We start from the raw sequence: 144,179 nt of genomic DNA on the forward strand, positions 1-144,179 counted from the left end.
GACTCATCATACCCACATGCATTCTCACACTCACTTTGTTCTTTTGATGCACATGTTCATGAAGAAACGGGTACCCCATTACCTATTTGGGGTGTTTCAGTTTCTTCTGATTTGAAGGGACACACTTTTGGACCCCCAATGGAGTTTTCTTCTCATACCCAAAGGAGTAACCCTTGTTATGGACAGGTTCCACTTCAGAACCCTTTTCATGCTACAAGGCCTTTTGCAATGGACTGTGATGTGAAAAGTCCCTTTCTGATGCAACAACAACCCAAGGTTGCTATGAATGTTAACACTCCATCTTCACATTACTTCCCTGCAGCAAAAGAAAGAGGAACGACAAGGGTAGCTGTAAACCCCAATGGTGGTGATTTTTCTCATTCTAGAGAGGACCCTTTGGGGTTTCAATGTGATGGTGGTTTTATCTTGCAAGAGAAGGATGTGAAATGTTGTAATGGTTGTAGAGGCTGCAATTCTTTGTGGGGTTGCAATGAGAGTTTATCCTTACCAGTTCAAGAAGTGGGAGTGGGTGAGGAACTTCCTCAGCACATTCCTTCTCGTGTTGCTCCCACTAAGCACGAAAAGAATGGTGTTCTCACGAGCGACGTTTCACCTTCTTCGCAGCCGTTGTTGTACAATTTTAGTCCTTTGGCTAAGTTCCAAGGCTACATTTATTACCTGGCTAAGGATCAGAACGGTTGCCGCTTCCTGCAGAGGATGATTGATGAGGGCACCTCCGAAGATGTGCTAGTATTGTTCAATGGAGTCATAGATGATGTTGTTGAGCTTATGATTGACCCTTTTGGGAACTACCTCGTGCAAAAGCTGCTTGATGTGTGTGGAGAAGATGAAAGGTTGCAGGTTGTGTCAATGTTGACTGAAGAACCAGGGCAGCTAGTCAAAACCTCTTTGAATCTACACGGGTATATGTAATTATTTGTCCTCCAATTGAACTATATCATAATTGAACATGTTTTATTTCTCTTTTTGAAATGATGAATTTGATAGAGTTGCTGTATCAGGACTCGGGTGGTGCAGAAGTTGATCACCACTGTGGACTCTAGAAAACAAATTGCAATGCTGAGGTCTGCCATTCAATCTGGTTTTCTTGCCCTTATTAAGGATCTGAATGGAAATCATGTCATACAGCGTTGCTTGCAATACTTTAGCTGTAAAGATAATGAGGTATAACAACACTTCTCTCTTTTGCTTCTTGTGTTACTTTAAAGTGGACAGCTAATGGTTGTTCTTGTTCTCCTATATTTAATTGAATAGTATGGAATAACTCTATGGCAATGTAGTGTTGAAGTTAGTGAATAAAGGGAAAATAAACCTACAATAAACCAAGCGATTGATTTGAAGTTTAATATCAAATTTTGTTCTAAGCTGTATGAAGGTATCATTACACATCTTGATTGAATTCATCATTATCTTGACACAAAATGGTCTTCAATCAACACTGCTTCGAGCAGAGGGCATTCCTGTTTTATTAAAGTTTCACAAACTGTTTCATTCATGGCTTAGTGAAGCCTTAGCTTCTTATACTGTGAGCTCTCCTACCTCTTTTGGTCATTTGGTGTGAACCAGATGAAATATATTTCAGAAGAGGGTCTTAAATCTTTCACTTTGTTGAACCTTTTTTAATTGCATGGTAATCTCCGAATCTAATATATACACTCTACTTCAAAATATCCTGATTTTCAAACTAATTTCATTATTGAGCAGTTTCTAATTTGTTGGATACTTCATCTCTGGGATTTTCATATTTACAAGCCTATGTTTATGTCTGGTCACTTCAGAAATTTCTAACAGGTAAGTCAATTGTGGAAGGAACAAAATTCACCATCTGTTGAGGGGTACTCTCCTATGACCATAATGGTGAAGATTCTATTCTTGGCCAGTTAGCCTAAATATGTTCCTTATTTTCTTTCCCAGTTAGGAATTCTTAAAAGGCTAATTCTCTATGTAAGAAGCAATGGAAATAAATGTTCTGGTTGAGAATGTATTGATTATTGACCATTGACACGGGCCTGAAAAAGTTACTAATAAATTCGGGTGATCCCTTTCATTTTGTGCCAGCCTCTAATAAATTAAATTATTTGACTCATTGCCACTAAGATATCTCTGTTTCATTTATTACTTACCACGATAAATACTGTATTAAATATAACGTAGGTACTGCAGAGTGACTAGTCGTTATGGTTTTTAGGTGATGGTAGAGAACCAAACTTAATGCACTCTGAAATCCTCAATGATAAAATCTTTTGAGAAGATATTCTGAAATCTTTATCGAGTTCAAATGGATATAATAATTGTAGTTTTGATTTTTGAACATATTGAATTTGGTAGAATTCTGTATTCTGTGTAACGACCTTGTTAAAAGCTACACAAAATGAGGTTTAACAGGTCTCTATGAGTATGAATGAATTTGAGGGAAGTCGTTTTCTTTGAAGTAGCTTGGTGAGATAGAAACTTCATTCAAATTATACTGGTGAAAGTTAAAATGTAGAGAAAAATAGAGAATCTAAAGGAAATGTGTAGTTGCTAATTCAATTGATTCAAAGGCAGCATTTTGTTGTAAAATACTAGTATTATGGTTATGGTTATGATCATGGTTATTTATAAATCATAATAGAAATACTATTTTAGAGCTTTCTAGAATTTTTTTTAATGGTGGATCACAAAATTTATCAAGCTTGTGCACGTGCCTTAACATCTAATTCATCATTTGTTTTCCCTTGAACCTACTGATTTTATTGAAACTAATTATAATCATCATACTCGTTTCCCTCTATCATTTGTTGCAGTTTATTTTTTATGCTGCTACAAAGTTTTGTGTGGAAATAGCTACTCATCAACATGGGTGTTGTGTACTACAACGTTGCATTGATTATTCCACCGGAAAATACAAAGATATGCTGGTAAAGGAAATATGCAGACATGGGCATCTCCTTGCTCAAGATCCATTTGGGTAATAAGCCTTTGGGATATTTGGATTTAATAAATCTTTTTTCACTGCTTAATTTGGAAATATACATATAATTGTTTATCATATAATGCTTTTCTTGTTTTTCACAGGATTTTTCTTTTAATTATGTGAGGAAGAGCTTTAGTGCATATCCTTAAATTGAATGTTTAAGGTGTGGGTTGGTTTGAGGTTAATTGAAAATGGGATAAAGTTAGGCTCCAAAAGAAAAGTGTGTACGTGATTTGGAAAGGTAGACATGTCATGACAGGGCATATATTAGAATAAACTAAAAGATACTACAAGTTTAAAATTTCTTCAATAGATATCTCACTTCCAAAAAAAAAAATGTAGATTAGCAGGGTTATTTGTTTTTTATTTTTAAACCAAAAAATTATAAACTCGTGGAATTACAGGTAGAGGTTCTTCATATTTATAGAACATAAGGGTACTTAAAAGCCAAGAGAAAGAGAATAAAAAACCATGTGTAAGGAGAGACAGATAAACCATAAAATTCTTCCTGCTGATAAGAGGTATTTCAGCTTCATTTCCTTTCCATTTGATTTCATCTGGGACAACACGAATCATAAAAAAGACATTTGGAGGTTAACTCTAGAGTACAGATTCTGAACCAGGATCCTTCAAACACAGATTGCACTTGATTATTTTACATCTTGGGTTTAATTGTTTATTTTTCTCTAAAATTGCAACCTTTCAATCTCTCAATGTTTTGCAGAAATTATGTTGTTCAGTATATTATAGAGATGGAGAACCCAAGTGCCTCATTGAAACTGCATTCTCAGTTCAAAGGGAACTACGCCAACCTCTCAATGCAAAAATTTAGCAGTCATGTAGTTGAAAAATGCCTCGTGCATATTGTAGAGATCAGGTCAAGGATAGTCCAAGAATTGTCGTCTTTTCCTCACCTTGAGCGGTTGCTACAAGACCCATATGCCAACTATGTTGTTCAACGTGCTCTCGGAGTGACCAAGGTTTGAAACTAAATATATAATGAAATGCTTGCAATACATTTTATAACATATACTCTTTCCAACACACTCTTTTATTATACGAGAATTGTAAAATAAGGAATTTATTGTCTCTTTTTTATTTTTTATTTTTCTGATACAGGGCTCTCTGCATGCATCTCTAGCCGAAGCTGTTCGCCCCTACAAAACATTGCGCAGCAGCCCTTATTGCAAAAGGATTTTCTCGAGGAACCTGCTTAACAAGTGATGTGTGACTGGTAGCTAGATAAGAAGATATGTTGTTTTGTTCACTTGAGTTACTAACTAGTTTTCTTTTCTCCTAATTAAGTCCCTCCTAGTTTTATACTTTAATGTCGTGGCCACTAGTATATTTTGTATGTATGTATGCCTACTTGAGTGTCTAAGAATCTGTGAGCCAAATATACTAGAAACAAGTTTGACCTAGCTAGCCTCTAATCATCCCATGTGATCCAGGGGTCTGAAAGTTTCAAAGGCAAGTTTGTTTTCCAATGGATCAGTGATGCATGGTACATCCTATATATGATGTTATATTTCTAGTTTCTATATAGATATCATGTGTACATTTTCCAGGAATGGAAGTTCTATTTTGATAAAATATTTTGTCTCGAGTTTGGGTACTGCCTTTCCGAGATACTAATGACTTGGAGATTTTATGGCCTTGTTGTTGGGATGAAGATGGTTTAATTTCTTCCTTTAATGGGCTCAATGTACTGGAAAGCCGCTGATAGTCCAAAACAAATTTATGACAAATTATACATGAGATGTTTCAAATGAGTAATGAAACTATTAATAACAGCCTTTAGATTACAGTTAAAAATAATTAACGGTGAATAAAATACAAATTTAAGTTATGGCACGTGGCTCTCAGGAGATTAAAAATCAATTTTACTGATGCTGCAAAGCAGTTGGAACTAGATGGCCTCTTCCCAGCATTCTCCTGTACCAAGTTGATTGATAGTCTTCCCACTGTGGGTGTGGGTGTTATTCTTCCCGAAAACTATTTTTGGAAATACATTGTTCTCACAGGAAATATTTTAAAAATTGAAAGATGTTCCAAAGATTAGTTTCTGAAATTTATTTAACATCTTTCTGTAACTAAATTCCGAAAATATTAAATTCTAATACTTTCTGAAATTTATTTAACATCTTTCATTTCCTGTTTTCCCTTTTAATTACAAAATTGTCACAAGATTTGTACAGAAAATAGAAAAATAATAGAAAAACGTGTTCACTGTTTGCCAGTTTGCCTCTCAAAAAGAACTTACAAGAATTTCTTACTGATTACCCATTAACTAGTAAATACAAACTGATTTCTTTGTGAGAATTTTTGAGTCATATCTTTACCAGATCTTTGTGGGATATGTCATATGTTTAAGAAGCGAACCAAACTTATTTGTCTCTCTATATATATTTAACTTCAGAAAAGTGACCCTAAAGTCACTAGTGATTTACAAAATCTGAACCACATATATATTGCAGGATTCCATTTATGTTTGACACTCAATCAATTCTAGGGGCTTCAAAAACCCACCAAAGTGTGCCAAAGTGGTTCATTTTATTCAACAAAGGAAGACAATAATGGCCAGAAAACACAACAACATGGAACCACAAAGCAGTACACTGCACACTATATAGTACCTCTGCCACAAGTACACACACACAAACACAAAGGAGTATGTCAAGCATCATCATGTCCTAAAAGCGCCACAAGCATTTTCTCATAGTCACCGGTGGTGTCCTTAACAATAGCACGTTCAAGAGGGACACTGCTCCTCCTTTGATACTCATCTGCTATGTTTTTCAAATCAACCTCAGCCCTTGTGGCCACCACTCTTGTAAGGGCTCCTTCATCGGTTCCTCGCTTGTTGATCGCCAAGCGAACAACCTTCTCGAAGTACTTCTCGGGACGGATCAAGCACTTCACAGTTGCTCTTAGTAAAGACAGGAACTCGTCCTTTGGATCAGCCTTCAGGTCCTGCAACATTGGCACAAAAATTGTACGTCAATGTAAAATATATATACAATGTTTCTTTTTGACATATTTGAAGTTTCCTAATACAACTATTTGAAAGCAATATAGGATGAGCTACTTTACCTTGTTGATATCTTGTCCAAATGCATCTTTGTAGTGATTCAAAGTAGCATTAATCTGTGCTCTGCTCCTTGTGGCCAAAATCCTGATGAAGTCGTCATCATTATAAGCCTTGTTTGAAATCTTCTCATGCAGCAATTTTGCCTCAGTTTTTGCCAGGGTCAAGTTGACCTCATCTCCTTCATATCGATAAGAACTAACCAGAGGTAGTATGAGCTAGAGAAAACAAATGTTAGCTAATTTTGACCTTTTGAAGTGAGAAGAGTGAAAGAAAAACTCAGATAGCTAAAAGAAAACCACAAATATAGCTCAAATTCTTCATTATCAAAATACAAATAAATTTTGGTTCACAGTTTAAAAAATATGATTCTACATATAGTCAATTGTTTCCGACAAAAGGAAGCTCTAAAAATTTGACAGCACAAAAGGTTTCATTTTTCCAATGCAGTTGAGGCTAATCAGTAGCCACAGCCCACAGTTCATTTTGACACAAATTAGGTCTCATTATTTCTGTTCAATCATCAATTCTTATTGCATCACTAACACAAACTGGACATATTATATGCATGACCCCCAGAAAATATTAAATAATCAATAGCTTAACCAAACAAATTGATCTAGACATTGCATAGGATCAGATAAACAGTTGGTGAACAAAACAATTAACTTTCAATGTCAATATACAGCTTACCTACTAACTATTTCAATTCTACTTAAAAACACTCCCGAGAACCATCTTGAGGGGAAAAATATTGCAAAATTGTCATATTCATATACAACAGGACTCAAATGTTTGTAAGTTTGTTTCAACTAATAACATGGTTATGCTTGAGAATCAGTACCTTACGGAAGTCTCCTGTTGTGTGATGAGCAACATCCTCCTCCAGAGACTTCTTATAAAGAACATGGTAAGCCTTCCTCGCAGCAAACAATTGTTCAGAGGACCTAGTGCAGGCTATTTCCACCAGAACCTGATTGCTTGAAGTCCATTTTTTAGTCGCCTCGTTTGCCAAAAATGCATCACGTTCAGCAGAATCAAGTGTCCAAAGATGAACCAGCCTCTAGTGAGGAGAAAATTCAAAGCACACATCAGTTTCAATTTCAAACACCCAATAAAAGATATGTATGTTATTCCTACAGGATAGTTTTATTATCAGTTTTCATTACCAAACATTTTGGAGTGATGTCATGCTCCCCAGTTAATCAGTTTAATATTTTCTTGAGCTTGACCTTAATAGCCAGGTTTTAACTAGAACTAGAACTGTGTATTTAAATTTTAATTAACCAAAACACATACAAAACCAGTGTGTACCACAATCTCTTGAATGGTGCTCATTTAGGTATACATAACACAAGTGCCATACTAGGAACAACTCATATATGGAAAGAAAACATCCTCATATACCACCTTTCCTTTAAAGAGAACCCAACATGTTTTTTTTTTTTTTTATTGGCAAATTTTAGTTGTTAGTATTGCTGGTTTTTGTTAGCGGGATGATTCGAACCCACCACCTCTCCCCTTCCCTTCTCTCTTCACCACTAGGAGGACCTTATATCTCCAAGGAACCCAGCATGTGGTACATTCCAGTGAATTCGGCACACAACACAGGGTTATTGATAGAATTATGTATTTATGGGAAAACGCTTTTTTGTACTAACCTCAAAATCACTCGTGAGTTCTTTGTCCAAGGCCTTGAGGAGATCTTCTCCATAGGTCTGGGCATAAGTTTCTCTGATAAGCTTCCTCTGAGCAGCATTCCTATGAGCCAAGATCGATACAATCAGCTCCTCGTTAGTTCCCCAACCTGCAATTATATTTGGTTAATTAAAAATTCATCAAAAGTCAAAACACAAAAAATGTATAACCCAAGACACAATCCTCAACTGAAAACAAGATCACAATATATACACCGCATGATCTTCAAAACAGCTCGGAAAAGCATAACCATATAATATAACCTGATCTTCAATTAATTAGTTCTGATAATTCAAACTCACTAATCATCGGGTAGCAAATACCATATATATCAATTTAAGCATGGAAAGTCTTCGATTTTACTTTGGTTTTTGCGGTTTAAACGGTTTTTCCGTTTTTTGGATCGGTTTGGCAAACCGGTTTGATTCGGTTTTGAACACGCCTAGTTAGTATTTATGAATCTATGATCATCATTTTCTGTCTTTTGATCCAAAAATGATCACTTATTCCCTTAACAAATCAACAACATGTTACATTCTCAACAACCATGCACAGATCAAACCACCATATGACTAGAAAACAACAAAAAGCATGGTATCAAATAATCTGTTTAAGATTAATTTACACTTATGATTATGATAGTAGATCATTAAAGCTTAAATAACGTGATTTGAAGAATAAGAAGAATAGTGAAACCTGAGAAGGCTTTTCGGAGCTGCTCACAATCATCTGCAACGGGGGGAAGAGGCTGAGGAACCTTAAGTGTCGCCATTGTTGTTCTGTTTTTTGTTTCACTTTTCACACACTCTCTCTTTGCTCTGTTTTGTTTTGTATTGTATTTTTGTGCAAGAAAAAGAAAACAGGGAAGGGAACTATATATAGGAAATTAAAGAATTTTTTTGTGTGTCGGTAAATGAAGTCAAACGTGGGTGTCCCACATGCAACAACGTGACATGCAATCGCAATTGAGACTTCGCCACGCCACATCTTATCCTCATTTCCCGCTTCTTCTTTTTCTGCAATAAATGAATAAAATAAAATGTCAGTGTCTATGTCAATCCCATGCTCGTATGATGAATGGAGTGGTGATGAACACAATGCCAATAATGTAGTGCTGCGTGGATAATTTGGTGGTGGCAGGGTGCCAAGGCTGGTATCTATTAGTTGTTCAAATGGGTTGCAAAGTTTTAGTCCTTATCAAGTCTCATACCTTCTACTTTTCTGGATTCATCTACCGACAATAATCATCAAATAAAGATTTTTTTAAAATTGTGTGTATTTTTTTTTCTTAGATTAGAAGTCTCATGTGTTGACTCAGTAATTTTGCACAGGAAAGAAATTATATATAATTTTTTGGTTAAATAAATCGTTTTTTTTCCATATGAATGCAACAAAAACTTAATGTATATGTGAATATATGATCAGAATTAAGAAATTAAAAATAAAGAGATTTTCTTTAAAATGATATATTATATGGATGACGTTTTCTTTTGATTTGTTTAATTCCTAAGTTTATAATTTAAAAATGGCTCTAAGAAAGATACAGTATCACTTTTTTTTATATAAAAAAAAAACTTTTGTATTTTAAACAGTTCTCTTCTCTTCTTCAATAATGCAATTGTAAAATGAATTTACTTCACTTTTTTTTTTATCTTATTGTACCTTAAAATATAAAACTTTAACTTTTGGACATTAAAAATTTATAGAATACATTAAAAATATAACAAAAAGGGTTTACTCTTATTTCTTATGAAATAATTTATTGAAAAACATAATACTTTTTTTAGTTAATATTTATTAAAAATTATGAAAAAACATTATATGAGTAAAACAACATTCTAAATATATATTAAAAAAACATTCAAAATGCACAATATTAGGTTTTGGTTACATAACTTCATAATTTATCTTAAATCATGTTACACATTAATATTTCGTAATCTTTATATTATATCTCCGTCATCCCAAATATATTCCCGAAAATGACTTTCAATTTCTTCAATTTGTTTCATTCATCCTTAAGACATGTCAGTTATGTTGTAACAGTTGTTTTTGTCTTCAGTGCATTGCACTAATCTTAACGTCATATTATTGGTCGACTCTTGGTCATTATTTGCTTTTGCTTTTCATATTTTGCTGCTTTTTTACCCATTGGATAAACCAAAGAAGATCATTTTAGATTGTTTAGTGTCTCCAATGTTAGAACATCTCGAGCAAAAGTATTTACTTCTTTTTGAAGAAAATTCAAACGATTCTTCTATTCATGTAGGTTTGTCCTTCACTATAAGACATGCACATTCCATTCTAACTAAATTGTTTGATTTCATTTCATGAGAAAATAAAAATCTGATATACATTTTTCATAATGTTGCTTTCAGAAACGTCGTTTTCTTTGTTTGAACGGTTTGTTTGTAGCAATTGGCAAACTTCTAAATGATGCTATGTAACTTATGCTATTGAAATTTTAGTTGGATTATTTTCTTTCTCACGTACAAATGACCAAAATAGTCATAATTGTATGTAATCCTTCGCCGAAAATATATATATATATATATATATATATATATATATATATATATGTATGGTTGTTTTTGTTTTCTAAAATTTGATTTAAGGATATTATCATATTTTATCAATTAATTTAAAATAAAATATTTTTTTAATGATTATTTAGTTCAAAATTATTTAGATGATAAATCTTTATCAACACTTTGTTTAGTAGCACATGCTTCTTCTCCATCAAGTATAACATTTTCTATGTTAACTTGTAAAATGATTGAATCTACTCTCATTCCTGGATCCACTACTAGAAAATAGGATTTTAACATCGGTTATTAAAGACTTTTAACAGTGGTTATTAATTGATATTGAAAGTATCGACGTTGAAAGTAATACTGTTAACATTGATTTTTAAAAATCGATTTTAACATAAAAATTACAACATCAATTTTTTAAAAACCGATGTTATATAGTAAGAATTATAAAAAAATTCATATATCTTCACATCAACATTAGTTTTCACCAAATTCGATGTTAACTTATACATATGACATCGGTTTTTAGTAATCAGTTTTTAGTAATCGATTTTTAGTAAAAATTGATGTTGTTGTCTGATAACCGATGTTATTAATGAAGCTTAAAATCGATTTTTGCAAAAACTGATGTTAATATATACATACAAGATCAGTTTTTACTAACAACCGATGTTGTTTTTTGGATTTTTTTTAATGTGATGTCTTTTTTTTAATAACCCCAAATTAACCTCTACAAATTTAAAAGCAAAACCACAACAAATCATTTTCATTGTGTTTTCAAACAGTTTTTAGCATAAATTTCATAAAAATTGAATATTTACTATGAATTGAAAGAATATTTAATGTGCAAATAACATGAATTGTAAAAAATGTAAATTAACTAAACTACAATTCCAAAATTACTTAAACACTAATTGTTTCATTTTTAACTTTCAAATAGTAGCTTGCTCACTGGATGCGAAGCGCCTTCAATCTCTTTGGTTCCAATGGTCTGGCATCATTGAAATACTGCATGATATAATAAAACATAAGTTAATAATATATAATGTCAATTATAACAAAATGAAATATGTTTGAATTAAACAAATACTGTTTCCCAATTATTCTTAAAACTTCCTAAGATTATAGTTGACATCCAGTGCATGACTTAATGCCCACACTTAGTGCTTCCTTTTTGTCTATTACACTATATACATTATGAAATTTAGATATTCAATGTTAAGTACAAATTAGTCTACACAGTATTAAAATATAACTAGAAACATTGTTTAAATGACTTACTTTAACAACAATCCACCTAGCAACAGCCTTGGATTTACTCTGTGGAGTATCGTCAAATCCTTTCAAAGCATTGTTCAATACAACACATGGATGCTTATTGTACAATTAAAATATTGATGTTCTCGACTAATGCTAATGTAAATGTATTAAAAAATATAACTAGATTGTTAATAATTCATTTCAGATAGTTGTCTGGCCTATTATGCAATGAACAAAACCAGATGACAACATTTTCCTTGTGTCGTATGGCATTGAAGAATAAGCATAGCCGAGTTATGGCAAACCTGACTTTTTAAGGCAAAATGTCTCATATGGCCACGACTAACAATTGTTGCATCAAGACGTAGCAATGGTGAGACTTTAAGCCTACCAACTTAAGATCTTTCAACTGCATAAAGCTCTTAATATTTGAAGATTATCCTTGTGGGACTTTGACACGGCCCAGACACTAACAAAAACTCATCTTCTCCTTTTTGGACAAAGTATGACAAGCTGGAGACAAGTATATTTTTTTACCATCAGACCTTGGATGTAACTAGACTCGTATACCCATCTGAGCTAGATCTTGACAAGTATTCAAACCATCTTTCATCTTGCCTTGAATGTTAAGGAGAGTCCCAATGACACTATCACAGACATTTTTCTCTACATGCATAACATCAATACAATGTCTAACATCTAGATCGGACTAGTACGAAAGATCAAACAAAATCGACCTTTTCTTTCATATGCAAGTCTTACTTTTTTCCTTCTTTTGGGTCTTTCCAAATATAGTATTCAAGTGTTGAACCTGCTGAAAGACCTAGTGACCAGTTAACGGTATCGACGCACTTTCATGCTCTTGACTTCCATTAAATACTTTTTTCAATCGACGGTAAGGGTGATAAGGTTTTAGAAAACGTCGATGCCTAGTGTATACTGTTTTTCTACCGTGTTTCAGTTGTATGTAGCTTGTGTCTTCTTCACAGATGGGGCATGCATGATGGCCCTTAACACTATACCCGCTCAAATTCTCATATGCTGGAAAGTCATTAATGGTACAAAAAAGCATTGCAAGCAAATGGAAAGTCTCATTTTGAAACCCATCAAACACTAAAATTCCCTCATCCCATAACTTTGTCAATTCTTCAATCAAGGGACTAAGATAAACATCGATGTCATTTCCTGGCTGTCTTGGGCCCGATATCATCATAGACAACATCATATATTTTTGCTTCGTACACAACCAAGGAGACAAGTTGTAAATTACTAGTAAAACAGGCCATGAACTGTGTTGAGTGTTTAAACTATCATATGGATTCATTCCATCAGTGGCAAGTCCATGCCTAAGATTTCTTGCCTCTTTGCCTAAATCTTGATACAAAAGATCAATCTTCTTCCACTGGGAGGAATTAGTCGGATGATGGAGCATTCCATCGCAGTTTCTCCCATTTGCATGTCATGTAAGGTCTTTTGCATCGTCTCCATTAGCAAACATATGTTTAAACCGTGGAATGATCGGAAGACATCACAACACCTTCGCTGGGGGGCCCTTCTTTGAGTTTTCGTCACTACTACACTCGTCATCATCCTTCACTTTGTACTGTGATACCCCACACTTAGAAAATTTGTGCATTTCTTCAAACTCATGTCTATACAGTATGCAATCATTAGGGCAAGCATGAATCTTCTGATACTCCACACCCATCAGACACAATATCTTCTTAGCCTGATAGTAACTTTTTGGCAACATGTTTTTGTTTGGAAGCATATCGTGCACTACTTGAAGCAGTGAACTAAAGCTTTTGTCACTCCACCTATATCTGGCCTTCAAATTAACCAAACTTAACATCGCTAACAACAACGTTAAGGAATTGTTGCACCCTGGATACAAAGGCTTCTTTGAATCATTTTGCAATGTATCATACACAGGGGCATGTGCTTGCTGAAAAGACTCTTGTCCAAGATCACAAATGATATCCTCTAAGCGATCTCCTATTTCTACATCAAACGGTTCAAACTAGGACCCACTCTGCATGTCTGTCAATTCGTCTTGCCATATCCATGCTGTATAATTCTTCTTAATCTCATCACACAATAGGTGCTCCCGTATGTCATCAAGTATTTGTCGTCTCTCATTCAAACAATTTATACAAGGACAAAAAAAATTGTCCTCACCCGATCGACTTCTTTCGAAAGCAAATTGCAAGAATTGTTCCATGCCTTCCTCATACTTAGGGCTCATGCGACTTTCATTCATCCAACTTCGATCCATCTAAATAATTTCATTAAAGGTGTGGCCCTATCCCATTCAGGAAGACATTTTTTTATGGTAGCTTCATACGTCAAGGTTAAGTCTCTTTTGTTAAATTTGACAAAATTTCATCAGCATTTTGCATTGATCTCCAAGTACACGACATGAAAGCGGTGAGATTAATTCCCCAACAATCAAGTATGCACTCAGAGAACAACTAGAAATGCATTGTACCGAAATTTCATTAAATTCAACAAAATAATCTTAACCTTAACGCATGAATCTACCATAAAAATATGACTCTTCCCAAATTGTCTAAATGGATAATTCAAGATTCAATACAACGATTAATGCAAACTATCTGCAAGAATCATTGTATTCAATATCAAACGAGAATCTAAGATTCACTCATGATGAACATAACTTGTATAGCATATATCATTCTCATTAATCGTAGTGAACAAGTAATAAAAACATTGGTAACAAACAACAACACCAAAAGTTTACAAAATACATTTGTACCTCTGATGATGAGCAGCACAATCCAAAAACAAAGCAACGATCCAATAAAGAACTCAATCACCACCTACATCAATCATCATTCCCAAAAACATTAGATATAAAACTTCCCCACCTACTCAACCATATTGCTAACAAGTGACATACAAAATTCGATTGACAAACTTACCAACAATTCAAGCAATAAACTAGTGTGAAGCTGGGTTGGAGTGGGAGCAAGGAAGTCAAGGCTCAATAGAAAACCAACCAAGCCAAGACACCCTAAATATGCTACAAACAGTGAAATCAACAACTTTGATCAGAACTCAGAATTAACAATTAAAAGAACTGACAAATAGATAGTAATATCTAACAGTTTCAACCATCCAAGTCTAGAAGATATTAATCATAACAGTTTCAACCATCAACGAACTCAACAACAACAATGTGGACACAAAATGCCGTCAATATAATTCTTCTCAAGACCTAGAAAATTGGTCATGCCATATCCATAACATAACAAACTCAACAACAACAACGACGGTGTAGCTAGAGAAATGTTAGAACTGAAGAGTGAAAACCCACAAAAGGCAAATACAAATTATACTAAACCCCTACTAAGGTTTCATTAAATTTGCTCCAATACCCTAATCTTTTTTATCCTTACATTAACCCCTTTAATTGTTTGAAAAATATTACATCGCTACTCCTTATATACTCATAGTTATATATTACAGTGACAACCCCTACTATCCAAGAAACACATTATACCATGTATTCCGTCTGAAAGGTTAGTATCAATATAAAAAACCTCACAATGATTGGTATAATTTGCTAAACATAAAGTTCTTATGAAAGGATATAAAGTAAAATACCTTAATATACTCAGAGATAACTAAGAAACAGCTTAATGATGAATTAAGAAGAAGACAAAAAGCTTTAGTTTAACTTACCTTGCACCTCAATACTGAAGAGATGAAGTTATCTTTGATAGGTTCTAACAATAAAAGATCGAACAAGGTGGAGTCCTTGAAAGACACACCACTCTTTCCCTGCAAACACAAAAGTCATGGTTCAGTTATCTCTTTGGAAAAGGTATATAAGACAATGAATAAGAACAAGCAACAGTGTGGAAGATTGAAGCAAATCTCTTTAAGAACCGAAAAACAAGCAGGAACGAGAGAAGCAGCCTAGAGAGCCATTTCAAGAAGAAGAAAAAAGTATGAAACTAGATTTTGAGTTTTACAATGTTCTCAAGTAAAGTTGTTGAGTTTTACAATGTTTGTTATCAGCTATAACTCACAATGAAGAAACAGTACATAAGTAGCCATGCAAACCATTCCACAAATTTTGAGTGATGCTTCATTTCATTGTCATTGACAAAATAGAAATCAAAGAAGCTACTGAACAAAGGAATCATAAAGACAGAGGAAACACAAAAATAGCAAAACAGCCCAACAACAAAAAAACAACAAATAACCGGTGTTGTTTGACACACGGAACAAACACACAAAGTCCATGAAGAAAACCATTCCATTTAAAATAGAAACAATACATAAGCATGATGTGTAAGAGAAGCTTACCTCGACACCAACAACGATAGTGGCAATGAGACTGGGCACGAGTGGTGGTGAGAATGAAGAGTCACAACGTGGAGACTTTGTGACGGAAAGGAACACGCGAAGGCGCGAGACTCGGATGTTATGAACCGTGAATGGAGGAGTTGCAAGGAAGAGGATGACGCAGGTGACACCAGAGTTGTGGCAGAGACGAAGATACGCAATAGATGTGAGTGAATTAGGATGTGGATCTAATAATATTTTTAAAAATCGAGTTCATTAACATCGGTTTTCACAACAAAACCGATGGTAACTTATCATTTACCAACATCGGTTTGTCCAAAAAACCTATGTTAAGGAAGTGATGTGAACATTAACATCGATATTTTTTTTTAAAAAAAATTGATGTTAACTTATCATTTTCCAACATCGGTTTTTCGAAAAACCGATGTGTTCAAAGTGATATTAATATCGGTTTTTTAAAAACCGATGTTAACCTAATGTGTTAACATCGGTTATTTAAAAAACCAATGTTAAGAAACTCACATTATTTACCATTATGCCACCGCATCTTTGTTAACATCAGTTTTATCAAAAACTGATGTTAACTTAGCGATGTTAAATATGTATTTTATAGTAGTGATCCATTGGTGTTTCAATAGTTCTTTGCTAGTGAAATAAATACTACTAGTAATTCATTGCACACCCATAATATATGACAAGGTTAGCTAGCAGTGTGAAAACATAGGAAATTGATAATTCAAGAGGAAATGGAGGTTTTTTTAGAAACTTGTGAAGATTTTGAGATTTTTACATAAAATTTTAAAAGGAATTAAAATTGAATAACAGTTTGAGTTCCATTAACTAGAATGACATTTCACTTCGGCTTTTTACATTGATTATTTAACAACCAGAGTAGAAAAAGGCGATGACATTTTTTGCATTTTAAATTAACTATATTACATCAATTCAAGGATGTAAAATCTAAAATGAGCACTTTTACATCAGTTCTTCTATTGCCTCCTAGTTTTATTTTTACCCAGCACACCTTGCCTAGTTGCAACCTTCTTCTTTTTTATTATCGTGCCCCTTACCATCCTCTTCCTCAGTCTCATCACCTCGTAAACCTTCTGCCCACACTCATCATCTTTGTTGCTTTCTTCACCAGCGCCGGTTCTATTCTTGTTTTGCGGTCATGCTCAATGTCATTGTTGTTTGCTTCCAAGACGAGCTCTGCATCCTTCAGGAGCTGTTTCTCAGGCCATCAAATCACTCATTTTCTTCCTCCAATCTCCCATCGCTATAGTTTTCATTGTTCCCTCTGTCGCCACACGTATTTGAGCAGGGAATTCTCAAATCTGATACTCTTTCTCTTGATCCATTTGAGTTTTGGAGCTTGGAAGGAAAATGAAGCCAAAAATGTAGTTTTTCTTTTATTTTCATATCTGATATCGGATTTGTTGATTTGTCAAATTTCTAAATTTTATTATGTAAATTTATTATTTGTCATTAACCATAGAGGAATGCTCAAGAACAACATTGTCTATAGTTTATAGGAGTGGTGGCGATGTCACGTATTTATCATTTTAAATTGATTCATATATAACCGATGTAGTATTATTTGCTTTAATTTCATAATGAATATATTTTGTGTAGTAGCGATGATAATATATTAGTACGCGATACTCTTTAAAATTTTGCAATCCTTAAAGAGTGTTACTTGTCTACTTTAAATTGAACTCTAAGGATATAAAATAATAATTTCAGATATTTTAGATGGATGAAAATTAAAGAATTTTTTTCATAAGGAGTAAAATTAAAATTGGTTTATTTTATAAGGACCAAAATAATGATTTAAGATTTTGAAGCGATGAGAAAAAAAATATTTTTTGAAAAAGGACCAATATCAAAACATGTTTTTAAGTGTAGGACTAAAAAGTAAAGATTGTTCAACTACAAAGACTAAATGCTTAACTAAACTTATAAGCAATAATGTTAAAAATATAACACTATTAAAATATAATTTAATAATACAATAAATATAAATTTTAAAATTTTAATATTTATAATATAATAAATATTTTATAAAATTGAAGATATAGATAATAATTATACAAAAAATAAAATTTTATAACTTTTTAATATCATTTTGGAAAATAGAGTAGAAAAGATTTATTTATTTTTGAATGTAGAGATACATAAAAATTACTCAATAGAAAAAGAGCCTAAGGCAATACATTAGAAGCAATAGTATCTAGGATTTAGGGAGGATTCTCCCTCGGCCAAACGAAGTCCTTGGACAAAAAGGCCAAACTAGCTCGCCTATATGTAGCTTTGTTAGCCTGTCTATACACAAAAACCAAATCTTTAGAAGAGTTGTTGGCAAGTAAATCTGCACAATCATTAAGAATACCAACAAAATAGCTATACTCACTGCTAAACATACTCTTCCACTTCATTGATAATCTCTTGCAATCTGTTTCAACTTGAACATTCAACAACAATAAGTTGTTAGCAGTTTGGATGGCCCAATGGAAGGCTAAGGCTTCAACAATATGGATATCATAGCAAGCATCTAGGTACTTTGTTGCTGCAGCCACTACATCTCCATTATGGTCCCTGATGATCACACCCATTCCCATTCCTCTGTCCACATCAATGGAAGCATCAAAGTTAACCTTTAGGAGCCCTTCAAGGGGGTGCTTTCTAGACCTTATTAATAGGCTTAATCGAACATTGAACGTAATCTTGAGTGTTCAAATTCTAGGCCACATTAAGAGTAAATCAAATGGGATCTCTTTTGTGATGAAAATGAAACTAAACTTTAATGTGTGCAATATGGAGCAAACATTGGTATTGGCGCCGGTTTATTGATCATAAAGGACAAGTTAACCAAGATAATTAATCTTGGTCGAATGCACTAAATTTTACTACAATAAACGCTTATATATCTAATTTTAAAGTATATTTAATTTGCATGGCTGCAGTACTATTCCTGTAAGGGAATTGTATATGTTTATTTTCGTCTGGTTTTCCTGAGGATAGAAGGAAAACTGGGTGTAGCTCAAGACTGAGTAAAATAATATAAAATTGTGGTCTTGTTTTTGTTCATACATTTTCCATCACTTACTTACATATAATTTTTAGACGTACAAGTATTTGAAAATCTAGCTTGTCTTGTGAAAAGTTTGTTACCAATTCCGAAAATATTTGCAAAATCATTTTCAATGTTTTTTAAAGTTTTTTCTAGCACACTAATCAATATTCAATTCCCTTCTAATATCTTCTACTTATTTCAGGACCTTTCTTATTCCCTGCCCATTTCTCTGTGCCCTGCTTGAAGTAGGTTCGGTGTTGAGATAATTATTATATCTTGCGTTTTGCAGCTGTATGCTCCAATTAATTGGTCAATGCTATCGTGTCTGATATTTGGTACCTAATTTGGTTTGAGCTCTTGTAGGTACATCTTCTAATTAGATATAACTTTTAGTTTGAGATAATTTTTAGTTGTCTATTTTACGGAAAAGGAGAAAGTTTTTTCTTCATCTACTTATTCTGGCGGCTGTAAATTAAAAATTTATATTAACATAATTTCCCATTTGACACACTCTACCTAGATGGACTAAAAATAATAATTTTCAAAGAACTAAAAATAAATAAATTTCAATTTAGAAGACTAAAAATAAAGATGATAAAATTTAAGAAATTAAAAATATATTTAACTCATTTTAAATTAACATACCCCTATCCAGTAGGCATATCCGTTCGTAATAATGTAAAAAAAATGTTAAAAATATAATAATAATAATTCACTAAAAAAACACTACGAATAATATAATAATTCAATAAATATAAAAATTAAAATATTAATTAAATATAATAAATATTTTATATAAGCAAAGATATAAATAATAATAATAATAATAATAATAATAATTATTATTATTATTATTATTATTATTATAAATTATTAATTTTTAATATTATTTTCCAAAGAAAAAGCCTAAAAGTAAAGTATAAAGGATGTATTGCTTGGATAGATAGAAAATAAAAAGAAACGAATTTCTTTCTACTTATATTTTTTGGTGAAATTTTACTAACTTAGATGAGTACAAACAAAAGTGAAAATAATAAATATAAATTACATAAAAATATTTTATACTAATTAAAATTTTTAGTTTTTATTCTATTATTTTTTTCTTAATATTAAAATTATTAATTTTTTAAAATTTGTTGGTATAAACATTTATTTATTTTTAAAGAAATTAAAAGAAAATAAAATTGAGATATTGTTTTCCTTATGTCTTATCTTAATTTGAGAAAGCTAGGAGACTATTTCCTGGTAGCCTACAAAAATATTTCTATTTCTAATAAAGTAAACAATTTAATACTTCTGTTTTTTTTTTTCATTTATATTTCAACCCAAATCATCACTTCTTTGCAAGAAGAACAGAAACGATTATTATCACTTCTTTGCAACTGCCATATTAATATTCATATATTTTCATATAGATATTAATATCCGTATAATGATATATATTAACTTTCTTTTTTTTTTTAATTTAAGACTATAGCAAGCAAAAGCATCACCGTAGAGCGAAACATCCCAATCAAGTTGACACCTATACCTAAGACACTATCCATCGTTTGTAGCATGCCAAGATATTATTGAAAAGAAGAAGAAAAATGTGTGTACAAGAAAAGAGTCAAACGTCATCTTGAAAGCAGGATTACAAACAGAAATTGTTAACTAACTAACATCCTGTTTCTACGGAACTCCTCAGATATAAAATTAGGATGATATATCCCACCAAATAAAAGTTCTGCGAAGTAATAGCAAAATTAGCTATTTATTTGTGCAATGACTCTCTTCTCTAAATATATGTCAAGTGACAAACTCCATACCTCTTGTAAGTTGAATACAACCCTTCCAATAGTTACGCAATTGCTATGGGACAATGTGGATGAATTGAAAAGATGCTACCACCATAGAGGAGCCACATTCTAACCAAAGCTTCATCAATCCTCTATTGAAGATTGTCTCAATTGCAATCATGGTTGCATTGATCTCCACATGCAAAGAGAAGGAGATACCTAAATGCTGATCTCCACATCTAATCTCTGAAGATACCACGTACCACACGCAGCAACTCCAGGTTAACCCTTGGCAGCCCCGTTAACGTTAACGTTGCATTTGATTCATCCACAAAAGGGTAGGTGCCAGTTAACTTAAATCATTTTATTAGGTGCTTTGCATACATGACCTACAACTGAAAGCGATTTTAGAATATTAAAGTCAGAAATACTGGTAGCGTTGGCACCATGGTGATAGTTAATGCTAAGGATGCAATCAAGGAGATAGTTAATGCTTTGGATGTGCAATCATTTATCCTAAAATGTGATGTTTCTACCGTGCCAATCCACCAAACAAAAAGCTTAAAAAAAACAGAAAAGAAAACTAAAGAGTCTATTTATTAGCTCATTCAATTGCCACAATCTTATTATGAACATCCTTACATAGGAGCTAACAACTATTTAGCAGATTTTGATAAACAGTAAAAGAGCAGAGCCACCAAAATGGCCGTTGAGGGAATAGCCGTTGATGCTTCTTCAGCCAACAATGGCTTCAACGGCAAGATAACACTCTCAGTTGTCCTCACATGCATCGTGGCTGCATCCAGTGGTCTAATTTTTGGATATGACCTCGGAATTACAGGTATTTATAAAACAAAATCCTATTAATTTGTTTTTTATTTCCATTTTTGATGTGAAATAATTTTTATTTGGATGCTCTATTTTAGAATTAAATATATATTTCTAGTCTTTTTTTTTTTCTTTCAAAATTCACATTTGATCCATCAAGTTTAAAACTAAACGTTTTTTTTTCCTATTTTGAGAAATAAACTCAGTTTCATTCTTCAGACTAATGGCGTTAACAACTAATGTGGCTAATGGATTCACAAGTCATAATGGTTCACCACATGTCATTTTCGTTCCATATGGCTTAATGGTGCCATGTCAGAAGATCAAAAAATAGAACTTTTACATTTTAGAGAGACTGTTACATATTTAGAGGAACAAAATTAAATATTTTATGATCTCTAATATCTTTTAAAATTTTGATTTGAGCTCAACTAGCCCAAAAACTAGTTTTGGCTAATCCATATTTAAGTGTAAATTTAGTTGAACATTTATAAATTTGGTTTTATAGAATTAATTTTGGATAAAATTAACTTTGAAGTGAAATAATTTATATTTGAATGTTTTATTTTAGAGTAAAATATATTTTTATCTTCTCAAATTCTCATAAAATTAATTTTTGTTGGGAGTTGATTAGATGATAGTAGATAGTTGATAGTTTTAGAAAATTATTTTAGAAAGAAGGCTATGTCATTGATTTCTTGGATGATCAATTACAACATACCAATTGCCTATTTATAGGCTCAAGTCACCAACCTTTCAATGGTGGTGAACGTTTCTACATTACTTTAGGTCTTTCTAGAGTTTTCATGATAGATTAGTATCATGATAGTTCTAGATTCTTCTATCTTATACATACACTTATAGTTTTAAATTGTTCTACCATATTCATATACATTATAGTTCTAGATTTTTCTACCATATTCATACACACTATAGTTCTAGGATATTCTACCATTTTTATACATATTATATTTAAGAATATTCTAGAAATTTGTAGCAATTTCAACACTCCTCCTTGATGCAAATTTCTGTGACTCCGAGCATAGCTCGTAATTCTTCAAATCTTGGTCTCGACAACGCCTTCGTGAATATGTCTGCAATTTGATCTTCTATTCTGTAGTAGTCGAGTTTGATCTCTTTAGTTGTTTCAGCTTCTCTGATAAAGTGATACTTGATTGCTATGTGTTTTGTTCTGCTGTGATGAACTGGATTCTTCGCCATTGCAATTGCTGATTTGTTGTCGCAGTTGATTTTAGTAGGCTCATCTTGTTTTTCTCCCATGTCTTCAAGTATCCTACGAAGCCATATAGCTTGACTCGTTGCTTTAGCAGCTGCCACGTACTCTGCTTCTGCTGTTGATTGTGCTACTGTAGCTTGCTTCTTCGACGCCCAAGAGAACATTCCCGATCCTAGTGAGAAAGCATAGTCAAAGGTACTCTTCATGTCATCTGTTGAACCTGCCCAATCACTGTCGGTGTAGCCAAGTAATTCTGAGTTGGTTTCGGTAGTATAGCATATACCAAACTCTTTTGTTCCTTGTAGATACCTCAAAATTCTTTTTCCTGCTCCAAACTGTATTTGACTTGGGCTTTGCATGAATCTTGATAGAAGACTTGTAGCTTAAATTATGTCAGGCCGTGTAGCTTGAGACTTGATGTAAAGTGTAGGCTCACTCTTGCTCCTCCTGAATCCTCGATCCATGAAATACTGATCAATTCTGCTATACCATGCTCGAGGTGCTTGCTTCAAATCGTAGAGTGCTTTTCTTAGTCTTAACACTTTGTTTTCTTTGCCTTCAGACACGAATCCCTGTGGCTGCTCCACATAGATCTCTTCTTCAAGTACGCCGTTAAGGAAGACAGATTTGACATCTAGTTGATGGATACTCCATCCTTTTTGTGACGCAAGAGCTATTGGAGCTCTTATGGTATCAAGACGAGCTACTGGTGCAAATGTCTCATTGTAGTCAATTTCGGGTTGCTGTGAGTAACCCTTAGCAACTAGCCTCGCCTTGTGTTTCTGTATGGTGCCATCAGGGTTGAGCTTTGTCTTATAGACCCACTTAACCTCAATGGTATCTTTTCCATGGTGAGGATTTACTAACTCCCATGTGTTGTTTTTATCGATCATCTGTATCTTTTCTTCCATTGCCTTGACCCATACTTCCTGCTTTGATGCTTCTTCAAAGCTTCCAGGTTCAAGTATGGCCAAGTTATAGGTTTCATATATGTCCACCAAAGATCTTACTCGTCTTGGAGTAGACTTTGGTGATGATAGTTCTTGATTTTGTTGTTGTGGTGGAGGTGAAGGTGGTTCACCTGGGTCTTCTTCCTCAGCTTCTTCTTGAGGTAGTTGAGCGGGTATAAGAACGTTCTTCTCCACTTTTTCTTCATTCCAATTCCAAGAAGCATATTCATTAACTTCAACATCTCGATTGATGATGAGTTTCTTAGTTTGCAAGTTGTAGACACAATAGCCCTTAGAGATATTGCTATACCCAATGAAGATACCTCGTATAGTCTTGTCTTCAAGCTTGTGCCTTTTCACGTTTGGAATATGAATGTAGCATATATATCCAAAGACCCTTAGGTGCTTTGCTGATGGCTTCTTCCCGTTCCAAGCTTCAGTTGGAGTCTTGTCTTTTACAGACTTAGTTGGACATCTGTTGAGTATGTAAACAGCAGTGTAGACTGCTTCAGCCCAGAATGTGTTAGGTAGTCCCTTCTCCTTGAGCATCGATCTAGCTATTTCCATAAATGTGCGATTCTTTCTCTCAGACACTCCATTTTGTTGAGGAGAATATGCGACTATAAGTTGTTGCTTAATCTTTCAAACTCACGAGAGGTGTACTCTTTGTCGCGATCACTTCTTAGTACTTTTATCTGTTTTCCACTTTGATTTTCAGCAAGGGCCTTGAACTTTTTGAATACTCCAAAGACTTCTGATTTTTCTTTTAGAAAATATACCCATGTCATTCTAGAGAAGTCATCAATGAAGAGTATGAAGTACCTGTTGTTCTCATGTGATGGCGTCTTCATTGGTCCATAGACGTCCGTATGTATCAGCTCCAATAGATCTTTCGCTCTCTATGCTCCGCTTGTTGAGAAAGGAAATCAGTGTTTCTTACAAAGGAGACATCATTCACACACTTCATTGTTTTCCTTTATGCTTGGAAGATCTCTCATCATGTTTTTCTCATGTAACAACTTCAAGGCATGTGTGTTGAAGTGGTCAAATCTTCGATGTCATAGCCATGAATCATCAACTTGTACCTTCATGGCAATGTTTGTAGCATATTTTAAATTTAGAGGGAAGCTTCTATTGCTCTTATTCATCTTTACTTGGGCTATTTCAGACCTTTTATTTTTGTTGTCTAAGATTTTGCATACACCTCATTCAAAGTGAAGTGTGTAGCCTCTCTCCATCATTTGGCCAATGCTTAGAAGATTTTCTTTTAGGCTAGGAACTAGTAAGACATCATGGATGAGTCGTGTACCTTTATCTGTCTCTACCATGACAGTGCCTTTGCCTTTTGATTCAATCACACTTCCATTTCCCAGTCAAACTTTGACTTTGACAGACTCGTCAATGCTTTTGAAAATAGTTTCATCCTTGGCCATGTGATTGCTACATCCACTATCCAAGTACCAGCTTCCTCCCTTTTCTTTTATTGAGTCTTAAGTGGCATAGAACATACATTGTTCTTGATCATGCTCATTTGCGATATTAGCTTAATGGCTATTTTTGTTGCGACAATTTTTCTCTACATGCCCGAACTTCTTGCAATGGTTGCATTGTGGCATATTACGGAACCAACAATTTTTCTCTGCGTGACCTTGCCTTTTGCATATATTGCATGGAGGATTTTTATCTATTTTGTTCATAAGGAAATTCCTAGAACCTTCTCTTCTTCTGGAAGTTTTTCCATAATTTTTCTTTCCTCCATTTTCTTTGTTTTGGGGCTGAAATTTAAACTTTGACTGGAAGACATTTTCAAGTGTATCTTCTTTATGCATATACAGTCTTTGCTCATATGCTTTAAGAGAGTCCACAAGTTCTGTCTCTGATAGAGTGGACAGATCTTTGGTTTCCTCAATCGTTGTCACGATTGGGTCAAACTTTTGGGGCATAGTAATTAGAATTTTCTCAACAATTTTCTTGTCAAGAATATCTTCCCCAAAAGCTCTCATTTGATTAACTATTTCTTTAACTTTAGAATAGTAATCTTTAACTGTCTCAGACTCCTTCATCTTCAATAGTTCAAAATCTCTTCTTATAGATTGAAGTTTAATGGCACGTACCTTAACACTTCCTTGAAACTCCTCCTGCAATGTGTTCAACGCTTCTTTGGCAGTCTTAGCTCTCATAATTCTTGGGAAAATTGGATCAGTCACTGCTTGTTGCAAGGTGAATAATGCCTTTGAATTTTTCTGTTTATTTTTCTTCAACTCTTTTTCTTGAGATGCATTAAGAGCTGAAGTATCCGCAGGAACGATGAAGCCTTCTTCTACTATGTCCCATAAATCTTGAGATGAAAATATGTTTCCATTTTAACACGCCAAAAATTATAATTTTCACCATTAAAGATAGGGACAGAAATAGTTGACAATTGAGTAGTGTTATCCATAGCTTAGAAAAAATAAATTTATTGGAGTGGGTTAATAGTACAAAGGAAATTTTTTGAAGTAGTTGGGAGGATTTTGGAATGGTAGGTAGGTAATATAACTATGCCCAATGTATGACCGAACGTAGCTCTGATACCACTGTTGGTGGTTGATTAGATGATATTAGATAGTTGATAGTTTTAGAGAATTGTTTTAGAAAGAAGGCTATGTCATTGATTTCTTAGATGATCAATTACAACATACCAATTACCTATTTATAGGCTCAAGTCACCAACCTTTCAATGATGGTGAATGTTTCTACATTACTTTAGGTCTTTCTAGAGTTTTCATGATAGATTAATATCATGATAGTTATAGATTCTTTTATCTTATACATACACTTATAATTCTAGATTGTTCTATCATATTCATACACATTATAGTTCTAGATTATTCTACCATATTCATACACACTATAGTTTTAGGATATTCTACCATTTTCATACATATTATATTTAAGAATATTTTAAGAATTTATAACAATTTCAACAATTTTGATCTCTCAAATTTTAAAGTTTAACTTTTTCATCCTATATTTTGAGAAATAGACTTGTTTTCAGTCTTCAGATTAATGTTGTTCAGTTAACTGATGATGCGATGTGACATCATGTTGGTAATCAGTAATCACTGATTGTTCGAGCAAAGCAATGTTATGTGCCTGTTCATACGTTTATTGTGAGGTTACTTGTTATTTTGAATGACTGAATTGTTACAATCTTACCTCCAAAAGAAAGATAAACTATAAGAGGAAAAGGGGTTGGGGATTTGCATTTCCAATAACTTTTCTGTGTTTTGGTAATCGCAGCAGTTTTTTTTTTAATCACCTGATTAGCATATTTGGTTTCCTAGTGGGAATTGAAGGTATTTTTTTTAAGTTTTTGGTCTTTTGAGTTGAGTATGAGATTAATTATTGATTTAATCTTACTTTTCCTCTTTAAAAGTGTACTTTGTAAAGATTTAACTCAGGTCCTTCCACACAAACAAACTTAATGTACAAACAAACTTAATGTATATTATCAATTGATAATTAATTTTTACTAAAAAAAACCTATTTGACTATCTTTAATAAGATTTTGCTCCTAATTATATTTTTTTATCTATAAAACTCAAATTCAAAATCTAAGAGACTAAATATAATATAATTGGGAGCAATGATTTGTTGTTCCTTGTACTTTAATTGAATATGTATTGTTGTTGCATTAATTTGCCTTGTAATTCTTACATTAACATTGTAATTATACAATGATGATTCCAACAACAACTACCATATAAAATCACGTTATTACGTCTTTTGGGTTATAACGTGGTTAGTTTTGTTAGTTAGTCTGCATTTCAATTAAGTCAATGATTTTTACAAATATGTTCAGAAACTAAAGTTCGGCTCCACCTAATATAGTTCTTTTTATTGAATTTAACTTACAATAAAATATTTCTGATATTGCAAGGAGTGTATGAAATCCTGCATCTGGATGTGCAGTTAGTATGTAATAATAATAACAAGGTCCCGCTTTCTGTTATGAGTCACTGATGTAATTATTGCAATTAATTTTATTGAAGCAATTAAACAAATGCTATCACTTATTTTTTGTAAAAAAACTGTATCAAAAAAGGTTGTTTTTTTTAATGAAAATGTGGATATGCAATTTCAGGAGGTGTCACTACGATGAAACCATTTCTTGAAAAATTCTTCCCAACAGTATTGAAAAATGCTACTAGCGCGAAAACAAACATGTATTGTGTGTATGACGATCAGTTGTTGACATTATTTACGTCCTCCCTTTTTCTCGCGGGGCTTTTTTCATCTCTCTTGGCCAGCCACGTCACGATGGCGTTGGGTCGGAGAAACACCATGATCTTCGGTGGCTGCATCTTTTTTGCGGGTGGTGCCATTAATGCTGCGGCGGAAAATATTGCTATGCTCATCTTGGGTCGTATCTTGCTTGGCATTGGGGTTGGTTTCACTAATCAAGTAAGAAATTAATTCCATCTATAAATTATACTATATGTTAGTAATTTTAATTTTCATTCACCACTTGCTCACTTGATCCATGTTTAAACATCTATCAGCAAGTTATAATACTAGTTATTTATTTATAAACATTATTACTTATTAGTATATATATTAGTAATAGTATTGTTTGTATTTATAAACATTATCTATACTTCTTTTTACCCAAACAAAACGGATACCAAAGGTTTTTTTTTTTGTTTTGTTTTTTACTGTAGGATACCATAGTTAGGAACTTATAAAGGAGTGCAGAAAAAAAATACAATAGGTGCAAGTGTGTAACTGTATTATAATAAATTTGTATATTTTTTCTTTTTAAAAAAGGAGATAAAAGAGCCAAAAAGAAAAAGAGTCAAGTGTCACTTTTGTTCCTAATATTACATGTTAAAATGTCATTTAAATTTCTCTCAGTGTCACTTATTTATCACTTTAGTCTAGTTAATTTTTTTTTTAAAAGTTAATATTTGTGTTTATATGATACTTTATCCATCAACGTCACAGTTGACATGCACATAGATGACAATCTAGTACAAACATGATAGTTGATAGTGCACATGTGGATGATAGGTGATCACAATCCAATTATTTTAATTATTGTCAAGTGTATCGTCGATTTTTCTTGTATTAATTATTTTAAATTAACATATATCCCTGAATTAAATGAGGTTATAATGAGAAACAATTTTGATGTGGTGTCTAAATGAACACAGGCGACGCCGGTATACCTGTCTGAAATGGCCCCAGCCAAATGGCGAGGTGCGTTCAACACGGGCTTCCAATTGTTCAACAACATGGGTGTGGTGGCGGCCAATTGCATAAACTTTGGCACTGCACCGCACCCATGGGGGTGGCGCATGTCCCTTGGCCTCGCCACGGTCCCCGCAGCTATCATGACAATCGGTGCCTTGCTAATACCCGACAGTCCAAGTAGCTTAGTCGAGCGCAACCACATCAACCAAGCCAGAAACGCCTTGCGCAAAGTGCGGGGCCCCACTGCTGACGTTGAATCCGAATTGCAACTCATGATCCAATCGTCGCAGGTTTCAAAAGACATGGAACGAGAAAGTTTTGTGGCCATTTTTGAGCGCCGGTATCGGCCTCAGTTGGTGATGGCGCTTGCGATTCCCTTGTCTCAGCAACTTTCGGGAATCAGCATTGTCGCGTTTTATGCGCCAAACCTGTTTCAGTCAGTGGTAATTGGCAATAACTCGGCGTTGCTTTCGGCTGTTGTACTAGGACTCGTCAACCTTGGTTCCACTCTTGTCTCAACTGTTGTTGTTGATCGACTTGGTCGAAGGGTCTTGTTCATAGTGGGTGGCATTCAAATGCTTGTTTGCATGGTAATTCAATTATTTAATTAAGCTTTTATTTTTTATTTTTTCTAAATACTCGTCCATATATTTATATAACTAGAGTTGAGAGTTGAGATTACTAAGCACGTTCATTTAAGTTTTTTTTTAAAAAAATTATTTAGAAAAGTAATTATTTTAAAAAAATGCTAAAATCACTTTTTTAAATACACATAATTAATATTAGAAAGGAAAAAAAAAATAACACTCTATTTTCTTAGGAATATTGCTAACAATACACTTTCTCACAAACACTCTTAAAGGCTTTCCTTTTGGTAGAGACACACTCTTATAGTCTAATATAATCCTTTTAATACACCCTTAATTATTGGTAAAAATTAATTACAAATTATAAAATTACAAAAGAAATTCATTAAGGAAGAAGTGATAGAAACTCATTAAATTTTATGATTACCAATAAATTTTAATCAATAAAATTATGTGTTGTTAGTATTTTTCTTAAAGTATATTTGACAAGATATTTCAATTAATTTTTAATTTTTTTATTGCTTAGAAAATTTGTTTAATTATTTGATACTAGTTTTTAGTATTTTTTGAGAGATTACTTAAAAGTACCATTTTTAAAACTAACTTTTAATTTCTAGCTTTTTTATATAATTTTTTTTTGTCCTTTAACTTTTATTAGATTTCCTTTTTAACCTTTTGAAACTTTATTATTTTTATCATTTTCTTACATTTGATACAGTTTTTCATTTTTACTTTTTTATTATATATGATATTGATATATAATAAGTTTATGTAGTTTTTTTATATTTTATATTAAAATTAATTTAATACTAAAATTATAAAATCCTATAAAATATATTTTTATGAAAAAAATCAAATTTATATATATATTCTTTTTAGTTCCTTAGTTTATCTCAACAGTAACCAAACTAAATATTCATGATAGCTTGAACTATATAGTAATTTCTCTGTTACAAGTGGGATTACTTATTACCATATATTTGGCCTTATTAATCAAGGTTAAAATTGATTGTATCAGTTATGTACTAATTATATATTTGATCATTGTGAAGATTTCGGCGGCTGTTGTGCTGGCAATGGGGAGTGGTGTTAATGGTACAGAGCAAATTTCAAAGGGCAACGCCATTGCTGTGTTGGTGCTATTGTGCTTCTACACAGCAGGATTTGCTTGGTCGTGGGGCCCTCTTTGCTGGCTAATTCCAAGTGAGATTTTCCCCATGAAGATTAGATCCACTGGACAAAGCATAGCCATTGCTGTGCAGTTCTTGGCAACATTTGTTTTATCTCAGACATTCTTGACAATGCTATGCCACTTTAAGTTTGGAGCTTTTCTCTTCTACGCGGGTTGGCTTGCACTCAGCACTATCTTTGTTATACTGTTCTTGCCCGAGACCAGAGGAATTTCTTTGGATTCAATGTATGCAATATGGGGCAAACACTGGTATTGGCGCCGGTTTGTTGTTGAAGGTTGACAAGTTATATAACCAAGATATTAAATCTTTCAATGAATTAGTAGTACATGTATATAGGGTAACGGTTTTGTTTGTAAGCATGAAAAGAAAATTATTTGCATCTTCCTTTATTATGTCTATATGAATTCTATCGATTCAAGAAATTCTGCTACGATAAACGCTTATCTAATTGTAAATTAAAGTGTAAAGTATGTATTAATATTGCATGGCTGGACTATTCCAGTCAGGGAATTGCATGTCTATTTTGTATGTGCAGGCCGGGCTACGTAAATTTTATGATTTTAAATTATCTTAATATGTTTAAGTTTGCACTTTTGAATAAGATGTTAATACATATGCAATGTATTTACAATATTTCTATTAAGTATTGACATTCATCTTATGAATACATTGTATAAGTTTAATTTGTATCATGAACATATATCCTCTTCATCCTATAAGTTTAATATGGTCTTAATTATACTATATTATTATTGAAAGGTCTTAAAAATTAACACCAAATATACTAGCTAAATTAATGGCAGTTGAAATTTCATTTGATATCATGGATTTTATTTTTGTTTAAAATCTTCAACTTGGAAGATGGTTGTTATATATATAATTGAAATCATATATATCAAGAAAGATCGAGATTGTGCAAAGAGAGAGTAAAAGAAACAAAACAAAAACACTTGGGGTGCTGACACTGTTTCTAACTATGCAGCGCAATGTCCACCATAATTATCGTTGGTCGGCCATTTCAACTTTTCAGCCATTTACTGCGGTCATGTGTTATTTAACCTCAATTCATTAAATGGTTGGATGATAAAGCACAGAAGAAAGGAAGTAAGAAAGCATGTCTCCATAATGGCCTAAACTTTTTCTTTTTCTTTAGTTTAGACATGATGCTAATCTAGCCTGGCCCCGGGGAAATTGCTTTCTGCACCTTCGGATTAACTTCTTCCATCCTATTTCTGAATGTAATTTATATTATGGATTAGTCATTTTAAAAAATTTACATATCAAATTACATTTCGAAAAGACTAATTCAAAATGTAAAATTACATTCTGAAATGTGATTTCCATAAGGATAAAAAGGTGCAAGAAGCAATTGCCCCTATGGGATCTTCAAGGCCTATTAAATCTAGTGCAAGCTGGTGAAGACGATGGCCTGGTACTAGTTTTGGGCATGGTGACGGTTTGGATTCCTAGAAAGTAATTTTACATGTTATAAGGTGAATCAATAGAATAAAAATAAATGAAAAATGTGTATTGTGTACATGATGAATGTGTGTGATTTATTTTTATGCTCAAATGTACAGAGCTGTTAATTGTGGCCAGCTCACTAGATAGGCCCATTATAAGCTAACATAAATTGAAGTTGGTCTGAACTGGGCCAAGCCAATCTATTGGTGGCCTCAAATTTTGTTACTCCAGCTCTCTGGTAATTCTTTAACACACCCCACATTTTGCTTGGTGCACCTCATAACTTTAAAATATTCTCCTTTTCCCCTTCTTTTTCCTCTCTCACACCGCCTTTGTCAATTGCTCCGACCATCACCACTCACCTCAAAACCATTGCAAGCCAAGATTGTGTGATCCTTTCGCGACCACTCCACCCCAGATCCATGCCCTTTGCCATGTGCGTGACCACTCATGTCAACTTCACTACAAACAAAAACACCTCTACATATATTGTGGATTGAGCAATCTATAATACATTTTTTGGTAGTACAGATTCAGCAATTTGTAATATATATAAAAAAAAATATTACATATTGGTCAATTCGTAATGCAAATACAATATAGATTGAGCAATCTGTAATGTATAATTTTTGTATTTATGGATTGCTTGCCACCCTAACAGAAAAATCATTCCACCAAAGACTATTTTTTACTCTGACATTGTTGCGCATTGTTGTCCTCTCCAAATTTGCTTGTGTGATTTTGGTGCCTCTGCGTTTTACAAGCTAGGTTATGTTGATCTATGTTGGGATCTGTTTCCCCCTCTATTGGATGAGGTTGTGGTCGTTGGGAACCATACTAGAGGCTCAATGATTGTTGACAACAATGAGTGGAAGGATTTGCGACATTGGAGGTGCAATGGTGGAGTCATGACGTCGGAGCCACAACGAAGGAGATTTGGTTGCAAGATTTGGAGATTTTAATGAGATCTAAGTATTTGAACGAGGTGTGATGGTGGGGTCATGACGTAGAAGCCGTGACGTCGAAAGTGCAATGAAACCAAGGAAGGTGGAAGCATCGGGTGGTGGTGTTTTGAGAAGAAGGGTAAAAAGGAGATTTAAGGAAAATTGGAGGTGCACCAAGAAAAATGGGATGTCTTGAAGAATTGCCCCAGCTCAGCCTTTGGTAAGATGTAGACCAAATGGGCCAGCCCATTAGCTGATCACTTTTTTAAAATATAAATTAAAAATATTAAAATAAATTAAATTTATAAAATATTTTTTAATCACTATAAACTAAAAAAATGTAGATTGTCAAATGTTTTGAGGCTAAGCCTCGATCAATTTTCCCACACTTGGCCTCAAATTGAAAACAATTAAAGGAACTTCCTCGTTGGCTCCAAGCTAAGGTTATGTTTGATAAATGAACTTCCTCAAATTGAAAGATTTTAATTTATAAGTTATAAGTTAGAAGTTAAAAAGTTAGAAGCTTATAAGCTAGTAAATTTATTTAGAAACATTTGATAAGACTAATTAAAAAATTAATTGATAAATGTCCGCAAAAATAACATATTTAATATTTTTAATATTTTAATTTTATTTCTAATAATTTATTATCTTAAAGTAGGATAATGATTTTTTAATTTTTGTATTATAAAAGATGGTAAAATTAATTAATTTCATTTGTTTTTGGAAAAGTAAAATTAAATGAAATAAAATTTATTAGAATTATATTTGTTAAAATATTTTTTTAAACATTTAAATATTTTATTAATAATATTATTTCAAAACAAAAAATAAAAAAGTATTTTTTCTTCACTTCTTAATTATTAACTTTCTTTATTTGCACAAGAAGAACTTTGATATGTAAGTCTCTTACTTGCATTTCTATGAAACATGATACAAAACATATCTTCAAATTATGATTGGTAAAATTTAATCTCTTTTTGTTGGATTTTCGCTGCTACATAATGCTACATAATGAAGCACATATAATTTTGATTTTTTTCAACTTTGGTTTAGTAACAAAATATTTTAACTATAAATCACAATAAAATTTTCTATTATTCATTAAAATAAATACATCAAAGAAACTAATAAAAAAGTAGATTTTCAAGTTGCATAGTAACAAAAAAAATAGATACCAGGATCTTTTCGGACAACCAACAAAAAAAATAAGAGTGCTTTTAAATTGAATAAAATGATAAAATAAAATTTCAAATTAATTAGTAAGAATAAAATTGAGAAGAAAAAAAAGCTAGTAACTTATAAGTTAACTTATTTTTTATAATTATTTCAAATAGTTTATCAAAATAAACTACTTAAAATATCTTATAAAAAATAATTTTGTATACTAAACAAGTTTATTTTGATAAAAAAAAAAAACTTATAAACTAGTCAAAGAAGCTTATAAGTTCCTCAAAACTCTCACCAACCATAGTCTAAACCTCAACTTTTCTCAGGCTTAGCCTAAAAAATGGCAACAAACAAAGGAGATTTTTCCTTCTTTGGGCACTCAAAACTTGCTTCCCACCAACAAGGTATTGCTTGATCTTCCAAAATATTTTATTCTTCTTCTTTTCCTTCAATAAAACATTGAAAAACTAAAAATATTCTTATTGGATTAAAACACTAAACATACATCTAAGACATGTAAATATATAAGACATTTATCAACAATTCATGACACATTAGATCATAAGTTTGCAAACTTGACAACCCTGGTTTGTTATCTCATCGTTAGTACACATCTCAACACTTCAAGTGAACTATCTTAGCTGTTGAAATCACAAGTGATACATTTCTAAGAAGGAACAAAAACATGTTTTAAATTTGGGAGAAAATTGCCTTCATTATTTTTAAGGACTGAATACATGACATATTAAACCCTAAAATCTACTAAAATAAAAAATAAAAAAACAATAGAAGATGAAATATCAAAATTTGAATTTTATGAGAATTAAAACTGAAAGTTAAAAGAGAATTTTAGAGACTAAATACTTTTTAAAATGACAAACAACACTACCACATAATAATCATATGATTGTCATATCTTACTAGTAGTTTATGTCATTGTCATCGTTTACAAGTTTGTTATTGATGACAACATAGATTAAAACTATAGATGAAATTTTTTAAAAGAAATATGGCTGATCAATATATTTTTGAAGGATTAAAAGTGGGGAAAAAAAACATAAAATGGAGAGACGAAATTGATACTTAATTAAGCCAAAATTAAAAAAATATTGATACTTAATTAAGCCAAAAATCAAAAGGTAACAAAGGAATTTTTACATAAACAGATAGTTAACTACTACTCTTAACTTATGGAACCACCTAAATTCTCGTATATAACTCACAGTGTGGTCTTTTAAACCAGACTCTAGTATATAGGCCCCCATCATCTTCCCAGGTAGGTAATCTGCAAAGAAAGAGTGGGACCCCGAATGGGTTTTCTTCTGTCTTCATGATCATCCTGCACTAAATGGGATCTAAAATCCATCAATCGAAAAGTTTTTTTTTTTATAATCGAACAACACCAAAGCTTTAGTCATTCATGCATTCTGTTGTTCTTCAGTGTGGTCCCGTCTCCACGTACTCTTCCCATGCCATAAAAACCGTCCATCACAATTCACATATCAGAGACCACACGTTGATGAGTGTACAGTGCAAACCAAATTAACTATCTTATATATATTTGTAAAATAAGACACAACTAGAATGGGGTTGTTAGGTTGTTTTAGCTTATTATAGACCAAAGTGAGTGCAATGGTAAGGTATACGATCAATGACGGGGTGTACCTGCAAACCAATTACTATAATTATTGGTCCCTATCACATTCGTAAGTAAGTTTTTGATATCTTAAATTAGTGTGCCAGTCAGTGAGATTCAAGTTATCGTTCAACTGATCACACATACACCATAATACATGCAGATGATCATACAAATTTAAGGCTCAAAACTTTTAATATGAATGAAGGCTTAGTTACGTATATACAGGCTAGCTTTTACATAATTAAATTGATAAAGTGAACTAAGAACTGTTGTACAAAGTTGTAGACTATCAAAGGTTGAGAGTATTAATTCTTCACTTTAATTGATCTTGTATTTGACATTTTTATTATAATATGTTTATTTGTTTAAAGAGAAAATATTAATATTTCTATCAATGGGGTTAGCTCATCAGGTTGAGTAATTTAGATAGGTAAGTTATTATAAATTTTTTGTTATCTATCTCTCATTTTTACGAATAAATAAAAAGAGAGAAAATATATATTTATGAGGTGTTCCTTTTCAGATGAAATTTGAAGAGGAATTAACGAGATTGTTTCATTTCATGACGTGTCACAAAGCATCAATATAAGTTATTAACAATTTAAAATGATACTTTCAAGCAATCTATTGATGAAGAAATTATTTGCTGATGTGAATTTTGTTTAGGGAGTATATGAATATTTTTGAAAATTGATAATATGAATATTTGAATCTAAAAATTTTGAGTATGGACGGCAAAGCCAAGAGGATAGGGTTATATCCGGAGTTAATACAATGGTGGCCTAACTGTTTCTTACCATTACTATATTGATATTGATTTTATTCTAATGAACGCTATTAATATTCATAAAACGATAGGAACCTACCTCCACTTTCCAAATTTTATTACAAGAGTCTGCTTTGCAGGTAGTAGGCTCTGCTACCATTATTTCCTTATTATATGTGTGCCATCATAGAATTAATGCATTACCTTACAGACAAGTATACGTAATAATAATAATAATAATAATAATAATAATAATAATAATAATAATAATAATAATAATAATAATAATAATAATAATAATAATAATAATAATAATAATAATAATAATATAAAAATGATTATATTATTTGATGAGTTTAATTATGTTAACGAATACTTATAAAATATTAAATTCATAAAATAATGTGACAATGTATCATTTTTTATCATAACAAAAAAATAACGTGTCTTTAAACTAATTTATTAAGGCTTTAAAACCCAAAGATATTTTTTCGTTCAAAAGTTTAATATATTACGTAAAATTTAAACTTTTTATCTTAGTTTTTTATTCATCAGCAAGTGATATTCGTTAGCATGATCTCAACTTTCTTGTTTAAAATAAGATCGATAGCTTAAAAGCTTAATAACAATAAATAGAATTAATGAAAACAGGTTTCCGTCACTATATACCAAGAAAACAGGTTCCCTTCACTTCACACGTGACATAACATAACGCTAATTGTAAATTTCCTTCATGTCCTGTCCTCTCGCATTGAAGTTTGAAGATTCATATATGTATAAAATTTCATCCATATATATATATATATATATATATATATATATATATATATATATATATATATATATAATAGTTATATCAAACGCAGTGTAGAATTAAGTGCTTCTTTCTGAAATGTGGTACACTGGTAGATGTATGCTAAGGTAGATTCTGAAATTTCTGACAGTTTTCTAAAATGCGAGAAGTGAATGAAACTGGGAAGACATAAATGAAAGGAACGCAAGGTGGGTTGGGGACATTTAACAGAGGAAAAACCCTACTGCTGGTGGAGAGAGTGATGACGAAGAAAGGTGACCAAGAAGGCAAGGGTTGTTTCAAGTTGGTCACTGTTCAAGGTCTGCATTTATGTGAATTCAAAGTGGTTTTAATGACTTGTTTGAGATTGAACATTGCAACCCTGTCCCTTTCTCAACGCCTTTAATGGCCCGGTAGGTAGGACCTCTTTTTTCCTTTGGTTTTAATTTGATCGGTTTCTTCGTTTCCAATTTTATCATGTTCACTATTTCAAATGTGTTCTTGTTCAATGCAATAAAGAGAAGGAGAAAAATAAAAAAGCAAGATAGAAAAAAACGAAAAATAAAAGTAGAAGAGAAATACAATAGAAAAAAATCAATGAGTAATTTAGATGGAAATATAAAATTTTACCCTCTCAATCTTATGACCCGTGAGTCTTTACATGCTCTTGAAAGCCTCTTTTTGTTTTAGCTTTTGAGACTTTTGATTGTATGTCGATCGATCATAATCAGTCATCGATCGAACATGACTCGGTTGTGGATCGAGCCTTCGGGGGGTAAGGGTTGGTCAAGACTTTAACGCTATCTGAAGGTCAAGTTGCATGCATGTTATAGGTACAATTGCCTAAGGGATGTATTCCGAAATCTCAGGCAATGACTCACAGGAAGATCGCATGCAACAACCCTAAGCACGAGGGGATATAATTCGAAATTGAACCTAGAAGGCAATAGGCTACACATACACACTTGAATGTTTTTGGTTAAGTCTCTCGTAGGAAAAATCTATATATGAACAAAAATAAAGTAGAAAAAATTTCCAGTTTATTTTTCTTTGTAGGGACTACATATATACGCCTTATGAAAAAAAATCTTGTTTCAATAATAAAATAAGAGCAGCATTATATATCAACAATAAAACAATCTCTTAGAGTATTTTAAGATAGTTGTATGGAGTACTCATGATTTAATAAAATTAATTATAAAGTTTTATTCTTTTTATCTCATTATAATTATCATTTTAATTTATTTTACACAAATAAAAAAATAACAATTTTATAAAATTAATTTTATTATTTTTTAGCTTATATTATTAATATTATAAGAATATAAATAAAAAATAATAATTAATATTATATTAAAATTAAAATAATAATTATTTTGGTATAAATTTTTTTTCTTACCCAACAATTATTACCGGACAAAGGATATACAGTAGACTTATTCAAAAGAAAAAAGTGCTTAATTTTTTGACATGTCCATCTTTTATTGCCGTTTTCTAAGCTATTTTCAATTCTTGTCTTTCAGTCCTGCTTCTTTAATTAGCTTGCTATTAATTATGTCCTTCCATTCGATCGGTTATCTTGACTCCTGCAACCTTTTAGTAAGATCACTCACGATTGTTAAGGACACCGAGAAAAAGGAAAAGCAATGATGAGAAAATTAAACGTAGGGATTTTTATTCACTTGCAGTATGAATAACGAATATCTTTGTGACAAGCAACAAGCTTCTTCGATTTAAAAAAAAAAAAAAAAAGTAACTAGCTTCATGGTGTTAATTTGGCGATCCATTTGGGCCGCTCCTCAAATTTATTTAATATATTGGTGACTAAATTATAAATAAATGTCAACCGCAAAACACATTTTATATGTTTTGGCTTATATTGCCCAACAACTAATTTTTAATCTTTTATTCTAAAAAGAATAATGACTTGAATATCTTACTGAATTATAAAATGGATTTTATATTCTTGAATAATAAGATATAATCACGTTACAGAGGAAAAAATATGTAATTTTTATAATAGAAGAATTAACATGATTAGTTATATGATCGATAAACTATTTTTAATTATAAAACAATGTATATATTTTTTAACATAATTTTAGCAAAAAAAATATTTTTAAACATAATCATATCTTATTATTTATTTAAAAACAAAAAGAGGGGTTCCAAATCCTTATAAAATTAATTGGAAGAGAAAATAGAAAGAATTTTGTTCATGTGAATTTTTATTACAAGCTAGGATTATTTATCATGGGAAACACAACTGTATGGTCTACGATAATGAGATCAGAGTAGTTTTAATAGTTTATATTAAATTGCATGCATATATGGATAATCTCGACTAGAATATGACACGTTACATTAGATTTCATGCCATACCATGCGATCAACCATTATTGTATGTTCAACCATGCACGTACAACCCTACATTTGTCTCGTTGTCGTCTTTTGCATGATTCAGTTGCATATAACGACGATTGCATAATTGTTTTGCTGTTTCAGAGAGACAAATGCATAAAAGCAAAATTGTCAATATCTTGAGTTAAAGTGGGCATGTATCTATGAGCATGAAATGCAGCTGCAGGAATCAGGGGAGGAGAAGGGGAGTGGTTGTTCAAAACATTTATTTGGGAGAGAGAAGGAACAATTAATAAATTTTTTGCCTTCATTATTTTTTTGGGGGGGTGACTCATAGGACTTGGTTGATTTAATGGTGATCGAGGGAGTTGGGAGCCTTTACTTCTAATGGGTTATAAATAGCATATGTCATCCATGGATGTGGATCAGTTCGTTTTAATGGCTGAAAAGGGTGTTGATGGCTTTCAAGGTTTTAGAATGAGTAAATTCCTATAATTCGTATCTAAACTTTTTATAACAAATGTTAATTAACCAATATCTTATTAATTTATTTTGTAGGAGATTATAAATATCAAATAATCTTGGTTTGAGCCGATTAAAATTATTATGAACATTGATGTATTTTGAATATCTAATGTAATTATACATTAAAAAAATTGAACTCGAATTTGAGACCATTGTTCTGCAAATTAACTTGAATTTTAACATAAATACTTTTTATTATTGATTCTTTAATCAAGCAACATACAAAATTTTATACTTATGTATCTTGAGAATATGAAAAAAAAATTAAAAAAAAATATTATGATCTCTAATTAATAATTACCACAAAAATCACTACCAAAAAATTTAATGACTACAATTATTAATTATAATAGTAGAGAGTAATTTATTGCTTAAGTATAAATATGTCACCACAAACATGTTGTTATTTTAATAAAATTCTGAGTTTTTTATACAATCTTTTTTGGAGTTTTGGTTGTTTTTTTTTTCTTCTTAATGAACTAATTGGGGAAGTTGGAGTTATTATCCACATTAAAGAACCATTGTCATCAGAGACCTTCCCTTCAACTGTATAGACTCCCAACATTTATGACCCGTGTCATTCATCTCCTCCTCCCCCTTTGCCACCGACTTTCATAATCATAAGTACCAAATTAATTTATAACATGTCATGTCTCGGAGAAGCATAATTAATTTAATTTACACTAAGATTAGTGTTGTTGTTTTATTTTGTTGGTGCTACATATACTATATATAGTCAGTGGTGCTGTAAAAGACAAGCAAGGAAAGTATAGGAATTTAATTGGACTCACATTTTAGTAGGTAACTAATTAAAGAATCAATAATAATCTATTTTTTAAAATTAAATATCACGTTAAAGATATATTAAAATTATAATTTATCATATATAATATTTTCTAACAAAAGACTTATATTTTAAATTTCTTAATCAGTATCTTTAATGCATGTTGATTGATATTTTTGCCTTTGACTTCTTACGCATGATAAAATTTCCCACATAATAGTAATAATCTATCAAAACTTTGATGTGTAGTCGTGGAGTTACGTGTGTCAAAGGTCTTTACAAGCTGAAATCATGATTCACACCCCCAACTCTTCGCAAGAGTACTTTAGAAGCAGAAGCAGAAAAATGTGCATGAAACCCATTTTTTCCTACGCAAGAATGAGGTAATACTAGTAAAACCGAACTCCTAACGTTTTGATCAATAATAAATAACTTTTATTACTTAAGATGTGAAAATGTGTACTATGAAAGGGTAGCCAAGTTGGAAAGCATGTCACAGTTCACACGTACATAGGTAAAGACCACCAATTTTGACACTTCCACCTCCCAAGTTCTGCCACCTACTATATAACCACCTCAAACTCATTACACATTTCGCTCACTCTCTTCAATATTGAAAGCTAGCTATGGTTTCCTTTCACAAAGCTTTGGCCGAGACCCCAATAGCAGAAGTTCCATCAGAATTAGAAGCTCCACCAAGGAAGAGAAAGTGGGAAGACGAGACACTCACTGAAGAATTCTTCAAGCATGATCCAACAGATGAGAAGAGAAAATCCATCTTTGGTATAGAGCTACATCTAGAGACACCATTGCCTTCACATAAATTGCAACAATACCTCACTATTCAGGTATAATATATAATAATATTTTGTCTTTTTTTTTTTTGATAGACATATAATAATAATAATATGTTGTCAAACTTTATACAAGGTATCTGGTTATCTTTTTGTTGAACTCGGGTCCATGTCTTAGTCAAGAGTTAAAACACTAGTTCTTCAAGATATTGAGATTCATTTAAGATAATTTCTTTCAACAGATGCTTCATACATATGGGCCTGAGGGTGAAACCTCTGATTACATGTTTAGGAAATATGATTATGTGCCAATTATATATCACTATATGTCGATAGGAATTTATCTAGTTTTGTATTCTTAGTTTGGTTCTCATGAGTTAATCTAATGTTTCAATATTTTTATGCAGTCTGGGCAGATACACTTGTGCAACACAGGAGACTTATTGGAGAGAAACTCTTACACTGAAGCACCATCACTTGGCCAAAGGAGCCTAGACCTTGAGCTGTCACTGAAGAAAAAGGAAGATGGTTATGACATAAATGAGAAGAAGAATTATGGTTCTAGTGGGAGTGCGTTTGGTGAACGTGATTTGTTTTTGGTTGAATCAAGCAAGTCCAAAAAGGATGATTCGTGTGTTTTAACTCGACCTGCACCATCGTGGCTATCATCAGAGGGAGACGATCACAAAGAGATGATTGCAACGGTTTGTATGAGGTGCCACATGTTGGTAATGTTGTGCAAGTCTTCCCCTGCTTGTCCTAATTGCAAATTCATGCACCCACCAGGTCAGAACCCTTCAAAATTCTTGAAGAAGAAGAAGGTTCAGCCTCTCTTGTGCTAATTAACTAGGAATGAACGTGGTACTGATACACGGGTTTAATTGAGAATTCTTAGCTGTAATTGTCCAAGGCTTGTATTATCTTTTAATTCCCCCTTGAATATATTGTCAGAGTTTCTTTATAGTTTAGCTATGTGTTAAAAATTAGGGGTAGTGGTGTTTAACCTACCTCTACGTAGTGGTAAATTTAACTTTTAGGATGAGTAATGGGTGATTTGATAAGAAACTAACCTAATGTTATCATAATCATATCTATGTACATATATATAAGAGTGTTTGTTGATCATCTTAAATCTATGTATGCTGCTGCGTATAAAATAGTAGAATTTAGCTAGGTTCTTTTAGGATTTGAAATTAAGCAAGATCATTTTCAATGAAGGGCTCTTAGATCTCACAACAGCATGATTCTTCAAGTTGTAACAAATGTTTTCTATGTATTGTCATTTTATTTTGCAGTAACGAGAACAGATTATTTTCGACATGTTTGCATGGTGACTTGTTTTCAATCACGGAAACTATTTTTGCATTCATGTGCTAAATTAAGTTACTAGTTATTTCCATTGTCCTCACTCTCCATATGTGTGATGACAGTTAGTCAGTGGAAAAGTTAGATACTGAATTTCTAGCTTCTTGTTTTTCTAGAGGGACGTATATATAGTGGTACATAAGAATTCTTTTTGTTCTGTGTGTCCAATGATAGAATAGAAGATAATTGAATACCATGTAAAATAAGGACATTATTTGAATATCACTGAAATGAGAGATCCTGCAAGAAAAAGTTTAAGAAAAATGTGACATGGACACCCATTAATTATGCTATTTAACACCTAGAGGAGGAGAAAGAGAAAAAAATATATGTATCATACTATCATATTATTTATGATGTTATAGGAAAAAAAATAGAAAAATAAAATATAACAAGAAAGATAAAGAGAAATAAAAAATATTTAAAAAAAAATTTCAAATAATAATGTGTTTGTATGTATCCATCAAAGACGGTCTAGAGGAGGATGAGCAAAGGCTCCAGTCTCCCTTCCCCCCTCCTCTCTCTTGAAATTTTTTAACTATATGCATATATCTTTTTAAGTTAATTAATATAAAATTATATTATGTTATTATTATAATAATGATTAATATTAATTAGTATAAAATTATATAAAATTAATTGTATTTGTTATTTTATTGTAATGATTAAAGTAATAATTATTGTAAAAGTGTATAAAATTAATTGTGTGTTTATTGTTATTCTAATAATAATTAAGATTATCATCATTTAGTATAAAAATTATTTTTAATTTTATTTGTAAAAATAATAATTGTTTTAAAATAATTATTTATTAAAAGTTAGACATTTAAAAAACTATAAAGAAAAAAAAAACCAACCCCCTTTGGATCCATCACTACTGATCTTGTACCAAACTTTTGTTTTTTCTTCTTATATCTCTTTGTTTTATAAAAAAAAAAATACAAACATTACATACAAACACTTCCTACATTTCCATAACTATTGATATTTTAGTTTTTTATATATTTTATTTTCAGCTTATCTCGAGTAAAAATGAGGCCATACATCCCATTCTACAATTAAGAGATCGTATCAACCTTCCTAAACAATATAAAACAATTATTTCAACTATTTAGGTTGTTTAACTTATTTTTACTTAGAGTAATTTAGATAATCCCATTTAATGACTACCATAAGTAATTATTAACAAGTAATAAGATATATCTCCAATCCTTTCTTAATTTATTAAAACCAATAAAAATAATTAAATTAATTTTAATTACTCATAAATTTAAATTTTATTTCAAAGATACTCATAAAATTAAATGGCTGAAGTAATAGTTAAATTTAAAGACATTACTTATAGTTTAAGAGATGATTATTTTGGAGGAGTCCATATATTGTTAATAACTCAATAAATATATCCACTTTCATAAAATGAGTTAATATTACATTAATAGACTTCACTATAAATTAAAGATATTAAAAAATTTGATAATTAATACATTTAAAATAGTAATATTTTTCTTATACTTAGAAAAAATACTTTCATTTGTTTTATTGTATAAAAGATAAAAATAAAATAATGCATTAAATAAGCACATGTTAATCCAAATTATTATAATGATATTTTGCGTTCAGTAAATATTTGTTAATTCATGTGTATTAATATATTAAACATCAATCATTATGAGAAGGAGAGGTAGTACAATTTATCATGTGTCTATATAAATACCATAGAAAGTGCAAAATTAAGATCCTACAAAATTCGCGTAACTGGAAAATGTTGAGAGACATTATGGCCGTCCTTTCGTCTAAAATTAGATAATCTAATTCTAATAGTACTAAGATGATCACTCCACCCAAAATGGAGAAAATACTATAAATAAGGACGGCAAATGAATATCTGAAATATAGCCATTGCATTAATTAGCTTACGTCGGTTATATAGTACATTTCCATTGACATTAAATGCGTATATTGGGCGTTAATGTGTAGCGTCATGCTCATTTACGTTTCTTGCTCCATAAATTCAAGATAGCGAAGTTAATAAGTTAATCTTAACATATTTCACATTAAATAACCCGAATTTACTACTTCACTTTCTTTCTTTTTTGCTGACGACTACTCCACTTTCTATGTTATACTTTAGGAATAAGAGATAAATGATAATCGCGAGTAAGAATGAATTCTCTGTTCCTAAAAAAAATACTTATAATATTGTATCCTTTATATTTGTATTTCAAATTACTCCGTATTTGTCATTTCAAAATTTTTATTTTTTTAAAAAATATTTATGATTTAAAAATAAGAAAAATATTTTTTTAAAAACATTTATTTTTATCTTAACTAAATACTTACTTGCGTACCACTAAACAAGTAAAACAACTGGTATGAAATTCTTTACAACTTAATCAGTTGTATTAAATACTTTAAAAAAGAGAAAATATTTTTTATCGTCCATAATAATTTTCTTCGACTCAAATATGATTGTCTATTATAAAGGCAAGGACAAATCCAAAAACTTTTGAGAGGGAGGCTATTTTTTCAATTATTTAAATATTTATTATTAACTTTTAATAAACAATTATTTGGAAAATAATAAATTAAAAAAAAGTAGTTTTTTTACAAGATTTTTTTTTAAGAAAAAAGGTGCCTAATAATAATAACTTTCAAAAAATAAGTTATTGATTTACATATGCAATAATTATTTCTTAAAATTTTGTTAATGTAATAACTATATAGTACAGATTTACTACGTTGTTGAGTAATTTGTATGAATACTTATGATTTTTATCTACTTGTTAATTTTGTTCATTTTTTTCCAGTACATTGACATAATAAATGAAATTAAACACGTGCGTAACATTTCTAGAACTCCATAAAATAAAATACACCAACCATTATTATGGATTGTATTTTATTAATTTATCCCCCATTTTCTCTAACACAAAAGAATTAGTTCTAAAAGATTATTGCTAAAGGTTCACATTATTTTTTAAAAAAATTTGGAAGATTCTTTAGTCTCGCAGATAAAATAACTATCGAACAATATTCACAATAATAATCTCACAATCCAAAAAAAAAAGATGATAATAATAATAATAATTAAAAGTCTTATAACAATATATAAAACATATAAATATGCGTATAATAAAATAATAGTATAGTAAAGCAATTAATGTTGTTGGCTTGTAAATATGAAACAAACGATAAATTGGTACTCAAAACAATCTGTGAACATAAATTTAGATTTCCTATTATATTCGTAAATCTGTAAAATCCCTTTAATTTGTTTTAGTCTTCTCATCTTTTTCACTAAATGCTACCTAAGTTGCTACAACTACAAGGCAATTCAGCCAAATTTATTAAAGTCCTGCAGCGCTGGCTGCCCCTCCTTACATTCTTCCTTGAGTGGAGGATACGTGTGACCTGCTTTCATTTTTTTTTTTTTTTGTCTCATTTTGAAAGATATATATATATATATATATATATATTCATCTTTCCATTTGAAAGGTAAATAATAGTAGAAGTCATATTAGTAAGTTAAAATAATTTTAATATCGACGAGAATATTAATTCTATTTTTAATGTGTTTGGTTTTCTCCTAAGTGATTAAATAAAAAAACAATAGAAAAAATCGTGAAGTAATAAGAACTTTTAAGTGTAAAGAAGTCTCTATTGTAAAAAAAAAAATAGTATATAATTTAAATTTTTAACAATTGTGAATTATGTTAAATGATAAGATAATTTGAAGATAAATATTGAAAGAAGAATTCAATGTTGAATTTAAACGGATTAAGATCTCAAATACTAGTAATCGGTAAGAGCATTGTTCATAAATTAAATTCGCAACTCCTTTTGGATGTAGGAACTACCAAGTCAGCTGCATTTATGGAGTGCTTCATTGTTTGAGGCAATTGATAATTTTTAAGCAAATGATAACTAAGAATATTGATTAAAGAATTAAAAAAAAATATTTTATTAGGAGATGATAAAATGCATTCTCTTTTATGATATTTAAATATGTTTTTACATGATTTCCAACATAATTTTTTGTGTATTAATTCCTTAACTACTGACCTTAGGACGCTGATAAGGTCCCTCGGCACATAGCATCTGATTAAGGCCATTTCAACAAGATCCTAATTTTTATACTGCAATTGGGCATTTTCCATTTAAATGGGGTTAGTATGTTATACTATCTTTTCTTATAAATTGTTTTATTAACATATAAAAAAAAGTTAAATGCATTTATTGTTTTGAAATAAAAAAAAAAATACTTATTATACAATGTGTTCCACCCTTTAATTTGTTAGGATCATGAGGTATTGTCCACACCTTTTTTCCCATTGATTTGAGTCTAGTGATTTTTTTTTTCTTAAAAGACGTCTTATTAATGAGGAAGACAAATGTTTATAAATTATCTTTAATTAGTCTGAATTCTTAAGTAATGTTAGACTATTTTGATGTAGCTTAACACAAGACATTTAAGAGAATTTTGTAAAATAAAAATATGTCTCCATTAATTCTTGGCTGGCATATTTATTTAATCAAGATAATAGTATGTAATCCATTTTTTACCTTGACTATTTTTTTTTTTAAATAATACACAAATTCAGATCTATTATCTCCATAGAAATCTTTTGGGAAATTTGCCTGTGATCTCTATAAGATGCATGTTGTCTCACTAACGTGCTAAAAATTAATGTTGATCTTTAATTAAAGTTAAATATTATTTTTGATCCACTATATTTTAGTATTTTTCATTTTAGTACATTGAATTTTTTAAAAAATTATTTTGGTCCATTAAAAGTGATATTACTTCTTTAATATTTTAAATTGTAATGTAACATTAAATATAAATAAAAATAATGAGATTAAAATAATTAATCATTTCAAAATTTTATCTATTGACAAACAATATAAGTTGTATCTTAATAAGTATTACTTTTAACTTGGATCTTAATAAATTGGAAAAGAGAAATTAATATTTCTATTAATTAATTAGTTAATTAATGAATAAAACATGGAAGACATTGATGTAAAAAAAAGACTTGGAAGATATATATCTGTCAAAAGGAGAAAGGCGCGGGAAGAGAGAAAGTTAGTTACGCGTGGTGGCATTTTTCATTGGAAATGGAAAAGTGTGCGAAATCGGAAGCAGCGGCCTCACTGCGTCGCTGTGCGAAAGCTGCATTGCTTCTCCACAGCTTGAATTCCACAATCTCCCAAGATCAGGTACTTCTTCTAAACCCTAAACCCTAATTTCTTTATCTATCTGTGTTTATGTTTTACTAATTAATTAATTGTTTTAGGAGAAGTGGAAGAGAGAAATCCATGACCTGAAAAGGGAATTGCTGAAGGAGCGTTTCATGAGGAAGAAGATGAAGCTCTGCGCCTTCACGGAGTTGTTCGCTGAGCTCCTCTTGTTGCTCTCCGTTTGGACCTTCGTCCTCTTCTACTTTCTTTGATCCGTTCCTCTGCTCTATTATACTTTCGCTTTAATTAGCTCGTTGATGACTTGAACGAATCGTTAGTTGTAAAATCACGCGTTTTCGTTTATTCGTGAATCGCATTCACGGTGTTTGGACATCACTGTAAGTGTAGGCTATATGTCAATGTGGCTGTTTAATGTTGCGTCATGTCATTGAATTGAATCAGGTTTTGATTGAAAAGTGTTGGTCTGATTTCGGATTTTATTTGTTGGTTTGATTTTTCGTCGTCGCGTTTTGGTTTTTAATTCCTTAGCTAGGTGAATAAGAATTAAATACAGGATTACAATTCTCGCGTATACGTACCCTATTCAAAAGTTAGACCCATTGGTAATGACGGAAATTTATTTGCTAGAATGGTATTGATTATTATCAGTTATGACTGGAAGCCAGGTCGCTAGAACTTTGACGGTTTGACCTGGAACATTATGATTTGTGACGCTTTTGTTGAAATATTTTTAAAGGATCCAACAAAAGTAAATTACTCTGTAAAGGATATATTTTCAACACCTCGCCTTGGACCAACAGAAGTAATTAAATTGTATTTTCACATTTTTTTCAAGTTCTTCAATCTTTTTTTAGAGGAATGATGATTCGTATCAAAAGACATTAATAGTACACAAAATATATTTTTTTATCCATAAAAATCGAATCATTTACAACACTCATAAACTTTGTTGTCTTTTGTGAATTTCGTTTTAAAAACTTGTAGTTCATAATGTTAACAATACATTTTCTCCATAAGTTTCATATATAATTTGGTCATACTCGATACTTATTCTTATTAAGAATTTAATTTGAATTTTTTTTTTAATTTTATCTAATGTGAATATAAAATACTTATACTTTTGTACATATATTCATTAAGACTTTGACAATTTTATCATATATATCTTCCATTTATTGATATAATGTAACGATACAAGGTAAATTATTACTTAAATTATAAAATAAACATTATAAAATAGTTATATACTTATTTGAATTACTTTAAAATAATTATCTAAAAAGTCAATAAATTTATCGTACATAATGAGTTATAATTAAATAATATAAAACTTTTTACACTATTAACAATATATAATTCCTTTTCTTATTTTATAGTGAGCGTTAAATTCTTCGTACTAAATATATTTTTTTAATAAATATTTTTAACATGGTTAATTAATTATAAATCACTCAAAATATGATTTTTAAAATAATTATTATAAAATTAGACAATATTATCATACGTATAATCTATCTTTAGATGACAGTATAAAAAATTCTTTATACTATCATTATATTTTATTTAAATTATTCTTTTTATAACTAACTTCCTTGAAGTTTAGTTTGAGAAAAAACAAATTATATACTGCGATTGTAATTATAACATCTTTCACTTAGACTCAAAGTTAAGAAGTTGAAAGTTAAAAAGGTTTTAAAAGATAAATTAAACAAGTATGAAGTTATAGAAAAGATGTCGTATTTAGTTACTAAAAAAGGTCACTGTCATGATCACGAATAGAACAAGAAAATGGTTGAAAAAAAGCAGTAGTTTGATATTTTGTTTCACAAGTGACCCTGAATGGGTCAAAACTCAAAATTATCAAATAAACTCCTTATTGCCAATGATAAAGCCACATTTTTTTATAGAAAAAAATTATTATTTACAAACCAAGCCAGTGCAACTTACAGTTTATGTTCTATATCATGAAAATATTAGTGATGTCACGTTTGTCATTTACAATTACAAAACCATCTATATGCCCGTTGAACAGAGACTGTTCAAACAGCTGTAATTCTTTGAATTAACAAATTACAGGGGATTACATGTATCTGTTATTCTGTCGTTGGCAGCAGTAGATCCAAATCTGCAGAAACAAAATGTATTTCAGCTTGATGCTTTCAATCTTCAATCCATTTTCAGAAAGCAAAAGAAGCCAACAAGAAGCCAAATCATTCCATTGGTACAAACTAAAGAAATGAATTGGTGTGTCACACGTTAAATCCCTAAGCTCAAACACTAATGAGTATCAAACACATGCACTCAGAGAAAGATGGACGAGGGAGATATACATATGTTCAGATAAAATAAAAATTTGGTCCGGTAGTTGACACTAGTTGGTTTAGTCTCTAATTGAAAAACTACAATTTTTAATCTTACATGGAAAATTTCTAAAAATTAATTTCTACCATTTGTTGACACTTGACAATATAATTGTATTAAAGTAATTTTTTATAGAGAATAAAAAAAGAAATATGTGTTAAGTGTAGGATCAAAAAATGTAGAAATATTTCAGGAAACGAAGTATAAATTTGTTTCAACGAGAGACTAAAAGGAAAAACTTTATCAGTTATAACAGCGTAATGTTGGCAATGGCAAAAACCATTTGCTAATAATTTTTTATCATATAAGAAACAAAATGTAGTTTTTTCATCTAAGGAATAAAAGGAAAAAAGATGAACTAACAATTATTAAAACAAGTGACAGAAAGTATTTAACAGGGAAGTCATGAGATCAGTCAACTTTCAACAATACTAAGAAACTACGATAACACTGCTAAATTTCAACTCAGCTTGGCTATTTTTCAGGTTCAGTAAAATTGTATCTTCATGTATAACTTTATGGAAAAATGGCATTCAAGAAAATAGTAGTTCATGCCCAACTGAATCGTACATCAAGTAAAACAGGGACGGTCACTGAAGAAGACTACATTTTTATGAACCAAAATATAATTGGCTGTTTATGCATTAAGCTAATTTTCCAGAACTCAACAATTGATTTGAGGTAGTTGTGATTTGCATAATGTAACACAAACATGCAAATGCTTCTAGAACATCAGTCTATTAAAAATTTCTTGTTCATCAATCATCAATTCATCATGTTGTTCCTGGAGGACATAAAACATAAAGATTGCATGTTTCTGCAGATATAATGTCATCAAATATCCAATATCTTTCTTGGTTTCTGGGAGATGGAAAGTGTAACAGATAAGGAACAAAAGTGATTCAACCAAAATAACAATGGATTGAGATTACTTGAATTCAAGTTATTTATTCCCTGGCAAAGGCTATGGCTGAGAGTCTGAGACAACAAATTATAGAATTCCAGGGAACAGTTAGGAAGCTCTGAAATGGCTTCTGTACTTTACTCATGGCTTTTAGTAGGAGGAATCATCACATTTCAAAGGAAATAAAATTAGGATTACAGTAAGTCAGTATCTGATTGTAAATACCTCTAATCAAATGCATAGGGATCCTCTGCATATGGATTAAGAGACCCTTCTGAAAACAAATCACCAATGTTTAAAGGATGAGGATGGCCTCCTCCTTTGATGCTCTGCATCAGTGATGTGCAAAAAAGAAAAATCATATAGAGTATTATTGCAGCACACCAGAAAACAGCATAGCATATGCAAAAACACTTATATGTCACCATTAACAAAAGTATGTACAAAGATTAATATAGCATCAGCTTATCCTATGTTCCTTTAGAAACAAAAGGGGAAAGAGAAACTTTCAGCATAAACCCTTTGTCCTTTTGCTTTTAATTATACCATATCAGTAGAGCATATTAGATGATATAACTCAATAAATATTGTGGCAAAACAAGTGGACCTAGAGAAGCATAGATTCTTATAGAACTAATTAAAAATCTTTTAATTTACTGAGAAAAGATAAATAGCTTCAACATTAGATAATCAACATGGAAAAGGCTGAAAACTAAAAAATCATAACCAATTAAATATAAAAAAACCTTAAACAAATAAGATCATATTATCTACTAGCACTATCATTTCTGGTATCATCAGAATGGTGTAACAATGAAGATTAAGTGTGTGTATGGATTTGTGTTCGAAAAAATAGATTTTGGATCAACCTACTTTTGTAAAATTGATTATGGTTAAAATTGAGTTCAATGTAACTTGATTTTTAATTTGGATAACGAAAACATATATCAGGAAAATGATTTTTACAAAGAAATTGTTTGGATACTTTGAATCAAAATTGTTTTTGAATAATATGTAATTACCAAAATGAATTTTAATGTACATGAATACTTCTTTTCTATTATAATTAACTATTTTGATATATACATTAATAAATTAAAAATAAATAGACTTGCAATGCAGTATTTTTTTTACTTCATGTTAATTATTAAATAAAAAATAAATATATGCATAATATTTTTAAACACTTCTAAGTTATCATTAAAAAGTTCTTTTTAACCAAACCAAGAAATGCATCTCCGTAAGCTTCCAATAAAGATTTTTTTTTAAACACATCAATAAAAAGCTATTTTTTGGCTAGAATTCTAAGGTCAAAACAGAACAAAAGTTTTAGTAAGAGATACTACAGAAAAAATGTAACCATCCAGGAAAGGAAGCCATGAAGAGACACAACAAGAAAAAAATAGATGAGGGCATATTAGAGAAAATGCAACCATGAAAAAGGCAAAATTGATTCTGGATGAAGCAAAAACAGCCCCCAGTTGTTTCAACCCTAAAGTGGTTTTTATCAAGTGAAAGTGATTTTCTTTGGCAACAAAACAGAGAAAATGCAACCATAAAAAAGGCAAAATTGATTCTGGGTGAAGCAAAAACAGCACCCCAGTTGCTTCAACCCTAATGTGGTTTTTTTCAAGTGAAAGTGATTTTGCTTTGGAAACCAAATATCACAAATTTGGGTTAAAAGTGGTCTGTCTAAGATGAATGTAATTCGCCATGAATTCACCATGAAACCAAACATGTAATAAAGTGCTGAAGTTTGAGAACTTTGCTCCTTCGTATTTTAAAGAAATAATGCTAAAAGCAAGCTATGCATGACAAACTAATAAAAACGAAGTTTCATCTGAGTTGGTTACCTTAACAACACTTCCAGGGGTATTTACTTTTGGTGTATTTATCTTCTGATTTCTAGGGTCCTGATAAAGACAAGAGATTATTCAATATTCACAGGCACGTAAGATGTCTGCACTTGGAAGCCAAGAGATCTGGTTAATGTAGTTCATGCGTGCATCCATATTTTTATATATTGTTACTAGCATTTAGAGAGAAACAGATACATGCCTCAAACATGACAGTACTTCTTGTTTTTCTTTTCTTTGTGATAGTTCTTCCATTAGAAGTCTCAACTTCATATTCACGACGAGTTACCTGGCAATTCGGTTAAGGAGCTAAGGTAATTGCCAAATATCATAAGTTATTTACTTCTGCTATCTTTCCAGACCACCAATTAAGATCCCTCAATACTTATCATTTTCTATTTAATTGCAGCAATATAAGTTTCCCTCCACTTGGATATTAATTCATAGCGAAGCAACTCACCTTCCTATGATGCTTAGGAATGCTCACTGCACTTCCTGTTTTAACGTTCTCCATTTTTTTCAACAACTTTGGTACTGGTGTTTGTGTTGCTTCAATGTAAGGAGAGTCCTATGAAGACAGAGGAAGGACAAAAAAAATTAGGTGACTTGATGAAAACATAATAATATGTTATGAAGGAAAGATAATGTAAAATTTCTTTTTATTGAAATTCCATTCTTACCAGGTCATGCTGATTTCTTTTGCCACCAAAAGAACTCCTTCTCTTAATGGATGAAATGGAGTAATCCTATCATATGAAAATCATTATGCTAATTTTCAAATTCAATTGAAATTCATTACAAAGGTTGATTAAATTTGCACTCACTGAACCCTGTCTAATGTATTCTAACACTTAGATACCAGATCATCATCAAATTCATATGCTCATCACATTTGCCACGAATAAAAATTGGTTAGATATCTTAATCACTCATAACCCATCTTTTCAGCAGAACTTTTAAGCATACATGATATTAGAATAAAAAAACAAATTGCAATTGGAATATCCTTACACTCATGAAACCACTAAATAGTAAGTGTAGTTACTTTCTATAGTGGTCATCTTTAAGATAGTAAGGAGCTTGAAAAGAAGCATGATTAAAGTAACAGATACCAAATCACAACCAAACCAATGTCTATCAGTTAAAGACACACACACACACACTATTTCTGCTGCTATGACATGAAGCCTTCAGAGCACTGTCTTCACCCTTCCCTTTGTGATGTGCAAAAATCATCAATAAAAATCTTTTCAACTTAAATTTTGAAACAGCTATGATATGAGAAGTGGTACCAATCAAATCTATCTAATATCATGCTAGTAAATAGTTATGCCTTCAGTAACAAGATTATGCCTGTTTCATAAGTGGCAATTTTAGCATGAAGACAATGCATATGTGAACCAGTGGGTCTTTATTTGCATCACCCTTCTATGTATTTAAGTTCACAATTCTCAGGCTTGTGTTGAAAGAATATTAAAGAAGCACATTTAGGTATACAAGAAATGTCTTCTCATTTCCCCAACTGTGCCTACCAAATGATAAATGTAATATGTCAAACCAAACTACCAAAGGTATCCCAACATGAAAATTAGCAAATATGGCATCCATTTGAAGACAGACACAGACAAATAGATTGAAACACAAGTTAACCTGTTTTGAATTCACTTCTTGGTCCTCTTTGGGCTTGTCACTCATCACTTTCCACTGCAACTGCAACAAAGCCCTTTGCCTGTCTTCCTGCAATATATTCCAAAGAATAAATATAATAATAAAAATTATGACAAGAAATCAATTTATCATATCAGGGTATTCCATACTTTGGATTTTTGAAGATGCAACTCCTCTTCCAGCTTCCGACACTCATCTTCAAGTTCACACCTCAATGCTTTAATCTGAGCTTCATGATCATTCCTCATAAACATTGTTTTCTACATACAATTAAGATATCAACAGGTGAATAAATTTCTATACAAATTTTGGCTTTGACAAACATACGTGTGTGGCACCTCTCTCAATTCATTTTCAGCTTGCAGTTGGGTACGCTTTAGCTGTTCGTTGTGTTCAGCTATGAGGCTTGCTTGCCTCTTGTCATGCTCCTGCTTCATTTGAGTAACCTATAAATTGAGCAGGAAAAATCAAGTGACCTAGTGCCTGGAAGTTTTTCAACTTAATGTTAATCAAATTTCATAAAAAAGGAAAGTGATGATGCGATAACATCCCCACAACTCAGTACATACCCATTTAAAGAAAGGTATAGAGGACTATAATAGTCAAAGACAAACTATAATGAACTTAGACCAATTTAAATTTTCACATGTAAATTTTGATACATTTAAATAACAGATTTAATGTTACTAATTATTACTATCATGAACAAATTATCCAAAAAGATTAAGTTCATAGGTGAAGACACATGAATGATTTTATTTTACATCTTTAACATGCCTCTCATGCAAGAGCCTTTTGGACATTAAGTGTGGATAATGCACAAGTCCACATATGATCTACCTTGGCTGAAATTTAACGTTTTATTAGAAGAATAAGAGTAGAAAGGATTGAACTCTAGACCACATAGTCATAGAGAATTTCGTACCATGTCATTAACAAACTATCCAAAAAGCTCAAGCTGCTAGGTAACGATACATGAATGACTTTATATTGCATCTCTAACAAATACTAATCACAAAGTAACTTTATTTAAAAAATGGTTTTTTCAATTAATTAGAACATTAAGTAATTAAAAATATAACCAAAGACAAATCAGAACACTTATAATCCCATGTAATAGAATGCAATGATAGAATATTTCTAAGCAGCCAATAATTTCAAATTCAAGACTTTTTCTATGCTTACGAGCAACGTGTGTTCATCTTGAATGCGCATCAACTGCTGCCTTTGTTCTTCTTTGCATTCTTCAATTTTTTGGCCACACTTTCCCTCAATTTCTGCAATGGCTTTGTCAGCCTATAAAGGTTCAAATTGATTAGAAACATGTTGATGGAAATTACATTCTACAAATACCAGGAAATCATATCGAACCTTTTCTTTTTCCTTGTTCACAATTTCCATCTTCTCCAACTCATACTTCCTCTTAATATCATTAATAGCCTGTTCAGATAATGAAGTTTTCATGCAAAGTTAGGGCACTACACATCAAGCACCTATAGTAGGTAACCAGTTATATTTAAGACCTGATCATTTCTCTGAGATATTTCTTTCAAATGCCTTGATAGTTCTAACTGTTTATTCTCTACCATTTGATCATATTTCTTTTTAGCCTCTGAAAGTTTGCTTTCAGCAGAAGTCAATAATGATAGATTCTGCAAATTCATCCAAAACACTTAAATAATACACAAAAATAAGTCAGGAACAGGCAATTTGCACTATGTGTTTGCTCCAAAACCTCTGTGATCTGATCTTCCAGATTCTTTTCCTGTTCCTTATAATGTAAAATACACTTTTCTTTTTCCTCCAAGGCATTCTGAAGCTGGATGACTTCTTTATCAAGGGAATCAGCATGCTGCTCTAGTTTCATTCTCTCGTTTTGCAAAGTATCTATTTCCTCTGATTTCTTCGATATTTCTGCATGCAGTCTTTCTGTATTTTCTTTGCTTTCAGTCTCTAAGGCTGAAACCTTCAGTAGTAAACCTTGCTGCAAAACATTAGATACCTCAATAAAGAACACGACAATGTATGTCAATAGAAAATGAACTAAAGAAAATTAACTGTCATACCACTTGGTTCTCTGATGATCTAGAACTTTCTAACAGAAATTCAGCTTTCTCTTCTAATTTGAAAATTAATACCTCTGCATCTTTCTTTTTTGAGATTAAAGTTTCCGCTTCTGACTCCAAACTTCGAATTTTCTCAGCAGCTAATCGAGAGCCCTCCGTAAGCTGGGCTAGAGTAGATTCATGAACTTTCTGAAGTTCATCCACAGTTTTGCTTAACTCATGATTTTTCATTTGAGTTGCATTCTTTTCTAATTCCAAGACAACAAATTTATTATTAAGCTCACTATACTGGTATTGAGCATGCTTTGAGAAAGTTTGTCTCTCCTGCTGAACCAACTGGAAACAAGAAGCATAGAGCAAATTCATTTCATCAAACTTGGTCAAAAGATTCAGGCTTTCTTTGTCTAAATTTGACAAATGTGCAGCCAATGACTGAAGTGATTCTTCAAGGTTTTTGATTTCCTGAAGTGACATGTCAAGCTTTTCTGCAAGCCCAGCATTGCACAATTGAAGATCATTATTTTCTTTCTCCAATTTCTCTTGACTGGTTAAGTGATGCATAATTTCATCTTCTTTAACTTTTAACTGTAGGTGAACCTCTTCCAACTTTGAATTCAAATTCTCTGTAGCCAATCTACTAGATGTTAACATTTCTTCTAAATTCCTTATCATAGTATCTGCAAACAAAGTAAAATTCCATACAACAATTCAAATCAATAGCAAGTTGAGATACAGGATATCTAGTCTGTTGAAAATTATAAGGATTTAGGTAGGGAAAGAAGGAAAAAAAAACTGAGTTTATAACCTGAAATTGCATCAATTTGATGTCATACAAAAGATAAAGTACTAACCTAAGTATGACATGAGAAGAAAGATAATTGGTGTTATCTTAGTCCATGACATTCATTATATGTCTAGACCTCAAATTAGACAATCTTCCATGATAAATCAAAATAATATTATTTTAAACATTTTTATCAGTATCTTCTCATTCAAAGTGAAACAGAAGTTACTTTTACATCACTTTTGTAATATGAGTTTTGGAATCATTCTAGTAACATGCTGCAATCATAGTAAGGTTTCCATCTTGAGGGACTCTCATGATATATAGTACAGAAGCTGTTGAGTAAACTTGTATGTATCAAGTAATTAGTTACTTGTGATCCAGAAAAAGTCTGAGGGAGTAAATAAATTGTGATCTATAGCTATGGATGCATCACATGATAGGGATATGATACCACATGGACACAAAGAAATGACAAAGTTTAAAAATCATAGGACAAGACCTGGCTATAACGTATAAAATTACTTTAAAATTAACATAAAATATGTATTTATATCACAATAGACAATTCATATTTTAAAAAACAAGTATGACTTATTGTAGACATAATAAATACTACAATTTAATTATTACTACAATCCAATTTGTATTGATATAAGAGTTCAAACTTAGAAGTAAAAAAGTTACAAAAATACAGTTAAGAATATTCAAAGCATTCATGTAGTGTCCAACATGAATATATATCTAACACATACATAACATCACAAGACTACCATCCATAAGTATGCTTACCTTTTTGACTTCTACATATGTAATTATATTAATAATTACAAGAGTATAACTTTTGGCTAATATATGAAGAAGGAGGGGCCTAGGTCCATTCTCACCACTCCCTACATCCACCCCTGCCTGTGGTTGACCCATAGTAAGGGCATGTATAGTTTTAAATCATTGTGGTAATCGTTCAATTAGAGGTATGGATATTGTATTCTTTTTCTGTCTCAAATAAGTAAGATTTCCATTCTTCAACATCCATGAAATTAATTATAAATCATTATTCTAGTACTCTCTGTTAAAAATCTTTGCAATAGATAAAACTGAAATGTCCTGTTAATAATCTAAATAATTTGTTAAGTGCATAATATAAAATGTATATAGCAAGAAATACAGAAATAGAGGTCTAGCTTTCATTTTAGTACAGAAATAGAAGTCTAGCCTTTGATTTAATTCATCCCTCTTAAGCTTATTATCAGCTCCAAGTGCAATTACCCATGCCTTAAATAAGCATCTCCAAATGTTGTTTTATGACTCTAACATGCCAAAACACCTTCTGGGTTTGAAATGTAGTCAAGGGGAGGACTATACTTTGTACCAACTCTTGTACTGATTACCAATGGAACCTTAAATTAGCTACGTAAGTGACAATTCCAAGAAATCAAATTCATTAAAGAAGAAAGCTTAGTACAAATACTGTATAAGATTATAACCATAAAACATGCAAAACAGGAAGACAACTTGTCAATATATTGCAGTATGCAACTTTCCAATTTCAAAATATGACTTGAATAACACACAAAAAGGCACATAAACTGAACTAATGACCATAGAGGATAAAAAAAAGGTTTAGTAATGACCAACCTAATCTGAAATCATTTAAATATCATTCATTCAATCCCACATTCCAAGAGATAAAAACATTAAACATAATCGTATATATTCCCAGCAGTTGTAATTTGCAACTTAATCCTCACCCTTCTCTTGTATAACATTGGCAACTCTGCACTGTTCATCTCTGTGAAATTTCTCCCGTTCTTCTGTACCAAATTTGAGCTTCTCTAGCTCATTATCACCTATAATAGGGATAACAGTATGTTATATATTGGAGCATTACAGATATTACATATTGGAACATTTCAAATATTGCAAATCAAACCAAGCTATGTTTAAAATCAAACTTTTTACCAAAGTTGTAAAATAATGCAAAGAACTTACGGGATCTAATTGCTTCCTGTGCAGAATCAATCTTCAAAGACAAACCATCCATCTGTTTATTCAAGCTATCAAGAGCTTCTGAACTTGCTGACAGTTTATATTCCAATGTTTCCTTATCTTTTTCGGCTATATCCGAAAGAATGAAAGATAAACCAATTGGCTAGTTAAAAGAAAAACTAAAACGATGAAAACTAAAAGATAAATAGAAAATAGAGGGAAATTGAATATTCATACCGTCCTGAACCAAACCAGCCAACTGCTGCAACGTCTCAGTAAGTTGGTCACATAAGGTCTTAGTAGAAGAAAACTTAGACTCCAATCCCTTCCACATTTTCTCATCTTCCTTCTGCTTGACCTTGAGCTTAGCATTTTCGTTCAACGCATTCTGCAACTTTTCTTCTAATGCATGGACATACTCCTGCGACTTCTTGAGCTTAGCATTCTGCACAATAAGAACAGCAAAAAAAGTAACATCATTTCAATAAAACAACGAAACGAAACCCTAAGTATCATATATACTCTTTAATTAACATGCGTGAATTCCTCTCCTCACTGCTCCAGCTCAATCACAAAGGAAGACATCATCATACCGCATTTTCAAGATCAGTCTTCACCGAAGCTTGCTCTTTCACCAATTTCTCTGCACATGAAGAAATCAATAACGCATGGCAACATTACGGTCAAAATTTCCGACGGAATCTTCGCTCAGGAGGAAAATAAATGGAAAATCGGAAAACTGAAGTGGAATTCGGTTCAAAACCTGCGGTGAGCTTGAGGTTCGCGAAACTCCCCGATGAAACGGAATCCGCAGAAGGACGCGAAGATAATGGCTTCGGTGTTGCCGAAATTGAACCGTATAGCGATTTGAACTGGTCGAGGCTCTTGGAGATTGGGAATCCTAGCTTCTTCTGCATTGCGAAGATCGAAATGGAACCCTAGAAAATGTGAGTGAAGTGTTCGAGCGTTTCTCTTCTCTTCCACGCTACGCTGCAAGGAACGATTCAGTTCAGACTTCAGAGTGTAATTGAAATTTAGTTACCCGCTTTGGTGACGCAGTATTTATACTATCGCGCGAGCGGGGGTTCTTGTTCGTGTAGACCGTTAATGATGCTTTAACGGTCACAAAACGCTGCTTTTTGTGTTCCTCAAATAATTTTTTTGTTACATTACTGTTTGTTTCTCTAATTCTTATTTTTTTTTTTTTAGTAATTTGAAAGTGATTTTTTTAGTTTTTATAATTTAGATATTTTAATTCTATTGTTATAATTTTGAAAGTGATTATTTTAATTTTTATAATTTATATTTTAATTATATTTTAATCTTTATACTTTATATTTTAATTTCATTTTAGTATTTATCATCAAAATATGAGTATTATTAATTACAATTAATTACATAAATATTAATAAAGTAATTCGTAATTAATTTATCATATGATAATTTGTAATAAAAAAATTGATAATTTACAATTAATTTATAGCTAATTATTTTATATTTTTTATATTAAGGATTAAAAAGTAATTAAATACAAATTATAGAAATTAAAAATATCATTTTTAAATGATAAGGACTAAAAAAAATATTTTTAAATGACAAGGAATTAAAGAATTAAAATGTAAAATATAAAAATTAAAAAAATTACTTTCAAATTATAAGGACTAAAAAGTAGTAGGAATGATGAAATTAATTTAACCATAATTTTTTTATTAGTATAATTTTTTTTAGAATAGAAACCTCAAAATTATATCTCTTAATTGGTTTAATTTTTAAAATTTATGGCTCGATTATGCCTAATATTTAAACATGTCTATTTCATCTAAATATCTGATTATATTTAATCCTTATCAATAATTGATCAGATCAAATCATAATTAAAATTGATTTTAAAAGTGTTATCCTAATTAATGTCCCGTTCAGAGTAATTTTCCGTTTTTAGTTTTGAAATATTTGAAAATCAAACCAAATTTCAGTTTTGAAAGCCTTTGATTTTGAAATCTTGTTGCAAAATAGAAAAAAGAACTCAAAATCAAAGTGGTGGAAAGGTAGCCTGTTGTGTTAAAGTGATCGATGAAGGAGACCCATTCCATCCAAGGGTGGTTGACTGAGGGTAGGGTTTCTGTGGCGGAGAAGGAGGAAGAGGAATTGTGGCAGAGGAAGCGCAATAGCGGAAAAGGAATGAATGGGTTTGAAGAAGAGAAAGAGAGAGTGAGAGCTACGGGTGCAGTTCGACGGGTACAAAATAATGCGGTTCCGATCCCGTACACTCAATCTCCACTTAACATTCATCGACAAATTTGTTGGGTGATGATGCATTGAGGTAAGAATTTTCTTCTCAAACATGCACAAAAAGTGTCATAGCTAAGTCAAAGAAGACCAAAATTGTATGAGCATAATAACACACTTTCCAAACTTAATAATTACTTGTGCAATAAAATATTAATAATTAACATATTTAGAAGCCTTTATAATTAAAGTTGAGCCATTGTAAGAATCAAGTAATGTGCCATGCCCTCATCACTATACCATAAGTTAACCTAAAACTCATGAATAAGCACAACGTAGGCATCCTTCAATTTCAATAATGAAAAAAACATTGATAAGGATCCTCCAATCATCACTTTACCATTGGTTAAAAGCCATACCTTAGAATAAAGGATATCAATAGAAATAATTCCTTGTTTGTTTGTTTTGTGAAAGGGATGACTAGATATATGGGTATATGCCTCTAGAGCTTCAACCGAAGTCAAAGTTGTAGGAATCTAAAACAAATCGAAGAAAAATATGCACAAACAAGTGCAAACATTCAAATTTACAATTAGAAACACCAAATAATTAATTGAAATATGCCACAAAAGTTTATATGCATACATTGATACACATGTGATAACTGTTAATTATAAGTATATTTTGAAGGTTAAATTATATAAGAATTTTAAATTTTTCTCTCATAATTTTTCCTTTTTGAGAAAATAATTGTTAAATTAACATCATTTAAGTTTTTGTGCAGAAAATATTAAAAGTGATGAATTTATGATGCTTAGTGAGTAAAATAAAGTCCAAAAAATTAAAATAGGATAGTTCTGGAAGATGTGAATAGTTAAGGAAAACGAGCTAATTAAAGAAATCAAACTAATTAAGGAAAAAAGACTAATTAAAGAAAGCAGGTTAATTAAGGAAAACAGGCTAATTAAGGATAACAGAATAATTAAGGAAAGCATGGTTAATTAAGGAAAATAAATACAGGCTTAGTGCAAGAACCCCAATAATCTATACTTGTAAAAGAAGAAGAGAGAAGAAGGAAAATACACATAGAAATTTCAAGAGAATACAATTCTTTATCAAAGGCAAAAGCTAGAAGAATGAGAAGCAAGATTCGGAGTCATTCATTTCCTCCATTCCCTTTCTTATCTTTTCCCCCTTTACTAAATATTGTCCCCTTGCAATTGTAAAGTCTCCATGATAATGAGAGGCTAAACCCTCTTTATTGGGAACTTGACAGTCAACTACTCTTGATATAATTTATCTTCCTATCTATTTATGAAATTACATTTGCATTATCTTTTCATGTACTTAATATTATTCTTTGTAACTTGATCACCTATTTGCATGGTAAATTTTAGGGACAACGTTGGGAAACGTTACTTTCTAATAGAATTGGGAAAGTGTATTTAAATAAAGTCATCATTAGGGCCAGGTTGATATTTGTTTAGCATGTTATACATCTATATTCTTAATACAATTTACTATTTTAGCTCCACAAAAGGATTTAGAAGAGAAAATAGATAAATTAGACTCTTTCATGCAGGGGACCAAAGTTAGAGTATACTAGTAGATACAGGTGTAAATAGATAAATTAGACTCTTTCATGCAGGGGACCTAAGTTTCCAGCATTCTCATCTTCTGAATTTCTTTCTACAATAATATTGGATTTTCTCATCTTTTATGTCTTTAATTAATTAATTAATTTAAATTCTTGTTTCTTTTCTTGTTTGATTTAATTTTCTATTAATTTAAATTAATGTTTTTCTCCTAATCTTTTCAAAACAATTTTCTTTAACTTCTTTTATTAATAAAATATTCATCACCTAAGTACAAACAAAGTTCTTGTAAATTCCACACTCGGACTTCCATTTTAACTTTACTACTTAAGAAGCATTGGTGCACTTGCAATTCATCAACAACATGCAGACACACATATATCATAATTTTAGAAGGTAAGTCAAAATCAATAAAAAGGAATACTAAAAGTTCCATGTATTCCAACTTGTCAAAAGTTGTAAGCAAAATTAAGCTCAAAATGAAGAAAAAAGATAGTAACTTACTACCTGTAACGATAAATATCATACTAGGGATTATCAAATAGGTCATAATGCAATTTTATATAAAGAAAAATTTGTAAAATTTAAAACAAAACAAAATTTAACTTACCCATGGTTGGACTAATTCTCAAATCCTGAATCTGATTCTGTCGTTATGTATTTGCATTAGATTTGTAGCTCTTCTTTCCCATTCTTTCATTTATAATGCCTCAACAAACCTCATTGACCATTGTGGTTTCCCGATGAAGAATACAATATACCCTCGACACTATTCCAAATACGCCTTCGCATGCATATCTTATAACAACAGGTTCCAATCCAAACCCGAATTATTCATCATGCTGAAAGGTAGTTGAATCTATTGGTGGTTTTTCATCCTTTGGCATGATTTTGACAAATGCATCCCAATAGCCCTGAATTTCACTAATAGCAATCATGCATTTTGAAATGTTTTGAATCGTTTCCCTGTTGCGATTATCCCCACCAACTGGTTTTGTGAAAGGTGTAAGAAAGAAAGAAAGTGAAGATTGGTCAATGCCTTTGGAATCTCACCCATGAACATGTTTGAGGAGAGAGGTCCAACCATTCCAGACTTTCAAACCAGAAAAGGATTATGGAATAAATTAAGCTAGTGACTTTATTGTGGGATAGGTTGAGCAATTTCAGTGACTTCACTTCTCCAATGATTGCTAGAATCATTTCACTCATTACCAGAAAAAATTAGTACTTTCTAATCTAGTTGTTCTTCATTTGTACTGGTAACTCACTGAATGGAACAATTCCTCACCGGTGTTTTTTGTTTCCATCATTGTTAAACTTATTCCTTGATGAGAATCAACTTACTTGGCCAATTCATGAATTCTCTGGTTTTTCTTTGCTATCTTGAGACTTCATTTACAACAAGCTATGAGGTAATAAGTAATAACATCAAGTCAATTTTTCATCTACAAAGTCCCATTGTATTGGGACTATCATCACCCAACCAAGGGGTCGATCTTTATGAGAAGACCAACAAGCTTGAGGAAACACTAAATCAATTCATAGAGATATCCATGTTAAACTATAGGAGCATAGAGTCGTCCATCAAGAACCTAGAGATACAAATGGGACAATTAGCTAAGCAAATGACTGAAAGACCCACTAATAGCTTTGGAGCCAACACCGAGAAGAATCCCAAAGAAGAGTGCAAGGTAATTTTCACTAGGAGGGAAAGTACTAAGAAGAAAAAGATAATTGAGAAGGATGTGCATGATGAAGAAGGAGAAAAGAAAGAAGGAGAAAAAGATAAGAGTAAGGAGAGTGGTGACGAGGTCTCAACCACTAAGACCAAGAGCCAGTTAGCTCGGGAGACCATAAGAGAAATACCACCAGCCTCATCAAAGGAGACACTGTACCCTTTGGTGTCATCAAAGAAGGATAAGGAACATTATTTCAAGCGGTTCCTTGACATTCTAGAAGCTGGAGATTACTATCCCTTTTGGAGAGGCCATACAACAGATGCCATTATACAAAAAGTTCTTAAAGGACATCCTCATAAAAAAGGGAAAGTACATCAACAGCGAAAACATTATGGTGAAAGAAAATTGCAGTGCAGTAATCCAGAAGCTACCTCCTAAGTTCAAAGATCCAGGAAGCGTCACCATCCCATGCTCTATTGGGAGTGTATCCATAGGTAAGGCTCTTATTGAGTTAAGAGCAAGTATCAATTTGATGTCGCTTTCTATGTACAGGAGAATAGGAAACCTGAAGATTGAACCTACAAGGATGACGCTCCAACTGGCAGACCGCTCCATCACAAGACCGTTCGGGGTAGTTGAAGATGTCCTGGTCAAAGTTCGTCAACTCACTTTTCCGGTGGACTTTGTAATCATGGACATTGAAGAAGATGTTGAGATACCCTTGATTCTGGGTTGGCAATTCATGGTGACTGCAAAGTGTGTTGTGGACATGGGGAAGGGTAACTTGGAGATGAGTGTGGAAGACCAAAAAGCCACATTCAACTTGTTTGAGGGAATTAAGCATCCTAGTGATAGCAAGACTTGTTTTAAGGTGGAGGAAATTAAGCAAAAAGCTAACCTCATTAGAGGGCACCTGAATTATGTGTTCTTAGAAGAAGATGAAGTCAAGCCGGTTGAGAATCCTACAGACTCTTCTAGGGCCAAAATAGGTCAAGACCCGAGCCACTCTAGACATTCCACCAGCTCCTCCACCAGTGGTCCCTCCGCTAGATGTCTTTCCTCCACCTACCGGCTAGACCTTTATGCCTTTTTCTTAGTCGAAGCAGCTTCTCCCTATGTTGTATAGCCTCTACCATAGCCAATACCTATTGATGCAGACCCTTCACCATCTCTTCCTCCAACAGCCTGTGATGACACCAGAGGCATTCCTAGCCCAGGTTGCTTGGCCAGGAGTCCAACTTCCTTTTGTTAGGGGGGTGACACCTTTGGTGTAGCTGATGATGATGTCGCAGATGTTGAAGCTGATGATGATTATGTTGCAGACATTAGTGATGCTCATAGAGCTTGGGATCCAGGGCCCACACAAGATTAAGACCCAATTTTTTTTTCTTTCATTTCTTTATGTTTCTTGTCTTTAGTTTTTCTTTTTCTTTATCTTCCTTTATTTTTCTTTAATTTCAGCAATTTAATTTTAGTAGTTTAAATTCAGTCTGAATAAAAAATTGCATAATATTTATAGTCATTGCCAAAGCTTTCTAAAGGACTCAAACACTTGAAATGTTGCATACCAATTTTTGTGAAAATGTTGGTTCCATGAAGGCAAACGTCAGTTCAAGTAGTGGAGTATGAATCACAACAAAGAAAGGAAAAGGTTAGTCCATCTGAAAGAAATCATGGTGCGATAAGCTAACAACTTTGTTTTGTCCCGGTGAGTTGTGTGACACTTACTTGTGAGAGAACGTCTATTTTTAATTTCCCAATTTTCCATCATTCTTAGACTGTTAGATTAATTACATGAGGTGGTAATGATCAAGGCAATGTTTCTTCTTATTTTAAGCCACTTAGCCAAAAAGCCAACCTTTGATGATAATTTATCCCTTGCACCTTATTTAAGCCAAAAATGATAATCATGTTTTTTGTAAAACCCTTAAGCCTACTTTAATTATCTCCTACCTTGTTTTAGGGTTTAATAGAGCATAATGATTTTAGTCATGATATGCCCCTAATTTTGGGGAGGGTTAACGTAAAAATTGTCTCAGGAAGGTAAAACAACACACAATAAGGCACCTTCAAAAAAGCTTGTAAGCCCAAAGTTTCTTTCCTAAAAAAAAGGAGACAGATCCTAAAAAAAAAGAGAAGAATAAGGGCAAAAAATAAATAGGTGTCATAAGTGTTGTTAGAACAATAAATTGAGGCTGAAAAACAAATAAGCCTAGGCTAAATAAGTGAAATTTTTTCTAGGATAAATGCTCTCTTATAGCCCTAATTTTTTAAATCCCAGAAAAACCATAATTTCTTTGATTAGCCAGGCCACATTACAAGCCAATAAAAGTCCTTAGTGATCCACCAAGTGTAAGTAGGATAACTTTAACTGAGATGAAGTGCAAAACTGGGAACATTAATTGCAGGTCGTAGAATTTTAAACATGCACCCGAGACACTTGTGCATAGAGAGAAACACTAAAGCCTTGTGAGGAAAAGTGAGGCAAGCTGACCTGATTGATTTCTACTACTAACCAATTCTATCTCAATGTTTGTTTATGCTTCCATTGCAAGATCATGACAAATGCAAGAAGGTCTAGCTAAGGGAATTTGAAAAATTGCAGTTATTGAAAGTGTTGGAGCATTTAGAGCATGCTCTCATTTTTGTTTTTGCTTGAGGACTAGCAAAGTTTTTAATTTGGGAGATTTTGATAACTGCTAAATATGAGTTATTTTTTATGATAAAAATATATTGAAAAGATCTTTAAAAATATTTAGTTAGCAGTTATTTTTGGCTCAAATGTTAAGAATTGATATTTTTCTTATTTATGGCTTACAGATATGAAAAGGAAGGATTAAAAGTAAAAAAGATCCAAAAAATATCAAAAATATAAATAAGGAAGATTTTTTGCATCAAGCCCAAGTCCATTCCAGCAATTATAAAAAAGGAGTCAAGCTTAAGTCCACTCCAGTAACTATAAAAAGAGAGTCAAGTCAAGGAGAAAAGACACACCGAGTCTTAGAGCACTCTAATACACACCTAAAGCTTGAGAACTCTCCCTTAGGGAATTCTTTCTTCTCTTTCATCATTTTCTATTCCTTTTTTCCATCCCTTCTCCTCCATCAATTCCTATACCCCTTTTCAAGTATAAGCCCATTATGGCTATGAGAGGCTAAACCCTTAGTTAGGGCCTCACAGGCCTAAAAAGCCAAAAGATGTATGGTACACTTCATATTTATCAATGCAAACAAGTGTTTTCTTTCCTATTATCCTTTCTTACTTTTAATTTCATACATCATTCATCCTTGCATCATCTTTGGGGGTTAGGTGCTTGACAAAGGGTAATCCTTAATAAAAATACAAGAAAGGTTTTGTATGCATCTATTTTAGGAATTAGTCGCTCGACAAAGAGTAATTTTGAATAGAACTAAATGGAAGGGGTATCTTAATAAAATCATTGCTAGACATAGAGTGATTGCATTATGCCCATGCATCAAAGCAAACATCTAGAATTAGAACTTCATGCATTTTATCTATTGACTCTTTGCAAAGACATTTGGGAGATAGATAGGTAAAATATGTTTGTCATCCTGAGACATCAGGGGCAAGTATTTTAATAGATGTGGGTAAGATAAATTCACATGATTGATAGAGAAAAATCATAAATAATACATCTTAGTCAAATATGACATGTTAGGTCCTAACATTCTCATCCATTGAATTCCCTATTATTTCTTTTGTTTTCTATTAATAGTTATTATTTTATACTCTATTCTTTTAAAGTTATCTTTTATACATCATCTTATCTTTTTCTCTTATAAATTAGAAATTATCCAACACAAGTACAAAATAAAGTCCCTGTGAAAATCGACACTCAGACTTCTGAGTCTTTATTACTTGGACATTTGGTACACTTGTCAAAGAGTTAACAATGTACATGTCTTCAAGATTTCCTTGCTTTGGTCCCACCATTAGTTGCCACTTTAGTCCTCTTACTTCTACATTCAAAATAAACAAAAATTAAGTTAAGAAATTACCAAAATATGCATCCTAAGGCTATTCTAACTTATTTTCAAATTAACTATTAAAAATGACAAATAAAGCTTAGAAGCCTTGAAATACTAAGATAATTACCTCAAAATTGTCATTCAAATAAAGTTCACAAGACAATTATCAAAATATCCCAAACTTGAAACTTTGTTTGTAGTCAAGCAAACTAAAACTCAACTACACACAAAATCTAAAAATTAAAAACAAGATCACATGGTTCAAAAGGAAAGAAACTTGTCAACACACAATCACATGCCTTCAAAAAGTTCCAACAATGTTCATGGAATTCCATTTCCCAGACAATCATAAGAATGGTGCCCACAAGAATGATCATAAAAGAAGCATGAAAACATCTTCTAGGAATTAGTGAGCATGGCAACAACAACATTGAGAAACTCCAAATGTACAAGGCTACTAACCAAAGGTGTTCACTCTAAGGAACATGCCATAAAGTGTGAGTGTTTCTCTCAATCCAACACAATGAAACCTCACAATTAAACTTTGTTTTTCATCTCAACAAAGAAATTCTCACACACATGAAAAATCACATGGACTTTATTAGCTATTAACTTGGTTAGGCTTCAATAAGACATGATTTTTCAGGATAATGAAAGATACCTAAAAGAATTAGGAGATAAATTATCATCAAACACAAGAACCATCACTCATTCTTCTCTCACCAATCATGAACACCCCCAAATTAGCCAAACTTGGTCCAAAAAATATAAACCGAAATGAAACAAACTTTTTATTGAGTTAATAATTATTTATTTGCATTGTTCATCAACTTTGACCTTTTTTTTCAAAAGTGTATCAAATTTTGCCAACTAAATCATGTGTCAACAATTATAATGTATCTCGCAGTTTGTTGTGACCGTAAGCAGTGACACTAAGTATATATAGATACAAGTCTTTTAGAGTTTTACTTACGCCAAACATATGTAAGTAAAAGACTTATGAAATTTTTCCTATGATCAAGCATATAAGTATAAGTTTTTAATTTTTTCACTTACACTAAATATATGTAAGAAGAAGTCTTTTTGGTTTTACCTACTTTAATTTCAATTATATATGTTTGTAAGACTGTTGCAAGAGTTTTACCGAAGTTAACTCGTTAAGCATCTATAGTTAGAAGTTCTTTAAGATTTTACCTGTACTAAATCATGTCTGTGGATAAAAGTTTCCGTAAATATATGTCAATTTTCTTGTCATGGTTTTAACAATTAATTATCATTAATTAATTTGCAGGAAAAATTGAGAACAATTATAACATTTAACAAACTAATGATTGTCAAAATTATGATTAATTATATATGAGAAAAAATGATAGAGGAAAAAAAGTTATAATTCAAAATTGTAAATTAAATTTTAATTATGACTTAATTAGAGTTTGCTTCGAATCATAATTCTTATATTTTATTGTGTAGAGAATATAAAATTAAAATTTTGAGTTGATATCTGAGAAAAGTATGTTTCTGTTCCTTATGAATATTTTTATTATTATGTAATGAACTAAAATTTGTGTCTTTCACAAATAATTAATATGATAAAGAAATGTTTTTAGTCACTATATTTTTTTTTTGAATGATAGTCATTATAAATATAATTTTTTATGTAATCTCTCTAGATATTTAAAAATTCAGTTGTAATTTCTCTTAAACATGTCAGATGAAACCATTAGGATACATCAGGGTCAATCTAACACCATGTGTTTTTTAGGGAAGTCAACACCATGTTAGTTAACGGTCTCTGTGAAACAATTGTACATTTTTCAAATTAGTTGACCAAAATAAGATATTAGGATTTGATAGACTAAAATGAAATTTCAAGATATTTAAAGAAATTAAAAACATATTGCTCCAGTAAAAAAATAATATAATCAATTGAATTTATATATTCTAAAAATTAAAGATAGTATGTTTTCATGTGTTGACTAGAAAACGAAAAAGACAGGTGGCTTTAAGTTCAACAAGTGTATAATTTGAGTGTTCGACAACATGCCTCTCGACAAACAACGATTACCGTTGGAGGAGTTTCTAAAGTAATTTGAATTTTGACCTAGCTAAATGATAAAATTTTTAAAAAAATATTAAAAGAAGAAAAAAACATAAAAAGGTAAAATAATTTAACTTTTCTCATAAGATAAAACCTCATATAAATTTTAAATTTTATATAATTTATTTTTCTAAATTTTTTAAAAGCTAAAGGTGTATAAATTAATTTTAACTCTTATAAATTCTTATTGCAACTATATATCTCAAAGAATTTATTTTTAAATGCCGTGGGTTATATATATCTCAAAGAAAGTTTCAACTATATATATGCGTACTTTAAAATTTATTTACATGTAACTATTAGTAGTAAGTAATATTTGACATTAATGACAATTGTCTATTAAAAAAAATAGTAGTAAGTAATATTAGATCATACACGGGGTTATATACCACACATTATGACACTAATGACAATTGATTAACATAAAGAAGTAACCAACCCGAATAGTTGCGTAAAACAAGAGAACATATTACAATTGACTAAAAAAAATCTACGCATGACCGGAAGAGATTGACGATTCCGCGTGTTTGGTAGAAAGAAATTTATTTGATTCACTATTAAAAAAAATTAGGTAAGATTTTTATGAATCAAGCAACTATATTTTTTATTTTTTTAATTATTTATCACATTATATAATTTAATAAATTTTATGAAAAATTGATTAAAAATATGTCTGAAATCCTCCTTTTCTCAAGAAATGCTATTTTTTTAATCCATAATTCCTAAGAAACCAAAAATTTTCCAATTATCAAAGACAGTTTCTTATCTCTCTTTTGTTTGTTCTTAATTTGCAATTTTACTATTTTTTATCATACAAATGAATCTTCTATATATTTCCGTGTCGAAGTACCGCTAAAACTTGAAAAGATTCTAGACCTCAAAAAACAAGGAACGTAGTTTGACAGTACTGCTGGATCAGGAAAAAATATAATGTGGCATGCCCAGGTGGGTTTTTTCTGAGATAGAAAATGCAACGTTACGTAACCTAAGTACGCTGAAAAAACAAAAAGAGTGTAATAATTTTTTGAACAAGAGCCATGGCATTATGAGGCAGCACTACTTACTGTATTTGTATGTATCCATCATAATTTTTCTGATTCCGCGTCATGTCACTTGGACAGAAAAAATAGAAGAAACTAGAGACGTAGGTGTGATTTGTTTTGTTGCATAGGATAAATAGAAAATACGAAAATCTACGTGCCATAAAAAAGGTGTGGCTGCGGTTCGCCTATCAATTCATTGTGTATCCCCACTCAGTTGGCCAATCCTCTTCACTTGTTCTCTCTCTCTCTCTCTCCTCAGTATCTCTTCTCTCTGGTTGCAACTTGGTGTGGGTGTGTGAAAGCACCAAAAATACGAATTTTCTGCAAAAGAAATCAATCCTTCTCTCCCAAAAGAAATGCTATAGTGTGGGAGAAAAGGGTATTAAAAAAGATAAGTGCCAAACCTCAAAGTTGTGCGTTTTACCTCCCTCAGTTAAAGAGAAAACAAAGACCAAAAGGAATAAAAAAAAAAAAAAGGTATAGAGAGAAGGTATTAAGGTAAGAGTTAAGACCAGTTAGCATTTCTTAGTGTTGTTGTTTGTTCTTGAGGCTCAGTGGTCAAAGGGAAAGGAAAGAAGGAAGGAAGGCAAGAGATCTATCTATCTGGTATATGGTTAACAAAGAGGTTGTATGTGTATGCGTGAATAATAATAACAACAATAACAATAATAGACTAGCTCTTGAGGTTGTGGTGTTGGTGAAATTTTTTTTGTGGAGAGATGTCCGGTGGTGGATGCAGCATAGTGTGGTTCAGGAGAGATCTGAGGGTGGAGGATAACCCTGCACTGGCTGCAGGAGTGAGAGCAGGTGCTGTGATTTCTGTCTTCATTTGGGCTCCTGAGGAAGAAGGTCAATACTACCCTGGAAGGGTCTCTAGGTGGTGGCTCAAACAAAGCTTGGCTCACCTTGATTCCTCTCTGAGAAACCTTGGCTCCCCTTTAATCACCAAACGTTCCACTAATAGTATTTCTTCTCTCTTGGAGGTTGTTAAGTCCACTGGGGCTACCCAACTCTTTTTCAACCATTTATATGGTAAAGTTTTAATTCTTATGCTTATGTATGTCTATGATTCTAGTGCTTGCCCTAGTTCAACTTCTTTCCTTTTCTTTTCAACCATAATACTTTGTTTTGTTTTGTACAAATGTTTTTTTTTATGAACCACAAATATCATTCATAAAAGACAATCATGCTCGAATCAGATACAACTGTTTGATGTATGCAAACATGATACCAAGGTTTTGGAAGGTTTTCTCATTACTTAGTAATGAACAACATCATTGTAGATTGTAGGATCCTTGATTCTATTAATTAGAGTTGTTTCTATTTGTTATTTTTTAATTGTTTCATTATGGTTTCATAGTTTATATAATTGGATTTCCTTTTTCATAGTTTCATGAGAAAAGTGGAGTTCATCCCTCATGATGATGATATCAAAGTAAGTAACTATCTGTGTTGCAGATCCATTGTCACTTGTGAGGGATCACAGAGCAAAGGAGGTTCTGACGGCTCAAGGCATTACCGTACGTTCCTTCAACTCGGACTTGTTGTATGAGCCATGGGATGTGAATGATGCTCATGGCCAACCATTCACAACTTTTTCTGCTTTTTGGGAAAGATGCCTTAGCATGCCTTATGACCCACAAGCACCTCTTCTCCCACCTAAAAGGATTATTCCAGGTCTACTTTTATTCAGTTTTTTTCCTTAGCCGCACATTTTTTATTAGTAGTAGTATTGTTGCGTGTTGATTGGGTGCTACTAGCTGCATAAGTCATTTACTTCTTGTGGCTCTAGTTTGAAGTTGGCACTTCAACAAATTATCCAAATTGAGAAAAGAACACAAATGCTTTTAACCGCTTTAAAAGTTCCTGTGTAACATAGCAGAAAGGTACAAAAAGTTAAATTATACTATTATCTAACAAGATGGAGTTTACTTTATATTTTAAATGAAATTAAAAATTCATAGATCATTCTGCCTCGTCAACTAATAGGCTTCCAATGTTGTTGTCCAACCATTATAAGAAAATAACATAAAAAATTAAGATGCAACAAATATTCTATTGGGTTGTTACAGCTGGCGCCTCATGCCAAAATAGGAAAGTCTGCAAGTTTTGTCTTCCAAACGCCTATTTTGGTTATGTACATATACAAGTTTTATTGGTATATTCTAAAAAAAATTCACCATTTTAGTTCGTCAGTCATGCAAAATGTGATTTAGATAGTTCTTTGTTCAATGAAAAATAATGCATGTAACGGTGGTCTAATTTCACTGTAGTTTACATGATTAATGGACTATATTAATGTAAAAAATTATTGAAGAACCGAATCCATAACAACACTTTCAAGGACCAAAGTAATGACACTTCTATAGTGTTTAATTTTATCCAATAGAAGTCTGTCATGTGTTCTTCAATATTTGGTACATGTTTTTTTTTTCTTTGTAGCATTGTCACTTTTAATGAAGCATCACTCTTGACTTTAATTTGCACTATGTGTTAACAATTTTTGCGTTCTTTCAGGTGATGTATCAAGGTGTCCTTCTGATACATTGGTGTTTGAAGACGAATTGGAGAAGGCAAGCAATGCGCTTCTTGCTCGAGCATGGTCACCGGGGTGGAGCAATGCAGACAAGGCATTGACAGCATTCGTAAACGGTGCTTTGATCGAATACTCGAAGAATCGCAGGAAGGCAGACAGTGCCACAACCTCATTTCTCTCACCACATTTGCACTTTGGTGAGGTGAGTGTGAAGAAAGTTTTCCACCTGGTCCGCATCAAGCAAGTGTTTTGGGCCAATGAAGGAAACAAGGCTGGTGAAGAGAGTGTGAACTTGTTTCTCAAGTCTATTGGCCTCAGAGAGTATTCGAGATACATTAGTTTCAACCACCCTTATAGTCATGAGAGGCCCCTTCTAGCCCACCTTAAGTTTTTCCCTTGGGTGGTGAATGAAGGGTACTTTAAGGCTTGGAGACAAGGCAGAACAGGGTACCCTTTGGTGGATGCTGGAATGAGAGAGTTGTGGGCAACTGGTTGGTTGCATGATCGGATACGCGTTGTGGTTTCAAGTTTCTTCGTGAAGGTGCTGCAGCTTCCTTGGAGATGGGGAATGAAGTATTTCTGGGACACCCTTTTGGATGCAGATCTTGAGAGTGATGCTCTTGGTTGGCAGTACATATCTGGCACTCTCCCTGATGGTCGTGAACTTGACCGAATAGATAATCCACAGGTGCATTTGCTTCTGTGTATAAACTACACAATCTTGCTTTATGTTGATGCTTTTTTTGTGTATGATCATCTGTTTACATGTTATTCTTTATATATTGAAAAGTAATGCCATGTCATGAGTTTCATAAGCCTGTTGTTATTACTTTTCTGGTTTGTGTACTTTATGAAGTCATGAACTCTTCTGTCTACCACTCGAGTTTTTCCACAGAGAAATGAATCAGAAAGTATTTCCAACCTCTTCTCTGAACTGTCTCAAATATTGCTATGTATATTACAAGCCAGTTTTTTGTTTGAATATCAATTTATATGAAGCCAAAAGTCCATCCCACTATTGTTTACATTTCAGTCAGTGGAGAAGCTTCAATTGTCTGATCTGGTGTGATGCCTCTTTTAATTCTTTTCAGTGTTTGAAAGTTAACATTCTCAACATGGTTAAGACAACACTCTGGCTTCTTTTGCCTTATCTGAACTTTCCTCTTGAAAATTTGAGATAGTCATTCTTATCACTTGAATGCCCTTGAATATGATTGATCAATCATAACTATTGAGTTAATTTTTTATCAATCATAACGTCGTTTCTTCTATTTTGAGGGCAATCGGATTGAACTCTAAGATTTTGGTTATATGCTACTGTCAGCTATTTGAATGCTTTAAAAGATGATAAATACCTTGTGATAAATCCACTCATTTGATTTTTGCATTTTCTAGTTTGAGGGGTACAAATGTGACCCAAATGGAGAATATGTGCGACGATGGCTTCCTGAACTTGCTAGATTACCAACTGAATGGATACACCATCCATGGAATGCACCGGAGTCTGTACTCCAAGCTGCTGGAATTGAACTTGGTTCAAATTATCCTCTTCCCATTGTGGGAATAGATGCAGCAGAAGTAAGACTTCAAGAAGCACTTATTCAAATGTGGCAACAAGAAGCAGCTTCAAGAGCTGCAATGGAAAATGGAACCGAGGAAGGGCTTGGAGACTCAGCTGAATCAGCCCCTATTGCCTTTCCTCAAGACATACAAATGGAGGAAAGGCCTGAACCTGTTAGGAACAACCTGCCTCATGGTACTCGGCGCTACCAGGATCAGATGGTCCCAAGTATCACATCTTCCCATGTGAGAGTTGAAGAGGAAGAAACATCTTCAGACCTTCGAAACTCGGCTGCAGACAGCAGGGCCGAAGTGCCTATAAATGTGACCACACAACAAATTGCAAGAGAGACAGTGAATCAAGGGGTGTTACTGAATGCAAACAGAAACACTCGAGTACAGAATAATGCTACAACGTGGCTGAGAAATGCAGCTGAAGATTCCACAGCAGAATCTTCAAGTAGTACTAGGAGAGAAAGGGATGGGGGTGTAGTTCCAGTATGGTCTCCCCCAGCTTCTAACTTTTCAGAACAATTTGTAGATGATGAAAATGGTATAGGAGCCGGTTCATCTTACTTGCAAAGGCAGCATCCTCAGTCTCATCAATTGATGAACTGGACACGGCTACCTCAGACAGGGTGAGATTTCCCAAAGCACTGAAAAGATTAATACGTACTTTTGTGCTCGTGCTAGACAATTTCATTACAACTTTACTAGGTCATATTCTCCAACCATTTTGAGGATTTGGGAAACATAGTATGGCTAACCTGCTTCTGTTCATTAGGCTTCTTTAAGACCTATAAAACACTTTTTCCGCATGCCTACTTTTTGGTTTTTTCACTCTTCTGGTTCTCTCCACGAGAATTAGATAGGTTGTAGAATTTTGTTACATCTACAACCACTCGTGCTTATTTGTAAAACATCTGCCCTGTCTTTTGATTTAAGATTTGTGTTTTAACTTCATATTAATTTTATATAATATATTGTTGCCGTGTTGTGTTCTGTGATATCTATCTGTAGTTTCTAGATGTAAAGAGTGTGCTGCAATATTTTCATGTATTAGTAATTTATCAGGAAAATTATGTAATGAATGCCAATATTTTGGATGATGTTTCTTGGAATGGATCCTCCGTAGCAACTTTACCACCACATGATATTCTAACCCTTCAACAAATTTTATTAATATAATATATTTTTATTTCAAAATTAAGGTTTAGAAGAATATTTGACCATATCTAAGTTTTTGTAACCATTCCCTTGTTTCTGATCTAATGTTTATGATCTTATTTTGGTGGTCTAGTTATCTTGTTACGATTAATACTTCAATTACAGGTAATTTACGTCTAGAACATGCCGATTAATATCAGGGGGATGGAAAATGCACTCTCCCCTCTTCTTCTGGGAATCGTGGGATGGTGAACCGCATTGGACATACATGTGATCATTTCCTACATCCTTAAACCTGTCTTGACACATGATTAACGGCTGACCTCCAATGTGTATGAAATTTTCAGTTCAAGCGGGTAGTAGTTTCATCTGCGGTGCCTTTTGCTCTCTTGTACAAAATTTGTAGGCCTACTGTATAGTATAAATTTGTATTGTGGAGGAGAAATAGCCACTATTTAATTTGGACCTTTGGTCCTCTCTTAAAACTCAGGGTTGTGCTTATCATTTAAGGTAGTTATTTACATTTCCTGTCCCGTAATCCTGTACATTTATTTTGACTACTGTAAAGTGCACTCATCTCAGTGCTCACATCTCCAAAACTTCTCTATATGGCAAACTAAAAAGACAGTGCCAAAAACTTTGTTTTTGTTTGCCCTGTCTTTGTAATGCTTATGCCTGAAATTTCCTAAGGTTGAGTAAAGATATGCAAATAATTGCAACAATTTAGTAACTTAACTGTTTTGCTTTAGCCATAATAAACTATATTTTAAAAACAGAGAACTTTGCATTTTGTAAGGTAACTGCTAAAGTAATCGGATTGTTTATTTTTAAGCTAACTAGAGATTACAGATCCTCAGAGTTTGATCAAGTTCATGGAAGTGTATAGTTTGATGGATTAGAGTGGTAAATGATTATGACTGCATATGTTACAATCACATGATTTTGGTTTAACTGGTTGGGTTACTTCCAGGAATTTGTAAAGTGTACTTGCTGAGACTGCTCCTAGAATTGGGCTTACGATATAAACCCAAATGTTTTTGTAATCACCAGAGACGATAGCTGGACCTAAACTCCTTGCTGGATTCATTGAAGCTCCAGTAATAGGCCTGCAAAAACAAAAAGTTCTAGGTTCAGTTACTTTTGCACATTGAATTGCACATAATATATTGTGTATATATAAGAACAAGATTTCTGGTTGTCAACGAGAATTGTGATAAGATGAGTGTAGAAATTGATTGTTTACCCGGCAATGATGACATTAATCAGAACTGAAATGCCTATGGCAACTCCAGTGAGATCTTTGCTCTGTTTCAATTAGTAAAGGCACCAAATTAGTTCCTACCACATCGAACAACATACAACAAAATTCCAGATTTATAGGTGGAATCTTGTTCTTCCTAAGCAAAACCATTCACGTTGGAGACAGATGCAGAAATAGTCATAGATTGGAAAATTGTCATAAAATTTAATAAATTAATTTTGTACAAGAAATTATTATATGTACATTTAGCAAGTGCTAGAGAAATTATTATACGATCTAGGATCATGTGATCTTGGCCAATCTTCATGTGATATGTTATTTACTCTTATTTTGTAACTTGACAGATATGATTACATATCAAGTGAAGATTGATCAGAACCATATAATCTCAGACTACAAAAAAATTTCTCTACTTAAACGTATCTTTATAGGGAAAACAAATCTAAAGAAGCAGAGTTTCTCTATCAACCATTAAAATGTTCAATATAGAGCATAAAGAGTATGCTATTAATTGTGGAGCATAGAAATAGAATGAACAAAGATAGCTACTACTAAGATAATGCATGGTAAATTATAACTAACGGTACACCTCTGTGATCAGTGGCAACACCACAAATGGTGAGCATCAGTATGGAAGCGGTGATGAATTCCCACACTATTGCTTCTAAATGAGAAGTTGAGCTCAAGTATTTAGTCACCGTTACTCCAACATCCACCTTGTCATGATGCAACACTTTGAGGGTGAGAGGTATGACACCTTCTATCATGATATACATATTTATATAATAAAATATATGGAAATCTGAAATTACATAAAATGATTTTATTCAATAAACATAAAGGAGTTCATGTAGGTAAAAAGTTCACATCCACCTTAATCACCAAATTAAAAACTTATCAATTAAGGATATGAAAACATTTTCGGCTCAAAACAAGACCATTCAAGTTTACAAAATAACTAAGTTAAGTAACATAATAAATTAAAGTAAAATGATATGTTTGAAACATCATGCAATTAAAACAGAAACTCATGCCCCAATGTTACATCTTACCAGAGCATTGTGTTTTGACGTTCTCCAGCATGAGGTTCCTTAAAGCAATCCACCTAGCAATATGCTCCCATGAACACAAAGTTTGAGATCATCACATGATCTAAACACAAACAACACACGAGGAGTGAGTTATTACATTTCTAAACAGGTAAAGATAAACAAAGACATACATATATAATATACGTATAACAAGCTCAACTTAGCACAATTTGCATCATTATATCACTCATTGCGTAACATCACTTGTCTCAAGGATTTAATCACAAGATCACATTCCACACCTTCACATTAATAACGTGTTCAAAATAATAAATCTCAAGTACAATACAACATCTCACACTCACACAATTCATTACCCACCATCACGTAGCAAGTCACAATGATCATTACACAGGTGTTATGCAACAGATACACTAAGACTCAATCTTATATGCAATGTAGTACCATGTCAGTGAAAAATCTCATCGGACACCTAGGAGTACATGATAAGACAGACCACACACTAATAAGTCAGGTCACTCTCACTAGGTAAAATCATAGGGAGATCACTCAGGGTAATGCTGTTTTGCAAGAATATTCCAACCATATGGGATCGGCATAGGTTTAAAGACGCACTCAAACCAGGTGTATTTACCCTCAAGGCCTAGACTTCGAAGAGTTCATTCGGGCTTCTCCCTCTTGATTCAGGTCCAACCTAGAAAATATTTTAACATGCAAACTCTATCGGTAGCACCCTCTACCCCGTCATGGAATTTAATTAAATCAATTTTATTTAAATTACTTAAACCAATTCACGTGAAAAAAAGGGTCACATTTATTTCACTGTTATCAAATAGAACTTATTAAAAACATCTATGGCTCAAAACAAGATCGTCCGAGTTTACAAAAGAACTCAAGTTAAACATTGAATTAAAATAAAGTAAAATACATGTTTGGAACATCATCCAATTAAAACAGAAACTCATGTTCCAATGTCACATCTTATCAGAGCATTGTGTCCTAGCGTCCTCTAACACGAGGTTCTTTAAAGTCATTCATCTAATCATTTACTCTCACGAACATAAGGTTCAAGATCATCACATGGTTTAAACACAAATAATACACAGGGAGTGAGTTATCACGTGTATAAATAAAGTACAGATAAACAAAGACGTAATTAAAATACATTATAAAATTATTTATAACATAACTCAACTTACTACAATTCACATCACCACTTTATCATTTAAAATTCATCATAGAAATCATCAATCACATTATACAAGAATCACACACTCGAGTCAAAACATAACAACACTCCCAAATTTCATAATAAATAAATCACAGGCGTCATGCAACAATTATACTAAGACTCAAGCCTATATGCAATGTGGTACCATGTTAGTGAAAAATCACACTGGGACGCTTAGGAGTACATAACAAGATACACCACACAATGGGTATGTCAGGTCATTTTCACTAAGTAAAATCATAAGGTGACCAGTCAGGATCACTCTGTTTTGTGAGAATGCTCCAACCATATGGGATCAACATAAGCTTAAAGGAGCACTCAAATCGGGTATTTTTACCCCCAAGACTTCAACTCTGAAGAATCCGTTAAGGTCTCACCTTCATAATTCAAGTACAACCCCTAAAAAAACTTTTGCGTGTAGACACTACTCATGAATTATATAATACCCACGACCTCACTCTCATGTTTCAAACACGTTTAACACATTGCGCTACAATTTAAGACTTTAGGTTCTTAACTTGGAACCCTAAACTTTCTTTTTAATACTTTGTGCATAAATATTTTTCTCAATATAAACACTAGTCGGGTTATTGTATAATTCATAGTTTACAACACAAGTATTGTCACGTCAAGTATTAACCACACATTTATTCACAACCATATCTCATGTTCATAATTTAACATTTCATAATTCACTACATATTCAATTTATCACTTACACACAATTTTAATCACAATTTCATGATCTCAATATAACAATCTTGCAATTATAATCATACATGAAGAATTACAAAACAATAAACATCTCAAAATATACCTCAAAATACACATGTTCATTCTAACCCCAATTGCGATAAACTTATCCCTTACCTCTAAGCGGGTTCACCTGTGCAGTCCAGCATTGATAGTAGCATCTCTAGCGGTTGTCTAATATTCATCAAGTTTTTCCTCTGGTTGCTCTGTTAGGGTTTTCAAGCTTTAGAGAGAAGGAGAAGGGATTGAAGCCTCCATTTCACTGTCTCCGTGCATGGGAGGCTTCTCTCTCCACAGGCATTATTTTACAAATCCCCATAGTGGGGGTGCTCGAAAGTGAGTTATGAACCTCGTGTTCTAGTTTCATGATGATCCAACGGTTAACGAGACCAGTATCGTAGTTTTACTGGAATGAGTTTGGGTGTAAATGAAAAAAAGAAAGCTACGATGTGAGGGATATTACCCTCACCATAGATATTTTTTCACAAATCTCAACGGTGGGTATGTTTGTAAATGAGTTCCAAATCTGGTGTTTAAATTTCACCATGATCCAATGGTTAACAAGTATGGTATTGTTGTTTTACTCGGACATGTTTGAGTGTATGCAGGAGAAAGAGAAATTTTTGGGAAAGGAAAAAGAGAAAATGACATTGAGAGGAAGAGAAAGTGTAGAGATGTATCATAAGTTTAAAAACTGACCTAACATATCTATTTATAGCTAGAGTATTCGCAGTCTATTATTTACTCTATTTTTCTTTATTTTTATTATTTTATAAACATGAACTCTATTTTATTCTCTATCAAAAGAATAAATAAAGCATCTTTTTTTATTTTCCTTCAAATAATTATTTTAATTAATAAAATTATTTCTCCTTATTTATGTAATTATAAAAACCTCATCAATATTTCTAAAACTCTATTTATTTTTAAATAAAATCCTTTTTTAATTTATTTTACGAAAAATAGGGTGTTACACTATCTATGAACTATACGAAACACACAACTCCTCAATTGTTATCATTGTACAAACAAAATTAAAACGCATAAAAACACCCCAAAATTAACCTCAATTTGATCCTCTAAGGATCCCTACACTTGTTCACTTTAACCCCAATTGCGATAAATTCATTCATTACCTCTAAATGGGCTCATGTGTGTAGTCTGGCAGCGATATCGACATTTCTAGCGGTTTTCTAATATCCCTCAAGTTTTTCCTTTAATTGTTCTGCTAGAGTTTCCAAGCGTTAGAGAGAAAGAGAAGGAATTGAAACCTTAATTTCGCTATATTTGTGTGAGGGGAATTTCTCTCTCTACAGACATTATTTCACAAATCCAACAGTGGAATGTGCGAAAATGAGTTCCGAATGTGGTGTCCAAATTTCAGAACGATCTAATGGTTAACGAGTCTGAGATTGTAATTTTACTGGAATAAGTTTGAGTGTATATGAGAAAAACAAAGGGTTTTGAGAGAGGAAGAAGGGAGAAAGAATTTGGGAGGAAGAGAGAATGTAGAAACATATTGTTTGTAAAAACTAATCTAATATGTCTCTATTTATATCTAGGGTACTTTGAGTGTATTATTTATTCTATTTTTTTATTTAATAAAAAAGAACTTTATTTTACTATTTCATTAAATAAATAATCAATTAAAACATTCTTTATTTTCAAAAACATCATTTTACTTTATTTACTTTCTAGTACTATGAAACTCTTATTTTAATTAACAAAAATAATTTTCTCTCATTTATTTAATTTCTAAAAACTCTATTAATTTTTAAATAATACTCTTTTTATTTATTTAATGAAAAAAAAAAGTGTTACAGAGGGACCAGTGTAGCACCCATCATCTGGCACAACACATAAATAGGCACTTAGGAAAAATAGGGACAAAAAGAAAGAATGAAATCAGTGGGAAAAAAGAGATTGAGCACCAAATGATCCCTGTGATTGAATGATATACAATGTTTCAATATTACATGGTACTATTACTATAAAAGGTGTTACTATCAACTAGATTGGATCTAGTAGAGGAACTAATCTCTCACATCGTAACAAACTAAGGTTTAAATTTTCGCTGAGTGAGATATTCAGATTCAGTGTTCAACTGTGCTTCGAATAGAGTTACCTTTGAATGACTATGATGTGGCTCCATGTGGAGCTTGCAGGCCTTGGATCTTCTTCATCAATGGAGTCTTTTGCTTCTTGAAGATGAATGACAACAGAATGGAGAAGGAAGAAAGATGATTGGAGACGCCACTTCAAGGAGAATATGAGTCAAGAAGAAGCTTACCACCATAGGAAGCCATGGATAAGAGCTTGAAGGTAGGAGAAGATGAGTGGAGGGAGAGAAAGAGCACAAAATTTTGTGCCTCAAATGAGGTCTGAATTTTGAAGTGTAATTCTCAAATGATCAAAGTTAAAAAAATGCACACACATGACCCCTATTTATATCCTAAGTCTCACACAAAATTAGAGGAAAATTTAAATTTTTATTCAAATTTCACTTGAATTTGAAAATGAATTTGTGGAGCTAAATTTTGGAGCCAAAATTTCACTAATTATAATTAGTGAATTTTAACTATGGTTCAGCCCAATAATCCAAGATCATGTCCAAAATTTTCCACTAAGTGTGCTTAGGTGTCATGAGGCATGTAAAGCATAAAGAACATGCACAAAGTGTGATTATATGATGTGGCAATGGGGTGTAACAAGCAAATGTTCACCTCCCCCTCTAAAATTTAATTGGATTGGACTTCTCCCAATTCAATTAAATTTATTTCCCAACATACACATCAAATATTCACTTAATTGTGAAATTATAAAACTATACCCCTAATACAAAAACTAGTCTAGGTGCCCTAAAATACAAGGGCTGAAAAATCCTACATTTCTAGGGTACCCTACCTATATTATGGAGCTCTAAATACAATGCCCAAAAATAATGAAATTCTAATCTAATATGTACAATGATAAGTAGGCTCATACTTAGCCCATGGACCGAAAATTTACCCTAAGGCTCATCAAAACCCTAGGGCCTTCTCTTGCATCTCTAGCTCAATCTTCTTGGAGTCTTATATCCAATACCTTTAGGAGTAGGATTGCATCGGACTATATACGTGGAAAACTGGAAAAGGTAATTTTAGTTAATAGGACAAGTGGCTTACAAGTTTAAATTGAACTTTTCTGACAGCAACCAAAGCAATTGGGACTACAGGATTGAAATGGCCACCAAAGACATGGCCAATAGAATATGTAGCCACCGTGAGAGCTAGACCCGAAACAATTGCTATGCCTACTATTGTAAGTGGCAACTTCTCGTTTACAAGAGCTGCTCCACATCCTGCAAATATAAGAATGTATGTACTAACAACCTCAGCAATAGCCTACAAAAGCAAAGGTGGAGTTAGATAATAGACATTAGACACATAAGAAAATAACAAAAAATTGATCTTGGAGAAGATTGCTATAATGATAATTATATTTGGTGCATCTTGATTATTTTCATGTGTACATGCATTATGCTTTAGAGCTAGCCACCTTTTGGATGTTAGATGGAAAGTGTTTAGTCTCATGGATAGTTTTGTGTCCTTCATCAGTGGAGAATTCAGACTTAATTGAAGAATCAACATTAACTGATAGTGAATCAGACATCATAGAACTTGAAATCTTGAATGCCAAACTGTCGATTAATTTGTATTCTTATATGCAGGCATGCAATGTCTATTTCAGTTAGATGCACATAAGGAGTACAAACAAAACATCCTCTAATACACTCATTCTAACAAACTTTTTCGGTGTGTTAAAATTTATTGAACACAATAAAATAATAAAGATTTATTAAATAAAAATGATAAAGAGTAAGACTCACAATTTCGTGATTTCAACCAATAATAAAAAATATGTTATAAAGAATGCACTAGAAAATGTATCACTAATATTTTTTGGAGAATATTTACTTGAATTTTAAAATAAAATTTTTAAATATTTACTTGGTTTTTACACACTTACCTACAACAATAAAAGGTCGAAACGATTTGGAGGTAACACAAGTTAATTATGGGTATGACATCTATGATCCACGTGATGTAAAAATATACATACACTGATCTAAACATGCAAATAAATTTAAATAGCATATTTAGATCAAACAGCGGAAATTAAAAAGAATTACAAGCGTACCTCCAGCCATTGCAAATTGAACGGGAAGCGGCGCACACACGAACCTGAAAGACAGTTTTGTTCTTTCAGACCCTTACTCACTCTAAATAGATGGTGTAGTAGATGGTGTATTTTTTTTCTGAATAGAGAAGTGGGTTTAGTGATACAAAACTGAGAGCACCTCATCCTATTTATAGAATCTGTCCATCACTCAACTTGAGATAAGAAATGATCAGTACGTGGGATGATAGGTACGTGATTTGTTACGGAAGGTGGTTGCAAATATATTTTGCAAAGATATGGGATGAATGTGGATGAAAAATGGACCAGATTCAGAATAACAAATTTTTCCAAAATAATAAAATATAAAGAAACGTGCAACGTGCACATAAGGTGGGCTTCCAACACGTGATTCATCAGCTGAAGTCAATGTGAGATTTCCATTTATAATGTTAGGAGAAGTATGTTAAAAATAATAACACGCCACATAATTAAGGTCGGGTAGTTGAGAACAGGAAGAGAAGAGAAAAAATACTATAGAGTTCCAAATCCTTGGCCTGCCAAAATGTTCATTTGTTGATCTGGAAACATTTTATGGGGACCATACATATATAACCAAACAATCTTAGAAAAATACTGTGAGGGGATGATTACGTTAGTGATGTTTTAGTACTTGTACTATAGTAATGTTGAGCAGATCAACTGTTTGATACATTGGCTGCATGATTAGGTACGGTATTATGGCGACAATAGCTAGTGTAAAGGGCTGTCTCAGATTAGAACAAAGAAAAGCATATTAAAATATTTTATTTTAATTTTCTTTTAAGAAATATTACTCCTAATTTCTCGTGATTAATTTTTTACCTTTAATTATTTAGAAAAAGAAAGAGTAAACTCAACCCACTTGTGGACTTTTCTCTGTTTTTTCCCTGTATACTAAAGATAAATATATTTTATTCCCTCAAATTTGAGGTATATTTGTTTTTTATCCTCAAATTTAAAATTAATCTTCCTAATTCTTGTAATTTTTTTTTAAAAAAAATGTTTTCGTATATCTGTCTAAACACTCTTTATCTATACACTGACAAAATGAATAATTTGAAATGAAAATATATATATGTGATAAGATATTTGATAGTAAGAATACAAAATTAAAGTGAATTATCACATCCGTTACTTGTAATATGTTAACTATGTAAACCAAGTCTTTTACAACATTTGAACAAAGGGATTAAAACAAGTTTTTTCTCTCAAATTACAGAGTAAAAAAGTAATTTTAAATTGGAGAATCAAAGATAAATTTATCCAATATTTTAAAAATTAAAAATATATTTAAACTTAATTAAACAAATATAAAGAAGTCTAGCTAGAAGTACCTATATATACCCAATTTATTTATTTTTTGAAAAATACTTTTGGTATATATGCCTTACGAGTATCGGCTACAAGTACCTATATGACATAATTTTAGAAGTACTCATGCTTCAAAATTTATAAGTAAAACTTATACAGGGGAGGAACTTCCTCTCTTTTTTTTCCTCGAAAACACTTGTTGGTAAAGAATTTATTACACCTATAAGCATTTATTTTTAATTTTATATTTATCTAATCCTATTCATTTGATTTTTAAAATGTCAGAATTGATGTTCCAAGGTCATTTTTTTAAAAGATATTTATAACATTTTTTTTATAAATAAAACAAATGTACCTCTTGTGCATAGACCAATGGCCACTTTTCAAATTTCTTATATGAGATTGTATATTTTTGTATTATTAAATTAAAAACTTGATATTTGCTCGATTCCTTTGCTCTATGCCATCTTTTATGTGCCATCAATGCTGATATTGCTACGCAATAATGCCAATCAATTTAATTTTTGGTACCTTAATAGATGAAGACAGTTGAAGGCATTTCTGCACTTTCAAATACCTCGAGATGTCCTTGTACTAGCAAGGAAAGGTGCACCAAAATTAAACAAACCATCAATACGTGGTGATCACTTGTTTTTCCGTGTTAAAGTTACAATACCAAAACGTATAGGGTTATGGGTATTTTTTAAATATATTTTTGTTTGCTCCCTCCCTCATTATTTTTCTGTAAATTAATATCTTGAATCTGAAATTCTGAATTTATAGTTTGGTATGATGGTATGCATTTGCCTCTGCATTTTGTCTCCAGCACAATAGAATGTGAGTTGCTTGAAGAAATTTCTTTGCTAAGCCGTTAAAAAATGCATTTTGAACGGCTGAGCAAAAAACAATTCATTATTATTTGCTACTTATCTGTCCGTGTTTCTCTTTTTCAACAACCTATGTATACAAACTATTTTTAGCACATTTAGTCTTTCAAAAGGATGCCATTTTCGTAAGACCTTTCCATACTAGTTGCAAGTTAATTGCAGTTAATAAACAACTTCTTTTAGGCAATGAGCATATTTTAGATATTTGAGTTGTAAACCATGATGTCTACTTTTCTGCTGAAAGAAAGAAGTATTTGAAGGTCCTACAGTTCAAATTACTGAAAGTACGATAGCAACAGTTGTGGTCTTGTGGAACAAACTTCACAACCAGAAGATCAAAATCACATATATGGAAGAAATCAAAGGACATTGCTGGGTAATAATTGTCTCTTAATTATTTATTGTTACATTTTCATATTTTCTTTTCATTGATCTATAGTGTATATCCTCAATCTTTTGTAAGTTGAAAATTTTAATTAATTCTGACTGCATGTACTTATTTTTGCATTACTCTCTCTATAATAAAAATAAAAACACGTAATAGTTTAGTAGCATAGTGATAATTGTCATTTCTACCTCAAATTTGTAGTAGTTTAGGGACAATTAACTATGTGATATCTTTTATGTTTTTAAACTTTGTGGATATTTTTAGTCAAGTTTGAATAAAAGCTTAATTTATTTAGAATTTTTAGTTTATACCTTTTATAAGCTTGATTTTTGTGTTGTTTGTTTATGTTTTGTAGGAATTTTATTGAAGCTTGGATCATGCAAATGAGAGTCCACAATTAGCTACTTCAAACTTTGATCAAAATTCTTCAAACTTGCCTTTGGAGAGTGCCTTTGCCATGATATCTGCAATCTGGTTTTCTGAATTGCAATGCTCCAAACTGATTTCTTTTGATTTTTTAGCTTCTCTAATAGCATCATAATGTGCTTAGTCCTTCCATGATTCTTTTCTATAGCAATAGCTGACTTGTGTTGTACCCACCCAAATAACTAGCTGTATCTCAACATCTGATAAAAATATTCTTAGCCAAATGGCTTGATTTGAAAAGTATCTTCTTAAATAAATAAATAAAAAAAAGAACAAAACTTATTACACTAGAGGATAGGAGAAGCAAGAGAGTCCATGCCAACGCAGCTACCTGCCACTGCCTCATCGAAAAATTAATTTTGAATTAAAAATTCTATCACAAATCTTTCTAGATAACAATATTTTATAAAAACATTCAATTGAAAATAATTTTCTGTCATTATATTATAAATTTGATTGATCCATTTTATTATAAATATGATTATTCATCTTTAATAGATTGAATCGCTTTACGAGTCCTAGCTCCTACACTTTTATCAAATTTTTAATTAAATCCTGAATTTTATTTTATTTTCAATTGAAAATTCTCTTCAAATTGATGTTATAAAAATTTTGCTCAATGATTGCCCTCTAATCAATCAAGTATTTACGATTAATTTTTCATAACAACAATTAAAACAAGCAAAGAACCAAACCAAACTGAAAAAATAAAAAATAAAAAGTTCAAGAATCCAATTAAAAAAATAGAAAGACTTAACTGAAAATTTGGTAAAAATATAAAGATCCACATAACAATTAAGCATCTTTAATAAAAAAAAAATCAATATATTTTTTTATTTACAAAACTCAAATATAATATTTTGTTTAACAAATCAAATCTCAGTTGACTAACACAAAGGATAAAGAATTAATATAACAGAGTAAGATCTTAAAGTGTTGGCATGTGTGTGAGAAAAATTTATTTAACAATCATATTTGATTATCATCATGTGTAAAAAAAAATTTAGACCAACTAGAATTACAAACAGCAAATCGAATAATTTCTGAGTTAGTGACTTTTGAGATTATCTATTATCTCTAACCAAGTAAAAATAAATAAATCTCAGCTCACTTGATCTGATACACTATTGTATTGATAAATAAAAATAACTATATTTAACATCTTAAAAAACTATTTCATTAATATTTTTGTTTAATATTCTATCTGATCAGTAAAAAGATACTATAAACTTTCTAGTAATAAAAAAAGGCCTCAATCATTGTCCTCAGCCTCACTCCTCACACCAACCAAATCACCACCAGGCACACAACACGTGATGGAAATGCGTGATCTACATTCCACAATCCATATTCAACCTCCATTTTTCCTCATTAAAAACAGTTTTTATTTCCCCGCCAACCCGTTTCTTGCTTCTCTCATCTCTTCTCTTCTGTCATTTCTCATCATTCCCCCGCACATGGTTTCTCAATGATCTCTCTTCATCACTCACTCACAAGTCTAAACAATAACAACACCACCATTCTCTCCAATCTTCATTCTCTTCGTTTCGTTTCTTTAACTTTCTACAACCTTGTTTGTTGTTTGTTGCTATTAACTCCTAAGCTACTTTTTTTATCCCTAGTAGTCGAGAATAGTATACCTAACTCCTCCATGAATTAAGTTAGACCCACTTGATACTAATTAACCCATTATCTATCTATCTATCAATTATGACTCAGTGCTTCTTCAGCTTCACCGAGACCCGAAACCGGTGCTACCGGTCAATGTTCGCCGGCTCGGGTCTCCGCTCCACCGTCACGGACCTAAAAGACGGGACCGTGATGCACTGCTGGGAGCCAAAGGCCCGAGCCGAGTCGAAGCCAAGTCTGCTCCTAATCCACGGATTAGGCGCGAACGCGCTGTGGCAATGGGGGGACCTCATCCGCCACGTGGCGCCTCACTACAACGTGTACGTGCCAGACCTCGTGTTCTTCGGCGGGTCCTACACGGCCCGACCGGAGCGCGGGGAGCGGTTCCAGGCTGAGTGCGTGGCGCGGGTGATGGAGGCGAAGGGGGTGCGAAGGGTGAGTTTAGTGGGGCTGAGTTATGGCGGGTTTGTTGGGTACTGCATGGCAGCGATGGAGGAGGGGGTGGTTATGGTGGAGAGGGTGGTGGTGTGTGGGTCCGGGGTGTGTATGGAAGAGAGGGATGTGAAGGAAGGGCTTTTTCCTGTCATGGATTTGGATGAGGCTGCGAATATCTTGGTGCCGCGAACGCCGGAGAGACTTAGGGAGCTTGTTGGTTACACGTTTTTTAAACCACCTCCTTTGTGGTGGTTGCCCTCTTGCTTCCTACTTGATTTCATTGAGGTAAGGAGATGTTTGTTTTGTCTCTAGAATCAATTTTCTGTGTGTATGTTGTGTTAGCATGTGTTCGGATTACAGTTCAAAGCTTGTCAAACGGAAAACACATTCTAATGCGCCATATACCCCAATATGAGAAGCAAGTATTTTGTCTGGTAGATAGAGATGAAAGTTTGTTGTCTCATTTTATCTTATATTTTAGTCTTCTAAGTTTGATAAGTTAAACTTTAGTATTTTAAAGAGTCTTTTATTAGATGAAGTTGTTTTTTCTATCTTCGCTGGTATTTTAAAATGTCTCTATTAATTAGATGAAGTAGGTATTTCCGTCAATAGTTTCGTCTAACAATGTTAATTTTGAATAATGTGACAAATGCCTATATGATGTAACATCATTCATATTTGATCGCATGTCATCTAGTTAATCATGTTAGTGTGTAAACTGACGAAAAAATCAATATGGTCTAACAAAAATACTTTAAAAGATCAAAGTAATTAAAACATTTTAAACTTAGAAAATGAAATGCATTTAGTCATTTTACTCCCTTCGGACATTGTATAATTGATAGTGGTAGCTTTCCTTCTGTGTTTAGTGTAAATAATGAGTTTTATTTTACTCTGTGTATTTTAAAAAGATAATGGAATATGTTAGTACTTTTGGTGACGTTATTTCATTATAATTATATTAGAGTTTTGTCTTAACAATTTAATATTAAAGGCGCTAGTTGGTGAGATTAAATTTTAATTTTAATTGGAAGACAACACAAAAGAAAACCCTCTATACACTTATACTTTTCTTTTGGCCTTTATAAAATGAGAGTTTTGGTTTGGTTTTATTGAAAGGGACAGCCTTAAAATATTAGAAGAAAAGAGTTCTGCTAGCATCCCAAGGCTACCAAAGTAATATGCTTAGGAGAAATACTAGTTATACACTTATACATTAATTTTGTACTGCATTTTATATTAAAAGAGTAAAAGGTGAGAGACAAGGAGAATGCCGAGAGAAGTGTGTAACTGGGAGAAGAAAGAATATTATAAAAAAATTTGTAAAAAAGTATTGTGTGAATAATAAGTCTATGATTAGAGCCGATTGTAGTGTACTCAGGGCTCGAACCTTCCTCTTCTGGTCACTTTGTAAGTTTTGACCAGTAAGGTACTTGTTCAATTTATCATATGGATAACCTATTAACTTTGGGGTGGTTTAATCTTTCTATTGTACAATTAAAGTTGATTTTGCCTTCATTGTTCCTTTGGAATTTGAGACTAATACCTTTTTGATCGTAAGGTAGTGTTTGGAAAACATGTTAGACCGGTATGCAACATAATACATAAGTTCTACTAAATTATATATTTGACATATTTAAGAAAATAGAATATAAGCTTAAAAATATTATATATTTTGATTTGACTAATAAAACTGGGTAGAGTAGTTCTGTTTTGGTTCATTCGTGTGCCAAACGCGGCATATGTAGTATGGTTGTACCAACGACTAGACTCAACCCTTTTTCTCTTGGTCACATTTTTAAGGGTAGTTGGCCGATTTGGTTAATTTATCGTAGTTAAAGATCTAATGTAATTTTTTATTACTTCGTTTCAGTTCGAAAACTTGTTTTAGATAGATAACCTAGTAGTTTTGTTTTTGGCTGTGACAAGAGGATTTGATTCTTCTTTCATTGTCGCTTGGCCTTCTGTGAAACAATTGGATTAGTCTAGCAATGTGACAGCAAGCATGTTTATAGGAGAAAAAGAAAGAGTCTGTTGTGTATGTAATGGTTTGAATTAGATGATGTTTCATCTGCCATTTTAACTAACTAGAATGTTATGGTGTATATGTGTGAATTTAAAGGAGCAAGAATGGGCTTAAATTGGTGATTTTGGGTAGACAATGTGCAGGGACTATGAACAAGAAAAGAGAGAATTGATCAAAGCCCTTGCAAAGGACCGAAAAATCTCTGACCTCCCCAAGATATCTCAGGTTCATTTAAACTTATCTCTTGACCGGATAATTTTTCTCTTATTATAAGTTAAAAAATGCTAACAATACATTTTGTAACACAAACTTTATTATTAGTTTAAATTTATTAAAAATCACAAAATTGTGCAAGTCTCACTCTTTATTTAGTGTATCTTACTCATGATTTTATAGTTTTTAATAAATTCTTACTAACAGGCAAAAGTGTGTTCTTATAATTTGTAATAGTTAATTTAAAAGGCTTTGTTTCATTTTCCAAGCAGCCCACATTAATTATCTGGGGAGAACATGATCAAGTATTTCCTTTAGAATTGGCTCACAGATTGAAAAGGTTAATAGCACTCTTCTTGGTGTTGCTGTCAGCGTCACTTTTTTTAATTTAGAACTCATTGGATTTTGGATTACAGGCATTTAGGGGACAATGCTCAACTTGTGGTCATTAAGAATGCAGGGCATGCTTTCAATGTGGAGAAGTCAAAGGAGTTCTTCAGCATCTTGAAGTCCTATCTTGTGGATTCGCAGCTACCTGTTGAGAGCTCACCTTCAAAGTTGCAAAATAACAACAATCCAGAATGAGTTCAAACACCAAAATTTGAAAGAAAACCTACATTGATGACAGAAAAAACTGGTGCGGGTAAAATGAGTGATTTTATTGAGACACATTCTTTGTCCATCTGTCTCCAAAGTCCAAACCAGAGGCTTATTAAAGCAGCTAAATGCTAAGGAGTTCAGTGGCATGTTGATCAATAAACTCTAATCTGTGTGGAATAAAAGTTCTTGAATATATATTTATATATATCCCAAGAATAATTTTTGAACCGATGATCAACAATTGAATTCCAAGTAAACCTATAAGTCAAAGAATTACATATTTATGTGTTTGATACATTATTTATTGATGTCTCAATTTTATTTTATTTTTTTACTGCGATGTCTCAATTTTCTAAAAGGCTGAATGATTTATTTCTTAATATGGACAAATTGCTATGGGACTACTTTATTTTAGAAACATTATTGATCTTCATTAGGTGTAAGGCCCCGCCAAACCCATCAAGGGTTCGAAGATTATCTAGTTGCTGACACAAAAGTACATGCAACAGCTTGTATCCAACTAAGCTTTTCATAGGGACTATCCAAATAAATATCATGGAAAACTGACTGTTACAAGAGTAAATTATATGGACTCTCTTAGGTCTGATCTTATTACACCTGATTTTTTTTTTGTTTAGATATTACTTTGAGTCTCCTAGAAAAAGTCGGTGCAACACTTTTTACACCTGCATAGGAGGGGGAGGTGGGTGTAACGAAAGGCTACAAATTAAAGAGTTTTCAACAAGGTTAAAAAATGAAGGAGTATAAGTGTAATAAGAACAAATCTCATGCGGTATAATTTACTCTTAATTACCACAATGTGCTTAATTCCTCTCGAATGTAAATTGTAGTAAGGGACTTAGAAGCTTATGCATTAGCTTTCATTGCTTTCTGCCTTTAGATTACTTCTCTTGCATGACTCCTACAAACAGCTAAAAGAGTGTATTAATCGCCTCAAGCAAGCTCCCTAATCTGGCATTTTGCATAACCCTTCTGCAAACACATTGAACGCTTATAAGAAAACGTAGGGAAAAAGAACTCAAAACCACGAATTCAGCAGCAAGAACTAAATGTCTCTTGTGAGTAAATTTCAGGAGTTCTAGGCCACATGAAAATGGACAGCTTTCGAGATCAATGCTAATTAACTTGACTCTAAGAATTGGTTTTATCCAAATATGAGTGCACTTTTATTTGAATTTCTGGATTTAACTTCCTCTCTTTAGGACTAAATGAGTCGATCAAGTTTATTCAAATTAATTTAACTCGATCGGATGGACTCTAAGAAGTGGTTTGAGTCAAATATGAATGAGTTTTGTATGAATCAAAAAGAGTTTGTCCAGTCGCTGAACACTCTTCCATAAATACACAAAAAAAAAATCTAAAAATAACCTTTATTATTTTATTGAAGTTAACCTATTTACCTAACTAATTAATTTCCTTCTTTATTATTGGATAAGACAAGTTGACGGCTTTATCTATTAATAACGAATTGTTTACATTGATTGATCAAGGATGACTATGCCTAACTCATTAAATAGAAAAATGTTGTTATTAAATCTTGGTTTTATCTCTTACCATTATACTGTTGACTAGTATTTGCTCCTCTCTTTACGTTGAAAGCTAATTCCAGGCCATTTGACTTGTCTTGATCATGTGATCGTTAACCTTAATTTATATAGGATTAGCTGTAATGTTAAAGTGTTATTAAACTCATTAATTTATTTAATTATTATTTTGTCTTAATCATGATAATTAATTTCATCCCTTTTAGTTTCTAAAAAAATTAATTTATATCTTTTATTTTCTCTTTTTTCCCAATTACTTCTCTAGTTTATCTTCTGTATATCCTTAATCTCTCATGATATCTTTTCTCCTCATTCCTCCATCTCAAAAATTTAACTCCCATCTTTTGAACTGACAAATGGGACCACTTGATAATATACTGTGTTAAAAAATTTTAGGATTGCACTATTTATATAAATCTCTTTTACTTCTTTTTGTTATGCTACTTATTTATCTTATATTTTTCTCTTTTTATTTATAATTTTTTAAAAAGCTGATCTATAAATATAATATTTCAATTTGCAATTTGATCGAAATTACTCTTTTAAAATGTAACATATAATATATTCGTTTAATGTTTTAATATTTTTTAAAATAAAAAAAAATTAAACAAAGACACCGACGTACAATAAATTAAAACTATTAAAATAATAATTATTTTAAATTGACATAGTTTATGAGACTAATTTACCAACTACCAGCTGTCTGACGCTGCCACATGCATGCCATTACATAGTTTCTCTTTCTCTCTCCAAATCAGAAAGCTTCTATTGTTATTAATTAGCTTTCCGTTTCTAATAAGGTGAACAGTTGAACATCGTTTTGAATGTACCTTGTTTGATTTCCAGTAAAAAAAATTTAACATATTACTTTTTATATATTTTTAATGATCAAATATGTTAATTATTACTCTAAAATATAAAATATTGCTCATACGCTTATTCTCAAGAAGGAAAAATCAAGTAAATGTTCTCTTTTTTCTAATTAATAGTATTAAAAAAAGGAAAATGCTAACTGTTATGAAAATATTTTCGTAAAATGATACACAAAGATGATTAGTTATTTTTATCATAACATACAGTGTCTTGTATTTCATCCATTATAACTACGCACATGCTAATGACACCTAATGATTCGTACAATTTGTGTGGCAACGGCTTTGTACGAAATAGCAATACTCATTAAAAAAATACCGCTCAGCTTGTACCGTTCATTTCATTAATTAATATGTTTTGGGAGTGTAGTTGGTGGTTATTTTTCTGATGGTGGTTGGTCGTTATTAATACTAAAATTAATATTTATTACTATTAGGACTTAAAAATATAAGATTGGCCTATTGTTAAAAAGTGAAGAGAAGAGAAATTATAAATTTGAACTTTTCGTTAATAAAAATTAATAATAGTAATGATTAACTTTTGTTTTGTTGATAAAAAAAATTACTACTCTTTCTGAATCTACATAGTACATAGATAGCAAATTGATATGAACGAATCTCAGGTTACAGGGCCTAAAGAACATGAGACATAAATTATTATAAATAAAATGAAGGATAAATAATTATTTTTGTCTTTGAATGTGTATAATATTGATAAATTTATTTTTGAAAGATGAAAATTTAAATTTTAGTCCCGGAAAATGAAGAAAGTATGACAAACTAATTCATCTGTTAGCTTTCGTCTATTAATATTAATGAAAAAGTATATGTGATACAGAGAGACAAAAATGTCACAAAAATAATTATCAACATAGTTGTTGAATAGATTAGACCAAAATGTCAATAAATTACCATTAGACCAAAATGTCGATAATTTTTTTTGGACCAAAATGTCAGTAAATTACCATTAAATCAAAATGTTGGTAATTTTTTCATTGAACCAAAATGTCAATACATTTTTATTGAACAAATTTGTCAAACCTCAAATTTTATTTCATTTAAGGATAAAATATAAATTTATAATAAATACTTAAAAAAAAACTTAAGTTAGAACAAATATAATAATAAACATAATATTGATTAATAAATATAATTACTTTAACAAGCATTGTAACTCAAATGCAACCACAACAACACCAGTAACATTTTTTAAAATTTGATTAATTATTTTTATTGTTGCATACAAGTTATTTATGTTAGATGTTACATATTTGTAGGATGGGATTAACTACTCTCAATCTATTCCACAAGTTGAGCAACCTCCAACTAATCTTGAAAGTACTCCAACTCCTAATGTTGAACGTGCTCCAACTCCAACTACCATTCAAAGTACTCAAACTCCTAGTGTTGTGAGTGACTTTTATATATAACTGATTACTTATTGTTAAATTATATTATGCATAACTAGTCACTATTTATAATTGTTGTAGGAAACAAACATCATAACTCCAATGTTGTCAATTGTGTTTAGACCACCTCTAGTTAGGTCTTCAGCACCAATTCAAATTACATTTCCAGATGTACCATCTCATAGAATGAATCACCAACTGAATTAGACGAGCTTCATACTTACACCAGGGCTATCCTACCGCCAAGATTCAAAGAAGCAAAATATGGGATATGCTTGTCTTTTCTTTATAGTAGATTTTGACTAATTATTATAATTTAGATAAATTTGTAATGATTGGTATACTGTTATAATGTTTATTTTTGTACATTGGTAGAATGTTTATTAATTAATATCATGTTTATTATTATGTTTGTTCTAACTTATGCTTGTTTTCCTATGTTTTAAGTGTTTATTGTAATGTTATGTTTGCAACAATAAAAAAAAGGAAGATGAAGATTAAATTATATTTTACCCTTAAATGAAATGAAATTTGGTGTCTGACAAATTAGTCCAATGGAAACATACTTACATTTTGGTCCAAAAAAAATTCTGACATTTCGTTCAATGGAAATTACTGACATTTTGGTCCAATGGTAACTTACGGACATTTTGGTCCAATGAAAACGTACTGACATTTTGGTCCAAAAAAATTACTGATATTTTAGTTTAATTGAAAATTATTGACACTTTGGTCCAATGATACGGACATTTTGGTCCAATGATAACTTACAAACATTTTGGTCCAATGAAAACGTACAGGCATTTTGGTCCAAAAAAATTACTGATATTTTAGTTTAATTGAAAATTATCGCTCTCCGACACTATCAATTGTGAAAGTAGATCTACGGAGAAGTGAGAGAGAAGAAATGGCGCTTGCGGATTTTGTTGTTTCGCAGATCTAGATGGGGCAATTTCATCAAGTTCTTGACCCAGTTCTTGACGGCGGTGACTCTGTCGCTACCATCGCGGAGCTCGCTTTCCGGTGAGTTTCGGCGATAAGGACGACCACCCGGACGCGAGGGAGGTGGTGGAGGAGCGAAACAAAACAAAGAGCTCAAACAACGTTGTTTTTAATTTAAAAAATTTCTTACGTGTAATTTCACTCAGACAATGAGTACACATGGCACCACACATCGTATGCCTATGTGTCCTATACTGATCATATAAGTAGATAACGAATTTCGACTAACGATAGTGACATCAGAAAAAAAAATTCAAATATTAGAAACTCAATCCAAAGGAAAAATTTACCAGGAACCAAACGTAAAAAAATGAGTATTTATTAGAGATCAAAAACATATTTAAGCCTAAAACAAATTACCAATATTACATTGGTTCAAATACGACTAAGTTTGAATTACTTAAAAGCAAAATTTTGGATTTGAATTTTTTATGAAAAAATGTAATAATCAAAATAGATATTTCACATTAATATGATGATTAAAAATAATTAAATAAATCATAATTATGCTATAACACATTTAATGAATATATTTTAATTAAAAAAATTATTGTGATAATTATGACAATTAATAATTTTCTTGAAATGTAAGTATAAACGTAAATAATAAATGATAAGGGTATTTTCATCATAAAAATATTTTGGCATACTAATTAAGATCATTAATATTTTCTTAAAATGTGTATATTATATTAAATAAGAGAAGTGATCAAATTATGTTGGTTTAATGTTGATCAACTATTATTACACTGTTTAATAACTCTCAATTACATCATGTTTTCTTAAAACAGTTGGATTGAAAGTAACTTTCACTTAGGTTATATATACAAAATTTCATATTAATCCAAAATTATTTCTTATATTCATACAAATTATAATTAACATAATATAAACTTTTTAAAATAAATTAAAATATAAATTGTTTGATTACTTTCTTAATATTGTTTAATTTTGACAAAATTTCACACAATCTTGATAATAAATAGATATAATTTAATGGTTTAATCGATAAAAATCACATTCTATATTAAGTTATAAAATGGTATAATAATTATTAAGTTACACCGGTGTAATTTGATCTCTCTTCATTACATAATAACTAATTTTATATAACCAACAAATAATTGATCCAAGTGGTACAAGACTCATACCCCTCGAATAAAGTCTCGAGTTCAAGTATTCTAGATAAAAAAAAAATGTAATTGAGATGGAAGAACCTCATTAAAAGAAGTAATATCATGAAGAAAAAAAAGAACTTTTTTAAATATTCGGAGATAATATTTTATTGTTCGGTATTTTTAATTGTGTGGTGTACACACATAAACTAAATATTTGAACATATTTAATAAAATATATTAAAAATATTTTTAGTTAATATTCACATATTAGTGAAACTAATTTATAAGCTAATTAAAAAAATTATAAACTCTCCGAGTGTCTTAACAAACACACATACACATTAGAAAAATTAATTAGAAAAAGGAATAATACTTATTAATAAGAAATTCATGGGTGTTGAATCCAGCGGAGGAAGCTAGTATCCCATTATATGACTAATAAAGGTTTGAATCAACGTTGATAAAGTTGTTTATATTTAAATAATGATAAGGGCTTAAATAAAATTGTAAAAAAAATATTTATAAAAAATAGTAATGCGTAAAAAAGGAATGAAATTTATATAAGTGATTTTTTTAATCATAATATTAGTATAAAGTTGGTTTCGCTAAAAGCGGTAATAAATTTTCGTTGAGAACCATAAACGCACAAAAAATAAATATTCTTCTTTCAATATGATTTATTTCATACTTAAAAATCAATCAAGATTTAAATTTTAGATCGCTTAATTAAGAAACAATTTGTTATCATTTGTGTCAACTTTGTTGGTATTTATATAATCGAGTTGACAAGACATTTTAACTTTCAATGTAACATCTTATTTTTCGTAAATTAAATTAAAAATGTTTTTTATTTAAAATAAATAGATTTTTAGAAGAAAAAAAATGATGAGGTTTTTGTAATTAAATAAATAAGGAGAAATAACTTTATTAAAATAATGGTTTGAAGGGAAAAAAAGAAAAGATATTTGATTTATTCATTTGGTAGGAAATAAAATAGAGCATTTGTTTATAAAATAATAAACAAAAAATAAAGTAAATAATAAGCTATGAGTACCCTAGCTATAAATAAAGACATCCTAAGTTAGTCTCAATTTCGTTTTCCCTTCTCATCCTCCCAAAACTCTTTTTTTTCGCATACTATCAAATTTATCTTAGAAAAAATGACGATCTCAGAGTCATTCATCGTGGGATCTTCGTCAAATTTGAGCACCATGTTTGGAGCTCATTTCCGAATATTCTCACCTTTAGGAATTACGAAAACATGTTGAAGATGAGAGAAATACCCTTTGCATACTAACTTCTTCTTTTCCCGTAGAAATCCAAAACTATCTCAGTAAAACTACGATCCTGAATTTTTTACCATTGGATTGTCCTGAAATTTCGATATGTGGTTTGAGTTTCATTTTCACACATCTTCACCGTTGGAATTTGAAAAATAAGGTCTATGGAGGGAGAAATATTCATCACATGTAGATAGTGGAATGAAGACTTCAATCCTTTCTCTTTCTCTCTAATGTTTGGGAACCCTATTAGAGTAGTCACAGGAAAAACTTGAAAAATCTCAGAAAACCGTCAGAGATGTCGTTATTGCTGTCACAAGAGGTAAGGGATAAGTTTATCGCAATTGGTGTTAGAAGGAAAATGTGTAGGGGTTCTTAAAGGATCAAATTGAGATTTATTTTAGGATATTTATTGTATTGAATTTCTTTTTGTATAATTATGTGAAATTGTTTGAGAGGTTTTACTCCCCGTGGATTAAGAAATATTTTTGTATAATTTGTTTGTGTTTTGAATAAGATTAGCGTAATAAATAGTTGTATTAGGATTATGAAATTGTGATTGAAATTGTATATAAGTGATAAATTGAATATATGATGAATTGTAGAATAATATATTACTTTAAGATTATAATATTATTATGGAGATTGAGTATAAGTGTAAAGTTGAATGTGTTAAATTTCGAGATACACGTAAACATGAGATGATTGATTATGACATAATGAGATGTGAAGTTGTGAACATGAGTTTTAGTTGTGAATAAGTGTGTGGTTAATACTTGATGTGACATTACCTGTGTTGTGAGCTGTGAATTATACAATAATCAGACCAGTGTTTATCTTGAGAAAAATGTTGATATGCAGTGTTAAAGGGAAAATGTAGATTTCATAGTTAGGAACCAGTGTTAAATTATAGCATAATGTGTTAAACGTGTTTGAAACACGAGTGTGAGGTCGTGAGTATTGTATAATTCATGAGCAGTGTCTGCTTATAATATTATTGTTGAAATCGAGTATAAGTACAAAGTTGAACATGTGTTAATTTGTGAAATACATGTAAATCTGTGATGGTGGATTGTTACATTATGAGATGTTAAATTATGGGCATGATATTTGGTTGTGAATAAGTGTGTGTTTAACACATGATGTGACAATAATTGTGTTGTGAGTTGTGAATTATACAATAACCCGACCAGTGTTTATATTGAGAAAAGTGTTTATGCACAGTGTTAAAGAGAAAGTGTAGGTTCCTAGTTAGCAACCAATGTTAAATTGTAGCGCAATGTGTTAAACATGTTTGAAACACGAGTGTGAGGTCATGAGTATTGTATAATTTATGAGCAGCATTTGCTTGCAAAAAATTGTTTTAGGGGTTGGACCTGAATCAAGAAGGTGATGCCCTAACGGATTCTTCAAAGTCTAGGCATTGGAGGTGAAGACACTCGGTTTGAGTGCTCCTTTAAGCCTATGTTGATCCCATATGGTTGGAGCATTCTCGCAAAAGGAAGTGACCCTGATGGTCACCTTATGATTTTACTTAGTGAGGGTGATTTGACATATCCATTGTGTGGTGTGTCTTGTTGTGTACTTCTAAGCGCCCCAAGGTGATTTTTCACTGACATGGTATCACATTACATGTAGGCTTGAGGTTTAGTATAATTGTTGCATAACGCTTGCTAATTGTTTATTATGAAATTGATGAGTGTTATTGCGTCTTGACTTGAGTGTGTGATTCATGTGTAATGTGATTAGTGATTAAAAAAAAATGAATTTTAAAGATAAAGTGGTGAAGTGACGTGGGTTGTATTAAGTTGAGTTATGTTATAAATATTTCCATAATTTATTTTGATTGTCTTGTTTATTTGTTTTGTTATTTTTTGTGTGTAATAACTCACTCACTGTGTGTTATTTGTGTTTGGATCTTGTGATAATCTCGAACCTTGTGTTCGTGAGAGCAAATGACTTTAAAGAACCTCATGCCAGAGGACGTTGGGACACAATGTTCTAATAGGATGTGACATTGGGGATGAGTTTCTATTTTAATTGCATGATGTTATTTTATTTTATTTTACCTCATTGATTTAACAAAACATTTTTTTTTGTAAACTTTGACGGTCATGTTTTGAGCCGAATATGTTTTTAGTAAGTCTTATTTGGTAATAGTGAAGTGAATGTGAACTTTTTACCCACATAAATTTGTTGATAAATATTTTTATATGTTTTATTTATTTATATGTATGTTGGGGTAGAGAGTGTCACATTCAACACATTCAAAAGTTGATTATAAGCTTGATTGATCTTCAAATTAAATTAATTAAATAGTCATTTTTGTTCCTGAATGTGTAAAGTATTGACAAATTTATTTCCGAAAGATAAAAATTCAAATTTTAGTCCCCGAAAGTAAAAAAAGTGTGACAAATTCATTCATCTTTTAACTTTCGTTCGTTACCTTTAATGAAAGAGACTTTGTGATACATTCAGGGACGAATTTTTCAACGCTCAATACATTTAGAGACGAAAATGAATATTTGTCCAAAATATAATTCAATCTTCATCTTCTCCCCTTTTTTAATCGTTGTAAGTATAATGTTACAATAAACACTTACAAGAAATAGGAAAACAAATATAAGTTAGAACAAACATAATAATAAACATAATACTAATTAATAACCACAATTTGCTTGTTATTTTGAAATTTCTATTGTAACAACATTAGGTATATACAAAATCAAGTTGAGTCTTATTTTTGTCTAAGGATTAACTTAATGACTATGCATTTTTGTTTGAGTATCATATTTTGGGTAGGACATTGTCACATTAGAAATTTCAGACCAATAGACAAATTATGTTTATTAATCAATATTATATCTATTATTATGTTTGTTGTATCTTATATTTGTTTTCCTATTTTTAAGTGTTTATTATAATGTTATGTTTGTAACGATTAAAAAAAAGTAAAGAAGATGAAGATTAAATTTCATTTTGAGTAAATAGTCATTTTTGTCCTTAAGTGTGTAAAGCACTGACAAATTCGTCCATAAATGTATAGAATGCTGACAAATTCGTCCCTGAATGTGTCAGGTAAACTCTTTCATTAACCGTAACGGACGAACATTAAAATATAAATAAATTTGTCGCATTTTTTTTTTCACTTTTAAGGACTTAAATATGAATGTTTATCGTTTGGAAACGAATTTTTTAACATTCTAAACATTCAAAGACGAAAATAATTATTTACCCATTAAATTTTACCAATACTCATATTTTCCTCGGTGAACCCAATTTTGGCATTATATATGAAAAAGGCGCTTTAGAATTTTAGAGAATATAAATGCTGAGTTATGCATGGCCTACATGTGTGTGGCATATATATATAAGGTTGGCTAAATTATTGGAACAGCACACGTCGTTCCGTGACTTCACTGGTTAAAACTAGAAAAGAAAAGAAAGATAGAAACACGCCGTGCTGTTTTGTTGGTGCCGCTTATTATATCTTCTCTCTTTCTCTTTCCCATTCTTAAACATTAACTACGTAATTACCTCTTTCTTTCTCTAGTGTTTTCTGTTCGTTTGGTTTGCATCTCATACACGACATCACGTGCCAACACCACCCAACCTTAACTTCCCCGATTTCACTTCTTTCTTTCTTTCTCACACACCCACCGCACTTTATAATAGCTATTTCGCATCCCAAAGCTTTTGAAGATTCCAGAACAAAAGCACATATAGTGTCTGAAAGAGTTTTTATTATTAGCTTTGCGGTTCTGCTTTTCAAGGTTCGTCCTTTCTGCATCAATGCTCGAATTTCTCGCCGCAATTTGCGTGCTGTAGTTTCTGCTTGAGTCTGCTTCAGAATCACGAGGTGGCATTAGTGTGTTTGTCTCTTCCTTTTGACTCGTGTTACATCATTCATGTCTTCTGTTCATTTTGTCACTTTGTTTCTAGTTGAATTGAATTCCCAGTACATTTCTCAAGAGGGTGTTGTGTTTTGTGTGTCTAAGAGGGGTTTAGAATTTTTATGAAGTGATCTGGTTTTGATATTTTAATTTGGAATTTATTGGTGGGGTGTTGGTTCTTGAATTTTCTTAGCTGAATGTTTGGTATATTTAATTGCTTTTCTGATTATTGTTCTTCATCTGGGTATATATAGGTTTATTTGGAGAGGAAAATATTGGTGGAGATTTGAAGAGGAGCATTTACAACTCTGGCCAACTCTATAGAGATATCTTCCCAAACCGGAAGAGGCTTAGGTCTTTATATTTCCGGTTTTCAGATTTGTTCAGAAAGTATCTTGTCTCTTGTTCTGCGCCTTCCTATTGATTATGGCTAACATTTGATTCAATGTGATAGCTACTCAACTACTAGTGTGTTTCTATTGTCATACTCCTACTTTTTTTTCAACGCAATTTGTTGTGAAAGGAAAAAAAAAATTGTTGGATCTATGTTCAAAGCTGTTTAGGATTGCTTAGAAAGTGAAATCGATTCAAAAGCGGCAAAAAAGATTGAATTGAAAGGGTTTGGAACAAGCTTTATCTTCTGGGATGGCCATGGTTTGGTGCTTCTCTCTTTTGCCTGTGAGGAAGGAGAAACTCAAGGTAAAAGTCAATTGGGTATTGTGTGTGTCTTATTTTGTCTTGTGGGGTTTCTATAAACCCTTGTGAATTGTGATTAGCCTGTTATTGTTTCACTCTTTGTTTGTTTCTTCAGGGGAATGAAAGGTCTTCAAAAGAGGACTTTAACACTCTACTTGCCAAACTACAATCTACAAAAAAAATATCATCAGAGCCAGCCACTTTTGATGCCCTGTTCAATGCGAGGATTACGACCCTTGAGAGTCCTGTGAAGGCTGAAGCTCAGGAAACTTATAAAGATGAAGATTCAACATTGATCAAGAGAGAACTCTCTGATTTTTATCTCCAAGATCATGAAGCTGTGGCAAGCAAAGGATATGATACAACAGATAAAGAGGTAGAGTACCCCATTTTGTATGAAAACCAAGTCAACAATGAATTGGAAGACAAAAGTGATAGATTCAGCCGAAAGAGTGTTGATACAACCGAAAGCGGACACACCAGTGATCCTGGAATTGGCATGGCTGATTCCTGGGCTTCTCCAAAGTTCAAGAGATACTTATCCAACCTTGAAAAGTTTGATGAGCATGGGAAGATTACTCGTCACTTGCCAGCGGCTTCAAAGTCGAAGTCTTTCAAGAATTTTCAGGAGTTATCATCAATGGTCAGTCTTGAAAGCCCCAGGTCTGTGATGAGTCACCACAGTGCAGATAGAGTATTGTTGAAAAGGCACTCTTCAAGTCAGGTACTCCCTTCTAGAAGTAAAAAATTGTGGTGGAAGATGATCCTGTGGAGCCACAGGAACATACAGAGAACTCTCTCTAGCAATTCAACACTAGTTCCTACTAGTGCTGCTTTAAATAGTGGATACTCTTCAGACACCCTTGAACCAAAACAAGGCAAGGCATTGAGGCCTGTGAAGTCTTCTGATTCAATTACTATGGAATCCTTTAACAAACGAAGCAGAACTGGTAAAAATATTGATAATCAAAGGGGGAGCAGGTTTCAAAGTGACCAATGGATTTCTTTCTCAACAGAATCATCCTCTTTTACCAGAGTGGATGCATGGGTGAAAGGTCTCGAAATTCAGCAGCCGCTTCCTGAGGATGATTTTGATGTCGACAATGCTAGAAGCATTGTTTTCCCACCTTCTCCTAATGCTGGTGGATCAATGATCAGAACCACATCTCAGTTGACTTATCCAGATGCCAATCTTTCAAAAGAGGCTTTAACTGCCATAAGTGTAGTCCTGTCTCTAAATCCAACTTCAACTATTGCTCACATATCTGGTATTGGTATAAAAGCCATCCCTTCTATTTCACACTTATCCAGTCTCCGTGCTGTCAACTTGTCAAACAATTTCATAGGTACAACTTTGGAACTAGAATATAGCACTTGATGCAACATCAATTAATCAATCACTAACTGTATTGATTGACTCATTTCTTCTTTGATCTTGCAGTTCACATCTCACCAGGAGTTCTACCAAAGGGTATTCAAACACTTAACTTGTCAAAAAACAAAATCAGCACCCTTGAGGGCCTCAGAGAATTGGCCAAGTTGCGGATACTTGACCTAAGCTACAACCGCATTTCGAGAATTGGACAAGGTTAGTTTTGATTTAAGTTTTTTCTCAAAGTGAGGTTTGCATCTCAAATTTGGTTAGCCTTCATATTGGTCTTTCCTACATTGCATTGTGTGGTTTGCTAGGTTTGTCAAGTTGTACACTAATCAAAGAGCTGTATCTTGTTGGGAACAAGATAAGTGATGTTGAAGGGCTACACAGGCTATTGAAGCTAACAGTTCTAGACTTGAGCTTCAACAAGATCACAACAGCAAAAGCATTAGGCCAGCTTGTGGCTAACTTCAACTCACTTAAGGCCCTTAATCTCCTTGGAAATTCAATTCAAAGCAACATCAGCGATGACCAGCTAAGCAAAGCAGTCTGTGGTCTTCTTCCAAAGATGGTGTACCTGAACAAGCAACCTGTCAAGGCTCATAGGACACGCGGAATATTAAGCGATAGTGTTGCCAGAGCTGCACTCGGGAGCAGCACGCGTAGCTGCAACAGAAGATCAATTAGAAGAGTTGGCCATGGAGGATCAAATCTCTCCAGAGGTAATAGAAGGAGTACCAGTGTTTCCCAGAAAAGCACGAACCGGACAAGGAAGTGAAATTGAAGCTGTTTGTTGCATGTTAGAGGAGCAACTCAATGGAACACTTTCATTTGGTTCTTCTCAATGTTATATCAGAGGAAACTGTGTGTTAGATGTTGCTGTCTCTTGATTTGTTTGTGAGATATGTAAAATTTCATTTAATAGCTTAAAATTTTAAGATAATTGTTTCCTGATATAATAGTATCAAAGCCCTCATAATCATGTTGTCGCTTCAAGGCCAAAGGGCTCTAGCATGAGGGGTTATGTTGGATATGAAAGTCATTATTTGCTTTCAGCCTACAGTTTGAACTTTTGGAACGTTTGATTCGTGACATTGTTAAGTCATAAAATGTTGAAGTAATGGGAATGGGGTCTTCTTTGTCTCTAACTTGATATATGATCATCTGGGTTTCAATAATTCTATGAACATTATGCAAATTGAATAATTGGTATCAATTATCAATCTTAAATTATCTGAATAAACGAGGCATCTTTTTTTGTGTGTGACTAATAAACGAGGCATCTAATCAAATTTAAAAGCTGCTTTATGAGGTTCAGTTTAGATGCTATAAAGTATCCGAAAGAATACAACAAAAATTCACAATCTATGTCAAAGGGTGTACAATTGTTATCTAAATGGTTAATCAGTCTATTATACTTTTTTGTTTAAATATCAACCAATAAATATATTTTCTCTTTTTTTAGAAATAATATATTTGCTTTTAGCTTAAATAAATGATTCCAGCACAACCCGGTGTGTGCACTCTTTAAAGGACCATATTTCAATTGTACTATTAAAGTAGATTCGTAATTTTCACGGCTGTTGGTAAATGGAATAATTGAAGAATTTCAACGTTCAGTAAGCTTTCTTCCAACAGAACAGTGCATAAAGTTTGTGATAATAATTTCTTGAGCTTTTAAGAAGGAAAAATTGTCTCCCTCAAAAAAAAAAATAAAGGAAAAATTGTCGGTGAAATTAGATTTTTTTATTTTTTTGTACTGATGAAAAGTATAAATAGTTTAGTTTAAAATAAAAGTAGGTATGCACAAAAAATTCCGACCTGCCGGAATCGAACCAGCGACCTAAGGATATCTTTCAGGTATTTAACCCACTACAGTCCTCCGCTCTACCAACTGAGCTAAGGTCGGTCTTATGATCCAATACAAAATATTTTAATAAACTCTATGTATTAAAAGTTTCACATGTTTTTTGACACATCGAATGAAGTAAAGACATTTTAATATTTGAAAGTCTTTACCTCTGCACATTACAGTTAAGCAAAAGGTCTTATGAACAACAAAATCAACAAGAAATATTTATTTATTTATTTATTTTGGGTTGCATTTTTCAAACGCATCTAAATGGAAAATATAAAATGTATAAGAAATAAAAATTTTATATATTTTTGGTATTAATAAAGAAATCATATATTACTTACAGTGTTGATTTTATCTTATATAAATAATATTAATGTCAGTTATATGTAAATTTCAATCAGTGGAGAACCTATGTCATTTCATTTTCTTGTTAAATAAGATCTTAATTCATATGTGGTGCGCAGTCCTTTTCATTATTATAAGAATAAGATATTTAAATTGTTTCGATAGAAAAATCTCTTACATCAGATAAGATGATATCATTAATTATAATAAAATAGATAGATTCTTTTTAAGTTGAAAACTAAAATAGAAGTAAAAGCAAATACGACAAAAAATTAACATTGAAAAATTGAGAAGATTTTCCTCTCCAATTAATTATTGTATTCAAACTTTCTCAAATTATGGTAAAATAAATGAGAAAATGTGCCTTTTTTTGTAAACTGCTGTTTGTTCTTTCATTAATTAGAATTATTGTATTCTGCAAATATGTAGTTTACAAAATTTTGAATGAATTGTCAAATATTTTAAATTGTAAAATAGACTTGTGATCGATGCACTCATTCAAAGTTTTTAAAATGTGAACTTTTCTTGTGATGAAACCATTTGAGCACAATATCTATATTTTTTCAGAAATTATTTAAACAATATTATAGTTTAAAATTACATCAACTAAAGGCCATGACCATAGTCAATAACAGCTTTCAACATAATATTTTTCTTGTAATTCTAAACTTTGGTTTCAGGTTTAAAAAGGTAAAAGACATATAACTTCTCAAAGTATGGAAGAAAATTTGGTTAAGGATCCTCGTCTTTACTAAATTCATAGGCATAATTTTAGATTATCTTAAAAAGTTTTTAATCCCACATTGCTTAATTTTGAGTGCTTTCAAACAAGCATGTAAAAGAATAGACTTGCACATGAGATCAAGCCAAGTGAGCTTAATGCATTGCAATTTGGACGTAGGTTAGTGAGTTATGAGTTATCCAATATTTGTAACTTCATCCTGATAATTAAAGTTTATATTATTATCTGATTTATTGAAACCATTATCTGAAAATTTAGGCTTAATCATTAGTTTCAATTTAAAAAACCAAGAACATCATGAGTTACTATCATTTAAATCTTGATAGTTCTACTACCTTGATTTACATCAGGAAGAAAAATGTCACATTGTCATGGTCTTGGCATGTAACTTGCTCCTGCTGGTTCCAATTTACCAGTGACTATCCAACCAGAAGTCATAGTCACAATGATGAATAATATGATTTTGATTTCACATTATAAACATTGACAAACTATAAAGTACAGTTTTGCCAAGCTTATACAAGAAACATCTAAGAACCTATAGAAAGATAGCAGAAAAAATAATTCTACAAGGGGGAATCAACCACGGAGCGTTTTACAACAATAACTTATCACCATGTTCCCAATCTTAATATTGTTTCTGTGTATCACATGGAAAAGTAAATTAACCTACCAGTATACTAGTTTCTCATCTGCTCTGTGGCTTGTTTGGTAATTACATGGCCCTATGTAGACCTTACGGCTACATAGATGATGTGGTGGTATCATTGACAAGGATACACTTTTTCCTCTATATGTTGTTTTCTTTTTATGTCCAAAATTTTCAACCCCCGCTTTTGGAGCTCTATGGTAATAAATGAACTTTATGGAAAATGAATATATGTATATAATGGTCTAGTTTCTTCAGGCCATCAATTCTTTTTAGCTTGCCTGTCTCTTGAAGAAAGGTTTCTGGCAGATCAGGAGTCTCTGATCACTGTCACTTTCAATTTCTATCACTCTTGCATCCCACTTCAGCTGTGCTGTTAGAGGTCTAGCTGATTCTATTAAGGGAACTGTGTCGCGAATTATTACCCAACCCTGCACACATGAACAATGTCAGAATATCATAAGTCCATGAACATGTATAGGGGATGAAATCATGAAACATTTTAAGACATTTTTACTTGTTCTAAAAAAATCTAGCATAAACATACAGATCACATCACACTCAGCAACTTTAAACAATAGAAGGGCTGCCTAATTCATACACATTTTACAGAACAAACTGCATAAAATATTAATGAACTGCTTAATGAGCAACTACTATAGAGGTTTTGGTTCAATGACAATATGAACTAAATTCACATACCTCTGGGCGAAGTATCCTGTCAATTTCAATGAACAGGTCAAGCATGGAGCATCTGTGCTGCTCAGTTTCAAGGGATAGAAGTCCTGCAGCATGCACCAAGTCATAGGTTCTGGGGTACGTTGGAAAAGCCTCACACCTAGAAGCCACCAAAAGTCATATTTGTTAAGGAAACTATAATCTGCGTAGGACCTAGCAACTAACTATTCTTCACAAAATCTTATCAAAGAATATATGAGCCAGACCTAATTGGAAAAGTAAATGGTAAATCACCACGTTTTGATTTTTTTAGTCAACTATGGTAAACAATTAGTCATTCTTGAACAAATCATAAGATGATTTCATATAAGTATAACTCCATAATTTTGGAGTTATTTAACAAAACAACTGTAACCTTCCGTATGGTCATTGAGTTCATAGGGAAAATCTGTAAATTATGTTGAAAAACTTTAGCATGTATAAATTTCTTGCAACCATATCACAATATATTTCTTTACAAAAATGTCAGATGTCTGAACCCTTTTCCATCTACCAAAACCCAAAAATTGAGAATGTGCACAAAGTGTGAATGTTACAACAGGTATAAACCTCAACTGAAAAATAGTTAGACCTAGATAATGATACTAATCTTTAGATTTTAGAAAAGAAAACAAATACCAATAACTCTAAGTTTTTAGAAGGGACTGAGATAAAAAAAAATGGAAGAACAAAAGAATTTAGCATGTGTCTGAGAATCCATATTAAGCTAAGAAAAACAAACTTATTGAAGCAGAGAAGCATGACACTTTAAATAAGATCAAGAGAAAAGAAATTAGCATACCAATCATGCAAAACACCAACAAATCCTCTGTCCTGGATCAAGGGAAGATAATTGGGTCCACTTATTGGGACCACATTCATCACCCACGCAGACTTTCTAGCCTGCAACAATGCAGAATTAAAGCCACCAAAATGAGCATTCATGTCTAGCACATTTCTGAACATGTTGTAAGGAGGCGAAGGGTCCTCATCACCAGGCCTCTTCGGATGATCAGAAAATATTAAAGGTGACATGAGTGACCAATAATTCTGGACTGCTGTTTTCCAGCTGTCAGAGTCCTCGGTAAGTTCATCGGGCTGCAAGCCTAGTACAGTTAAATATATGCATACTAAGTTAACCAAATGAATAGGAGATTTGATTCAATATGACAATACAATTACAATGCAATCACTTCCACAAAGAGCTATATAATTTAGTGTTGAAGAACATAATAATTACCGTAGATTGCCAAGTTGTTGTTGTTTAAGTTAGCTCGGGAAGGCCATCTTTCCCTTTTTTCAATTGGAACCCAACGACTGCTCTGTATTCCACCTATGCAGTTTTGCAGTTCTCGATAATATGGAGTCTCCACATCAATACCTCTACCACACAAAGAAGGGCCAGAACCAGACTTTCTGGAAGTAAAAATAGGCCATGCTAAGAATCAGGCCACATTAATTTCAAAATGGTACAAAATATATATATATATATACGCACACACACACATTGTATAGAATCTATTTACTAGAAATCTGTTTCCTAGAACATACAAAAGTGAAATAACTTCCAGAAGTACATGTTTGAAAGCATTACCTTGATGCATAGCAACTTTTTTTACTAGTTTTCTTCCATACAACAGTTTCATCTTGCTGTGACAGCAGTTCCCAGCAAAGAGTTAATGTAAAATCTTGCATAAACTTCCACCTTTTCTGATTTTCTTTGTTACGAGCATTTGTGAGCGGTGATGTCCAAACAAAGTATCCACCAGGTTTTAAAAGTCTATCGGCTTCAATCAGGAGAAGGCCATCTATACCATGTAATATGAATGTTAATAAATCACAAGGTGCTAAAATATTGATATTTCGGAGTTTATGCTCAAACATAAACGGGAGGGGGGGGCGGGGGTAAATAAAACAGAATAAAGGCAGGTTGAAGGATTAGAGTTAGATTCAGTGCCTTCACACAAATATCAGAACTCATAAGTCAGAAGGAAGAGTTTCAAAAGTTAACCTCGGTTTGTTGGATACTTCACCAACTATGGCAAGTAAACGTTAAAAGGTATCTACTTATTTTAAAAGATGTAAGTTGTAAATTTCGGAAACTCCATGTAATGAAGAACTAAATATGGATATTTTCCGAAAGTATATACCATATACTTTTTCTTAATTCTGCAATACAAAATTAGTTTTTGTTACATCAGAAACAAATAAGGAATGCATCCAATGTGTAAGCATTCCAGATAGAAAAGCCTTTTTAGTTCAAGATATATGTACGGTTAGCAACACACTTTTCTCATCAGAATGAGAAAGAGATAGATATTTAGCCTAGTTGAAAGAGCCAGAACAAAACATGGCATTATTTTTCCTTGGTCACAAAATAGTGCTGAATGTCTAGGCTCAATAGAGAAAAATTACAATACAGATATAGCCAAGTTCACCAAGCTCAGGTGTCTTCAATAAGGGATAGTTACAACCATAAATAAAAATCATTTTTTTTTATCAAAATAGGAAAAGTGAATGCATTAAACTTGAAATTACCAGAAATACATCCATGGAATTTAAAAAACCAAGGCATACTTTGAAGAACCAAGGAGTGGATTCTATTCTTATTTGATGACAACTAATTTCTTCCATTGACACATATAAAGTATGATGCATAATCTAAATAGTCCAGAAAATAAAAGTTTTTGTCAACTAAGTACAAAATATGATAAATGCATCTTTATCCAACACAAAGTAGAATAGATTGAAAGTTGAAAATACCTTTCTGGTCCCAATCAATGCCACATCTTGCACAATGTAACATATCAAAGGATAGAGATGGATATGGCAACTGCTTTGAAGTGAAAGAAGCAATCATAGCAGGAAGACCCCTTTCCAGAGTGAGCTGAACTTGACTGCCAGAAGGTTCATAGTTTGCAATGCACATAGTTAAAAGCTGACTGTCGAAGAGGTGTGCTCCAAAGCTACCATAGCCACAACCTATGTCTAGTATAGTTCGAACCTACAAATTTTAAGATGACAACATTCTCAATCAAATAAGATTTCAGGCAAGGAACATCAAAGTCAAACTTCATGAGTTCAGATCCAATGCCACCACAACCCATAAAAAATCTAACACAAGTCCCTCCAAGGCACTTTATAACAAACAATTTTAGATGGTACAAGTATAGAACAGTTATGACTTATGTCATATACAAGGTTACCATTTTATGCCCTCAGTTAATATTTTTTAGAATATTCATTTATCGTTTGAGGGCGAGCCCTGGTGCAGCGGTAAAGTTGTGCCTTGGTGACTTGTTGGTCATGGGTTCGAATCCGGAAACAGCCTCTTTGCATATGCAAGGGTAAGGCTGCGTACAACATCCCTCCCCCATACCTTCGCATAGCGAAGAGCCTCTGGGCAATGGGGTACGAAGTTTTTTTATTCATTTATCGTTTCATCAAGATAGTTAATATTTATATATTTTTAGTACTAGAATGGAGATACCCAGTTCTTTATAGTAAAACAGATGGCATTAAGTATGCTGAATTTGACAGTGAGCATGTATCAAACTAGTCAAATATAAGTACAATGAATCATGAAAAATCAAGCAACAAACACTTGATGTGTCCATTTCAAGAGAGAGCAAACGTATTTACCCCAGCTTGTATGAAGTAAGATTCATTTCTAAGTCCAATCATTTCAGCGATTTGATGTGAGTAGTCTTCAATACCATCAAACATATGAGAAGCTGAACGAAATGAAATTTGTTCTTCATCCAGCATCATCATCCTGTAAATTAAATTACAAATGAAAACTTTAGGTATCAAAAATAGCCAAAAGTGCAACAGCAAGTAGGAGAAATGTTAATATATCACTTACCTCTTTGTCAAGCTTCCAGAAGAAAGAACCTCCTGAGCTGAGATCTTCACATTAGCAACCCAGATAACATCTTTTCCAGTAGGCCACCTTAAGGGAATTTTGTAATTCACCGGTGGCAGAACCAAACAATTCTGCCTAAGCTCGTGGCTGCATTGCCGGTCCACTTCATTGTTATCAGAAACTCCCAATTCCACATCCTCAGAAATATTGTAGCAAGGAACAAAGTTTTCAAACTCCTCAGAACAGAATTCAGACTCCTTCAACCTCAAAGGACCGCGCGAAAACTCACTGATATCCAAAATGTCCGAGACAAGCTTCTCTTGAAGCCTTCTATAACCATGGTAAATTTGACCTCTTGATGAGGATGAAATCGACAAAGTCCACCAAAAAGATCCAGTAAGAGCCAGAACAACTATAAACACTAAGCTGAACTTCAAAGAAAGCAACATTAACTTAAGCCGGCTTCGTGGGGTGCCAACCATGAAGGGATCAGAAGCAAAACCATTCTCAGCTATGCCATTGCCATATTTTGAATCAGAATTATTTCCCAAAAGAACCCTCAGAGGAAACCTCAAAGTAAAAGGGCTGTGATCTGAAGAACCCCTCGTATCCAAATCTTCCTTTTCCGTTTTATCTTTAGATTGGGAGTCCCACAAGTCATCATGGCCACTCTCAGGGACCCTAACCCCACCTGACACACCTCTTTGCAGAGGCCTAGACATTCTCTGACCAACCACAACAGTAGCACAACACAAGTTCAACTATGAATAAATGTTCTTATGTTAACCCTGGTAATATATTATAAACCCACCCAAAAACCAATAAATACTACAACAACAAATGTCTTAACTCTTATCCCACTGCACTAAGTGAAGTCGGCTAAGTAAATCACAAGATCCAATTCGACTCGATTAAAGACCAAATCTTCAAGATAACCCAGAAACCAATCGAAGAGTGTTAGTTACTTAAGCATCATTAGATTTATTGGGATGAAATCAGCTACAGAATCTGGCTCCAGTTAAGCAAATGCAAACCTACAAAAAAAAAAAAAAAACAGAAGAGAAAAAAAACGCAAACTTTCTCTCATTAGGGAATCAAAACAGGGGAATAACGACAAGAAAGAGCAGTAATTAATTCACCGCATCAGATCCATCACGGACCCAGCATTGAAATGGAAACGTACCAACATTCATAAAAGAAAAAAGAAAACTTGCGCGGTAATTGCCATATGGGTTGGTGGGTAAACACTGAAACAGAGCAGTGAAAAGCACTAGCTAGCAGTAACTAGTAACTAGTAACTATGGTCTATGGCACAAGCTCATTTTTTTTCTTAGAAGGGAAACTCACATAACTCAGTTGCCGTTTGAGAGTACTTGAAATCAAGCTAGAGTGAAAGAAAAAGAACAATTTTAAGAAGAAAAAAGATGAACAATATTAGTAGTAGCACCTGTTTGTTTTGGTTGGGGTGAAGAAGAGAGCATGGAAGTGATTTTTATTATGGAGGGGTGTGTGTGAGTGTGGTTGGTTGCTTGTAACACAAATCACAAGAAGAGCGCACGCTGTCTGTGCTTGGTTTTGTTCTGGTTTGTGTGTGGATCAGTGAGTGATTCTTCTCTCTCACTCACTTGCGGCCTCGTCGAATGATTAGCGTGTGTGTGTGCTATGGAAACTAGAGAGAGAGAGAGAAAGTCTGAGACACGGTGATTCTAACTGAGTATGCAAGCAGGTTAGCAGGTTTTGTACTGATCGGATCGTGACACAAACACTACTCATGGGCCAATATAATAATCTTAAAAATTTAAGAGAAAAAAAATGAGATGCGGCTGAGGAAAACCCAAATTTTTTTGTGTCAAAAGTGAAATTAGATTTTGGGGTTTTCAAGTAAGATTTTGAATAGTCTTATAAATATAATGTGAAGAAGAGATTTCAAAAAATGTAACTAGTTAAAAACAAATTATAGATCACAAGAAGATAAATTGTTGCATATGTAATCTTGTTTGAAGTGGAATATGATTATTTCATGCGATAAGGTTTTTTGTGTGCATCTACTACTTTAATTCAAGAATTAAGTAAAATAATATATGTCAATTAATCTACACGTTTGATAGTAAATAGTATGTGGTTAACTAATTTGTGGTCAGAAATTAATTAACAGTAAAACTGTGAATTTATGGTACTTATAACATGATAATAAATTAATGTAGTATTTTAAAAAAAAGTAACTCTAAAGATTTAAAAGGAAATATTGTTAATAATATATTTCTAATGAAATTTATTAAGATTCATGAAATTGTGTGAATTTTCCGTTTTATTTAATTAATTTTTATATAAATTTCAACCTTTTAATAAATATTAATTAATAACAAAATATTAAAGAATGATGTTTTATTATTGCTTATATTTTTGTGAGCAACAAAAAATCCTTATTCAATCTTTAATTTTAAAATATTTTATAAAATTGTGGGAAACAAAAAGATAGGTATTTTTTTATCTTTCAAAACTATTTTTTTGTAAGACACAAATTTATTTAAGATATAGTTGAATATTGTGACATTTTTCTTAACACACAAAAATATAATTAATTAATATAAATCACAAAGACATAGATTAGACATGTTTTAAAATATTTATTAAATAAACAAAAAAGGACTATTTCATTCTTTTTTTAATTTGCTTACTACTGAAATGGAATTTCGTTCGTATTTATTATTATTTAAAAGTATCAAATAATATTAACTGTTATCTTTTTAGTTATACCATTCTTTCTAGTTAGTTCTTGAATATTTTATTAAACACTTATCTCATATGAAAGAGAAATGATAATTGATGTCACGGTAAGAAGTTAAAATAATTTTAATAATATAGATGAAGATATTGATTATATTATTTAATATGTGTATTATCCTTTTAAATGGATAGATAAAAAGATATAAAAATAGTAACATCATTTAGATAAATAAAAAAATCAATATTCTTTTTGGTCTGTGAGCCAAACATTGCTATTTAATTTCTTTAACAACTACTGTTGTAGGGATAGTCATTAAGAAATTAAAATTAAAAAAGAAACGTTCAATAAAAGTAATTTTATTTAACTATTTTCTGAAAAAAAAAATATATACTAAACTATAAATGATAGTACTGCTAAACTTGCTTTTTAATGCATGCAACAATATACTTAAATGAAATTCTTCGGTCAAAAGGAAATTAAATTCATTAAATGAAATTCTATATTGGTATGATTGTGATGTTAAAAGTGCATGTAAAGAAAGTGGTACTATAAATAGTAGTACTAGCCGTTATTTCTACTCGAAAAGAAATGGTAGTAATAGTAATTAATAAGTGTCGTAGGAGTAAATAAACTGCTATATATAAATTAATAAATGAACGCGCTTAACTTTGCTGGCAGAGTTCCAGAACGCGCTTTATTTTTATTTACTCGTGTGTTTTTAATTCTCTGCACAGAGAATATGAATCATGATTCATGCACAGAACAAATCAATATAGGGTAGAAAAGTTCATAATAAGGCACCCAATTAAATCTCCAACAAGAAAAAAGTTGCCAACTAATGTGCCTATAGAATGGAACTTATATTGATCAAAATGCCACATGACCCTTTTTCTTACGTTGTTCTGTCTTTCACTTTTATGAGGTGCAAAAGCCAGCTGGTCAAGCTAATGATTGCATAGAAAAGAAAGGAAAAATGGGGAATTATTTTTGAAAAAAATTATATGTATAGTTATTTAGATACTTTTACATTGTTTCTTTAACTTAAAATTAAAGCTTTACTTTAATCATTTATGTTGATTTTTATAATGTAGATTACTAGGATGAAACTTTAATTATGATTAAAGAATAACATTGAAAACATTTAAAGAACTGTATTTAATTTTTGTTCCTTTTTAATAGAAGGAGAAGTGGGAAGGCAAAGGGAGCTTGAGACACTGCTAAAAATCATAGGATTCTTTCTTTGCTGGTTCGTTAATGGTAATGTAATATATCATTTGACTTGAGCTTGAAATGAGGGACACTGACCGACACATTATTTTATTTGTATTAGGCTATTATATAATCTTCTATATTTTTTTAATAAATTGTTTACCATGTGTGCACGTTCAAGTCCACATTCACATTCACATTGCATGAGGTCACGTCGGCGTTGTTCTTGTTCGTTAAATAATTTACGCCTACATATTTGTGGCGCTTTGGCACAAACGCACATTACTTTGTAGTGGGTTAGGATCATTTCACGTTTTCATTAGGTGCTCTGCATTTTTGAGTGAAAATTCATTAATGGTTAGGGAAAACAAGATCTTTGACGCTTCTTCTCATTAAACATTAGTTAGTCAAATGTTTTAAAATTGATCCCCCGCCTGCTCTAAAAGAAAAGTAGTATGTCATATGAACTAGATATATTGAATCAATTTTAAGAGAATTAAATAGATTTAATTTAAAAGACTGTATATTAAATTATATGATTGTTTTAGTTTAAAATATAAATATAAATAAAAAATTTAGGTTCTAAATATAATTAAATTTAAATTAGTGTCCATCAGTTTTTTTGTTTCTTTTTAAAAGTAACATCATAATTTATCAAAATATGAAAAATTAAATTCAATAATATATATATATATATATATATATATATATATATATTGTTAAATATAGGCCTAAAGTACTAGAGAGAGAACCACTGTATTTAATTTTTACAATTTATTTTTCTTTTTAAAAAATAATTTAACCTATTTTAAATTTAATTACTATGTTAAATTCAAAATTTGATACTTTAACTAGTATGCTAATTTCAATATATTAAATTTCAATTTTAATAACTAATACTCTGTATAAATTGTAAAAAAATAATTACTTTATAATTCTTTTAAAAGTGTAATAAAAATAAATAATTGTTTTTAAAAATAAATTAAATCTAACACATATGTACGTATAATTGGGACAAGGGCTCCATGTGTATTGCAGTACAATCCAAAAGAAGACAAGAATGCGTGAAAGAAGAAACAAAAGATAAAGAAATTAACCAATTGGGTGAGCAATTCGAAGTTAAAACCCCATTCCTCCTCCCTAACCACTTCCATCCCTTTTCATGATACATGTTCAGACAATCGATATGGTAATTTGTTAAGAAGCATTTAGGATGAAAGTGACCCATGACCATAATTTGCAATAGGGCTAACTAAGGTAGCTTTCTTTTTTCCAATCGTTTGTGTCCTTTGTGTTTTGTTGCCTGATTTGTTTAGGCCTCATTAGGTAGAATGAAATAAATGGAAGAGGAATTATAATGATGGATTTGCGTCTTGATTCAATAATTCAATGCAATGAATTATCAAGATTGTGGGCACAATTTAGATATATCGAGTAGTTTATATTTCTACAACAATCTAATTTGCATTAACAAATTTGTAGTGCGAAATGATTGAGCCCTTTTCGTTGTGGTATTTGTTTTTGGGTGAATGTTATGCTCAGAAGTGGGTCATATGCACTAACCAGTCTCTATCTGTAGCCATCATCTTTCAAAATAGGATACAGTAACGTTCATTAGACGTCAAAAATAAACAAAGGAGGGGACAGATAGCAAATAGCTATAATTAATTATTAATTGAAAGTGATTAATGGCACAGTAAATTATAAAGATTTTTCTTTTCTGATAAAAAAGGTTTTTCTTGAATCCTTACGGAAGAATAAAATCCATGATTGAAAGCAAAAGGAAGAAAAAAAAGACTATTGTTATAACGAATTAATTACTAATTCTGCAAGAATATAAGAAAGGACGTAACATGTAAATCGAATTTTTGTCACCTAATGCGTGTAATTCATGTGAGAATACCGTAAGAACATGCACGTTGTAACTAGCTGGCACGAAATGACAACTATTGGAGTGTGCAAAATGTCTTATTTGGAAAATAGTATAGACTTTTATATGAATTTATGAAAATAATACCCTATGAAATATTAGTTGAAATATGTTGAAATTAGATAAGCAAACGTAGCATGGGTAGGTATAAATATAATTATATTGAAAAATGGGCAAATTGATTGATGAATGAGGATAAGAAGATAGAACATAAAAGAGTTAAAATTGAGGTCAGAAGAAATGGATATAATGAGGTTGGGGTGGGACCACAGTGGTGCGGCGTTAACTGTGTCGGTGGACAAGAAAAGTGACGCGTCGGCGAGGGATGGAGGGGGTGAAGTGTTACGTGTCGCAGGAGATGGAATCAATATTCTTCATTTTCTTCTTGGGTTAGTGGTTTGCGAAGTGTTGCTGTTTTCTGACTATGATTGTGTTGTGTTGTGTTGTGGTGGTGTCAACGCGGAATTGAAATTCGGGAGCGTCAATGGACAATAGGGTTCACGGGAGAAAATCTGGGATTAGGTGCCAAGGCTGGTTATTTTTAATTTATAAGTTGTTTTTACCAGAAAGATGTATATTATCTTTATAAAGGATCATTATAATTATATTTGAGTAGGATAGAATTATTATTTTTTATAGATGATATGTATTTTTCGCTTGAGGTAATTGTGCTCAACAAGTTTAATCAACCTAATGGTTACAACTAGCAAAATAAATGGGTTGGAACAGACTCACTCAAACCAAACATGAAAATGGGATTGGATTAACTTCGATTCTATATTGGTTTTATTTTCTTAAGTCCAGTTAGGTTAGGTTGACTCATATTTGATTATTTTATTTTTTTTAGTCTAATTTATACAAACTAAAAAAATATCAAACCATAATAACTTCATTTGAATTTAGGTCTATATTTTTTAAGTGTAGTCTAATTCGACGGATTCATTGAATTTGCTTAAATAGACCTAATTTTATTTGAACCAACATTTTTATAACGGACCAACTAGTTAGTCAAACAAACCTAATTTATTTTGCTAATCCTATTAACACTATTGCCTAAAGTGAAATTTGAGATAAATTCTTTTTTTCTTACATTAATTAAAATAAGAGATTTTTATGTTGAATTTTTATCTATATATATGACCTTTTTACTAATAACACTTTTTTTTTTTTACAAATCTTTAACTTTAATTGTTTTACTTTTAAGTTTATCGAATTATGTAAGATATAAACGATAAAACTCTCTATTCAAATATTTAGCATAACTATATACCAAAACTCAAAATTAAGATTACTAGTTAAACTAAGATAATTTTTAAGTCAATTGATCAAAATAGTTGATACTGATGAATAAGATTATTACTAATAACAAAATTTTAACTTTAATTTTTAATGCACTTACATATCTAAAATTTCAATTCAAAATCATTATCTTTTATTTAAATTCAACCTTTTTAATTACATGAATTTCTATTAGATTATTAAATAACTGAACAAAGACTGTTAAACAAAACTCCTAGATGAAAAGGAAAAACCAAAATCAAAGTAATTAACCTCAATATCGTTCCTTTCAAAAAAAAAAAAACGAAGAAAACCTCAATGTTAGATCACGAGATCAAGCCATTCTTAATTGATGGAATTTAATATCACTTTATTGATCACGAGATCAAGCCATTCCTAATTGATGGAATTTAATATCACTTAGCTAAAGCTCTTATATTAGACCTTATTCAATTTTACGATGAGGAGAATCTAATGATATATTTAATCAATACTTAGTAAAAATTGAATTAAATTGCTTAAACATTCTGCTTACGAAAAGTTATTAACATGTTCATCAATGATTATTGGATGATTTTTAAGTCACTAAATAATAAAATTTTATCTTTGCATCGTGAACTTATTAAATAATTGCTTTGTTATTATAAATATTTAATACTCAAGTTAAATGTTTCTTATTTTTTTCCATTAAAAAAAACTCGTCACTGAGTTTTGAGTTTAATCAATAAATCTTGATCCATAGCTTTATTTCCCATTGTTCGTGCTGTGTAGTGTTTTAAGAGTAAAAATAATTAGTTTGCATGCTGAACTAATCCACTAATTCGTCAAGGTCAAAGATCCATACTAGCTAGTTGGGATCAGAAAATTAATAATAATAAAAAAGAGATCGAATATCAGCATGAAATCACTATAAATTAGCAACGAAAAAAATATTATTTAAAACTTATACCGGTATACCTAATCACACATTAGATTGTCGTGTTCATCATTAGATTATTAGCTCTTGAAATCTGAGATCATGTACATTGATTTCGTTACTACTTTATTGTATTGTTCTGTGTGAATTCTAAGTTAAAGCCCCACCTATTAATGCATAATCGACGGATCAAAAGGGTAATATGATTTCTTTTTTCTCTCAATCCTCTTCTGAAACGATTCCACCTTGAAACTTACGATAATGCCAATGGTTTCTACTCCTAATACTGTCGCCAATGTTTTCATTTTCTTAGCATATTCTTATTTGTTGTTATTAGATATAAAATTTTCATATATTTTATTTTATAATTTACATTAATTTTAGAATTAACTTACGACATTGACATAACATCAACGTTTTCTATTATCCTATGGTTCGGAATTAGTTTTTGTCATCTCATTCTTTCGAATAAAAGCCTTTACAAACTTAAAAGAAAAAAAAAAAAAAAAAGCCTTTTCATCAGTTTTCACTCTCCCTGTAGAATGTGGATATAGCACTGCATCAAAATCAAACCATGTACTGAAGAAGTGTGTGACTACCCTACAATCTGTGTAGTTCAATACCAACCACATCATATATTCAATGATTTTGGCTTCATAGGTGGTGCCCAAAGTTTACTTTTAAAAGGTGTCTTTGTAGGGTAGTGGGTACTTGCTTCGCTGAATTACAATATGATTCTATTATAAGTTTTCATTTTAATATTTTATTATAGTTTTTTTATTAGAAAAATTAAAATAGTAACGAAAAACTTTAATATAATTTTCAAAAAATTATCATTAAGTTTTCGCCGAATAATCATTCTAATGGTTTTATTATCCAATTTAAGTTCAAATTCCGCAGTATGTAGGTAAAAACAAATATTACTCTTTCACCTCAAAATAAATGTCATATTTTTGAAAAAAAAATTGTCTTGAAATAAGTATTATATTTTATTTTTTAATATAATATTAATTTTTTACTAATATTTTTAATAAATGTTACTTTAATTTTTTTAATGTAACATTAATATTAAGATTAATTTTATAAAATTATTACTTTCTTTTTTGTTTATTAAGTTTTCTTAATTATAATAAAATAATTTAAAATAATACTTATTTTAGGATACAGAAAATACAGATAAAAGTTATTATAAGAATAAGTCATTAAATTAGGACGGCCTAAACTTTTTTATTTTAGTCTACAAATGTTTCTTTAATCGTTGTAGCTGCAGATTAATAGTGAAAGTCGGTCATTTTGCAATGTTCGAGGGATCTTTTATTCTGATCCCTAATCTGACTCCAATGTTTTTTTTTTTTGTAATTTATCATTTCACTGAAATCAATGACCATTATGGCAAGAGAATTTAACAGAAAGGAACCCATTAGAAAAAGGAGCTCTCTGCGTTACACAATTGAGTGAGAAGGTCAAATATGAAAGAGGTTTTCCTTCAATGGGTTGACTCATAGCCCTGTAGACATAAACTGAAAGTAGATCTACCTAGACTTGTAGGAGTAGAGTGTACGGGCAAATTTACTGTGCAATGGTTCTTTCATAAACAATTTAGTAAAGGGGGTCTCATTTATAAGAAATTGCAGAGGAGGTTTGTTTTTTTACGTGGGTACCGCCATTGACACTGACGGGAAGCTTGAACCGCCAGTGACAATGACGGGTAAGGGGGGTACCGCTAGTCATAGTGGCGGGACAGGAGAGAGGGGTAAGGGTGTGCCGCCATTACTGCTGGCGGGATAGGATGAGTAGGAGAGAGAAGAGTGGTGCCGCCAACTGTATGTGCGGGACACGTTCAGGAGTGGTGCCGCCAACTGCATTTGCGGGACACTCTGAAATAAAGTTTAGGATAATTATTTAACACAACACAATTGTATGGATAGAGTTCAAACTTGAGATAACAGGCAAAATTAGAACAATCCAGCAACTGTTTAATTGGAGCGCTCTATTTAAAGTTTATATTGATATATTATATGGACCAAGCATAGTTTTTGTATATGCTGAGATTAACTAGATTTTGTGGCCCAAAATTTTCATTTAATTTGTTATTTGACAAAATAAACCAATAACAAAGTCTTATGAAGTTTAGGACCTTCCTTCTCTTAGCCTTGGTAGACTATTGTAACAAAAACATGCTAAGCTACTAGGAATTACAGAACTAAGAGTGTTCAATTTTGGACTCTTCGGTTAATTTCAGAGTGGAGGTTAGGGAAGTGCTCAGGAACAGAAAAAACAGAATGTATTTAACAATTCCATAGTTCTCACCCTAGGATAGACCGTACTGCATGTTCCGCTACTAGCATAAGCGGGATGCTGATTTGCATATTCCGCCACTAGCACAAGCGGCATCATTTTTTTTTTCCTGCAATCCCGCTAATACAGTTGGCAGGATGTGTTTTTTTTTTTCGTTTAACTATAGTTGTGTTTCTGTAAAATTATTTGTTAAATAAAATTATTATTTAAAATATAAAATTAGAAAACCTCATACAAGGAAAAAAATTATGAAAAAGTCAATGAATTTTTTAATGACAAATTATTAGTATACTAGTATTTATTTTATAATTTAAAAAGTTAAGAATTATTTATATGTTAAGGTTTGGTTATAATTTAAAAATTATAATTAAAAAATTATTTATATGTTAGTGTAATTTAAGATAAATTATAATTTATATGTTAGTGTAATATAAGATAAATTATAATTTAATACATCATGTTTATCAAAGTGAGAGAGCACTATTATAAAAAAATTTACATTAGTTAAAAAAAACTACAGATACCTTAATGTGTTTGTGTATGCCAACATTTGTGAGTGCAATGATCATATTTTGTATACCTTTGCAACGTAGGCTGCTATAGGCCCTGCTGTGACCTCGTTAACTATGATTATGCACCGAAAATTAACGTCCCCCCTATCCCGCCAGCTCCAAAGGCGGGAGTGCAGTTACGTGTCCCGCACCACCCCTGAACGTGTCCCGCAAATGCAGTTGGCGGCACCACCCTTCTCTCTCCTACTCATCCTATCCCGCCAGCAGCAATGGTGGCACACCCTCACCCCTCTCTCCTGTCCCGCCACTATGACTAGCGGTACCCCCCTTACTCGCCATTGTCACTGGCGGTTCAAGCTTCCCGCCAATGCCAATGGCGGCACCCACGTAAAAAACAAACCCCCTCTGCAATTTCTTATAAATGAGACCCCCTTTAGTAAATTGTTTATAAAAGAACTCCTGCACAGTAAATTTACCGAGTGTAGTCTGTTTATCCATCCTTTTTGAACTTTTCCAAGTCTTTGAAAAATGGAAAATTGTAATGGTCCAATTTGGAGTAATTTCAGTGATAGGAAGTGAGAAAAAAATAAAGAAAAATAATAATAAAAAAATATGATAAGTAATTTTATACGAAATAAAAAGGAGAAAAAAGATTAAGTAGAGATAAAATAGAAAATAAAGTAAATTGGTCTTTTTAGAAAATATCATAATTAAATTTATAATAATTCTTGAAAATATCTTCAAATAATAAATAAATAAAAAGAAGTTGTAGATCGATCTTTTCAAAGTTATTTTTAAATTTATTTAATTATTTTATGTACAAAATACAAAATTATAAAAGACTAACATTCTAACAAATTAATATTTATCAATAAAAAAAGCTTGACCTTTTTTTTTGTTGCCATCCTTAAAAGTTTAGGTGAGTGGGATAGTAAGAGTTTACCAAAGTTACAATATATTTCAAGGCTCATATAACACTTATAATAATACTTATAGATCATCTGTTAACAAGGTTTTCATATCTGTAGTTAGAATCAAACTCACATCTTTTGTGAGAAATGAATCGATTTATTTCCAACTGAATTAATCTTTTGGCTAGGTTTATATATAAAATTTTGAATTTGAATCTTAATATTATGAGAGAAAAAACAGGCATAGTAACAAAATTAATATTCTAATAAATTAAAATTTGCTGATAAAAAAATAAGTTTTTCTCTTTTGAAAAATACATATAATGTTAGATAAAATAAAATATATTTTATGAGCATAAGATAAGAGTGTAATAAAAATAAAATAAAAACGTATGATAAGAGTCTTAAAAAAGATAAAAGTATTGTAAATTCATAATATTCTGTATAAATTTATCTTTTTTATTAATAAAAATCGAAAAAATAATTTTTTTTAATAATAATTCAAGTATCATACTCAATTAAGTGAATTAGATATTTGATTCTATAAATTTACCTTTTATTGCTCATGTTAGGTTTAAGATCATCCAACCCTAAGGTTTGATGACAATAATCAAACTCATCTAAGTGTTGAAACAAGTGTTATGTCTTACCACAAGCTTTGACCTAGGACATTTAATAGATTTTAAATGCATAGGATTTTCATTTATTAGTCTAGAAAAAGAGAAAATAGTTCAAATATTATAGTGGGTTTGGCAGCAAAGCTTAGTGATGAAGAGAAGAGAGAGTTGTGGAAGTTACTAATTTCGAGGCATTTCACTGGTTTGGAAATTATTAGATGGGGATGAAATTGCAGGGAGATATTTAAAAATAAGGTGGATCCCTTGTGTAAGAAATTTCTCTTCAAACTACAAAGTCAAACTACAAAGATTGGCGACGAAATGAATAATAACTTTTACTTTACCAACTAGTGCCCCTGTGTTGCTACTGTTTTGTGCCTCTATTTGTATTTTATTTAAAATTTATTTTTCTTTCTTTTTTTTAGTTGCAAAATAATTATAATTTAAATATTTATCTTCTATTTCCATTCTATTTTTCTTCTATCAAACTTTTATTTCTCTTTATTTTTTTTCTATTTATCTTCTTTTCTTTTCTCACCTACCTACTTTCCCTCCCTTTATTTTTTCTTCCTCTACCAAACATGACCTTAAGGTATATGAAGAGAAATTTGTCTTGAATAATCATTAAAATAGACAGTTCTACCAATTACACATAGCCATCAATAAAAAGCATAAACAAAGCATATTTACAGAATAAATATTCAACATCAGGGTAGAATCATTTCATGTGCACTTAAGGTGTTGAATTTTCAAATTAAACTAAAGTACCTCAAACTAAATTTTCCCTCCAAAGAGTCTAAAGATACAAGGTTATAAAAACTAGATTGTGTCTTAAGAAAAGAAGTGAAACCTAACATTTAAAGCACTATGATTATTTTTGCAAACTTTGTTATTTCTTTGCATTTATTCTACATACCTTAGTTGAGGCTCTAGTAAAACCTTATAGCTATGTAAAGGCTCGTTTAGAGTGGTTGAGTTTTTGGTTTCTAATTTTCAAATGCATTTTTAAAAACAAATTGAGTTTAACAAAAAAAGAGTTGAAATGATTTTTAAATTTTAAAATATTTTCTCATTCATTTTAGAATCAAGAAAAAAATATGAATTTGATTTTAATTTTAAATAAACACAACACCACCACCATAGTTGTCATCACTACTGGTATCATCACCACTATTGACATTACCAACATCATCACCATTATCATGTACTATAATCACTGACAATATTACCATTGATATTGTTACCACCATCATCAATTATTACTTTTGACACCACAACCATCATTGTCATCATTATTACACCATTATCATCACACAAACATGTCCTTACATTAATTTTAATAATGGTAGAAAAATTTTAAAATGAGTTTATTTTAAAACTAAAAATTAGAGGAAAACTAAAATTTGATTGTTGTTTTTAAAACCTTTTAAATTTACAACTAAAAATCACCTCAAATGAAACCTAACTTAGCATTTGTTAGTTCATACCAATGACAACTATTAAATTCAATTATTACACATCTTTGGTAAGTATAGCCTAAACAAGCTTGGACAAAAGAGTTTTTGAGTTATGTTTTGGAGAGGCAAGTGTTAAACAATACTTGATTTGAAAGGATATGTTTTTTTTTCTTCCTTGGATCAGTTGCTTTTGAGCTAGTGAACATCTTGGTGGGTAACCCATGACTACACATAGTTTTGTTTAGGAAGAAAATCAATATAAAAAACATCTAATGTTATTTTTCTTTGTTATCTTTATATGTATATTATTTGTGTTAAACTAAAGAAAAGAAGTTAACTATATGATCAAAAAAGGTTTTATTTTTATAAATGTTTTTTTTTTGTAAACTCGATTTCATATTATTAGACTGGTCTTAGGACAAAGCATTACCCTATCTTTGTGAAAACATTTATATTGTACGTATTAAAACTCGAATCATTTTTATGGTGGAAAATGATTTTTCCTTTTTGACATACGTATAAAGCACAAAGAAACACACAATGATGTTGAATTGTTTTTCATAAAATATTTTCAAAATTATTTTAGAAAATTCAAGTCAAGAAAACAAAAGCTAAGATCCTGTCTAGGGTGGTAGTAAGTTTTCAATTTTTAGTTTTAAAACTAATTTGAAAACAAAACCCATTAAGAGAAAATGAGCTTGAATTGTTTTTTTATACTTAATTTTTAAATACTTATAATCTAATTTTGAAAATAATAAAAATAGCATATCTAAAAATTAAAATGATATTAAATTTTATTAAGGACTCTAAGGAAATGCTTTTAAATATAGAAATTCAAAGAAAAAAAATTTGTAATTATAACAACTAAATAAGTAATTATACCTAATATTACATATTTTTCTACATCAATAACCTTATCCTGAAGAAGACCTGTTATATATATATATTACATACTTACATACACCATACATGACAATCAATTACGTGCTGAACGTCTAAGACATTACAACAACACATGTGGATCTTAAAAAAAAAAAAAAGAAAACCACATGTGGATCAATATGATTTATTGCTTGCCCAAATGGTGGCCACACACAATTGACACAAACACAAGGTCACCTTGGCCTTTAGATTCATTCACTTCCACAGCAACACATAATCTTAAGCAACAATTCCTTCAACTACTTCCATTACTCAAGAGAGTGATGCTTTGTAAACGTCACTATAAGAGTTGCGTGTGTCGTTGTTCAACAAATGAATCATGCACGAGAAACAAACATGATATGTCAGCTTAATTTGATTACCAAATAGCACAAGGTCCCAGCATTGCATATTTGCATGTGACGGGCTTAACGATCACTAATTGCAATTAATTGATTTGATGGTGTTTAGACATTAGTCTTAATCCAGGGCCTCTCAAAATATCGAAGCATTTTATATTTTAGTATGATTAATTTGAAAGAATTGATATTGAAGTAAACGATTATGAACAACTAATAAATTATTCTTTTTTTGTGTTTAAGAGTGATATTTTAAAAATAAGTTTAAAAGAATTGGTTTTATTTCTACTAATGAGTTGTAAAATTACTTTTGAATACTATATTTTGTGAATATTATATTCAAAATAAATTACTTTCGATTAAAGAAAAGGTTTTAGATTCCTCTACTCATAAGTATAGAGTGTGTAGATTATTTTTTGGTGAATTGAGAACCGTATAAGGGTAGATAAATTGTGGCAAAATTGTTCTTACTTAAGCAATGGTTTTGAGTCAGTTATGCTAAAATTTGGTAAAATAAAAAAAAGTTGTTACTTGCAATAATTATAGGTCTGGGTCTTTAGACTAAAGAAAAATTCACACGGGAAGACTCATGAATTTAGGAACAAAAGTATTTTGTAAAATTTGAGTTTCTGTAAGCAGGATCTTATCAACCCAAATACACTAGAGCTATGTTTAGATAACCATTGAAAATTTGTTGGAGGATGTCAAAGTCAAACATACTTCTAAAATTAAAAAAAAAATTCTAATGCTTTCTTTGCTTATACGTATAAGACCCAATTACATAATTAATGAAGATTAAGAAAAATAGTTAATTTAATTGATAGGAATAAATTGATCTTAAATTTATATTGTTTTTCAAAAATATTTTTATCATTAATATTTCTCTCTCTTCTAATGATTTGTTAATATATAGTCTAAAAATAATTAATATAAAAATATTATAAATTGAATCTTATAAAAAAGAATCATTATCATTTTAAAATTGAATCTTATAAATAAGGATAGAAAAAATATATTTTTTGTTTTACACTCGGACCTACCTTCTTTAGAAAGGTCCAAACAATACCCTAAAAAGCATTAGACTTTTTAACAAAGATAAATATTAATAAATATTTTTGGAGTCAGTATTGGTTAAAAAATTAAAAATTATTGGGATGTGCTAAATTAAATGCCCATGATTTTTTTAAAATTTTCCTATAATTTTTATAATAAATATTTTTCTCTTTTCTTAATACCCTTTAGCAAATTGTGTTTCAGAGTGTTGGTAGTATTAACTGAGAAATTCTAGGAGAATGTGACCAATAGAGATGGCTAGTTATTGTTGTGTTCTTGGTTTTTTTTTTAAATATATATTATCTCTCTTATTTTTTTTCGAATCTACACTATTTTGTAATTTAATTTTCAATCTATACTATTTGAGACTTTCTTTCTTCTTTTTGTTTTTTTAATTTAAAATATTATAAAATAAAAATATTATATTATATAATTTTTTTTAATTGGTTTTAAAATTACTTATTTATTAAATTAAAATTTTTAATTTTTTTTAAAGAAAATGATATTATTAAATTTTTTAGCTTAAGTGATAAGAATTGATATTTTTATTATTTATGACTTGTAGATATAAAAAAGATTAAAATATCCAAAAGATACTGGTAACTACTAAATGAGTTATTTTTTATTATAAAAATATATTAAAAATATCTTTAAAGATATTTAATTAGTAATTATTTTTTGCTGTCACTCAAATCAATATGACAAAAATATGAACGAAATCAGTGGGGTCCTGATCCAAGGATAAAGAGAACGGCAAATGATCGTCCCGTTTCAGTGGGGTCCTAATCCAAGGAGAAAGAGGACGACAAATGATCGTCCCGTTTCAACTCGCATTCTTGGAAAAGTAGAAAAAATATGAAATTTGTCGATGTTGGATCAAGTGGCCTCAGAATAATTAAGAAGGAGGGGTTGAATTAATTATTCCTAAACCTTTACTAATTAAAAAATTATTCTTCTAAGGCTTTTACTTATGTTGTTAAGAGAATAAGGAGTAGAAAAGAAACTTAACAGAAAGTAAAAGCGAAAATTAAATGCACAGCGGAAAGTAAAAGAGTAAGGAAGAAGAAGACAAACACACAAGAATTTTTATACTGGTTCGGCAACAACTCGTGCCTACATCCAGTCCCCAAGCGACCTACGGTCCTTGACATTTCTTTCAACCTTGTAAAAATCCTTTTACAAGCAAAGATCCACAAGGGATGTACCCTCCCTTGTTCTCTTTGAACCTAGTGGATGTACCCTCCACTAAAACTGATCCACAAGAGATGTACCCTCTCTTGTTCTCAGTCAAACCCAAGTAGATGTACCCTTTACTTGTACCACAAAGGATGTACCCTCCAATGTGTTGAAATAAAGATCTCAGGCTGTTAAACCTTTGATACTTTGTGAATGGGGATACAAAAGAATTCTCAGGCGGTTAGTCCTTTGAACACTTTTGTATTAGGGAATGGGAAGAATCAAAAGAATTCTCAGACTGTGTCGTTTTGAATTCTTTGACAAGGGAGAAGGGAGACACAAAAGAATTCAGGCGGTTAGTCCTTTGTTCTTTTGGAAAAGGGAGAAGAGAGACACAAAAAGAATTCAGGCGGTTAGTCCTTGGCGAATTCTTTTTGGCAAAGGGAGAATGAAATGAAAAAGATGAATAGCACAAGTTTTCAAGGTTTGGAAAACCAGAAAACTTCAGAAAGCTTTTGGTACAAAGAAGAAGAAGAAGAAGTTCAAAGAGATTCAAGGCTTGTAAAGGATTGATAAAATGAATGTAAAAGTATATTGAAAAGCAAATCAAAGCCTTGCTTTTATAGACTCTTCATGTCTGGCCAAGAGGACCATTTAGAAGAGTTATAACTTTTAGAAAAATTTAAAATCAATTTGAAAAAGTCAAAAACCTTTTGAAGAGTTACATCTTTTGATTTATTCAGAACATATATTGGTAATCGATTACCAAATTAGTGTAATCGATTACACAAAGCTTTTGTGTGAAAGGATGTGACTCTTCACATTTGAATTTGAATTTCAACGTTCAAAGGCACTGGTAATCGATTACCAAAACATTGTAATTGATTACAGTTTTTTGAAAATAATTAGAACGTTGTAAATTCAACTTGAAAACTTTTTCAAAACAATTTTGCTACTGGTAATCGATTACAACAATCTGGTAATCGATTACTAGATAGTAAAAACTCTTTGGTAAAAAGTTTTGTCAAAAACTCATGTGCTATTCAAAGTTTTGAAAAACTTTTTAATACTTATCTTGATTGAGTCTTCTCTTCATTCTTGAATCTTGATCTTGATTCTTGAGATCTTTGAACCTTAAATCTTGGTTCTTGTCTCTAGACTTTTTTCTTGAGTCTTGAATTCTTCTTGATTCTTATCTTGAACTCTTGAATTGTTCTTGATTGATCTTTGAGCTTTTTGTCATCACCTTTGTCATCATCTTTTGTTATCATCATTGTTATCATCAAAACACCTTTGAATCATCTTTGATTCACCATGAAGCTTCTACAGTCGGCAACATGGTCATAACACAAACAATTGTCCTAATATATCTCCATCTTAAATTTTTTCTTAGTCAAATGTAATTGTTTAAGTATTTTATTGATAATGTAATATAATATTCTTTTATAAATAAGTTGTTAAACAAAAAGTCTTCTTATTTTTAATTAAATTTAATGACATAAACAAACTAATTATATTTAGTAATATAATTATATTAGAAAATTTAGATTTTAAATAAAAATATTCACCTAAAAAATATGTTAAGTAAATTAAATAATAAAAAAATATAATTATATTTAATAATATCATTTTCTTTAAAAAAATTAAAAAATAAAATAAAATTTAATTTAATAAATACCTAATTTTAAAATCAATTAAAAAAATTATATAATATAATATTTATATTTTATAATATTTTAAATTAAAAAAAAAGAAAAAAAAGTCTCAAATAATATATATTGGGAATTAAATTGTAAAGTATTACTGATTAATAAAAAACAGAAAAAAAAAATATTTACGCAAAGAATCCTGTGTTATCCATCTTTGGATCAAACCATACTATTCATATGTTGTTGTATGTCATAATGAATCGCAAAACTCAACGCTACATTAAATTGTGCGTCCACAAACAGTTCACGAATGGGGACTAATGTCCCTCATCATGTTTTGCATCAAGGAATAATGGATCCCATTAATGCATGCTCATTGAGAAGCATGGGAAACAAATAATGATTTTTTCTTAAAACAGTTACTAAAAACTATTTTAAATATATTTTTAGTTAATAGATGAAATTTCTTGTAAATTATAAATTTTATAGGTCACATTTTTTTATTTAATGAGTTCTACTAATAGTTTTGTATTTTTTAATAAAATTTATTCAATAGTAAAGATTATATTCAAAACAACGTGACAGAAAAAAGTGTTACTAACACATCTTTTGAAAAAAAAAATTGTATTTTCATAGTCTGTGCATGGTGTACTCTTCTAAACCTGCAAACTTTCAGTTCATTCTCTCTTGATTAATTTTGAGGACCCAACAGGGCAAGAACATAGAACAAAAAGCTAAAACTCACTCTGACAGTTGCATATGGTAGCCTTTCCTGACTAAATACCATGCATTAAATGTTTTTTCAGACGTTAAAGGGGCCACTCCCATATTAGAGTTTCCCACCTTCAAGAATTTCAATACAATCTTTTCTCCTATGCTTGAATTTCATTTTGGGCCTTCCACAATTAGTAATCAGCCATTTGTCTATAGAACTTCCTCTCTCATTTTTCTATTTTTTTAGAAGGTCTCATTTTTCTAATTGAAAATATTATATTAGAGTAATTATTTCTCAAACCAAATAACCACACATATCCATTTAAAATTTAAAATTGATAAAAACCTATGGCTCATTTGTGGTGACACATGTTTTAATGTGAATGGACAATCTTGATGGTGCTTACATTGTCCCAATAAACTCCAAAAACAAGTGACAAGTTTTATAAAGTACAATATAATTGTAGATTTAATAATCAATAATTAAGATTTTAATAATGTTATAAATTGTTATAAATATATACGTTTAATAATAATTTATCTATTAATATTTTAGTCAACAATTGTAATTATATTCTATTCTTTAAAGTGTACAATACTTTTTTTTTGGTGATCAATTGTACTAATACTTTAGTAGAATTCAGAAAATAATTTTAAGGGATTCATACTATTATTGATTTGGTATAGAAATTCAACAAAGATTAAATTTAATTGGGTAGGTAACATTCCAACAGAGATATTATCATTTTATGATCATATGGATAATTAAATCTGCCAAACTCTGAAATTAGTTATAGATTCTTCTTTGACTGTGGCCGAATTCAAAGGTCAATTAATTTCCACCCACCATATTTATGCATTGGCACATCTCTTCTGTATGGTTTAAATTTAAAATGTCCAACGCATGCTTGTAGGCATTCAGGAATATAAAATTTATGGTAGGATTATAAAATGCCCCCAAAAGACTGCTTTTAGGAATATCAACCGAAGTCAGATTAAGTCAGAAAAATATTCAAAGAAAGCTCATGTTAGGCTCATGTTAGTAGATATAGTTAGAGTGTGTTTTACCCAATTTAATTGTGTTTTTTTCTCCTTAAAAAAGAAGAGATTGGGGCCATATAAAAAAAGTACTTAAAACAATATGTTAGTTATTTAAAAAAAAAAAATTAAAATAAGTAGGTTTTTTGGGTAAACTAAAATAAGTAGTTTTTAAATAATGAACTTACGCGAAGCTTTTTAAGTCAGAACCTAATTCGAATTCTGTCCCCGTATATTATTTTTGAAATATGTTTAATAGACAATGTGTTATTCAACACTTTGAGAATATAATAAAGAAAAAATAATAGATATGACAGATATTGATTAAATATGACAAAGAATTAAATATTGATTAAATATGACAGATATTGATTAAATATTTAAAATAAAAGATAATTTATATCATTTCTCATTATTTTTACTTCCTAATTACCATGTAAATACATTAGAATCCCACTTTAAAAAAAAAATCTGAAATAGACAATTATGGATAACAATCTCTCACGTGGTCACATACTTTATTTTTAAGTTATACTATTGGACTTGGGCTCTTTGGGCCTCTACTAGAACTAGAAGCATAAGGAAATTTCTTTTTTCAGCAATTTTTTTTTCAACAATATTATTTAAAAATTGACAAACAACTTCTATTTTTTTAAAGTTCTTAAAAGTAACTTTTAAGTAAAAAAAAAAAAAAAGCTGAACTACACACACCCTTAGTTGGAGATTAATTATTAGTGATTGATATTTAGTTACTATTTAATTAGCTGTTCTTTGAATAATGCCTATAAATAGCTTGAAGTAGGCATGATGCAATTACTTATGCTCATTTAATCATATAGCATTTTGTTTTCTTTCTTAGCCATGTTTCATAACAAAAAATATACTTTTATATAAGAAATAATATTGTAAAGTTATAAAAAATACTTTTATACCTTTATGATTATTGAGTCGTAAGGTCACTAATAAGAAAGAAAAAATAATGCAAAAGTCATTGCCCCATGTGTAAAATATACATATACTGATCTAAACATGCAAATTAATTTAAATGACATATTCAGATCAAACAATGGAAATTAAATATTACGAGCGTACCTCCAGTCATTGCAAATCGAACGCGAAGCGACACACACACGAACCTGAAAGACAGTTTTGTTCTTTCAAACCCTTACTCACTCTGAATAGATGATGTATTTTTTCTGAATAGAGAAGTGAGTTTGGTGATACAAAACTGAGAGCAGCCCATCCTATTTATAGAGTCTGTCCATCACAGAACTCAACTTGTTATCAGGAGATAGAAGTTATCAGTACGTGAGATAAAGGATGGGTACGTGATTTGTTACTAAAGGTGGTTGCAAATATGTTGCAAAGATATAAGTTGAATGTGGATGGAAAATGGACCAGATTCATAAATAATAAAATTTTCCAAAATAATAAAATAAAATAAAAACGGACGTGGAACGTGAACGTGAGCTTCCAACATTCTCCCACTTGGTCCATTTAACTCAATATCAACCGTAACAAGAAACATAATATATGAGTCATGGCGATAGGTCCTCTGATGATGAGTAGTATCTTCCATGTACCACAATATATCAAGTCTCTCAACACTAGCTCTCAACTTAATGAATAAACCATATGTTTATTCTATATCTAAACCGAATGATTTTTCTCGAAATAAATAAATATGTGCACAAAACCATATGAGAAAATATCTAACTGAATAAGAGTTTCATTGAAAATAACAAATGTACGTACAATGAAATTACATCATGGAACCAAGTCCCATTCGTACTACATGATCCTTAAAATTCTTTGGTGACATGCCTTTAGTTAAAGGATCAGTAATCATTAACTCAGTGTTGACGTGTTCAATGATCACTTTCTTTTCTTTAACACATTCTCTTATGGCTAAGTACTTGATGTCGATGTGCTTACTTCGACTTCCACTTTTGTTGTTTTTAGCCATAAACACTGCAACAAAGTTGTCATAATACAACTTTAATGGCCTAGAAATAGAGTCCACAACTTTAAGGCCAGACATGAAACTCTTCAACCATACACCATGCGAGGTAGCCTCAAAACAAGAAACGAACTCAGCCTCCATAGTGGAAGTAGCAGTTAAGGTTTACTTGACACTTCTCCAAGATACAGCTCCACCGACTAACATAAAAATATAACCAGATGTTGATCTTCATGAATCAACGCAACCAACAAAGTTTAAGTCGGAGTAGCCAATCACTTCCAGACAATCAGTTTGTCTGTACATGAGCATGTAATCCTTTGTTCCTTGAAGATATCTCATCACTTTCTTTGCAGCTTTCCAGTGGTTAATACCTGGATTACTTTGATATCTTCCCAAGACTCCAACAGCGAACGCAATATCAGGTCTAGTGCAAACCTGAGCATACATAAGACTTCCAACTGCTGAATCATATGGAATATTTTTCATGTGTTCCCGCTCAAAATCATTTTTGGGGCATTGACTCAAAGCAAGTTTGTCACCCTTCACAATGGGAGCTACACTTCGTGAACAATATTTTATATTAAATCTCTCTAAAACTTTTTTTATATAGGTTTCTTGAGACAAGCCTAAAATGCCTCGAGACCTTTCTCTATGGATCTTTATGCCTATGACATAAGATGCCTCTCCCATATCCTTCATATCAAAGTTCTTTGAGAGAAATTGTGTCACCTCATATAGCATACCCTTATCATTAGTCGCAAGCAGAATATCATCTACGTATAATACAAGGAAACAAATCTTACTCCCACTGGCCTTCTGGTATATACTGTGACACCTTCTACCCCTCACATATATATTAATAAAGGAATAAAAATTCAAATATTAATTAAAATTATTTTTAAAACATTTTTAAATACAAGCTTTTCAAATGGGTAAAAGGCTCACATTCACTTTCTTCTACATCATATTCAAACTTGTCCAAATAAGTAATAAAGTCATCTCGACTCAAAGAAAGTCATATAAGTCTCATACAATTAATATAGAACTTATATCCTAATGTCACATCCTATCAGAGCGTGGTGTTCCCGTGTCCTCTAGCATGAGGTTCTTCATAGTCATCCACCTATTCATCTGCTCCCCCGAACACAAGTTCAAGATCATCACAGGATCCAAACACAACAACACACAGGGAGTGAGTTATCACATTCCTAGCTAATAGAGAAACAAGACAATTAAATATACATATTATATAAATGAGATACTACTTGCTTAAACATAGCTCACGTAACTTCACCACTTAGTCATTCGAAATTCACTTTTCAATTATCAATCACATTACACAAGAATCCCACACTTCGATCAAGATATAATAACACATCAATTAGCAAGCATATGCAATAGTTATGCTAAGACTCAATTCTATATGCAATGTGGTACCGTGTCAGTGAAAAACCACCCTGGGGCGCTTAGGAGTACATAACAAGACACACCACACAATGGGTTTGTCAGGTCACTCTCACTAAGTAAGATCATAGGGAGACCAGTCAGGGTCACGATGTTTTGCGAGAATGCTCCAACCATATGAGATCAGCATAGGTTTAAAGGAGCACTCAAACCCAGTGACCCCCAAGGCCTACACTCCGAAGAGTCCGTCAGGGCCTCTCCCTCCTGATTCAGGTCCAACCCCTAAAATAATTTTTTTTACATGCGGACACTGCTCATGAGTTATACAATACCCACGACCTTACACTCGTGTTTTAAACACGTTCAACACAATTGCGCTACGATTTAACACTGGTTCCTAAATAGGAAACCTACATTTTCTCTTTAACACTGCGCATCAACGCTTTTCTCAAGATAACGCTGGTCGGGTATTGTACAATTCATAGCTTACAACACAAGTAATTTCACATCAAGTGTTAACTACACACTTATCCACAACTAGAACTCATTCACAATTTTACATCTCATAGTGTCACAATCCACCATCACATGTTTACACGTATCTCACAAATTAACACATGTTCAACTTTACACTTATACTTAATCTCAATAACAATATTATAATCTCAAAGCAACATGTTATTCTACAATTCATCACATACTCACAATTTGAATTATCATTTCATATCCTCAATATAACAATTTATATAAAAGACTATCACAACATGAGGACTAAAACCCCTCAAATAATATTACACAATTATATCCAACTCATAGGTCCAAATATACAAATATCAAGAGCACAATTTATCAAGCAATTTTCATCAGGACATCAATATTTTATTTATAATCATAAAGGAAAAATTGCAATTTAACAAACATCCCAAAATAAAATCCCAATTTAATCCTCTAAGAATCTCTACACATGTTCTCACTAATCCCCAACTGTGAATAACTCATCCCTTACCTCTAAGCGGGCTCACGTGTCTTCAGCCAGCGATAGCAACATCTCTAGCGGTTCCCGAAAATTCTTTCAATTATTCATCCGACTGCTCCGATAGAATTCTCAAACGTCAGAGAGATGGAGAAGAGATTGAAACCTCCACTTGTACTGTCTTCATACGATTTCTTTTTCTCCCTCCACGAATATTATCTCGCAAATCCCAACGGTGGAAGCGTGCGGAATTGAATTTAGAACAACATATCCAAATTCCACAATAATCCAACGGTTAACGAAACCGGGATCGTAGCTTTACCAAGACAGCTCTGGGTTTCTGCGGGAAAGAAAAAGGCTACAATGCGAAGCGTTTTTCTCTCAGTTCAGACATGATATCGAAATTCCCAACGGTGAGAATGCTCGGAATTGTGTTGCGAACATGATACTCCAATTTCACGACGATCCAACGGTGAACGGGTTCGAGATCGTCATTTTTCTGAGACTGGTTTGGTGGGCTGCGGGAAAAAGAAAGGGTTTTGAGAGGAGAAGGGGAAAAACGAAAATGAGGCCAAAAGGAGGCAGCTGACTTAACATAACTATTTATACCTAGGGTACTCAGCCTATTATTTGCTCTATATTTATTTATTTATTTATTTATTACTAAAAATCTTTTTAAATTTATTTACGAAAAATTGGGATGTTACATATACAGTGATCCCTGACATTCTCTTCAAAGCTAAATGAAGAAATGACCTCATGAAATTTTAAATACCATTGGCGGGAGGCTTGTTTCAATCCATAGATGGACTTATTAAGCTTGCAGACTAAGTGCTCACCAACACTAGATAAGAATCCCTCAGGTTGTTTCATGTAAACCTCTTCTTTTAGATCACCATTCAGGAACACCATTTTCACATCCATTTGATGCAGCTCAAGATCAAAATGAGCTACTAATGCCAAAATTACTCGAAGAGAGTCTTTCTTAGATACAGGGGAAAATGTCTCTCTGTAATCGATTCCTTTTCTTTGAGTGAATCCTTTAGCAACAAGTCTTGCCTTATGTCTCTCAATGTTGCCTTCTGAGTCTTTCTTTGTTTTGAAGACCTATATACATCCGATGGCTTTTACACCAACAGACAACTCAATGAGATCCCAAACTTGGTTAGATGCCATAGAATCCATCTCATCCCTCATAGCATTATACCACAAATTTGATTCCTTAGAACTCATGGCTTGTGAAAATGTCTCAGGATCATTTTCGGCTCCAATGTTGTAGTCTGATTCTTGTAGGTACACTACATAATCACTAGGAATTGCTGTCTTTTTTATTCTAGTAGATCTTCTTAATGTTGTTTGGTAATCTTGCTGAGGAACTTGTTCAACTGGTTCTTCACCAGTTTGTTCAATATCATCATGTTGTTCCTCATAAACAACTTGATCTACATGATTACTTTCAACAGCTTGTGGAACTTCAATCACTGGTTGTCTAACACCCATTTTAACTTGAGGGGTGGGAATGACTACCAACCTATTACTTGTCCCAGAAGGTTCAGCTTCATAGTGATCCCTTTAAGAAGAAATGTTCTGAAATTGATCACTCCCACTGATCAAGTCATTTTCAAGAAACTTTGCATTCCTTGATTCCACAATCCTAGTGTTGTGGGGTGGACAATACAACCTATACCCTTTAGACCTTTCAGCATATCCAATGAAATACCCAGTAATAGTCTTAGGGTCTAGTTTCTTCTCTTGTGGATTATAAATTCTTACATCAGACGGGCATCCCCAAATGCGTATATGTCGCAAACTTGGTTTCCAACCCTTGAATAACTCAAAAGGTGTCTTTGAGACAGCCTTGGTTGGAACTCGGTTGAATATATACGTAGCCGTCTTAAGAGCATCAATCCACAAAAATTGAGGAAGCTTTACATTACTCCCCATGCTTCTTACCATGTCTAATAAGGTTCGATTTCTTCGTTCTGCCATACCATTCTGATCCGGAGAACCAGACATAGTGTATTGGGCAACAATCCCATGTTCTTGAAGAAATTTCGCAAATGAACCTGGTGCTTGTCCATCCTCTGTGTATCTACCTTAATACTCTCCACCTCTATTTGATCTCACGATCTTAATTTGTTTTCCACATTGTTTCTCAACTTCAGCCTTAAAAACTTTAAAGGCATCTAAAGCTTCATTCTTAGAATGAAGTAAGTAGAGATACATATATCGTGAATAATCATCTATAAAGGTTATGAAGTATTTCAGACTATTTGCATCCATGTCTGGACAACATATGTCTGTATGTATGATTTCAAATAAATTAGAACTCCTCTTTACACCCTTTTTAGACTTGTTAGTTTGCTTACCCTTAATGCAATCTACACAAGTCTCAAAATCAGCGAAATCCAAAGTACTAAGTACTCCTTCATTTACTAATCGCTTGATTCTCTCAATAGAGATATGTCCTAATTTCCGGTGCCACAACATAGAGGATTCTTCATTCACAATAAATCATTTTAACCCAATAGAAACATGCATAGAATTATAAGTAGCGTCACTTTTCAATTCAATCGAATAAAAATCATCAACCAATCGACCACAACCAATAATTTCAGATTTATTTAGTAAATTAAAACCAAAGTCTGTAAAATTAAAATAAAATCTCAAAGGTGCAAGTTTAGAAACAGAAATTAAGTTTTTACAAAAACTAGGAACATAAAAAACTTTCTCCAAATGTAATTTAAAGCCACTACTTAAAACTAAGATGCACGTTCCAATGGCCTCTACATGCATGTTCATCCTACTCCCTGAGTAGATGCACTGCTCACTTCCCACTGGCTTCCTTAGGCTTTCCATACCCTGCAAGGTATTAGAAACATGGATTGTAGAACCAGAGTCAATCCACCATGTATTATGATTCACATTAATCATATTAGATTCATAACAAACGAAAGTAAATGGTATACCTTTCTTCTCAAACCAACTTTTAAATTTGGGGCAGTCCTTCTTCATGTGTCCTTTCTTTTTACAGAAGAAACACTTTGATTCCTTTTTAATTGTTGGTTGAGTCGGAATCCTTCCTTTGTTGGTGCCTACAGACTTCTTCCTATCTTTTCCAGAAGTAGAAGTAGTCAAATTTACCTTCTCACCTTCTTCCATTATCAATCTCTC

At 31.7% G+C, this 144,179-nt stretch overlaps 10 protein-coding genes, 1 long non-coding RNA gene and 1 other non-coding gene across 14 annotated transcripts in view; 6 read left to right on the forward strand and 6 right to left on the reverse strand.

The window, feature by feature from the left end:
• Window positions 1-4,524, forward strand: part of LOC114382119 (putative pumilio homolog 8, chloroplastic) — a 5,294-nt gene extending 770 nt beyond the window's left edge. The window contains exons 1-5 of the mRNA XM_028341358.1: window positions 1-923; window positions 1,023-1,185; window positions 2,808-2,971; window positions 3,702-3,957; window positions 4,097-4,524. The exon at window positions 1-923 is cut by the window's left edge and continues 770 nt beyond it. Coding sequence (XP_028197159.1) covers window positions 1-923; window positions 1,023-1,185; window positions 2,808-2,971; window positions 3,702-3,957; window positions 4,097-4,201 — 1,611 coding nt within the window. The 3' untranslated portion in view covers window positions 4,202-4,524. The remainder of the gene's footprint in view (window positions 924-1,022; window positions 1,186-2,807; window positions 2,972-3,701; window positions 3,958-4,096) is intronic.
• An 821-nt stretch (window positions 4,525-5,345) lies between these two features.
• Window positions 5,346-8,621, reverse strand: LOC114382376 (annexin D1). The gene is made up of 5 exons (XM_028341751.1): window positions 8,460-8,621; window positions 7,727-7,872; window positions 6,910-7,128; window positions 6,071-6,283; window positions 5,346-5,950 (listed from the first exon to the last, which is right to left on the reverse strand). Exons 1-5 carry the CDS (start codon window positions 8,533-8,535, stop codon window positions 5,654-5,656), a joined length of 951 nt encoding a protein of 316 aa, XP_028197552.1. The 5' UTR covers window positions 8,536-8,621; the 3' UTR covers window positions 5,346-5,653.
• Window positions 8,622-20,788: 12,167 nt separating this feature from the next.
• On the forward strand, window positions 20,789-31,287 carry LOC114382161 (sugar transport protein 5-like). The gene is made up of 5 exons (XM_028341394.1): window positions 20,789-21,081; window positions 21,411-21,584; window positions 27,885-28,204; window positions 28,954-29,583; window positions 30,633-31,287. The coding sequence occupies exons 2-5, from the start codon at window positions 21,446-21,448 to the stop codon at window positions 31,050-31,052; spliced, it is 1,509 nt and encodes a 502-aa protein (XP_028197195.1). The 5' UTR covers window positions 20,789-21,081; window positions 21,411-21,445; the 3' UTR covers window positions 31,053-31,287.
• A 10,425-nt stretch (window positions 31,288-41,712) lies between these two features.
• On the forward strand, window positions 41,713-43,226 carry LOC114381392. Its single transcript, XM_028340634.1, has 2 exons — window positions 41,713-42,067; window positions 42,421-43,226. Exons 1-2 carry the CDS (start codon window positions 41,846-41,848, stop codon window positions 42,853-42,855), a joined length of 657 nt encoding a protein of 218 aa, XP_028196435.1. The 5' UTR covers window positions 41,713-41,845; the 3' UTR covers window positions 42,856-43,226.
• Window positions 43,227-48,400: 5,174 nt separating this feature from the next.
• On the forward strand, window positions 48,401-49,035 carry LOC114381032. The gene is made up of 2 exons (XM_028340204.1): window positions 48,401-48,598; window positions 48,676-49,035. Exons 1-2 carry the CDS (start codon window positions 48,497-48,499, stop codon window positions 48,829-48,831), a joined length of 258 nt encoding a protein of 85 aa, XP_028196005.1. The 5' UTR covers window positions 48,401-48,496; the 3' UTR covers window positions 48,832-49,035.
• A 1,449-nt stretch (window positions 49,036-50,484) lies between these two features.
• On the reverse strand, window positions 50,485-53,817 carry LOC114382026. The gene is made up of 3 exons (XR_003660144.1): window positions 53,699-53,817; window positions 52,071-52,174; window positions 50,485-50,705 (listed from the first exon to the last, which is right to left on the reverse strand). It is a non-coding gene; the product is annotated as an uncharacterized LOC114382026 (long non-coding RNA).
• Window positions 53,818-53,852: 35 nt separating this feature from the next.
• On the reverse strand, window positions 53,853-61,223 carry LOC114381689 (synaptonemal complex protein 2-like). The gene is made up of 16 exons (XM_028340921.1): window positions 60,972-61,223; window positions 60,802-60,851; window positions 60,446-60,653; window positions 60,212-60,337; window positions 59,971-60,069; window positions 57,436-58,112; window positions 57,105-57,353; window positions 56,893-57,021; window positions 56,741-56,809; window positions 56,555-56,665; window positions 55,708-55,815; window positions 55,519-55,629; window positions 55,178-55,438; window positions 54,382-54,447; window positions 54,162-54,269; window positions 53,853-53,990 (listed from the first exon to the last, which is right to left on the reverse strand). Exons 1-16 carry the CDS (start codon window positions 61,123-61,125, stop codon window positions 53,862-53,864), a joined length of 2,655 nt encoding a protein of 884 aa, XP_028196722.1. The 5' UTR covers window positions 61,126-61,223; the 3' UTR covers window positions 53,853-53,861.
• Window positions 61,224-73,034: 11,811 nt separating this feature from the next.
• LOC114381863 (cryptochrome-1-like) lies at window positions 73,035-78,790 on the forward strand. Of its 2 annotated transcripts, XM_028341087.1 has the most exons (5): window positions 73,036-73,870; window positions 74,297-74,515; window positions 75,356-76,062; window positions 76,770-77,572; window positions 78,267-78,790. In XM_028341087.1, the coding sequence occupies exons 1-5, from the start codon at window positions 73,558-73,560 to the stop codon at window positions 78,268-78,270; spliced, it is 2,046 nt and encodes a 681-aa protein (XP_028196888.1). In that variant the 5' UTR covers window positions 73,036-73,557; the 3' UTR covers window positions 78,271-78,790. The 2 variants fall into 2 exon arrangements, with proteins under 2 accessions (XP_028196889.1, XP_028196888.1); XM_028341088.1 differs by lacking the exon at window positions 78,267-78,790 and having other exon boundaries at window positions 73,035-73,870; window positions 76,770-78,055.
• Window positions 78,791-78,996: 206 nt separating this feature from the next.
• LOC114381864 (nodulin-26-like) lies at window positions 78,997-86,049 on the reverse strand. Its single transcript, XM_028341089.1, has 7 exons — window positions 85,936-86,049; window positions 85,563-85,781; window position 85,426; window positions 84,227-84,268; window positions 79,950-80,113; window positions 79,345-79,406; window positions 78,997-79,207 (listed from the first exon to the last, which is right to left on the reverse strand). The coding sequence occupies exons 1-7, from the start codon at window positions 86,047-86,049 to the stop codon at window positions 78,997-78,999; spliced, it is 813 nt and encodes a 270-aa protein (XP_028196890.1).
• Window positions 86,050-90,995: 4,946 nt separating this feature from the next.
• On the forward strand, window positions 90,996-108,878 carry LOC114381690. The gene is made up of 10 exons (XM_028340922.1): window positions 90,996-91,959; window positions 93,833-93,925; window positions 94,186-94,253; window positions 94,330-94,495; window positions 98,228-98,339; window positions 105,907-106,042; window positions 106,267-106,351; window positions 106,464-107,694; window positions 107,790-107,936; window positions 108,038-108,878. Exons 1-10 carry the CDS (start codon window positions 91,321-91,323, stop codon window positions 108,499-108,501), a joined length of 3,141 nt encoding a protein of 1,046 aa, XP_028196723.1. The 5' UTR covers window positions 90,996-91,320; the 3' UTR covers window positions 108,502-108,878.
• A 660-nt stretch (window positions 108,879-109,538) lies between these two features.
• On the reverse strand, window positions 109,539-109,632 carry TRNAY-GUA. Its single transcript has 2 exons — window positions 109,596-109,632; window positions 109,539-109,574 (listed from the first exon to the last, which is right to left on the reverse strand). It is a non-coding gene; the product is annotated as a tRNA-Tyr (tRNA).
• Window positions 109,633-111,045: 1,413 nt separating this feature from the next.
• LOC114381488 (probable pectin methyltransferase QUA2) lies at window positions 111,046-117,626 on the reverse strand. 2 transcript variants are annotated; one of them, XM_028340755.1, is made up of 9 exons: window positions 117,347-117,626; window positions 115,900-116,933; window positions 115,677-115,809; window positions 114,798-115,038; window positions 113,629-113,842; window positions 113,275-113,450; window positions 112,837-113,140; window positions 112,020-112,155; window positions 111,046-111,748 (listed from the first exon to the last, which is right to left on the reverse strand). In XM_028340755.1, the coding sequence occupies exons 2-9, from the start codon at window positions 116,619-116,621 to the stop codon at window positions 111,590-111,592; spliced, it is 2,085 nt and encodes a 694-aa protein (XP_028196556.1). In that variant the 5' UTR covers window positions 116,622-116,933; window positions 117,347-117,626; the 3' UTR covers window positions 111,046-111,589. The 2 variants fall into 2 exon arrangements, with proteins under 2 accessions (XP_028196556.1, XP_028196557.1); XM_028340756.1 differs by lacking the exon at window positions 117,347-117,626 and adding an exon at window positions 117,083-117,340.
• Window positions 117,627-144,179: the final 26,553 nt, after the last annotated feature.

The sequence above is a fragment of the Glycine soja genome, chromosome 13 (genome assembly GCF_004193775.1).
Source record: "Glycine soja cultivar W05 chromosome 13, ASM419377v2, whole genome shotgun sequence".
NCBI lineage: Eukaryota > Viridiplantae > Streptophyta > Magnoliopsida > Fabales > Fabaceae > Glycine > Glycine soja.

Bases quoted from the DNA above. Each gene is read 5' to 3' on its own strand.
- LOC114381488 (XM_028340755.1), bottom strand. From the start codon at position 116,621: ATGTCTAGGCCTCTGCAAAGAGGTGTGTCAGGTGGGGTTAGGGTCCCT. The intron at 113,451-113,628 runs GTAATGCTTTCA...TTTTACTTCCAG, and splicing joins AAAAGTTGCTATGCATCAAG to AAAGTCTGGTTCTGGCCCTT. The intron at 112,156-112,836 runs GTATGCTAATTT...GGTGGCTTCTAG, and splicing joins GTTGGTGTTTTGCATGATTG to GTGTGAGGCTTTTCCAACGT.
- LOC114381392 (XM_028340634.1), top strand. From the start codon at position 41,846: ATGGTTTCCTTTCACAAAGCTTTGGCCGAGACCCCAATAGCAGAAGTT. The intron at 42,068-42,420 runs GTATAATATATA...ATTTTTATGCAG, and splicing joins AACAATACCTCACTATTCAG to TCTGGGCAGATACACTTGTG.
- LOC114381864 (XM_028341089.1), bottom strand. From the start codon at position 86,049: ATGTCTGATTCACTATCAGTTAATGTTGATTCTTCAATTAAGTCTGAA. The intron at 85,782-85,935 runs GTGGCTAGCTCT...TTGCTTTTGTAG, and splicing joins TTCCATCTAACATCCAAAAG to GCTATTGCTGAGGTTGTTAG. The intron at 79,208-79,344 runs GTAAACAATCAA...TTGTTTTTGCAG, and splicing joins ATTAATGTCATCATTGCCGG to GCCTATTACTGGAGCTTCAA.
- LOC114381863 (XM_028341088.1), top strand. From the start codon at position 73,558: ATGTCCGGTGGTGGATGCAGCATAGTGTGGTTCAGGAGAGATCTGAGG. The intron at 74,516-75,355 runs GTCTACTTTTAT...GCGTTCTTTCAG, and splicing joins ACCTAAAAGGATTATTCCAG to GTGATGTATCAAGGTGTCCT. The intron at 76,063-76,769 runs GTGCATTTGCTT...TGCATTTTCTAG, and splicing joins ACCGAATAGATAATCCACAG to TTTGAGGGGTACAAATGTGA.
- LOC114382376 (XM_028341751.1), bottom strand. From the start codon at position 8,535: ATGGCGACACTTAAGGTTCCTCAGCCTCTTCCCCCCGTTGCAGATGAT. The intron at 7,129-7,726 runs GTTAGTACAAAA...TCTCCTCACTAG, and splicing joins AACTCACGAGTGATTTTGAG to AGGCTGGTTCATCTTTGGAC. The intron at 5,951-6,070 runs GTAAAGTAGCTC...CCAATGTTGCAG, and splicing joins TTGGACAAGATATCAACAAG to GACCTGAAGGCTGATCCAAA.
- LOC114382161 (XM_028341394.1), top strand. From the start codon at position 21,446: ATGGCCGTTGAGGGAATAGCCGTTGATGCTTCTTCAGCCAACAATGGC. The intron at 21,585-27,884 runs GTATTTATAAAA...ATGCAATTTCAG, and splicing joins ATATGACCTCGGAATTACAG to GAGGTGTCACTACGATGAAA. The intron at 28,205-28,953 runs GTAAGAAATTAA...AAATGAACACAG, and splicing joins GGGTTGGTTTCACTAATCAA to GCGACGCCGGTATACCTGTC.
- LOC114381689 (XM_028340921.1), bottom strand. From the start codon at position 61,125: ATGCAGAAGAAGCTAGGATTCCCAATCTCCAAGAGCCTCGACCAGTTC. The intron at 56,810-56,892 runs GTCTTAAATATA...TTATCTGAACAG, and splicing joins TATCTCAGAGAAATGATCAG to GCTATTAATGATATTAAGAG. The intron at 54,270-54,381 runs GTAAGAATGGAA...CTGTCTTCATAG, and splicing joins AAAGAAATCAGCATGACCTG to GACTCTCCTTACATTGAAGC.
- LOC114381690 (XM_028340922.1), top strand. From the start codon at position 91,321: ATGACTCAGTGCTTCTTCAGCTTCACCGAGACCCGAAACCGGTGCTAC. The intron at 93,926-94,185 runs GTTCATTTAAAC...TTTTCCAAGCAG, and splicing joins ACCTCCCCAAGATATCTCAG to CCCACATTAATTATCTGGGG. The intron at 106,043-106,266 runs GTATCTTGTCTC...AAGATTGAATTG, and splicing joins TTTTCAGATTTGTTCAGAAA to AAAGGGTTTGGAACAAGCTT.
- LOC114381032 (XM_028340204.1), top strand. From the start codon at position 48,497: ATGGAAAAGTGTGCGAAATCGGAAGCAGCGGCCTCACTGCGTCGCTGT. The intron at 48,599-48,675 runs GTACTTCTTCTA...TAATTGTTTTAG, and splicing joins CCACAATCTCCCAAGATCAG to GAGAAGTGGAAGAGAGAAAT.